Consider the following 112,282-nt stretch of genomic DNA (forward strand, 5'->3'; position numbering starts at 1 on the left):
ACTATTCCATTTATTTTGTTGTACCCAAGGAGGAAGGCTCTTTTCAGCCCATCCTAGATCTCAAGAGGGGTCAACTGTCATTTGCAAGTGACTCATTTTGGCATGGAAACCTTGCACCCAGTGATAAAGGCAGTACAGTTTGATGTCTCTGGACTTGTCAGAGGCATACCTTCATATTCCCATCCAGCTAGAGCATCAATAATTTATGAGTTTCATAGTTTTGGGGTGGAAGTATCAGTTTGAGAGCTGCCTTTTGGTTTGGCCACTGTACCCAGAACTTTTTCCAAGGTTGTGGTGGTGGCAGAACTGAGAAAGGATGGGCTTCTTGGACACCCGTACTTAGATGACTGGCCGAGTCGGGCCAAGAGTCTGGAAGAGAGCCTTCAGGTCTTGCACAAATTGATCTTTTTGCAGAAGCTAGGTTGGATGGTGAACTTGGCCAAGAGCAATCTTCAGCCATCACAGTCACTAGAATCTCTCAGTGTTCAGTTCGACATGAAGCAGGGCAGGGTGTTCCTGGAGGGTCATATTCAGACATTGATGGCACAGGTGCATCTATTGACAAACACAAGCAGCCCAACAGTGGGGTCTTATCTACAGGTACTCTGATTGATGGCAGTGACCCTAGACGTGGTGCCATGGGCGAGGGCGCATTTGCACCCCCTTCAGTGCACTCTCTCTGTGGAGCCCACAGTCTCAAGACTATTCAATTTGGCTGTTAATAGGTAGAAATAGGGGACTAGGGAGTCTGTGAAAGGGGTGGAAAATAGGAGGATGAGGAAGTAGTGAGAGAGTCAGGGGAGGAATGGGAGCCAAAAGAAGGAAGGAAAATGGGCTAGGAAGGGTGTGAGAGTAGATGGTAAGCTGATACAGGTAGTTGAGAGATGAAAAGAGGTAGATTGAAAAGCATGGAAGAGAAGGTTAGTGGTTAGAGCAGCAGGCAGAGATTAAGAGAAAGCAGGGATCAGATCCACTGCTGCTCATTGTGAGCTTGGGCACATCACTAGACCCTCCCTTTCCTCAGATTCAAACTTAGGGCCTGATGTACTCTGTCTATGGTAAAATGTTTAATAAATGAGGCCCTTAGATTATAATCCCCTGGAGCCAGAGAAATACATAATGTACCTGAATGTAATGCACCTTGAGTGCAAGTTGTTGGACACAGGCTGACCGTCTTCCTTAAGCTGTTTTCAGTGACTAAAGGAGTTCTAAACAACTCATGTATTTGGTGGGGTTTGTGGCTCCAAATGAGGTTTGAATGAATTGTCGGAGGTCCTCGATTTTGTTCTCAAAGAAGGTGGCAATTTTGTATGCTGTTCATTTGGAGGTAAGGATATGATTTTGTTGCGCGAGTGGTTGTAGTAGGCCATTAACTATTTTGAAATGTTCTAGTTTGGGCTTGCTCAATACAGGGAGAGAAATATTTCTGTTCTATGTTCTTGATTGTTTATATCTTAAAGTTCATAGCATACAAAAGGTGATATTTGGTGGTGGCGGCACACAATAGAACTTATGGGGAAAATTTTGTTTAAGGCTTTAACTAGGTTTTCATTTCATTCCTTTACTTGCTCTGAGACAGTCGATAGCACGTTATTTTCAGAAGGAGATCAAAGGCATTTAACAAGTATTCTGGTATCTAGGATTTCTTGTTCAAGATCATTTTAAGGATCTGGTTTTATCCGTTTACAGTTACTATATAATGAAAACATAATTGAGCGATTTGACAGCAGCATTATCTTAATACCGTCCATCTGATCTAGGTTTTCCTTGCCCACGTGGAAAATTAGGGCTAGTATATTTCCTCTGTGTAGAGTATTTAATAGCCTGAATGAGACAGTGTCAAAGTGGCAAGGAAATCTGCAGTGTGGTGGGTCTGCTTGCCCAGGTATAGATTTAAAAATCACCCATGACTACTAGTTTGGTGAATTTGAGTCAAAATCTGTGATCAGTTTTTGCATGAATAAAAAGACGATAGACTATTAGGTACCCTATTGAGTTTTACCATCCTAGCTGGGTGAGTAGGTATTCTTGATTCCATTACTTGTGAGCGCTATCTGGTATATTGTGATAGTGTTTTGGGTCAGGATGATGCCACCTCTATTTTCTTGACCTGGGTTTGTGAATGACAGCTTTCTGAACAAAAGTTTAATGAGATTTCTCTAGCCTTGTTTAGTCAGGTTTCAGTTATCTTTAGAATGTCCAAGTTTAATTCACTTCTAATATCTTGGATCTCAAGGCATTGCTTGTTGACTGAGCTGGCATGAACTAGGCTTGTGTGTTCACGTATCTAGTGCCAGGATGTTTGTTTGTTTGGTGGGCAGTTTGTAGCCATGCCTGTGTCGACAGGCGATTCGTGTTTCTCTCTCTCTTCACCATGGTCTGTGTGCATTTAAACTGGGATCTCAGATGTCTTGAGTTTTTATGGGCATGACATTTTGAATCGGTGGGTGGTCTTATGATAAACGTCTTCACTGTTTGTAGTACAGCTTCACAGATAAGTTTGCTAATCCTCTGAATTCAGACCTATGCGAAGTGAATCAAGTTTACTGGTTTTCATTTGCTGAAAGAGCCCATTGCTGAGGTAGGCCATAAGTCAAAATCCCTGAAGCGATTATTCCTTTAGTGTGACAGATACAAAAATAAAATAGGTCTTTGGTTGAGGGAAAGTGTTAGCATGGGTAGAAATACTTGAGAATTCTTACTGTCTGAACCAGGGAAAGATCTTTCATGAGATGAGTAGAATAGTCTGAGCAGTGAAAGGACACTTGTTGGGTGACTGGCAATGACTGAAAAGTGGTAAGAGTGCATTTGATAGAAAAGATGGTCTTTCAGAAAGGATTTACAAGACAAAACTCTCTTTTTGGCTAGAGTGATTCAATAGAGTAAAAATACGTTTACCTGGGAAAGAAGAGCTGCATGTAGGTCTTTGATTTTGTGCACAAAAGGGCAGGTCCTTTAGCATGACCCCCCCCACCTACTGCACACGCTGTTAAAGGGCCACAGGATCGAGGTACCATGGGTGGGGGAGGGGCCTCATGCCACTGGTTTCTCCTAATGTGTTGGCTGCAGAGGAGAAGGGAGGCACTGGGGAACATGGATTGGGATCTCCCTTCCTCCACTAATAAACAAATTGAAAGAAAAGCCAGCATACACCATATGTACTTATTTATCTTTAAGTTGCAAATATTTTCTGTCTATCACTATACAATCTACATGAAAGATCATTTAAAGTGAGGTTTAAATTAAAAAAAAAAAAAAGTTATAGCCAAATCAGAACACCAGTGCTCCATCCCAGCCTTGTGAGCATAGGCAGTCAGGAGTAAAAGTGTCCAATGAAGCACAAGCCGGCCTTGCCTAGACCAGGGATGGCAAACTCCAGGTTTTCATGATATCTACAATGAATATGCATGAGATAGATTTACATGCATTGCCTCCATTGGATGCAACTCTCTCATATGCATATTCATTGTGGATATCCTGAAAACCCAGCCTGTTTGTGGCACTGGAGTTCACCACCCCTGGCCTAGACTATATATATAGGCATTTGGGAGCTTTTTGATCACTTCTTGGTCCCTCACTAGTAGAAGCATGTTCTCCTTCTCATAGTGAAGCAGGAGAGGCTAAAACCACCATCTGATCTATATCTCTAGATATATCTATATCTCTAGATATATCTATATATATAAATAAAAATATATTTATTTTTATTTATTTATACTTATTTATATTTTTATTTATTTATAAATATAAATAAATAAAAATATAAATATAAAAATAAATATATATTTATTTTTATTTATGTTTTTATTTATAAATATAAATAAAAATATAAAAATATAAATAACAAAAAAAAAAAAAAATATATATATATATATATATTTGATATGTGTGTGTGTGGGGGGGAGCAGCACTTAACTTACTACCTTAGCCAAGCTGATTAGCTATCCAGTCACCTTATTTCCAACCCCCCCTCAAATGAAAATCAAAGAAAATGTCAACATACACTCTTTAAAAACTTTTTATTTATATATATAAAAAAAAATCATTGAACAGTTAAAGCGTAATTTTAGGAACAGTCTGAGGAGCCTCATGGAGTTCCTGGCTCCAAGCCAAAAGGAAGAATTATTATTAGCATGGTTTCTTAATGACTGGAATAGTGTGTGGAAATCTGGAAGTAAATGCATCTGTTTTACATACAAGGAGAAAATTAAACAAAACCAAACAGACCCTTAAGATTCCCAGATGTTAAAACTAAAAAAACAAAAAAACAAAAACAAGCAATTAAACAGAATTATCACATGAAATTTACTACCAGTTTTGTTAATTTACAATGTGCAGTCATAAGTTTGAAAAAGGAATTTTCTGGGACAGAAGAGACAGGTTTGTGGGGCGGGGGTGAGGGAGAATGCTGGAAATGTAAGACTACGGGAGGAAAATTATTCCTTTTCCGTTCTTCTCCTGGCTCCCAACCTCCTTTGGTTTTTCACTGCCAACTGTTCTATAGCCTAGTTCTTCCTTCTCGGCCATCCGCCATCGCTCACGCCCGCTGGGACTCTGTGCGCTTTGTCGTGCCGGCTCGGCGCCGGAGCTGAACCCCTTCCCGTGCTCTGCCAAGGTAACTGCGGTGGGTTCAGCGTTGCCCAACCGGGCTCCCAGGCACCACTCCCCCCCCTCCCCAACCCTTTCGTTCAGCCAGTCAAAGCAATTCACAGTGCAACACACGGTCATTTTTGGTTTCGGTGATTTAGGTGTCAAAAAAAAAAAAAAGAAAGGGTACTCACTGGTCCAGCTCCTGCAGAGTGTCCAACGTCTCATTTCTTATTACAGGCCATGCCTCTTCCCGAAACAAGCTGCTCCTCTTCTAGTCAGCTTACCTACCCCCCACCCCCACCCTCTCTCCCCCTCCTACTACAGACACTTTCCATTAGCAAACAAACTCGCGGGCAGAATCCAGGGGAAGCGGCACTAACGCCACCTCCACAGCAGCCCCAATGCCCGCTCCTTTTCCATCCTGAAAACAAGCTCTCCTCCCCCCCCCCCCCCCCCAAAAAAAAACAGCATTCACTGGGTGCTCCTACTACCACTGATCATATACAGTAAAAGAAATGAAGTTCACAGCTATGGGAAAGACTCCTTGGTGATGCTTTATCATTTCCAAATGTTAAAGATTTCATATACGCATTGAGGCGGAGAGAAAGGGGGCTAACTAGTCAGAATTAGGGAAAAAAAAAAAAAAAAAAGGCACGAGTAAGCTTCAATGTGAACAAGGTTTGTCGTGGTTTTCCCAGAAGCCTTCCGCCCGTGATGGAAGAACACTCGCCCCCCCTGGAATGTGTACACGGATCCCCCCCCCCTTCCACATCCAGTTTACACCAATAAAAAAATAGACTATAGCATAGTAAGAGGATTTCCCCGCAAAACCCCATCCACAACCCCCTAAGCCCGCCCCCACCCGTCCCCTTCTACAAAAACCAAACCAAAAAAAAAGGAGTCCCCGGCCCCTCTCCCATGTTACATTGCCCACAAAAACCGGAAGGCTTGCTCTCAAGCCACATTCCCAGTCCCTTAGGGTCCTTCCTGGAGAGCAAAGCGTCCTCGGGCCGTCCCCCTTGGTCCCACAGCGCAGGAGGGGGGAGGGGGGTGGGGGGCCAGTGAAAGCAGGCGGAGGAAAATGCCAATCCTGGCAAGTTGGCACTTCGTTTGTGTGTTTTTCTTCTCTTTTTTCCTTTGTGTTGTCCAGGGAGATCGGTCCCAGAATATAGATGAGGATTAGTGTAGACGTCAAAGCCTGGAATTTAATTCCTTTGCTGGAAAAGGGAAAAAAAAAATAGTGTCAGCAATAAACTATGGTTTCTTCCTGACTGAGGGGGAGAGGGAATATTACAGGTCAGGCGAGATACCCTAGGGAGGGACAGGAGATTTTTACCTACAGTCAAGGTTAGGGGAGTCCTTTTCAAAAAAACCGATAAAGCTAAGAAACTAAAAACAGAAGTAGATTACTACTTTTAAACCTCCTCTGCTGCTTGCACTATTTTGGCCTGCACCGCCCCTACTCACCGCAACAGCAAGGACCCTGTAGAGGAGCTTGGGCCCTTCTGCATACACAGATGTCGCTGCAACATCTGGTCTGCCCTTCAGCTGCATCATCCATAACCTTCTCATGAGACACTACAGTGAGACCCCCCACAAAAAACCCACCCGAGAATACCAGGATGACCTCTGAGATCCACCCCCCTCCTCCCTGGGATGCGTTCCCCTACTTCAGTCACAGGGTGAGTGATGTTATAATCCCATGAATCTTCATTGCAGTGGCCTAACTCTAAACCTTGTTCCAGAGCTTGGTAAAAGCTCTACCTTACCGTGCATAGAAGACACATGACCCGTTAGTAAGAGACTCGGACATGCTCATGCTAGATGAGAATGCAGATGGACTTTTAGAAGCTCCCGTCTGGAATGAATAAAGATATTGACTCCATACCTTTAAAGGTTCCAGTTCAGAAAGATCCCCAGATCGATTTAGGCTTCTGCTGGTGTCCCGATCATTCATCGTGGAATAATGATCTGTCACCATGGGTGAAAGGTGTGGAGGAGGAGGAAAAAAAAGCACCGTACAAATTAATTATGAATTGGTTTAGATCTATCCATTGAAGCTAGCAGCTCCAAGAAGCTTTGACTCAACACCTCCTGGCAGCTCAAATGTTGTAGTCATTCAGCTGTCAAAGAATGTGTTCAGTGGCTTCCTAAGAATTCACTCCTACATCTACTGGAAAGTTCCACTGGATACAGAACACAAAATTCCAGAAAATTTATAATTTTGTCAGATCTTGAGATTTTAACTTACATACCTGGTCCCATATTAGTCATTGGAATCATGTCTCGATCCGATTTATCTTAAAAAGAAAAAAAAAAACAGTCTATGAACATGAGCCATGACACACCACAGTGCAACATGAAGAATTCAGTGCAGCCATTGGACTATTCTTCTCTGCCCCGTTACCACTTATGTTGAGATGCAGCTGCTAGCTTGTCAGGAAAGCCAAATATCAACTTGGACAATTCACAACCTTTAAAGACGAAGAAAAAGCCTAATGTGCAGCTGCATACTGTTGTGCAAGATGTGAAACTACTACATACAGAAACCGGTTACAACTGGGGACAAGACTATAGCAACAAGGAGGAGCCTTAGTCTGACCTGTTAAAATTTCCTTTTCTTGAATCCCACTAGACCAGTCCAGAAGCCAATGTTCTGTGTCTATCTGCAAGCAAGCTGGCATAATAGAAAATGGGAATTTTCTTTACCATCAACTTTACCATCAACTTCCATTTCATGAATTCCTACAATGGTCCGGACCTGTGGAACTACTTCTTGAGGAGGACAGACCAGCAATTCAAACCTGACATTCTACCATAGCACTTCCTATACCATCACCACCTTCTCCTGCCTTGTCTCATCACTTTCACCAGTAATTCATGCTCTGAAATACACATCAGTGCTCTTTAATACCATGCCTCAGGCTGCATACATACCACAAACCAGCAGGCACTGCTGTGTAAGCAAAGGGCATACCCCAAATAAATGGGTCAATCTTGGAGGTAAGACAAGTTCTCTATTACACAATCCAGTAGTCAACACAGCAATACCTTATAGCGGTGCTTCTCAACCTTTTTTTTTGTCATGACACCTGACATGATACTCACATGCATGACACTACAAAAAAAAATCCTAGATTTCATTGTTAAATGATGCAGGAGAAAGAAAACGTTCTTTAATATTTTATAAGCAGTTATTGAAATTAAATTTTTTTTCACAAAAATTATAATCTTTGCTTACTGCAGTGAGAAATCTGAGACTGATATGCATATACAGCATATAGTTTTTCGAGACAAACTCTCATGCATTTCTCACTGTCAAGTTCTGACCTATTCTGGAGTTTATACAGAGCAGAGTTAGGAAATTTCCCCTTTCAACTCACCATACAAAAAAATATATATTCAAATTCTGATATTCCCTCAGTAATAGTACTTCAAAATCCCTTCCCTGCCAGCCACTTTGTGAAACATGAAAACCTGCTAAAAAGACATGTAGAAATTATACAGCACACCAGCCATATCATAAGAGTATTAACACCCAAGGCTTGAACAGGAACAACCTTACCTATGAAAAAGCAAGACTGCAAATATAGAACCCAGGACTCTTACTACTGGAAAAACAAAGCCAGACTGCTCTAGATTCCTACACAGAATCTACATCCCAGTTAGCAGAATCCCTCACCTCTGACAAACATGCAGAATGCAGACGGACTTATCTCATACAGAATAAGAGACCATAAGTTATAAGCAAGCATACAGAGAAAAACAAACTCAAGAGCCAGGGGGAGGGGGGGCAGGATACAGTAAACCTGCAACATTTCTGGCTTTGATTGGTGGTGGCAGTGATTGCCAGGGTTGAGGGAATAACAGCAATAGGGAGCATGAGGAGGAATTTAAGTACCAGCTCCTTATTCTGCACTCTCCTCAAGCATTAAGCACGTGTGGCTGTTCTAGAAAGCACAGGCTTGCTGTGTCAAATTTTTGGTGACACGCCGGTGTGACCCTGATTGAGAACCACTGCCTTATAGGACCAGTCATTCAAATTTGAGAACTCCCAAATATTGCATCAGCTCATTTTCCCACTGAAGTGGTATGGTGAAGGCAAGAACAAAAACACTGCTGCTTTATTCATCTTTCATTCAGATAAGAGAATAGGAAAATTGGATATCATCTGCTCATTTTCGTTCCTGTAGTATGACGGATCAGTCCAGACTGTTGGGTTTTGCCTCCCTTCCAGCAGATGGAGACAGAGAAAAACTATGAAAGCACCTTCTCTTAAGCCAGAGTCTCTTCAGTATAAAAACTATCAAAGCAGAAGAAAACGTAAAGCAGCACCCCTTGTGGCCACGGGAGTACTAGGGCATCAACCCCTTGCACTCCGTGCTCTCGTCTGCGACTGAAGAAACAGGGTGCCTTGGCATTCAGCCGAGTTGCCATCAAATCGAGAAGAGGAACACCCCATCTGCAGGAGATGAGACATCGCCTCCAATGACAGTTCCCACTCCCCAGGGTCCAGTTTCTGACAGCTGAGAAAATCCGCTTGTATGTTGTTGATCCCTGCTATATGGGACGCCGCCAGTAAGGTTAAATGTTAATCCGCCTAGGTCATCAGCCGTTCAAGCTTCGAGAGCTACTGGACAACTCTTTGTTCCCCCCCTGGCAGTTGATGTAGGCCACAGCAGTCACATTGTCAGAGAACTCGCACAGTCTGGTTGTGAAGGAGTGGGAGAAAACTCTAATGCCAGCCGTACGGCCCTGGTCTCTAGGCGATTAATGGACCACTGGGCTTCCTCCGTTTATCATTGTCCCTGGGCCAACTATGATTGACAGACTGCTCCCCAGCCGGAGAGGCTGGCATCTGTGGTAACACACACCCACTGAGGTCCACCCTGTGCCTCAGATGCTCCAGGACCAGCCACCAGCCAAGACTGAATCTGGCGGACTCTGTGAACAGTAAGGGAATTTGAAATTCCTTTGACTAGAGATCCCAGTGGGACAATGATGTGGTCTGTAAGGGTCTCATATGAGCAAAGGCCCATGGAACCAATTCCAGCATGGATGCCATGGAGCCAAGGACCTGTAAATAATCCCAGACTCTGGGCACCGGGAGGTCCAAGAGACGATGTACTTGTGTCTGCAGTTTGTCGATGCACTCGTCCCTAAGACAGACCTTACCCATGTGAGTATCAAATCATGCCCCTAGGAAGTCCAGGGTCTGGTGAAGGGAGATGACTCTTGGCCTGATTGACTACTCAACCGAGTGACCTCAACCGGTTCAGGACCTTTTCCACCGCCTGCTTGCAAAGATCCTCCGACTTCGCTTGGATAAGCCAATCATCCAGATAAAAGGTGAACCAACACACTCTCCCTCCTGAGGGCTGCTGCCACAACCACCATCACCTTGGTGAAGGTACAAGGCGCCATAGCAAGACTGAACAGGAGGGCACAAAACTGGAAGTGCCTTCCAAGGACCATGAAGTGAAGAAATCTGATGATCCTTGCGGATCCCGATATGCAGATACGCCTCCGTCAGATCCAAGGAGGCTAGGAACTCCCTGCCACGCACCGCCACAATGACCAAGCACAGGGTCTCCATCTGAAAACATGGCACCTTGAGAGCCCTGTTCACCCACTTGAAGTCCAGAATAGGGCGGTAGGAGCCTTCTTTCTTTGGCACCACAAAATAGATGGAATAACGCCCCGCTCCCTGTTCTTTCTGGGGAACAGGGACGATAGCCCCAAGGGACTCTAGTCTGTCAAGGGCTGCCAAACAATCTTCTCCGTCATCAGTGAACTGCAGGGCGATATCATAAAGAGGTCTTAAAGAGCAAGCAAAATCTAAAGCGTAGCCTTGTTCTATGATGCTTAGAACCCACTGGTCTGAGGTGATCTTGACCCATTTTTGGAAGAGGGACAGCTGTCCCCCGATGACTGGGATGGAGGAATGGGTTGGCCAAATCTCATTGGGAGGATTTGGTTCTAATGGAACCTTGCCCAGTCCCATCTCTGCTCGCTGAACACCCTCAAAAGGACTGAGACCAGGACTGCGATCTCCCCGATGCTTGCCGGTGGACCGGGCCAGGTGGCCTACTCTGGCAGAAGCGTCTTTGCCCCCTAAAGCGAGAGCGCATCAGAAGAAAACCTCTGGAGCCCTTAGGTTTATCTTTAGGCAGCTTATGAACCTTATCTGCTCCAAATCTTCACCAAACAAAAGCTTGCCCTTGAAGGGGAAGGCTCCAAGCTGAGCCTTAGAAACATCAACCGACCAATTACGCAACCACAGGAGTCTCCTTGCGGACACTGCAGATACCATTGTTCTTGAGGAAGTACAAAGCAGGTCGTACAAGGCATCCACCCCATAAGCCACCACCACCTCTAGGAGCTCCACTCGCGCCGATTCCTGAGGTGGGAGATCTCTTGCACTCAGCAACTGTTGTATCCACCCGAGGCTCGCCCGAAGCATATAACTGGTGCAGACAGTAGCTCAAAAATCCGTTTAAGAACCTCAAGCTTTCTGTCCTGGAGATCTTTAAGGGCCGCCGCCCCTGCCACCGGTATAGTGGTCCTCTTCGTGACCGCTAAAACTGAGGCATCCACTTTAGGAACCTTCAGAAGGTCTAAGAACTCCTCCGGCAAGGGGTACAGTTTGTCCATAGCCTGGCCCACTCTCAGAACGGTTTCCGGAGTATCCCACTCCCGGGCCATCAGTTGTTGAAGCATCTGATGCAAGGGAAAAGTTCTTCCTGGGCCCCATAAGCCTGCCAGAACAGGGTCGACCATGTCTTGGGCTGAATCAGCCTGGGGAAGGGCAAGCCCCAGGTCTTCCAGGACATATGGAATAAGGGGCTCCAATTCCTCCCTGTGAAATAAGTGGATGATGTTCAGATCATTCCCATTCAGGGGCAAAGACTTCTCCAGGTCCTCATCCTGATCAGTGGCACCACTGAGGGGAGGAGCTGGGACTGCATCTGGGGGTAATGGACTCACGAGGTCCGCAAGCCCCGAGGGAGATTGAGCTGTGCCGCTCCGGAATGCAGGGCCCAGGATCTTTCGGACCAAGCCAGAGGGTTCTGGGCACCTGGGGACCCTTCTTGGGTGGAGGAATGCCCCCCTGCTGAGACAGGCTAGCCAAAAAAGCTTTGTGTAACAGAAGCACAAAGTTGGGAGTAAAAGAAGGCTGGCCTGTCAATTCCCCCTCCAGAGAATTTCAATTCAAAGCCTTCATTTTTTGAGAAAAGTCCTGAAGGGGGGAACTCACCGGATTTATCCCAGCAAAGTGTATTTTACAAACCTGTGTACAGTGAAAAAGGACTAAATCAAAATTAACCAAATTACCGAGTGAGGCCCAGGAGACAGGAGCAACGCCAGGCTCCCAGCTGAACAATTTCATTTTAGATAAGTAGCAGTCCTGTATAATCCAGCTTTGGAATGCAGTCACGTTATGAGGGGGAAATGATCATGAGAGGGCAGGAGAGCTGAGAATATTCAGCACGAAGGGGAGAACAAAGAGGCAGCATTCACCCTTCATAAGTGTTCACAAGGGCGAACCGCAACTCGGCTGGAAACTGCAAGGAGAGGACGTTCCTGGAACTCACCGGATTTCTGGTTCTTGTCAATCAGGGGAAGCGTGCTATCATCGTACAGTGTCCGTCCCGAATTCCGAGAAGTGTTATTGAGATTCACCTGGCAGGGCGAAGGGCAAACACAGTCCTAAATACAGGTGCAAGCCTAACCTCAAATCCAGAGCCTCTTCCCTCTCACCTCACTGCGCACATCCCATACCTGGAAGTCTGACTTCTTCCAGCCCTCCTTCTCCAGTGGTTTCCGCAGCTCCTTATACCCCCAAATAGTCTGAAGCACAAGAGCAGCAGCACGCACTTCCCTCTCCGAACGATTCCTAAAGAGAGAGAGAGAAAGGATTCAAGAGAGCAGAAAACAGAGGCACCTGACACACCCGGCGTGGCCGGAGCAAGTGCTGGTCCAGAAGCAGAGGCGCCAGTGGGAACTAGGGCCAGACAAAAAGCGGGAGCAGGAGAATCAGAAAGGGAACGTGCTGCTGGAGAGCGAGAATGCCATGCAGTACCCGGATTTGTTGATGAGCACCAGCTTCTCGACACATTGCGTCTCTCGCAGTTTTTTCGCTGCTTCCAAGTTGTCGATGAGGGCTTCGTTGATGGTGCTGAGGAGGGACACCACGGTGTCCTCCGAGAACTCCTTTGCTGGATTCTGCTGTCCACCCGGGAGGTTCCGCACCAGGTTCGGGATAGCGTGTTTCCCTGGGATAGGCCAGGAAGACAAAGAAAAACCAAACATGGCAAAGCTAACTAAGAAAGTACAGATTCTTCCTTTTAAAGTCTCTCATGCACTCCCCTTCACCAGTTAGTCTGGGAGAAAATGGCTTCACTTCCCCTTGTCATACGTAGGGGATCATGTAGCTGATGTGTCTGATGCCTCACCTCTAGAGAGCTTACAAATGGACCCCAAGATTATTTTAAATATTTCTATGCTGTACCATCCTTTGGTTCTCGGCAGCTTACACAATTTAACAATCTAATTAACAAATTGACAGAACAGAAACGATGGTTATATCATCTTTAAATTAAGACATTAGATGATGCTTGCCATTAATATCATGAGCTAGCAGGTTCTAAAGCTTATAAACCTGGTACTTAAATTTTCTGCAGATAAGGCTAATGTAAATAAATGTGTCTTCAGATCTTTTTTGGAAAATTTTGAAACATGCTTGCTTTCTGAGAGAGAGACAGTCATTGATTCCAGAGCGATGCTCCTCCTATTGAAAGCCTGTGCTCTCTGGACTCAGCGAGATGAGTCGTCTTCTAGCTAGGGATGTTTAACAAGCACTGTCCTTCTGATCTTAGACTCCTCATAGGCCTGTGAAGTTTAAGCAACAAGAATGACAAATGGGAGATCTGGTGAGCTGCTAGATCCGAGGCAGCATGGATTCACTATGGGAAGTCCTGTCCGACAAATCTGATTCTGATTGGGTGACTAAAGAATTGGATCGAGGAAGAGCGCTCAATGTGCTCTATTTGGATTTCAGCAAAGCTATTGATATGGTCCCGCATAGGAGACTTGTGAACAAAATGAGAAAATTGGGGAGTGGGCACCAAGGTAGTAGCATGGATTACAAACTGGTTGACTGACAGGAGACAGCGTGTAATGGTAAATGGAACCTGCTCTGAAGAGAAAACTGTTAAGTGGAGTGGGACAGGGATCGGATTTGGGACTGGTTCTGTTCAATATCTTTGTGAGTCACATTGCGGAAGGGATAGAAGGTAAAGTTTGTCTATTTGCGGATGATACCAAGATCTGCACGCGCCTGAAGGAGTAGAGAAAATTAAATGTGATTTAAGAAAGCTTGAAGACTGGTCGAGGATTTGGCAGCTGGTTTTCAATGCAGTAAGTGCAGAGTCATGCATCTAGGATGCAATAATCCAAAAGAACTGTATGTGATGTGGGATGAAAGACTAATGTACAGGCACTGCAAGAAAGACCTTGGGGTGATAGCGTCTGTTGATCTGAAGGTGGCGAAGCAATGTGACAAAGAGGAATAAAAAGTAAGAAAAAGGAGGTGGCAATGCCCTTGGTGAGGCCTGGATCCCACATCTCGAAGAGGACAGACACGGTCCAAAGAGCAGCAACTAAAATGGTCTGGGGGTCTGTATCGGAAGACTTATGAGGAGAGGCTGAAGGATCTGAATTTATAAATACCCTGAAAGAGAGGAGGAGCAGGGGAGATAGGATACAGACCTTCAGATACCTGAAAGGTTTTAGTGATGCACGTTCTGCAAACCTTTTCTGTTGGAAAGAAACCAGTAGAACTGGGAGTTATGAAATGAAACTTCAGGGAGGATGACGCAGAACCAATGTCAGGAAATATTTCTTCACGGAGAGGGTGGAGAAAGCCCTCCCAGAGGTGGTGGTGAAAACAAAAAAGCCAGTCAAAGAACTCAAAGGGGCACGGTGGATCTCTAAAGGCTGAAGGACGGAAATGAAGAAAAGGGAGCATTGGGGTAACTTGCTGGTGCGGCGGTTACTACCCTTAATCTGCATGGGGATTACTACCCTTAACCAACAAGTCTTGAGGCTTTTGACGCAACTGCTCTCCACTTTGACAGTGTGGGAGGGAAAAGGGGAATTGGTCTCCCAGCCATCTGGACTGATCCGGGTACGTACAGGGAACAAGCAGCACTGTCTGAATTTTCAAAACAGCTCCTCGCCCAGTAAAAAATGTTGCTTTGTTGCTATATAAGGCTTTGGAGTAAACTGCACAGGGCAGCAGTTACTACCCTTGGAAACTTGCTGGACCATTTGAACTTTTTCTGCTGTCAATACTATGTTACTATATGAGGGCATTATGAATGCTGGTCCATGTTTTGTAACGAATGTGAAACTGCACAGGAAGCCAGCGAAGGGCTTTGAGTACTGGGGTAATATGTTCAAAAGAAGAGGTCCCTGAAATAATTCTGACAGTAGAGCTCTGAATAGCCCAAACAGATGGAATAGTATTAAAGGGGTAGCCAAGATACAATGAATTACAATTACTTGGAAGAAATCCACGACCAAGTGACTGCCCAAACGTCTGCTGGATTTAAATAGGGCTTCAATTGCAGCAGCATTCTGAGCTTCCAATATGATTTCTGAGCTAGAGCTTTAGTGCCCTGAGATTCGTGTCAAAAACCACCCCTAAATTATGGGCTTGTGAGCTAACACCTGCTGGCTCTGTTGAATCTCTGCTGCGATGGCCATCAGGTTGATGGCCCTCTCTCAAGGAAGGAAGACGTTGGCCTGAACCATATCTAGCAGGGTTCCAATAAAGTCCAATTGAGGAGACGGGCTGAGATAGGACTCGGGATAATTGATGACAAATCCTAGTGTATCCAACACCCCAGCAGCCCCCACTCAAGAGGTGCTCTTGACTGGCCAATCTTCCAGATAGGTGAAAAACTCCCAGTCTGCAAAAGTGCGCCGCTACCACGGCCAGGCATTTTGCAAAGACACGTAGGGCTGATGCAAGCCCAAGCAGCAGCACTAGATACTGGAAGTGCTGTTTTCCCACTACGAATCAGAGATACTTCCGGTGACTTGGGAAGTTCTCTATGCGAGTATGCACATCCTTCAGATCGAAGGAGCAGAGTCAGTTCCCTTTTCACAAGAAGAGGATCAAGGTGCCCAGGGAAACCATCTTGAACTTTTTTTTTTTGATTAATTTGTTCAAGGCCCTTCAGTCCTTGTTTTCTTTGAATTCAGGAAGTACCACCCTCTTTGCCTTGGTGGAAATGGTTCGACCGCTCTGGCCATTAAGAGGGAGGAGAGTTCCATTAGTACCACCTCCTGTTGTGCCACCAGGCCCCAAAACAGGCTCGGTGGGAAATCTGGCAAAGCATCCAAAAGATTCAATCGGTACCTTTGGCAGATGACAGGACAGAACCCACCAGTCTGAGGTTTCACTGGGCCACTGGTTTGCAAAGAGCAGCAGCCTATCCACAACCGGCAGCTCCATTGCCCCGCTATGAGCTATGTTCCCTATGATCCAGTCAAAACCCCATCCCTAGAGCTGATAGGTGCCAGCTGGGGTATTGGAGCTCTTTGCTGCCTGGGAGGCCACGAGGGCTCTGGTGTGGATAAGAGCGAGGGGGCAGAGAGTAGTACCTCCTCGGGTGGAAAGACGACTTCCTCGGCTCTGATCTCACCAATCTCCTAGATGAGGACGACTGGTTCGGAGTGCTGGCAGAGAGGTGCTGAACGGTAGTGATCCAGGATTTGGGCCACCATGTCCTTGATCTTATCTCCAAAGAGATTCTCTCTGGTGCACAGTACGTCATTGAGTCGCTCCTGCACCTCTGGACTGAGATTAGAGGGCCACAGCCATGCAAGCCATGCTCACTATCACATCATGAACAGACTGGTTTTAGGCCAGGCAGGCTTGCAGCACATACATTTAATATGGAGGGCTCAGGAAACCCAAATCCCATTGACTTTGCTTAAAGTCGACGGTTCAATGGGATTATCTGTTTTCAGTCCTAGAAAAACCGGGATTGGGTGGCAATTTTTCTATTTGGGTGCGGAAGTTGTACAGTAATCCCAGCGCCTGTATAAAAGGTTAAAGGCAGGTATTCAGAGGATTTTCCCCATTGGTCAAGGCACAAAGCAGGGTTGCCCACTATTACTTTTTGTAATATATCTCGAGACACTGGCGGCTAAAAATCGGGATGCCGGGAGCATACAGGGGATTACAGTGTGTGACCAGGAGTACAAACTTTCGATGTTTGCTGATGATGATCTATTTAACAATAGTGTACCTGGAAACGTCGCTGCCCTTCCTTGTGGAGGAAATGGCAACATTTTGTAGAGTTTCTGGCTATTAATTGAAAGCAGAAAAATCTGAGTTTTTGAACATTTCAATGCCTGAAGAAAGGGTAGCTGAGATTAAGAGACTTTCTTTTTAAAATTCAATCCTAAGAAGAGAAATATTTGGGGGTAAAAGTGCAGCTTACATCAATAGACTCTTTGCCATTATTTATGACAGGCTCTGGCAGAAGATTATCGCAGACCTACATAAGTGGGACGGGTTTGATTTGTCTTAGTTGGGTAGAGTCTCTGCCATAAAGATGAATATCCTTCCCAGGCTGAATTACTTATTCCAAGCTTTACCCATATGTGTACCTGATGTATGTATCAACCTTTGGCAACGTAAACATTTCCGTTTTATATGGAAGAGAAGGCTGGGGGGGGGGGGGGGGGGCAGGAGTTCCCTGCTTATTATGGTATCATGTGGCAGCGTAGATTAGAGTCATTTGATTGGCATAAGGGGGAGCGGTGAAAAGATGGGTGAGGTCGGAACAATCTCTTCTATAACTCCAGATACTTTAGTATGGTTACCAGAAAAGGCCCGATTGAAGTCCAGTTCTCTATCCCTCACCATTGCCCTTACCTTAAAAGTTTGGGATAAGTGGAAAACAGGTGATCTATAAAAATAAGTTCTCTCTTTTTCAATAAAGAACTTACCCCAGGACGTTCTGCAGGGATAGTGAAAAGCTGGGAAGAGAGGAGATGCTGTAGAATGGAATGACTTTGGAGTGGGAAAAAAGACTAAAAGATTTTCAGGAAGTCAATACATTTAATTTGGAATTTTCTGACTGTTTCTATCTGCAGGTTAGCTCCTCTCTTATGCAGAGGGAGGTTAAGGAAGGTCTGGGACAGGGGAAATCTCTTTCTGAAAGTTTCGGCGACAAGCCCATTTGGTTACAAAGGGGATTTCTAGAAACTATGGGCTGGGAAGAAAGACTTGCAATGTACACGGTGGGGGGGGGGGGGGGAGAAGAGGTGCGATTTGCGTTTTGCTTTTACAAAAAAAAGTTCCATTTCGGCATTAATAGTTGAAAATAGTTATACCGTTGGTATCTCACACCAGCCCGACTACATATGTTGTACCTGAAACTGGAAGAGTCTTGTTGGCAGAAACGCAGTAGGTTAGGCACCTTTCTACATGTGGGGGAATCTCCTAAGATTGCTCTTTTTGGGATCCCATTGTACAGCTGATGAGTGATATAGTGGGGGACAATATCCCTAAGGACCCAATGTTCTCTCTTTTAAACATCCCTTTTTCTGACCAAGATGGGGTCGTCTTTTTACCCCATCAAATAATATTGGCAGCTTGAGGGGAAATTGCATGTTTTTGGAGGAAACCTTCCACTCCACCTACTCAAAGGTTGGCTAAGATTATTTTAACAGGTTAGCTGCAATTAAGCAGAAACAGCTTATTAAATTTAAGAAATTATGGCACAGATCTCCTATGGCAGTCGCAGAGACAATTTGATGGTGAGCGGGTAAGTCTGGCTGCTCTTCTAGTATGTGCCAGAGTATTATGGGGGGAGGGGTTGAGAGATGTAACCTGTTTATAGTCCTCCGACACTGGGAGGAAAACGTAGAGGAGGGTTACCATGTCTGGATCCAAAGGAGTGGATTCCTGCAATGTATTGCTTGAAGTTGCATGTCGCGGTTTTTCTAATAAACTTTCAAATATGAAAAAAAAAAAGGGATGCGAGATTGAAATAGATGGAGGTGGCTGTTGATGGCTGGCAGGAACCAAATGCACTACAGTCCCGGGGCTACCAATGTGAAAAATGTACTGATAACCGTCGAAAATCCTCTCTAGGATGCTAAAGGGAGAACCCTACGTCGACCACAAGGGGCAGCAAAGAAAAATTATCGCAAAAATAAAGTTTTCCCAAAAAATGGGCCAGAAGGCCCAAGAGTTGAGAAAAGTGAGGCCCTCACCTGACGATGAAATGACAGGGTCTGCGGAAAGGAAGAGACTGAAGGGGACCTTGCATGGACGCCTGGTATAATGTATGCTGAGAACGCCCTATGAGGCTCAGTCAAAGTTCTACAAACTTTTGACAGAAGTTTTCTGTGCCGGGCTCCATCCAATGATGTCAGCCATGTGCGAGGACTACCATCCTGCTTGCCCTCAGAGAAATAGTTGTGATCAAGTTGCCCAGGGAGGCAATAAAACAAAGCATACACCCCAGACTTTGTTAATGATAAACAGTACTTCATGAGAGGATTCAATGTCAAGAGGGCCAATGTTAAGGCCAAGATGGTTTTCAGAAAGTGTGAGATTACCCCTTCGTTTGCCAGTTCTGGGCTTGGAAAAGATATGGATAACCAGATGGGCAAAATTGCTTTAAAAAGGACATTATTGGAGTCTAACAGCCAAGATTCAGTAATGCATAAGTCAGGCTGAGAGTCAGAGTCGCCAAATTTATATTTTAACAGAACAAGCATTAAACAAATAGAGAAGCAACCAACGCATGAGAGCTGGAGCACTTAATTAGGGTTAGTCTTTTATGCATAATATTAGATAGTTGTCCATATCGACTGTCCAGTAAGTACTGAGATATGTCCCTGGACAATCAACCAAAATGACTTTTGAAAATATTTTGGTTTATGTTTGATTTCCCAAACCTGCCCTGGAGACCCCATAGCCAGTCAGGTTATCCACAATGAATATGCATGAGATTTTCTCATTCGACAGTTTCTCTAATAGTAAAATTTAGTTCTACCCTGTTCTCCCAGTTCATTGTAATGCTTTTTGCAATGTTTTTTGTTTCACTGTAAACCGATATCATATGTAATTTCCCTAATTGAATGTGGGTATATAAAAGTTCTAAATAAATAAATGAGATAAGTTTGCATATACTGAGTCTCCATCATATGCAAGTTTCTCTCATGCATGTTCACTGTGGATTTGCTGAAAATCCGACTGGCTGTGGGGTCTCCAGGACAGGCTTGGGAAGCCCTGCAGTAGGAGCAGCAATATCCAGGTTACCAGTTATTACATTTGTAGAGGATGTCGTCCAGCTGGGAGGAAGACTTCCGGGTGGCACAGAGGTAGGGCTGGGATTTGATGTGGAGAAAGGCTGCAAGTTCTACAGTTATTTCAGAAAATGCCTACAAAATCTTAATGAGATTTCACCGCCAGGAAGCTGCCTGGTGCAAGTGTTCGTGCCAATGCCTTCTGGAAAGGACAGAATTTACATGCATGGTGGCACTGCCCTGGCATTGAGGATAGGAATATTCCTATTTTGCCTATAGATTGGTCTGAAGGAATCTCTCCCCTCAGGGGCATAATTCATTATTCAGTTCTCAATTGCAACTAGATTGTCAATCGTGGCTAAATGGAAGTGAACCTGGGGTCCCAGCCATCGACTGATTAACCAGTTAAGGAGCAAGAATAGCAAGATGAACTGCCTTAAAAAAAGGAGACTGATGAAATGTTCTGAAAACCTGGAAAACTCAGTCTATGCAACAAACCGGCCTCAATTCTTCTGAGATTTTCCCACGACAGATACACATAACTATCTCCTGTTTATTTTGCATTTGATGTGTTCATCTGGTGTTCCGCCTCTTGCTCTATTTATAGATTTTTTTTTTTTTCTCCTGCATGTTTTTTGTCCATTATGGATTTTTATAATCAATGGTCGAACACACATTTAAGTTTGAAACTCCCCCATTCTCCCTCCCTCAGCTCCTCCCCTCAAAAAAAAACAAAAAAAAAAAAACCCAACACATAAAGAACCTTACGTCCAAATCATCCTCACCCCCAACCCTTGGCCCATTACTTACCTATCAGCTCCTTGTTGCGGGAGTCTATGGCGAGGTTGCGCAGCGCTCCGGAGACCGCCTTCACCACGCGCTCGTTCTCGCAGGTCAGATGATCAGCGATGGCAGACAACCCCTTCTCCTGCCGCACTGCCGAGCGGATGCAGCGACCGTACTGCCGGGTCACAGACGGAGGCAAGTCAGCACACCCCGCTACTACCTGATCGTGCGGGAGCTGCTAGTAATAGTTACTGGGCAATGTGAAACTCTCTCTCCAGTCCATTCACGTGCAGACACACATCATGCTAAGCTTTGCCCCTTTATGGGAGGGAATTCATTTAAATCCCTTACAGACAAGCTGTACAAATAGATAGAGAGGCACTGCCATAAAGATGGCCCTTTACAAAGCTTCTGTTTAATAAGCTCACCTTTCTGGGATAAAATCTGGATGGAAATCTTGGTATGGTGGGGAGGGGAGGGGGGAACAGGGGGAAGGGGGGGGAAAGAGAGGACCCCCCCCACACACACACACTAAATTCTCCCCCACTCCCCTGGGGTCAGAGGACCACTCACCGTCCAGTGCCCCGCGCACAGGTTCTGTAGAGCACCAGCTGAGGCCTCCAAGATGGCAGGCGTCCGACTCTCCTTCATTAACGAGACGTAGACCCTCACCACCTCTGGCTGGAAGAGCAACTCATAGCCTGGGGATGGAAAGGAGGAGCATCTTCAGTGTAAAACAGGATCCGGTCACCGGCAGGACCACCCCACCCCTCACCTGAGACTCAGGAACAAGTCAAGGACTTAAATGCACAGATCAAATGGGGCGGGGTGGGAAGGAGAGGCGGAGGGCCAGGATGGCAGAAGAGCACAAGGCAGCAGCAGCAGGACGGACGGACGATACCTTTTGCAGGCGTTGTTCTTTTAGGGAAGTCCACGGTATCTGCTGCGGGATCCTCTGCTGGTTTCTTGCCTTTAAATAAAAAAACAAAGCTTTCAATATGTTTCTAGTGCTATTGAGACACCGCTCCCATGACCTATTTTCCTCGAGTATTTCTAGCTTCAACCCCTATCCAAATTAAAGTGGTTCCTATTGGACAGGCCTTCGAGAATAAACTCAGATATTCTGTAACCACCTCACACTTCCTGCAGTCCCAGCCTCTCCCAGCAGGAGGCGTTATAGGGAATCTCACAGGTCATACAGCCCCCAGCAGGAGCACTGCAGACAGCTTCATAGTCCTGGGTGTGGGGACTCCCATCCCAGTTCAGAACTACAAGAACCAGGTACACTGACTGGTTCATATGCAAAGCTCTGGTTCTTCCCCAGAGCCAGCAGACCCGGCTTTCATCACTCCAAGGCAGGGGCTGCCTCTGGCTTCAGTCTATGCCGAGTTGTGCTGCAAGGTAGGGAGTGCCCTTCATGACTTGCACCAAGGGTGGCTCAATTCACCATGTTCCCACGCCATGCTCTTAGGAGGAGAAAGAATGCCCAGAGCTGGTGCAGCTGGGGGTGGGCCATGAAGAGAGCTATTCCAGCAAACCACCCAGGTGGCAAAATCCTTCCATCATGCGCGCCACCCTACATATGGCTGTGGGCACGTCTGAAGTGCTGTTCCAGGATATGAGTGGCTCTGTCTGAAAATCTCCACATACAGAACCGACCACCACCACCACGCCGACAGGGAGAGGGCAGCTTCCTACCGGGGTCCTGCACACAAGCACCCAGGAAGAGGCTGGCGACAGATGAAACTCAGAACACCCGTGCAAGCATAAAGAGAAGAGGAGAGAAGTCCCACTCACCTTTGGCGAACCATTCGTCTGACAAAGCAGCCCAAGCGAGGGGGGGAACACCAGGGGCAGGGGGGATGGATAAGGGGAGACGGGAAAAAGATGAGAAGTGCCAGCAGGTCACAGCAGGTCAGAAGTCATTGGCAGGAAGCAAGGAAGCAAAAATTGAGAAGGACAGAAGAAGGAGAAGGAAGAATTAGTTTGATTCGATTAGCAAAATGCACACAGGAATCACCCAAAAAAATGTACATTTATTTTTACACATTAAGTCTTCCTGAAAAGATTTGAGTAATAACTTAAAATCAAAATAGCAAGGGAAACAAATCAGGAAGCAGCAGGAAAAGTAGTAACATTTGAGAGAGAGAGAGAGACCATTAAACAAGACTCTTGCTATCTAGAATATAGAAACATGACGGCAGAAGAGATCATATGGCCTTGTCCATCCAGACAGCTCTACAATCCCTACCACTTGCTCAGAGATTCCTCTCTCTTTATCCCATGCTTTGAATTCAGAAACTGTCCTCGTCTCCACCATCTCTATGGAGGCTTTTCCATGCATTCACTACCCTCTCTGTAAAGAAATATTTCCTTAGATGACTCCCAAATCCATCCCCTTTCGCCCTCATCCCATGACCCCATCCCCCATTGAAAGAGAGCGCCACCTTCTGGAGGTATTTAAGTGTCATATCTCCCTTATCTTGCCTTTCCCCTAGGATATACATACCGTATTTAGATCTTTAAAATCTATCCCCATACCTTTTATAACAAAGACCACTAACCATTTTAGCAGGCACCCTGGTCTGACTCCATCCTGTTTATATCTTTATCAAGGTGCAGTCTCCAGAACTGTAGTGTTCCCAATGAGGAATCACCAGGAACTTAATTATAAGGGCATCATCACCTTTTTCTGCTGATCATTCCTTTCCTTAAGTGCCCAAGCCTCTTTCTGGCTTTTGCCTTATCCACCAGTTTGGCCATCTTGAGCTCTGACAATTACCCCCAGATCCAGCTCATTTCATGCACAAAAGAAATACAAGGCTGCAATTTTTAGCATTACATTTTAGCTATCAGACTCTGGTGATAAACTCAATAGAAAGATTCCTAACACGTCTTACAGCCTTTTTTATGAAGCACAGGAAATCTAGAGAGCTGCCAGCACATAGCGTCACAGGAGTGGCTGAGAGCCTGCTTATAAAATAAAATTAAATGCACTTCTCAGCACTAAAACAAAACCAATAACCGTGCGCTGAGAGCAAGAGTCACACTGACTCAATGGCTTAAAAGATGTGAATAAGCTACAGCTTCCATGTCCTTTTCTGCCCTCCCACCCCATCATGAGTCATGTAATGTTCACAAAACTGCGAGTGGCTTCCCGAATACCTCACAACTCTCAAACTGAATGATTGGAGAACCTTACTCCTGTGTTAGCTTAGCTGTCTGGCCAATTACTCAGCAAAACTAAAAGGGAAGAACCAAAGGGCCAGAGCTAAAACACTTTCAGTGCGATTTTTATTTCCATTCACAATGGGAGACAAAGATTTGGAAGTGTCCAACACATCAGCAGCCCCAAGCTCTGACGCCTTTGGCACATTGCCAACAAATAATCAACTCACTTATCTGTAAAGGTTTTCTCCTAGGACTGCAGGCTGTTAGTTCTCTACATGGGTGACATCATCCAATGGAGCCAGGCACAGAAAAACTTATGTCAAAGTTTCTGGAACTTTGACTAGGCACACTGAGCATGCCCAGCATGCCCTAATCCATGCAAGATCCCTCTTCAGTCTCGAAACATAGAATTACGATAAAAACAAACAATAGGAGAAACCCAACTCTGCAGGATGGTGGGCAGGTTTCATGAGGACCAACATCCTGCTATCCTAAGAACACCTGTTTACAGGTAAGCAACTCTGCTTTCCCTTAGGACAAGCAAGATGGTAGTCCTCACATATAGGCGAATCCCTAGCTACAAGCTGCTCCCCAACACAGAAAGGGGACCAACGAGCACAACAGCCACAGTGCTGTTGGTAACAGAGGTGGGAGACAGCCTGAACCCAAACAATGGGCCCTAGGCAGGGAAGAGTTGGGTTCTACACCTCAAAGAGATTCCGAAGGACAGACTGTCCGTCACGTCAGCCATCCCTATCAGGACAGTAGTGAGATGCGAATGTGTGGAGAGAACTCCACGTCGCAGCCCTGCAGAGCTTCTCCATGGGGACTGCTTGCAAGTGGGCCAATGACGTTGCCATGGCTCCGACAGAATGAGCCTTTACATGACCTCCAAGATACAGTCCCACCTGGGCATAACAGAAGGAGATGCAGTCTGCTAGCCAATTGGATAGTGTCTGTTTGGCAATGGCAACCCCCACCCTACTGCTATCAACATAAGAACATGCCATACTGGGTCAGACCAAGGGTCCATCAAGCCCAGCATCCTGCTTCCAACAGTGGCCAATCCAGGCCATAAGAACCTGGCAAGTACCCAAAAACTAAGTCAAAAGACATGAAAAGTTGTGTGGACTGTTTATGGGCTTCTGCCCGCTCCAGAGATAAGCCTAAGGCTCACTTGCAGTCCATTCCTGTGCAGTGATCATTTGCCTTGGTGCAAATGGGGCCTGGGAAAGAATGTTGGCAGGACAATTGACTGGTTAAGATGGAAATCAGTCACCACCTTAGGCAGGAACTTAAGGGTGCATACGTAAGACTACCCTGTCATGATAAAGTTTAGCATAAGGTAGATAAGTCACTAAGGCCTGGAGCTTGCTGACCCTGTGCACTGAAGAAGTGACCACCACCAAAAATGTGACCTTCCAGGTCAGGTACTTCGGGTCACAGGAGTGCAGCAGCTCAAAAGGAGCTATCATCACATTGAGGTCCCAAGACACAGCAGGCAGCCTTAGGGGAGGCTACAATTGAAGAAGGGCGTTGAATAAACAGTACAACCATAGGCTGTACAGAGAGGGGGCATACCATCTACACCTTGGTGGTATGCGCCAACTGCACTGAGATGAACCCTAACTGAGTTGGTTTTCAAGCTAGTTTCTGATGGGTGCAGAAAGTAGTCAAGCAGTTTTTGTGTGGGGCAGGAGAACAGATTTAGGGCCTTCTGCTCACACCACACAAGTGATCAAGCAACTGTAAGATCAACCTCTCAACATCCAGGCTGTGAGCGACAGGGCCTGGAGGTTGGGATGCCGCAGCCTGCCCTGATCTTGTGTGAGAAGTTCTAGGGAAGTCCCCAGATTGATTGGTTTCCGAATGGACAATCCTGAAGGAGTGGAAATCAAATCTACCTTGGCCAATGAGGTGCTATGAGGATAATAGTCCCCCGATCCTTGCTAAGCTTCAAAAGTCTTCATAACTTGAGGAATCTGAGGATATGCATACAGAAGACCCCTGTCCCAATGTCGGGCAAAGGCATCTAAGGCTGGTTTGCTGTCCGATCTATACAGGGAGCAGAACCAAGGCACCTTCCTGTTGCAGGGGGATGTGAACAAGTCCACGTCTGGGCTTCCCCAGATATGGATAATCCAATTCGTTATCCCCCGGGTCCAGAGACCACTCAAGGGGTCTGAAGGCATGACTCCGTCTAATCACATTCTCCATTCTGGAGGCAGAAGGGGTGGCCAGATCTTCCTCGGAGCCCCGAGGTGGATAGACGACTGGCACCAGGACCAATAGAGACAGTCGCAGACCCCCAGCATCGATGCATGATGGGTACTCCTCACCGCTGGATCGTTTCAGGGGCATCATAGCAGGAGCCGGCACCATGCATCAAAGGTAGCTGGTGCTGATGCTTCTTGGTGCTTAGCCCTATCTTTCCCTGGTGCAGAGGTCAATGACAATGAACCCAATGTCCTCAACTTGGAAAAGACTGACAGGGGCCGGTCCCTGGTGCCCTTATCTGCCAACATCAATGACTTGGTGTCCATCTGTGCCGATGCCTCCAACATCCTCGACCCAAAGATGATCTCCATATTATCGAGCCAAGCCAGACGTCCCTTAGGGGTCATCTGGGTGCACATGCGACAACCCTGGACATCATGCAATGTCCCCAGAGGGCACACACCTTGTGGGCTTCAGTGATGGAAATGGTCCTTGGACATTGGGGGCACTGACGGAAACTGGACGAGGCCATGATGAACGAAAGAAAAAGGGAAAAACGAAGACTGACGGCGGGCAGTTGACACCAGCGGGCAACGAAGGGGGAACAGAAGCAAAAAGACTTACCAAACCACCACAAAAAACTTAACTGGGTAAACTAGAGGGAACCCGAGAGGGACCCGCAATTAGTGAAGTTATGTGAAAAACCCGGACGATAAAAAGTTCTCTTGGGCAATTTCCAACAAGAAAAGCCATGAGCTCACTCTCTCGCAAAGGGGAAAGTTCTGCGGAGGAAAAAAAAAAAAAAAGATACTGAAGAGGGACCCCACGTGAACCCCGAATTAGGGCATTGCTCAATCAAAAGTTCCAGAAACTTTGCCATACGTTTTCTGTGCTGGGCTCCATCCGATGTCACCCATGTGTGAGGACTACCAACCTGCTCGTCCTAGGAGAAATGTGTTTAACACAAAATCAGATTATTCAAGTTTCGATTACAGCGAGTTCATTTTTCAAAATTCATTGTCTTCAAACTTAAGTTGGGAGAGGGGCTACCATCCAGGACAGCTGATAACGCAGACACCCCCCCATGAACAAGGTGCTGCGATACCTGAAGGGGGCACTGTCTTGCACTCGGCTCCTACCTTTGGCCTTCTTCGTGCCAAAGCAGCTGGCTTTCTGGTGACTGCTGGTTGCATTGAGCGGCGCATCGTGATACTTCTCAGCATGAGGGATCTCGCGGTGCACCTGGTAGGAAAGGTTGCGCAGAAGGCAGATGCTGTTCTCCACCAGCTGGGGGCCCAGATTGAAGCAGGAGAAAGAAGAAAACAGGCCTCGTGAGGAAGACTCTGCATGCAGGTAGGCACACGTCTAATGAGCATGTGTACAAACGGTTTTTATTTCAATACACTTAGAAGGCATGAACAATGCCAGCCCAGATTTCTATTGCACTCCCAGTCCATCTCCACAAAGGGAAATACGAAGGTGTGAAATCAAGAGGCCTTACCTTGCTGTCCACATCCTTTTGGCCAATTTCTGACTGGACTATGTAGACCAGGGAGTCCACCAATCCATCGCACTCCCTGAGTTTTCTGCGTGCTTCGCTTCGCTCAGAGCTGACATTCCTATTAAAAGGATATCACATGCTAAGACCTCACACACTCCCCTCCACATACAGAGAAATTAGGACCTTGCATTCTCCTATTATGATGTGCAGAAGAATGAGCAAAAATCAGCATTTCGTACACTAGCCACTGGGTAAGCCAGATCCCAAGCCAATGGGAACCCCAATTAGGTGCCAAGACTCCTAAGCCCTAGCTCTGAATTTCACAGGATCCCTCCTGACCATGCTTGCGCTCTGTTCTCGCGAGCTGCATACCTGAGGCAGCCTGTAGTGTTGGTCAGCACCGGCTCCCACTCAATGTGCCGCGGTTTGCAGTCATCCCTTGGCTCCTTTTCCCAGCCCGAATGAGGGATCAGCACCTCGTCCGTCAGAGCATGCAGTGCGTGATCGACAATCGCCATTTTAATGGAATCGTGCGAGGAGAGGTTCCACAGCGTGCCTGAGGTGGAAGGGGAGCAGAGGCCACGTGAAATCATCACCAAGCAGAAGCTCTGCGGTCACATGAATGCAAGGGCAGAGAGTGGTGCGACTGTGCTTGTCCAGGTCAGCTCATTTACAAGCAAGACTGGTGTTTGCCGCAGCCATTAAAGGCTGCCAAATATAGTGGTCTTGGACAGCAGCGTTACGTAATTGTTTCAAAATGTGTATTAGATTTTTGGAATGTTTTGTTTATACTTCATTCTGTTTATTTCTCCATTTCAGGTTGTTTCTGGGTTTGTTTGTTTTTTAAACTATAAATAAAAAATTACCATTTCATGGGCATTTCATAGTCAGAGCATTTTTATTTTATACTGCTAAAAGAAATATTTGAAAAAAAAAACAAAACCATGCCATTCCAGTGTTGCAAAACAAAATGTTTTAATTTTATGTTTGTTTTAATTTTATGTTGTATGCTTTTATTGATTTTATGAATGTAATCTTGGAAGCCGCTGAGAAATTCTGATTGGCGGTATATAAATATTAATTCAATACCACCCAAGGAGGCAGGCTATACAGTAATCCTTTGGGGGTCTCATGACCTCCCACGTTCTAACACGGTCATTAGAACCCCAAGACACAGGCCCAGCCTTGCAGACACCGGGGCGTCTTACTCAAATGCAGAATCACAAAGACTTAGAGGGAACCGGTTGCCCGCATTTTCCTCTTGAGTTGTACACTCCAGGACCTGCAGTGTTCCGGCCCACTAATTCTTCTCGCCCGACAGACCTTTCGTGTGGTACTGCCCATCTGCTGCAGCTCTCTGCCACAGCGACAGTGGCCGCAGGTAAAGCCCTGCAGTCAAGCATGAGGCAATGGCCAGAAGCAAGAGCATGTCCAGCGCTGCAACGCCCTATGATCTCTGACCCAGTCACAGTTATTAAAAGAGGAGCACCAGAGTCAGAAAGATGGGGTTAGAGGTAAAATTTTATGAGAGAGAAAATAATTATCGTGGAAGGGGCCTAGAATAATAAGCCTTGGTATTCTGCCTGGCTGATATCCAGAATTTATTTATTTTTTTTAGTGGTCTAGAGACACTGGTTCACCTCAAAACACAATAAATTTTAGCTGTGCGTGTCTCTGTTTTACTTAATATGCCCCCTATGGGCAAATTCAGTAGTTTGAAGGCCTGACTGTGATGGAGAGGCGGTCATTCCTAGTGCTGTGTGACAGACCTCAGCTCCTTGCTAGCAAAGCTTTTGCTAATGCACCTCACTCTATCTAGAAGAGCGTGTTCACCACAGCCTATCAATACTCCCCCATCTGCTTCAGGAGGGCTACCTACAAACCTCAGGAGAAAGCTCCCAGGTTACCTGTGATGACTTCAGTAAGGTCCATGTCTGTAGCTTTGCGGAGCAGTCTGACAAGCGCAGGCACACCATCGCAGTTCTTAATGGCAACTTTGTTGTCCTGATCGCGGCCGAACGAGATGTTCTTCAGAGCCCCACAGGCCCCATGGTGCACGTCCTTGTTGGGGTTGTCCAGCAGCCCTACCAGCACAGGGATCCCCTTCAGCTTCCGTACGTCCGTTTTCACCTTGTCGTTTTGGTAACAGAGGTGCTGCAGGTACGCGGCAGCGTTAGACTTCACTGCGTCCAGACGGAAGTTCAACATGGCAATCACCTCTGGCAGCTCTGGCTGGCGCCAGGCGGTGGGCGGGGCCTTCCGCAGGCTGTCTAAGCTCGCCATACTGCCCATGCGCTCATGCTGTGCCAGCGGGGCCTGCCAGTAATACTGCTCCTGGGGCATCTCATCCCCAAGCGTGTCCTCGTAACTCCTGAGGAAAGACAATAGTTAGCTTCAGACACCAACCCTTACGTACTCATGCCCCATATACCCAATGCCAAGAAGCGCTAGCTCCATGCATGCATAATCCCATACCCCCCCAACCAAGCCTGTCCAGCTTCTCCAGATGACCCAACTGTAAGGCTAGGCTGGAGCTAAAGAATCTGATCTTCATTCCTGTAACATTTATACAGCCCTGTCTTTGCCATTTGATTTCAAGCAGTCTAGATGATCTGCGCGTGCCTCTCCTAATGCTGAAATCAATCCCACTGCTGGTCTGGCAGGTACCTTCCCTCTTTGTAGGACATTGTGGCCCAGAATGCAAGGCACATTTTCCATATGGCACAGGTCAGGGGATCCTTTCAGAGTTTTTCGAGCGGGGCAGCTTCAAGGAGATAAAGATAAGGGTTGGAGGGAGTGTACGTTTTAAGGAGGTTAATACTGAAACCGTTCTTGACTCTCACCCACTCAGCAGGTGGCAGCTTTCCAATTTACAGGTGTTTTAGTGCTACCTGAGCCACAGCGGTATAAAACAATTTAAAAAAAAAAATATTCCTGTTGGCATTGCAAAATTGCTCCAATGTGCCTTAAACCTGTAAGCAGGAACGAGGCTGGGCAAGGGGAGGAGGGGATGGTAGAGTTGTGCTCATTTTGTCCTGATGGCTAATGACAACTAAACATATGCCCATCGGTCACAGGAATCCTATGACAAACACTGGCACACACAGGGCACGTCAAAACGTAGTATGTGTTGCGGTGGGATAATATGCTCATGACTGACAGAACTCTCCCTCTGCCCAGACACACACAGCAAGAGATGTCATGGAACAACAGAGTAGTGAGGAGCTTCTCAGACATCAGGAGAACAATGTGCTAAGGCGACCTTCACAGGCTGCCATGTTAGTCCATGAGAACATACGAAAAATGATTAACAAACAAAAAACGTAAGGCAATATTTTTTATTGGACTAAAACTTCTTCACTGGACTTTCGGGAACCATTAATCCCTCCGTCAGGTACAAACAGAATAAATTACAAGAGATGGCACAGCTAGAAAGTAAGGAATCAAAATGCATTCCAGCGAAAGGGGAATCTAAGAAACGCAGGTCTCTGCAATCCTAACTCAACTAGGGCCATAAAATTCCACTGTCACCTTCTGATCACCCACCAATGCTTCCTTCACACTATCACCTGAATGCATTTTAGGATTCACTTGTATTTTCTAGCAATGTCCTGTTCACGCTGTCCGGACCTGAGGGAGGGAATGTCAACTCCCCAAAGCTAGTCAAAAAAAAAAAAAAAAGTCTTTTCTGTGCAAACTGGAGCCAAAGGGACCTCAACCAACTGGCTATAAAAACAAAAAAAGACTCCAAGGCAAGTCTATGCCGAGCCTTTCCATCCTAAGAGCTGAAGGAGGCGTGGGGCCTTCTAGGAACAGATTCCATACAGAGCTACTGACCTAGGCCCTCAAGCATACCCACAGCACAGCCACGGTTTCCAACCTTCAAAAATGCAGGAGCATCTTGAAGATGAGAAAGGAGTGAAAATCCCACGAGCACACGTGGGAAAAGCTGCAACAATTTGCAAAACAAGAGCGATAAAAGCAATACACACAAAATACTAAGGAGCTGCACTAGCAAACAAAGGAAAAAAAGCAGCAAAAGCTCAACTACAGCACAAAAACCTCACAAAAGTTACTTCAAGCACTACACAGACCAAAAGCCAAACAGTAATAAGCCATGGAGAGGCGACTGGGAGCTTGAGAAGTGCAGCGCAGGACAGTGGACTGCTGACAAGATGGTCTACATCAGGCACGGACATAAGAGACAAGAAACACACACTCCAGACAAATACAATTTTGTAGCACAGAACTGGAAGTGGTTTCACATCTTGTGGCTGGACGTGTGCGCCAGAAAGGCATAAAGACAGCACGGCTTGTCCACTGGAAGCTGAGCAAGCACTAACAGCACTGGGGAGAATGTAGAAGTGATCACATGAGACCATTCTTACACCAACCAGGAAGAGACACTCGATGCTAGGAACTAGACAGAATGGATAAAGGAGAAAAACAACCCATAACACACCATGGCTGACAGAAGTATCAAGCGACTATTCTGCACACACACACACATGCACTACATCATGTGCCAAGAGATGCAATCGGAAGCCACCAGAACATGGCTAATAGCCCCAATCATCTTGGGTACCACTGCCCTGATGGAAAAACATAAAAACAAAAGCTTCCACTCTCAGCTCGAAACGTTGCTTCGAGATATTACATCTTACGAGCTCCAGAAGGAAGCTCTTTGGCACCATGCAAATACAAAAGATGAGCACAGTAAGCTTGAGAGTGAGATTATACCCAGCATATCCTGACCTACACAACGTTCATTCCTGCCCTGGTATGTGCAGAACACGCTCGTTACGCACGTTAACTCACAAGGAGCACAGGGCCCTAGACGTGCTCCCATTTTTTAGGCTTCTCTAAAATTACTACTGGAAAGAGATTGTCTGAACAAAATACCAAAAACCTGGAAGAATTAATGCACAAAGAATACCATGATCTCAAGGATCCGTCCCCTCCCTACCCAAACCGGGTACTACTACTACCAAAAAAAAAAAAAGTTATTAACATGACAGCAAAGGAGCCCTGCAAACAATACAAGCCAGCAGCCAATCTGACATCTTCCATTGCAATACCGGGAACTTATACAGGAGACTCTCTGCCAGATCCTGGACAAGGAGATGGAAACCCACTTGGCTAATATATCATGACTTCACCAAAAGGGGAATTAACAGGGCCCCTAAAGCAGTTTAGCGCAGCTGCTCAATAATCACTGAAGCAATGCAGTCCTACCTGAGGCGCCTTCTTGGGTCAGAGGGCGTGCCTGCTCGCCGGGCAGTGCCATAGTCTGAGCCCAGGCCGTAATCCAGATCTTCATAGCCAAGGCTCCGCTGGTCATCCTCCAGCCCATACGGCTCCGGGTGGAAGCGGTCGAGGTTGGCGTTACTGCCGCCCACACGGACCTGGGGCTGAGGGCCATACATGTCCTGTCGGCTGTGGGCACGGTAGCCGTCCACAGGGGATGGACGGTAGCGCTCATCGATACGGGTGACTCGGGACAGGCTGCCGTAGTTATTCTCACTCCCGGCATAGCTGCTGTCCTCAAAGGGGCGTCCATAACCATCATGGTAATGGTAATTGCGGGGCACGGTGGATGTGCCCGGCGGGCCCACGTAGCCTACGCCAACAGCCTCGCCGCCATTTGTGCGGTAGTTACGACCAAGGGTCTGGACGTAATTGCCAGATCCAGCAGAGTTGTCCAGTGGGAGACCATCTGGACCAACTGGGACCTGGATGGTGCGTGTTGTGACCGTCTTCACCACTTTCTTGACCTGGTTGCAGAAGAGAGAGAGAGGAGAGGGAAAAAAAAAAGTCAGTGGTCATTGCCCACCCCTCCCCGATGACTGCTTATGACACTAGATACAGTTATAGTATGTGCCACCCAGCTAGCTGTAAGCATTCTGACCTAATGGTGCAGTGCCACGAAGGCTAAACTACACTGTGGTTACTTTACATCACTGGCACCAATACACTTCTCTTTTAAAGGGTCTGCCCAACAGTGATTCAGCAATTGCACATTAACAGCAACTAGAAGACCAGCCAGCTAATTAAACAAAGTGCCAGGCACCCAGAGCGCCACTACACACCTCCCTAAGAGGGGCTGCAAGCCCGCCTCTGGCCGCACTCACTGTGGTTTCTGTGCGTCGAGTTGTGCCATCATCTGAAGTCTCTACGGAGACGACCGACATGGCGCCTTCGGGGTCCTCCTCCATGGTGTACGTCTCCTCGACAATGTGGCCCGGATCCTGCATCCTGGGAAGCGTGCTGTACACTATGTGATTCCTCTCCTGAGGACAGAGCATGGGCAACGGGTTACAACAGGCCAAGATTTTGGGACAGCCCCAGCCCTGAGCAATGTCGCATGCTGGATTTAATTTAATAAAGGCTTCTTAGGCATTCTCTGCATTAAAAGAAAGCATCCAAGATGACTGCACACATCTAAGAGCCAAAATAACTCCTCACCTCGGTGCGAGGGTTGGAGGCAGGGCTCACAAAACTCTGCAGGCCCTGGAGTAAAGAGTACGATCCTTAACCAGGCTGAAATACCAAACCAGGATAGGGGTGACCGTTTTGTAATTTTCCTTGCTGAATCATATCTCAAAATGTTCCAGTAGCAAAAAGAAAATTATTCCTTACCTGCTAATTTTCGTTCCTGTAGTACCACGGATCAGTCCAGATGGTGGGTTTTGTGCCCCGTCCAGCAGATGGAGTCAGACAAAGCTTCGGAGGGTGCTACCTTATAAGCCAGTGCACCCTCTGTCAATCCTCAGTATTAAGAATATCAAAGCAGGAGAGAACAGAATGGATGGATAAAGGAAACAAAGCTCCTGCAACTTAGAACAGCTACACAAACAGCAAAACGAGCCATTAAACAGCCATAGAGAAGAGAAGCTGAAAACAGAACTATGTGAGTAGAGGGGCAATCCAAAGCGATTTGAGCAGAAAAAGGCAATCCCATATACGCTGAGGGAAGGCATCTGGACCGATCCGTGGTACTACAGGAACGAAAGTTAGCAAGTAAGGAATCATTTTCTTTTCCCTATACGTACCTGGATCAGTCCAGACGGTGGGGTGTACTAAAGCTTCCCTACGTAGGGTGGGCCCCGGATAGCCCTGCTCGAATGACTCGGTTGCCAAAGGAACCGAAAGTCAGCGACTCTAGATTCAAACGATAGTGCCGAGCAAAGGTATGTAACGATTTCCAGGTCACTGCTCGGCAGATGTCCTGGGGACGAGACCAACTGACTCTCCGCCCAGGAAGCCGCTTGAGCTCGAAGAGAATGGGCTCTGATGCCCACCGGAGGCTGTTGACCTGCCCCTATGTATGCAGCTACGATAGCTTTTTTGCTAGCGAGCAATTGTGGTTTTCATAGCCTTGGACCCCTTCTTTGGACCATTCCAGAGGACAAACAGATGATCCATCAAGCGAACTTCATTAGTGACCTGCAGATAGCGAATCAGGATGCGCTTGACATCAAGCTTACGTAGATCTCGTGGATCGGTAGCTGAGAAGGACGGGAGCTCAACCGTCTGAGTCACATGGAATGCAGAAACCACTTTGGGCAGAAAGGAGGCACCGTGCGCAAGGAAACCCCCCCCGAGTCCGTGAAACGTAGGTAGGGCTCCCTGCAGGATAGCACCTGGAGCTCCGAAATCCAGTGGGCAGAACAAATGGCCACGAGAAACACCGTCTTGAGGGTGAGGTCCTTGATGGTAGTGGAGCACATCGGCTCGGAGGGCCACTCAAAATCCGAAGGACTAAGTTGAGGCTCCAGGAGCAAATTCTAATGGGCAGCCGTGCTTTAGAATATCCAGGACCCATTGATCCGACGTAATCTTGACCCACTCCTCGTAAGAGAGGGAGAGCCCTCCCCCTATCCTGGGAATTGGGGAGTGGGCCATTATGGCTTCATTGGGAAGACTTGGAAGGTGCCCCTTGGGCCAGACCGTCTCATGCCTGTCTCCAGCCTCAAAAGGAACGGGACCAGGACTGGGAACATGAAGAGGGCTGACGAGGAGTCGTCTGTCTTGTGGGGCGGAACAGTCGTTGACCGCGGAAACGGCTTCTGGAGGAGCTGAACGTCCTAGTAGTCCGCGGCCAATCTTCTGGCAGCTTATGCACCGTATTCTCTCCGAGGGACTTGATAATCTGGTCCAGGTCGTCTCCAAAAAGAAATTTCCCTTTGAAGGGCAGCGATCCTGTGTCTTGGATGAGGAATCCGCCGACCAGTTTGGAGCCAGAGGAGGCGTCTGGCCGAGACTGCAGAGACCATAGACCTGGCCAGAACTCTGAGAAGATCGTACAGAACATCCGCTCCATATGCCATGATGGCATCCAGACGGTCAGCCTGTTGCGCTTCTTCTGAAGGTAGCTCCTGCGTGATTAGTAGCTGTTGGACCCAGCGAAGGCCTGCTCGTTGCGCTAAGGAGCTACAGATAGCCGCTTTGACACCCAGAGCGGACACCTCAAACACTCTCTTGAGATACACTTCGAGCTTCCTATCTTGCAGATCACGCAGAGCTGTATACCTCCCATCATCAAAATGGCTGTCCTTTTCGTTACGGCCGAAACCACTGCATCTTTCGGGACCTTAAGCAGCTCTAGAAAGTCATCCGGGAGGGGATATAGCTTTCCATAGCTCTGCCGACCTTAAGGGAGGCTTCAGGGGAATCCCATTCTCTGGATAATAGTTGGAGTAGAGTAGGATGAGTAGGGAAAGATCTTGGAGGACAGGGTCTCCCTTCTTCCCCTGTGGAGTGGGCCCAGGAAGATCCTTTAGGGCCTCAATGACCAGCTCCTGCAGGATATATACGGGATGAGGGGGTCCAACTTGTCTCTCTGGAAGATACGCAGAACTCTAGGATCATCCCCTTCCATCTGAGTCGTAAGCAAAGGCTCATCCAGGTCTGGGTCCAGAGTAGAATTAACACCGCCTGCAGGGGGATGAACCAAGCGGACCCTGGCAGTACCTTGAGGGGCCACTGGAGCTCCTGCCCCTGGGGCCCCTACTCCCTGGGTGTCCCCCGCGGGAGGAGGGTCAGCTATCCTGATTACTTTGGGAGGAGAAGGCCCTGCCGCTGAATCTTGGGGCTTGTTCATCCTGGCCAGGTAAGCGTTGAGTAACAAGAGCACAAAGTCCGTTGAGAACGGAGGTGGCCCCAAGTGAGGCAAAACGGGGGGATCCCCTGCAGGTGGAAAGGGTCCCAGAGGAGGCACTGGTGTTAAAACCAGCGGCAACATAGAAAAAAATCGCGTCCTGATCCTCTCCTGGCTGCGCAGGGGCATCTGGCTCTGCACCCAAGATGGCCACCGTTCCCGCGCTGAGCAGGAACGGGGCCGGCCTCTGTCCATCAAGGCGCGCTTGAAAGCGCGAAAGAGCGCCCCGCCGGCTGCGAGGGGCCCTCCCCACCAGGGGGGCACCTTGTACATATCCCCTCGCGGGAGAGCCGCGAACCGGGCTCCCCGCATGCACTGCACCTGGAGGATCTCAGCACGGCAAACCGAGGGGGGAAGCTGCGAGAAAAGGGACCTCCGCTTCAGGAATGCTCTCTGCCACTCTCACCGCCCCGATAGAGAATTACTACAAACGGCACAGAGGGATGACGCTTCTCTGTGCAGACTTCTCAGGGCAGCGGATCAGATCGCGACAAGGGGAGAGAGGTCAGACCACCAACGTGCACCCCAGAGAGAGTGGAGCCAGTAACTATACCTGTGAAGTAATAAAAAAAACACTTACCAAGCATACTGGAAAGCACAGAACAGAGAATAAAACTGGGAAAACCGTTCTGCCTGCAAGTTACAAGCTGTCGGAGCCAAAGAATAAGAAAGTTCAACTACTTGATCCATCCAAAATAAGAAATAAGATCAGAAATAGAGAAGCAATCTAGCTTTCAAGAAATGTACTGGGGACCCAGGAGGTTCAACACTCATCTGCTGGAGTCAGAAAGATACTGAGGATTGACAGAGGGTGCACTGGTTTATAAGGGAGCACCCTTCGAAGTGCTGGACGGGGGGACGGACCTAACCCAGCGTCTGGACTGATCCGGGTACGTACAGGGAAGGTGAAGATAACCCGAGCTGAAAGGGAAGCTGCATCAAGCTGGCAAGGCTACCTCGAAGGAGCCCTGCTGTGCGCACACAGCCGGAGATGTACAGTTCATGACAGATTTCTCCCCCGACCCATACAGTTAAGGGCATAACACCAGCATTTCACACTAAGTTTCACAAACCTTTAAACCCTGGCTTTGGCCAGCTCTTTAAATAAGATACCCGTTCATATTAGGGCTGCCACTGACATTGGCGAGGGGAGCCAAAGCACTCGCCTTATCTGCTCCCAGCACAAGAACAAAATCCACCCGTGGCTTCCTTCTCTCTCACCTGGGGCCCGTTCAGTTTCAGCTCTTGATATTTCTGCCTCTCTAACTCTGCATCTCCCACCAGGCGTCCGTTCTGGAAAAAAAAAGAAAACGTGGCAAAGGTTTCACATTTTTCCCTCTGAATGTACTTACACAATGAGAACAGAAGGGAGCATCCGGTTCATTCATGAGCCCAAAAGTTCCTCCTCTATGGCCCTGAGGGAGCACAGCTCTTAAACTCACCACAAAGGCATTAAGCCGGGCCAAATATAAAAAAAACCCAAGGTCCCCTCTACCATTTCTTCGTTGACCTCTCTTTCTGCGCGCAGGAGCCAAAGATCAGCAGCGCAAGTTCACACGGGGATTCACACTGTAAACATGAGAGTCCTACTCCTCCTAGGAAGGGACGGCCATGGGACCGGCGTAGGCAGGAAGCCAGCCTGGTCCAGCTCACCTAAAGTTTGGTCTGTGCTAGGTAGAAGCGCCACAGGTGCAGACAGACTACGGACAAGGAGACCCAGCACAGGTGCAGACAGAAGGGCTTGCAGGGGAAGCAGCGGATGGGGGAAGGGAAGAGCAAAGGGTGTAATGCAGGAAGAGAGCAAAATTAAAAAATAAATAAATTTCCCTATCTAATAAAAAAGTGTAAAATATTTTTCGAGTACAGGATGCAGAACCTTTCACCCTTGGTGGGCATAGAGAACGTCTTACCTCTAGCACAGGTCAGGGCTTGGGGGGATGCTGCTGTACGATGGCGTGTCCATGCTGTACCCGCTAGTGATCAAGAACATGCATAGGGGGAGGGAGGCCAAGTTGCTCGTATCTTATGAAAACAGAGGACCGCAGTATCCACAGTGACTTGTGGTGATTTTCCGTCCCATCACTCAATTGGCTTCCTTATCCCCAGTGGGGGAAAAACTAGGAAGAGGCGGTCACCACAGGCTCCTACATGGTACTTTTTTTTTTTTTTTTTTAAGAAAAGTTACCACAACTACTGCTTATTTGGCACTTCTATTATCCTTTCTAGATAAAAAAACATGCATTTTCTGGCCCACCTCATGGTCTGTAGGTAACATTGTGCAGGATCGTGCAGGAGACCCGGGCTCGTCTGAAACAGGCTGCAGCGTTTGTGCATGTGAGTGAGACCAGGGCTGGATTCAAGATTACCGCACCCACAGGCGGAGGACAGACAGATCAGAGAGGTCCCAAGTTCCAGATTTTGGGTGGCATTACAATTTGGTGCCCATGTCCAGATCTGGCCCCTGGGCAAGACGTGTCGTGTGGCCTGCAGGTTTCAGCCTCCACCAGCCCCCAGGCAAGGGCTGGCAGCAGGTTCACCTTATCAGTGTCTACCAAAGGAAAAAACGAGGGGAAAAAAAAGCCAGAGCAAGTGAAGTTTCTTCCGATAGCTCCTGCTCTGTGCCCCCTGAAGAAACTGCTCACTTGGACTCCTCCACTACTGCCTTACAAAAGGGGGGGGGGGGGGGGGGAGAGAAAGCACGAGCAGGTACGTGAAACTGGCAAACATTGTGCCATTCGTAGCCAAGGATCAGCAAAACTTACAATTTCCAGATAATTCATGGATTTCATGTCTTCTTTAAAACCACGAGAAGCTGTGACCTCACTTTAGGCAGAGCTGCCGATAACTCACAGAAAAACCCGCAGATGTGGAGGTGACTCACACCAAGGAAGTGCTATCTGTGGCATTTAACACAGTGTAAGGAGACTGCTGAGCGTCTGAGTCTGCTAAGGTGAGCTGGTGAAGCTGGAATCTGAGTGGAGAAACTGGACTACTAGAAAAAGGTGTGCTTCAGTCTCACTGTTGTACCAGCAGATCAAGAAGTAGCGACAACAAACGTGCAATCCATATCAATCAGGAATTGGACACCAGCTGAGGTCAGTATATAAAAAAATAAATATTCCAACCAACAGCCAAACCTGGGGTGTACAGGCACCAGGCCTCACTGTGCCATGGCCTGTAGCCCCAGGCTAATGGATAGCTACCTGAATGAGGGGACAAACAGAAAAGAAGCTAAAATACCCAAGAAAACTCCACGGACAATTAGTGAATGAAGCCAGGAAGAGAAACCTGCCAGCCAAAGAGAGCACAAGAAATAAATTCCACATTTATAGGACACGTGATACACACCAGCTAATCATGGACAGCCAATATGGCTACCAGCGTGGCCAGTGACTATCTCCAAGTTCACTGCGTGCTGGTTGATGGCAGACGTTTCACTGCTGTCTACATCTGAGGCACATTTACAACTCAAAAGGAAGCAAACTGAGTAGTGGTGAGAAGTCCATCCCTGCGATGTCAGTGGGCCAACATGAAAAAGAGTGGATGTCGAGGACATCGCCAACAAAAAGGTCTCCTTGCGAAGGAAAATTAGTTTTGGTCCGATTGAGGCTTACCTCTCACAGCCCAACAGGACAGACGTCGTCCCTCGCTTGCCTGGGAGCAGTGACCATCACCTCACACACACACACACACACCGGGTGCTAATGGTCTGCTATGAAGCTCAGCAGAGCCACTGTCTAGGGGGAACAGGTGAGAACGCGCTGAAGGTCACTGAATGCAGGGCAGATTAAGGGGGATGACCAATTGGGCAAACTAGATAAGCCTGGTTGTCCTTATTTCATTTCCAATTTCTGGCTTTCCCCTCACTTCCTTACCAGAACACCTGGGGTAAGCACAGAGGCTCTTAAATTCTGTTAATACTTTTGTCTCCATCACTTCTATTGTGAGGCTGTTCCCTGGAGAAATATTTCCTGACCTTGCTCTCCCGAGTCTATGCCCTTGGAGCCTCCTTCTGTGATCTCTTGTTCTAGAGCCCTTTCCTCTTAGAGAAGCGCATTTCTAACTTGCAGGTGTTTGAATGTCGCTATCCTCTCCCCTAGGGTAGACATATTTAGGTCCTGAAGTCTCATCTGGTATGGCTTTTCGTGCAGAACCTGCATCTGTTTTGGCAGCCTCTCTCTGGACCGGCTCCAGATTAGAACAAAAGGAAAAAAAGTTTGATACAAAGGCAGGCGTAGCTGCTTTGCTATGAAGAATTTCTTTGCACAGGTTACAGGCTGAGCCGTGCCGGCTTTTAAATGTGTTAGAACAAGGTAAAAGTGATTTCACTCACTCCCAAGGCGATATTTGTGTTTGAAAACTCCCTCACATCGATCCTTCCCAGGAGCCCCTGTGCCGCTCTTCCCCAGGCGAGTCCCTGATATTTTAAATGAGCCCGACTTCCCGGCTCTGGTCCCCTCGCTGGTGCTCCTGCGTACATAAGCTCCAGAGGCTGCGTGTACCACTGCATCAGTCTGGATTAAGAGAGATGTCCTCTGCACATTACAGCCTCCTCTCTTTAAATAACTAAACTCTGCTGCTGTACGATGACTTCCAGTGTAGGGTGCTATTGCCGGGCCATGTCCCTGATCATGAGGTGCTTCTAATCTAGTGGCAGCCTCCAGAGACCTGATGTTTACTTCGCTTTGGAATGCAAGGCATTAGAAATGTCAAAAGAAAAAAAGTGAACCTTACGTCTTCAGAAACAGCAGTGGCCTCTTTTCCCCCATGGGATTTTTCCAGTCCTGACAGTTCTTATATCATAAGATACCGCTCAGCAGAGAGATTTAGCAGTAGAGGCCTCTTCCCTGTCCACACACACAGGATGCCGCAGCTTCCCACCCCACACACCCTGGCGGTGTGCCATCTGTGCCCTCGCAGGGAGAACGTATGGCACACTCGCACAGCGCAATCAGTACTAGGAAGAGAGGCCATGGACAGAAGTAGGGGGGGGTGAGAGATGGAAAAGGGATCTCAAGTGGAGAAGAAGAGAGGGTGTATCCACTCCTATCCCATCCCCTCCCCCAGCAATCCCCTCCTCCTTCTGATGCAGACTTGAACAGAGGACAATGGTCTCAGAGTGCCTCGGGCCTCTCTCTTCTGCTGCTGCCCAGTGCCTGAATGTTGAACTGCAGACAGGAAAACAGTCCAACCCTGGACTGAAAGTGGGGGGGATGTGAGGGGCACAGATATATGGGCCGCCACCCCATATCCTACCACTATTCCACGGCCCTTCCTGCAGCGTGACAGGACACCGGGCACGCTGCTTACAGCTGACCACCAAGAGCCAAAAAGATTAAAAAACAGTTTTACAACAGAAGCTTGAAGCTCAGACAGCCTGCGTGCAGACGCAATAGCCACCAAAAACACTACTTTCAAAGTAAGGTCCTTCACGGTCGCCCGCACAAAGCCTTCAGCACCAAATTCAGATTCCATGAGGGGCAGGGCTGCCGGACCAGCAGGCGCAGATGCTTCGCCCCACAAAGGAAACGAGAGACGTCAGGATGAGTCGCTAAAGATGTGCCATGAATGTGACCACGTAACAAACCTAACGCTGCTACCTGGACAAGCAAGGAGCTACACGACAATCCCTTCGCCAGACCCTCCTGAAGAAAATTCAAAATATCTGGGACTTCCGCCCAAGTGGGAACAATATCTCTAGTGAGACACCAGGCCTCAAAGACCTTCCAAACCAGCATATAAGATAGGGAAGTAGAAAACTTACGGGAGCGCAAAAGCGTAGTCACCACAGCATTGGAGTATCCTCTGGATTTCAAATGCCTCCTCTCAAAAGCCAGGCCGCTAGACAAAAGCATTCTACCTGGTCGAAACAAACGGGTCCCTGATGCAGTAGATTCGGCATGTCCGGGAACCGCAATAGAGGCACGACTGCTAGATTCACCAGATCCGCAAACGAGGGTCGCTGTGGCCACTCGGGGGCTATCAGAACCACCTCCGTGGGATGTAACTATTCGAAGGATCCTACCTATGAGCGGCCAAGGATGGAACACAAAGTAGAATCCCTGCCGGCCAGGGAAGTACGAGAGCGTCCACGCCTTCATGTCCCCTCTCCCTGCGACGAGCAAAGAAACAAGGAGCCTTGGCATTCTTGAACATGGCCATGAGGTCCACTGCCGGAGTGCCCCACTGGGCACAAATGATTTGAAAGGCGTTGTCCGCTAGCTCCCATTCTCCTGGGTCCAAAATGATTGCGACTGAGAAAGTCCGCTTGGACATTCTCCACTCCGGCAATGTGAGAAGCCGCTATGCAGGATAAAAATTCTGTTCCGCCCATGACATCAATAGACAAAGCTTCCAATGCCACTGGTTGGCTCCTGGTTCCTCCTTGCTGATTGATATAAGCCACCATGGTCGCATTGTCAGAAAGGACTCTGACCGCCTTTCCCCAGGAGAAGCAGAAGGAATGCCTGCAGGGCCAATCTCACCGCTCTGGTCTCCAGATGATTGATGGACCAGCAAGCTTCCTCCTGGGACCACTGCCCCTGCACAGACTTCCGCAGACAAACCGCTCCCCAACCGGACAAGCTGGCATCTGGAGTGATCACCGTTCAGGACGGAACTACCAACAGAACTCCCCTTCGTAAGGGGTCCGCGCCGAATCCGTCAGAGGCAAAGGGAGATGAAATTGTTCTGAAACTGGGTTCCATTGGGAGAGCAATGCTGACTGTAAAAGCCACATATGAGCGAAGGCCCAAGGAACCAATTCCAACGTCGAGGTCATGGATCCGAGTACTTGTAGGTATTCCCAGACCGTTGGAACTTGCTTGGATAACCAGGTACACACCTGTACCTGCAGCTTGCACACCCGTTCCTCCGTAAGGGATACTGTCCCTAGCCGAGTGTAATAAAGCTCCCAAAAATTCCAGCGATTGGGAAGGTACAAGCCGGTTCTTGGACTTGACTACCCAGCCGAGAGACCGCAACAACTGAAGAACCTGGTGAATCGCCTTCTGGCAGAGTAATTCCGATTTCACATGAATCAGCCAATTGTCCAGGTACGGATGGACGAAGAGGCCTTCCCTGCGCAATTGTGCTGCTACCACTACCATAATCTTGGTGAACGTCCTGGGAGCAGTGGCCAGACCGAAAGGTAGTGCCAGAAATTGATAATGCTGGCCCAATACTCAGAACCGCAGAAACCTTCTGACATTGACCCCAGTGCACCTAATAGCACCCGTTCCCACGCTTCGCGGGAACGGTCTGGAGGCCAGGGGCTGTAGCTCCCCAAAAGCGCCTGTCACTGTCTGATCCTGCAGAAAGACCCTACCCTTGGGCATAGAGGCTCCCTCTCTCCCCGGAAGACAGCTCGCGCGCACCCCATCGCGCGGCACCGCAGGCCCTATTACCCAGCCCGGCGCGGCATGCTGCCACTAAAACTCCCATGACTCCTTCAGGAAGCAGCGAAACGGCTCACAAAAGTGTCCCCAACATGACCGGAGAGAAGGGAGAGTTGAGCCGCACTGTTTAAATAAAAAAAAATAAAAAAATTTTATACCTGACCAAAATCCTCTAGGGTCTTGGATCAAGCTTGTGGGGGGGGGGGGGGGGGGGAAGTGACCTGGGCTCCCCGGTATCACCCCCAGCGACCTCCACAAGCTGGCAATTGTGGCTAACCACCCAGTACCTCAGCTGCCTCTGAAACCAGGGCGGGAAATGGTCCCCTCAGGACCTTACCACTCCCGGGAGGCTGCGACTGTGACCTGCAGGCAACTCTCTGCGGTCCCAAGCAAACCTGTGCTCCTGATGCTGTCAAATTTCTTTTTGTTTTTTGGGAATACCTAACTACCCTGTCTCAAACACAAACTAGGCCTTAAAACACAGACTGTAGGGTTTTGCACCTCCTCCACCTGCTGGAGACAGAAGAAGACTGCCAGAAGGTGGCACCATCCTATGTAAGGTGGAGTTTTGTTTGGTAAACTTCTGTCTCCATCTGCTAGAGGGGAGGCCAAACCCAGGAGTCTGGACTGATCCAGGTACGTACAGGGAATGGATTTATTTCTCCAGGAACTTATCCAAACTTTTTTTTTTTTTTTTTTTTTTAAACGCAGCTACACTAACATCTTTCACCACATCCTCTGGCAACAAATTCCAGGGTTTGGGTGTAGAGTAGAAAATAATTTTCTTTTATTAGTTCTAAATGTATCACCTAAACTTCATTGTGTCTCCTAGTCTTTTTTTTTTTTTCCAAAAAGTACAAAGAGTAAACCGATTAACGTTTACTTGTTCCACTCTACTCACTATTTTATAGACCTCTATCAAGCCTCCCCCTCAGCCATCTCTTTTTCAAGCTGAAGAGCCCTAACATTTCCTCACAGGGGAATTGTTCCATCCCCTTTATTATTCTGGTCATCTTTCTCTGTACCTTTTCTAATTCTGCTATATCTTTCTTGAGATGTGGTGACCAGAACTGCACACAGTACTCTAGATGAGGTCGCACCATGGTGCGATACAGAGGCATTAGGATATTCTGTTTTATTCTCCATTCCTTTCCTAATAATTAGCATTCTATTGCTTCTTGAATGCTGCTGCACACTGAGCAGAAGATGTCAACACATCAGCGATGACACCTAGATCCTAATGTGGAACCCCTGCATTATGTAGATATAATTTGGGTTACTCTTCCGCAAGTGCATCATTTTACACTTGTCCACATTGAGTTTAATTTGCCATTTGAATATCCAGTCTTCATTTTGCAAGACCCTCTTGTGACTCAACAGCTTTGAATAATTTTGTGTCATTGGCAAATTTGATCACCTCACTCGTCATTCATTTTCAGGTTGTTTATAAATATATTAAAAAGCAGTGGTCTCAAAACAGATCCCTGAAGCCCTCCACTATTCACCCTTCTCCAATGAGAACATTTACTATTTAGCTCTACTCTGTTTTCTATCTTTTCACCAGTTCCAATTCACAACAGAAGACTGTCCTCATCCCATGACTAATTTCCTTTAAGAAGTCTCATGAAAGACTTTGTCAAATGCTTTCTAGAAATCTAGATACACTATATCAACTGGCTCACCTTTATCCACATGTTTACTTGTGTCTTCAAAATAAGTGTACAAAAGAGATTTATCAATTTGGGTGCAGTATTGGGAATTAAATGACAGTGCTTCGATGTGGATTTAAATGATCCAACAGCAAGGTCAAGTCTTGGGTCGCTTTGCTTCCACTAGTGATTAGAAGATTAATTTATGTGCATTAAAAAATTAACACAAAAATCAAACATCTTGGGACTCCTGACCACATTTATCCTGGACCTATAGATTATAAATGTAACTCAGGCACTAGCTCAGTTCACAAGACTTAAGACAACACACTCAATGGTGCAGACTTAGTGCTTTCAAAATGAAGTCCATCAATGTAAAGTGCTTCAATATTTAACACACTATTGTACTGCATTGCTAATTTGAGTGAAATTTTTTTTGTTTTTCTATTTTGTATTGTTACCTCAAAAAAATGTATCAGATTGGTAAATCCATGTTGGCTTTGTCCCACTGAATCTAGATGTATCTATATGTTCAATCATTTATTTATTTATTTTTAGTTTTTACCATTTTACCTTGCATAGACAGACTCACTGGTCTAATTTCTGAATCACCCCAGATCCCTTCTTAAAAATTGGCCTATTGGCAACCAATCCTCCAGTCTTCAGGTACCATAGATGATTTTAAATGATAGCTTACTAAATTACCAATAGCAGGTCAGCAATTTCATTCTTCAGTTTTCAGCACACCGGGATGTACACCACCTGGTTCAGGTGATTTGCCACTAAGTTTGTCAGTTTGCCCCATTACATTTTAGGTACAATGAGGTTTGTTTCAATGCATCTTAATCATCGCTTCCGGCATCGCCTTATCTTCCTCAGTGAAGACCAAAGCAACAAATTAAATTTAGTCTGTGACCTAGTCATCTCCAAGTAACTTTTTTACCCCTTGATCAAATGATCTAACTCACAGGTTTGTTTGGGTTTTTTTTTACTTCGAATGTACCTAAAAAAGTTTCAGTTTTAACTTCCACAGCAAGCTTCTTTTCAAATTTTTTGCCTTCCTTACCAATTATTTGCATCTAACTTGCCAGTGCTTACACCGTTTCCATTTTCTTCATTCAAATCCCTTTTCATTTCTTGAAAGATGTTTTTAGCTATTATAGCCTCTCACTTCACCTTTTAACCATGCCGGTAGTCATTCAACCTTCCTTCTGCCTTTTCTCATGCATGGAATACATCTGGTCTGGGCTTCCAATATGGCATTTTTAAACAAGGTCAATGCCCGACGTAAATAACTTTTGCAGTTGCTTTCAGTTTTTTCCTATTTTCCTCATTTTATCATAGTCATTCTTTTGAAAGCTATAATGCTGCCACAGTAGATTTCTTTAGTATCCTTCTTCCAGTTAAGTCAAATTTGATCATGTTATGATCACTATTGCCAAGTGACTCCAACACTGTTACCTCTCGCACCAAATCCTGTGTTCCACTAAGGACCAGGTCTAAAGCAGAATTGCTTACCTGTAAGATATCCTCAGAGGGCAGCAGGTTGTTAGTCCTCAAACATGGATGACATCATTGGATCGAGTCGGAATTTTAACCTCAGATTCTAACACTTTCAAACATGCCCTACTGAGCATGTGCAGATGTAATTATCACCCTGCCCCCTAAGCAGAGTCCCTCAGTCCATGATATAGCTCATACAAGGAGAACCAACTCCCAGGGGAGGCAGGTGGGTTTCATGTGGACTAACATCCTGCTGTCCTCAGAGAACACCTGTTACAGGTAAGCAACTGCTTTCTCCGAGGACCAGCAAGAGGATAGTTCTCATATGGGTGATTCCCAACATATAGGCTGTCTGAAAGCACCACCTCTCTTCCTTTTGCCTGGGAGGCAGCCGACCCAAAAATAGAGGTCTAGGTGGAAAAAGAGTTGGGTTCTACAAAAAGAAAACCATAGGACAGACAGACAGACAAAACCCCGATCCATAGCAAAGGTGCCTAAGGCAGGGGAATGATGCAAATGCCAGCAAGAAACATACTCCACATCATGGAAGACATTACAAGCAGGGGTTCAGATCAATAAACCCCGACAACAGTAGGTCTAGAACCTCCTGGATGTAGGAAAAAAAGTTTAGAGACGTAAACAAGAGACGGACTCTTGGATGAAGACTACAGTTTCCTTCAGTGTTACAAGACAACCAAAAAATCCAACTGGGGCCAAGAGCTCCCCAGAAAGAAACCGCAGTCCACTGGCAACTGAAGGACAGAATGCATCTGCAGAAGTGCGCCTATGTTTGGCTGATAGGCACAATGGGCAACACTTGGAAGAATAATCAGCAGGATCTGACAGACCCTACACATGCCAAAGTACCAGACATAGCTGACCATGCATGACAGCATCAAGAGTTTCAGGGGATGAAAGGCAATCCCTGAATGGGAACCCCCCCCCCCCCTCCGAGCAGGGAGCTAAGTTAGGTCTGAAGCTCACCCACCCTGCACCCTGTCAAGGGCAGGGCTATCCATCCGGTCTACAGGATAGTTCAGGTGATCAGGAAGGAACTTTGGACAACCTAGTGAAGTGAGGAAAGCCAAAGGCAGTACTGGCCAGAACTTGGCGAAAATATAGGGAAAACGAGGTGTAACTTTCCTTGCAGGTATACACCAAGATATACCACGAATGCCCGAGCTTCTCTTCCCCTCCCTGATATTCCAGCTGAAAGTCAGGAGTGAAAAAACACAAGAGGCATTCTGCTGGGGTAAGAACAAGTCGCTAGATCGTATCTCTCAACCCCAAGCAAATAATTCACTGCCAATTCCAGAAGGGAGTTACCAACAGAGATAAAGCCCTCAGCCTGTTTAGAACAGCTGAATGAGGGCAAACCTCCCCCAGGGAAGAAATCCAGAAACACTCCACCAAGAGACAGGAGGCCAAGGTTCCGCTAGTGCAAACCCTTGTCGAACACTATTTCTTCACCAGCTTGGAAACCCTAACGGTCCCAGGGCAGGGTCAGTTTGATCTCGGAACAAACTGCCCACAAACCTAGCTTAGGTATTAATATCTCCGCCATGATTACATATACTTCCCCCAAGGAAGTATGCAATCCAGTAAACGGAACAACCGGTGCATGAACCAGGACTCCCTTTGTCTGCAGACAAGTTATCATTAAAATGGGGACGTATAGCATGCAAGCCACTGCAACCAAAGAGTAGCACCTCTGTTGCAGGGTCCCTCATCCCCTAACTTCCTCAGCTATGGATACGGCAATAGAATGAAAGGAATTCTCACCAATTAGATAGATTAGAACCCTCCTCACTGAGGCAGAGTCCCGCAGGCGATAATGACTGGCAATAGTGGTCCTCCACGAAAAACACCCATTGAGCTCAGCAGGATATCAAAGGTGACTCCTGGACAGGAAAAACTCCTAATCTTCACCAGGGAGCTACCCTGAAGAGGAGACGGCTCCCTCGCAAACCAGATATGCTGTGCCTTAGGACGACCTAAGGACAGCGCTATTGCCCTATCGACTCTCAGATCCGAGGAAAAGAGAGACTGCCATTCAGAAGCAGTGACATCCCTTCTCTGGGAGACAGAACGAGGGATACCCCTTTTGTAGGGGTGGACAACTAGGCATCCAGAGGGGGACCCATAAGGGTCGCCCTGGAAACCCAGTCGTATCTCCCCTTCCTGAAGGGACAGGAAAAAAAAACGGGAATTGGGGCCTCATGATCCTGACAAACCTGTTAATTCTCCATGTGAAAGCAAAGTTAGTCACTGATCGCTGAGGTTCAGAAGCAACCAATCTGCCACTTGCAGACAGTAATCAGAGGGACCCAAGCAAAAACAGTCCAATGACCGCCGCTATCCCCCGGTCCTGGCCTACAGGGAGATGAGCTGATTCAAAAGAATAGAGCACATTCCAGTGGGAACACTGAGAGGAGAGGATCACCTTGCTGGTGGCTGAAAGGAATCAGTAAGTTTTTGCTTGGGACATTGTCTTTTTTAAAAGTATTGGGGCAAAGTTAACTATTTGGGAATATTTAGTGTGTTTGTGCTTTTAATAGTCAGTAAGGCAGGGAATAAACTGAAGCTAGACTGTTTGTATTTTTAAATAGTCAATAAGGCAGCTAGTAAGCAGTAGTTAGTGTGTTTATTTTTAAAAGTCTGTAAGGCAGTTAGTAAGCAGAACTGAATGTTTTTTGTTTTTTTTAATACAAAGTAGCCAGAAGCTAGAAATAAGCTAGGAGCAGTGTATACCTAAGTAAAAAGGTTGAAAAGTTCAGTTCAGTTACTCACCTTGGAAAGGTGTTGAGGTAGTGTGATTTGGTACCAACATTTGTTAATCAAGAGAGCAGTGAGTCACTCTGGCTGACTAATTGAAGTTAGATACAGCCCTTGAAATTGCGTCAGGAATGGCTCATCACCATTTCCCTCATGGAACGGCAGCAGCAAACCTCATGGGGACTGACTATGTCCTAATGCTCTGCGGACGTGTCCTGCAGCATCTGATAGTGTCCACTGGGGCCCACTGTGATGAGTGTGCCTGTAGGGCCCACAGTGTTCTTGCCCTCGATGATGGATCACAACAATGGCAAACGATGCTGCACCCAGGGCTTCGACAGCTTTTGACGGTGTTTTGATTGGTTTGACAGCATATAGAGCCATCACCAACACCACAGGGGCCGGCGGCCATCAACAGCCCGACGGCTCCGATAGAGATTCCGATGCCCAACAGCATTTATGGACCGATGGTACCAAGGATCCCAGGGCACCAGCAGGCAGAGGTTCTGCAGCGCCAACACACCTCATTGGTGCCAAAAGGAACCGATGACTGCCAGCGCCACTGACTGTTCCCTTCGGCTCACCTATAGATCCAAGGGAGTCGATGCTGTGAGCTCGATGGCATCCCTCACCAGTGGCTATGGCTGACGATAGCCTCCCTAACGCTCATTAGCACCGATGGCGTATGTAGTCAGGCAGGACCTCCGATGCCCCCCGATCCCAGCGCCTCAGGATCCCCAAGATCCGCATCCATGGTGCCCGATAGCTGTAGTCCAGTGATGGGACAGCTCAATGCCCTGTCTGGACACCGCTAAGGAGTCTCAAGGGCACCGGAACACTGTGCCTGGATGCCTCAGTGCTCTAGGGTGCCTTGAGTAGATGGAGACTTCAGCACCTGACAGCACAAAGTCCATCCAAGGTCGAAATCCTTGTCACCCAAGGGCTTCAGCAGCACTCGAGGGCTCTCAGACCCCAGAGACAGATGGCAACCAGGGCGCTCAATGCCAATCCCAGTGCCTCACTGATGTTGTTAGATATCGTCAAGAGCAGCAAGGAATGGCATCACTGGCTAACACACCAGATAGCCTCCAAGGCAGCCCCCCGCACCTTGATGGCAGAGGGCGTCTACTGTATCAAGGCAGCACCATAATGCAATGGGATCAAGGCCACGCACCTCAATGGCATCAAGGGCTGCCACTACAGAGGCTATGCACCTTGATGGAATTGAGGGCATCGATGGCCCAGAGGGCAGCTCCAATAGAGTCAAGGGGGGCCATGAGACTTGATGGCAGTCTTGGTCCTCAACATTAGAGGTTGGTGCTGCAACTCTGCCACAGAGAATCTGGTGTATCGAGTTAATAGATACCTATGGCACAGAAGGCGCCCTGGGACCTTGACAGCATCAAGGGTGACCATGGCGCTCAATGGCAGTCCTAGTCCCAGACGCAGTCCTGAAATCAACATGTCAGATTGGTGCACTGGTCACAAATGTGTCCAGGCAACTGTTACTGGGCATGGCACCAAAGGTGCGGCAGCAAGCTGCTTGCCCAGGCTCCTGCGTACCCTCTCTCACAAGGAGACTGAATTGCTATCACAGGCAAGCAGAAGGGGAGGCAATGTTATCCAGGGCTCCTGCCCATGGAGATTAGTTCCTTTCAATGTGTGGAGGATGAGCTCTCCCCCCCCTCGATCTCTTCAGTGTCTGAACCTCCATCGATGCCGATCAGTGAAATGACATGGAACCCCTGCCCGGGCAGAACTCGGGCGAGTCCCCAGGCTCAGCGGCCTACATGGATCACCCACAGACTGCAGTCAGTCCTGCCAGACCCTGACAAAGGTACAAAGACAGAGCAAGGAGAGGGGACAAACTGCAGGTGCAGTATTTATTTAATAAGGGATAGTATTAGACTCTGCCAGGCTGCAGAGTGACCAAGGCCCGCCATGCAGATGGCAGGCAGTGGAAAGAGGGGAAAAAAGGAAACGAAAAAACTATCGTAAGGTAAGGGAAAGAAAAACTGCTGCAGCTCTAGGGAGAAAAAAAAAAAAATCACAAAAAATTGAGCGCGTGCAAAGCTGAATACAGTGACGCACGTGGCTCTGCGTGAAAAACCCCCCAAAACAAAGCAGACTGAGGGACTCTGCCAAGGGGGCAGGGTGATGACTGCACCTGCACGTGCTCAGTAGGGCATGTCTGAAAGTTCTAGAATCTCCGAGGTCAACGTTCCGGACTGGGGCTCCATCCGATGGCACCCACGGGTGAGGACCCACATCCTGCTATACTGGGGAAAAGCAAAAACAGCCTCCCTCAGACTTTTATATCATCCAGGAACGTTACCTCTCTCACGTGGCCCGATAGGACATTCACCCACTCAATGCTGGCGTCACTGAAAATCACTTTATTATTGTGCTGCTGATTTGCTTAGCATTTCACGGTCCGTCTGTTCAATCTGGCCAGGTGGATGTTAAAATACCACCCCCAACTGCTATTTCACCTCCCTTTGCACCTGGAATGTCTATCTACAAAGATTCAACGCTGCATTTTGTTTCCTGCAGAACTTCTGAGCCCATTTGACTCAATGCCCTCTTGAACATATAATGCGGAGTGAAAAGGGAACTCAGAGCTCAGGACGTGTTCAGCAGCTCCTACTACACGAACGGTCCCCTTCTCAGGTATCACCTACCGGTCCGCCGACATCCGCTAAAGGCAGAACACGTCCAGACCTCTGCATTTGGTTTTTTCCCAAACCATGACCATGCATAAGAGGATGACCTGCCTCAGAGATCTGAGCTTAAAGTCACACACAGTGGGGTAAGGGTTGTTTTAATTATATACACAACTTAAAAAAAGTCTGTCTGCATCCTGCCATCCCCCTTCCATGTCCCAGCCCTCCCTCCCTCAGGCTCCCATGCCGCCCCCTGTAGTCCCCGAGCTGAGGACTGGCGGGGCAGTTACCTGGTGGCGTCGGGTAAGGGTGCCATTAGCCATAGCGGGGTTCTCTTGGGGGGCGACGCGGACGCGCTCTAACTGCGCCGACACGTGGCGTCGCTCCTCTTCCAGCGCCCGGGTCAGCTTCTCAAACTGAGCCTCCTGCTCCTTCACGGACGCCAGGATGCTGGCCGTGGATTCCACCTCCAGATCGTCCATCACGCAAGCCGCAACAGACAGGGGGGAGGAGGAGGGGAGGGGGCAGAATGAGGGGGGAAATCCCCTCCGCTAGGCAAAGGGGAGGAGAACAGCGAGTCAAACCCATGAGGAAGAGGGAGGACATTAAAAACAAAAAAAAGGGACAAAAGCAGGGAAACAATTAACCAAGGGGAGGCAGATGTGGAGAGATTACTGTTAAATATTTAAGATCCTTGCTCTCTCCTGGTTGGCTTAACCCTTCAAATCTGAAAAAAGGTCGCTTTTTCCCCACTTTCCTCCCAATACACAAACTGTGGTCTCTTTAGGGTGGTCCCAGGCAAGATGTAGAGATGAAAAACTTGGCTCTGTCCCTACCCCCAGACTGATTCCTCTGCCAACCAGGAGAGGCACGGACTCTTCAGAGGACACCCTCCACCAACGATGGCGCCAATGCACAACTTCCCCCCACTCATCCCTAGTCCAGGAATAAACTGAGAAGTTTCCGGGAAGCTCCAAAGTCTATGGATGCGTCTCAGGATCAGCAGAAAGGCCCTCCACATAGGAGGGCCGGACCCAGCAGGGAGAGCAGCCATGCATGGTGCACGCCAACGGAGATGCCGAGCAGCCAGGGCTGGAAGCCTGGAGTCACGGACAGCATCCCGACTAGGCCCTGCACCTCTGCTGAACAATACAGGGGGGGGGGGGGTAAAAGAAAAGGAGCATCCCCATATGAAGCACACACAGCCTTGCTGCTTATCTATGCATTCATCTTATAGAATTCCTAGAAACCTGGACCCCCAGGGAAGGCTGGGAGCAGCACCAGAATGAAAGCAGGCGATTCTAGACTGGACCCCAGGGAAGGCTGGCGGTTCTAGACCGGACCCCCAGGGAAGGCTGGGAGCCGCACCAGAATGAAAGCAGGCGATTCTAGACTGGACCCCAGGGAAGGCTGGCGATTCTAGACCGGACCCCCAGGGAAGGCTGGGAGCCGCACCAGAATGAAAGCAGGCGATTCTAGACCGGACCCCCAGGGAAGGCTGGCGATTCTAGACCGGACCCCCAGGGAAGGCCGGGAGCAGCACCAGAATGAAAGCAGGCGATTCTAGACCGGACCCCCAGGGAAGACTGGCGATTCTACACTGGACCCCCAGGGAAGACTGGCGATTCTACACTGGACCCCCAGGGAAGGCCGGGAGCCGCACCAGAATGAAAGCCGGCGATTCTAGACCGGACCCCCAGGGAAGGCCGGGAGCCGCACCAGAATGAAAGCAGGCGATTCTAGACTGGACCCCCAGGGAAGGCTGGCGATTCTAGACCGGACCCCCAGGGAAGGCCGGACCCCCAGGGAAGGCTGGCGGTTCTAGTCTGGACCCCAGGGAAGGCCGGGAGCCGCACCAGAATGAAAGCAAGCGATTCTAGACTGGACCCCCCAGGGAAGGCTGGCGGTTCTAGTCTGGACCCCAGGGAAGGCCGGGAGCCGCACCAGAATGAAAGCAGGCCATTTACCAACCCAACACACTGAAGATGGGGAAAACTGTGTGGACAGGCTGGATGGCTTTTTTCTGCTGCCATCCCCACTAGGTTACAGAAATGTTAAAGCGATCGATCACGGGGTGAGGCCACAGCATTCAGGAACCACCCAAAATCAATTTCTGGCCCTTAGACTGGGGACAGCAGCCTGCTATCTACACCCTGTGCTTTTCTGAGTATGTGTCTCTCCTACTTACTGACGCCGTTAAATTTGGGAGTTTTAGAAAGCGGAGACCCCCATAACTCAGCACATGTAATGCCCGAGACCCCATCCCCAATCCCAACATCCCATCGTTGGCAGGGAGCCCGCGTCCTCTGAAGAGCTAAGGAAAAATTAAACAAAAAGACAGAAACCCCCAATCTACCCCAAAGAAAATGGAAACATTGAAGATTAAGAAGGAGAAGAAGTGATACACACCTGCTGAAAACCGTGGAGCCGGAGGGTTCTGATTGGCTAAGAGGAGAGCGAGCGGCCTCTAGATGCAAAGAATCATGGGAAGGAGCGTTCCAGCCACCAACCAAGAAGCAGAGGTTAGGAGAGGGAGAGCGCTGCAGAGACAGGAAGGAGAGAGTCCCAGTTACATCACACGAAGGAGGAGAAGGAAGAGGAGGGGGCCCCCAAGGCAAGGGGAGTGGCCAACATCGCCTCTTTCAAAATCATTCTGCATTTCAAGACTGCTTTTCCAGTTTTTAATTCTGGGATTTGCAACTTTTTCTGATAGGACAAGTCCCTACCCCAAAGGGCTTACAATCTATCAGGCCGATACAGTTAACCCACATTTGGACGCATTTTTGACGCGCTAGCTTTACCCTTTATTCAGTGAGGGGTAATAGCGCGAAAACGCGCGTCCAACCCCCCCCCCCCCGAGACTAACAGCGCCCGCAACATGCAAATGCACGTTGATGGCCCTATTAGTCATTCTCGCACGATACAGAAAGTAAAATGCGCAGCCAAGCCCCACATTTTGCTTTCAGAAATTAGCGCCTATCCAAAGGTAGGCACCCCCGGGGAAGTGCACAGAAAAGCAGTAAAAACTGCTCTTCTGTGCACCCTCCGACTTAAATATCTTGGCGATATTAAGTCTGCGGTCCCGAAAGTTAAAAAAAAAATTTAAAAATCAGCCCGCGGCTTGAAAACCGGACGCTCAATTTTGCCAGCATCCGAACCCCTGGCTGTCAGCGGGCTCGAGAACCGACGCCGGCAAAATTGAGAGTCGGCTGTCAAACCCGCCGACAGCCGCCGCTCCTGTCAAAAAGGAGGCGCTAGGGACGCGCTAGTGTCCCTGGCGCCTCTTTTTACTGCGGGCCCTAATTTAAATATTTTGTTTTACTGTTTTGCGTGCGCACAGGACACTGGCCTGTGCGCTCGCCCGCGAACTTTACTGTATCGGCCTGTAAGTAGGTACCATAGGCAACAGGAGATACAGTGACTTGCCCTAGGACACAAGGAGCATGGGGGGGGGGGGGGGGGGGGTGTGTTTAAACATCTTTAAAAACGCTTTACTGCACAAGCAATGAAGGACGAGACACAAAATACTCAGATGAGGGTCAGGGCATCCTTAGTGGCTCCATGTCCCTGACGCGCTCACTGGTAGCCTGCCATGCAGCACGGTGACCACTAGCCACCAACGTGCCAGCAGTCCTGGAGAGCCAGGAGATCGACCGGGCAGGAAGGGCAGACCTGCTCCCAGCCGTGGTGCTGCAGCGGTGAGAGAGAGAGAGAGAGCGTGCCGCAGGCCATCGGGAACCGGCTCGGCAGGCTGGAGCAATCCCGCGCCTTCACTCTGCACATCCTCACTGCTGCACCGCAGACAAAAGAGAAACCCAGCCCAGCCCTCACTGGATCAAGCACAAAAAAAGTTTTATTCTCTACTGCACTGGAAAAAAAAAAGAACTTAATGGGGGAATTCAAAAGCACTTTTGTATGCGATTTCATTCATCTTTCCTGCACAGCACATACAGCGGCAATTCTATGCAAACCGACGCCACCAGAGGAGCGTCAGCAGCTGCCCGACCGGCGGCCACCGTGGAACAGCACAGCTAGAATACTTCAACCAAAAATGAGCATAAAAAAGATGCAGGACGTTTATAAAACCATGTGAAAAAGTTCCACGGGACACCAATAGCCTCCTCTGTAAAATTTCATCCTCAAACTAGATTGTGTGGTTCTAAACAAAAATAAATAAAAGCCACATACAAAACACAAAACAACCCAAGCCAACAATGAATATTAAAGCAGCCTGGGTTCAACAGCTTCTTACAGACACTCCCAGTTCTCTCTCCTCCAAACCCTGCCCCCAATATCGTCATCCTGCCCCCGGCCATGGAAGGAGGGACAGCTACAGTCACAGCCACTGGCTCCTGCATATGAAGATACAGTGCAAGAGCTGGAAACCCTTCACACAAATGGGACAACGTTTAGCGCCTCTGAATCTCCAGGGGCTGTAAGGAGAGAACCCAGAGTCTCTCTCCCCCCCTGGGAAGACTCCAGCAGCTGTGGTTTAGGTGGGGCTGGAGGCGGAGATCACCTCCTGGCTTGGAGCATCCAGACAAGATCTCCAGAAGTCCAAAGCTTCCCCAGCCGCTGTGATTCAAGTCCCTGCACGCCCCGGCAGAGGCGCAACCAAACCGGCTGCGCCAGCGGGAAGGGGCGAGTGTCAGCATGCTGTCAGGCATCTCAGCCAAGCAGGCAAGGCAAGGGATTTCTAGCCAACCCCTGGGCCCACACAGATCTGCCAGTGCACCTCAGTCCTGCCCTGCAGCATCCCCTGCTATTCCAATAGGGGACCCCCCCCCCCACACAGCTCTGCCAATGCACCTCACTCCTGCCCCCGCATTACCCGCTGCTAGTACTGTACTCAGCCTGGCACAGCCCTGTCCGTGCACCTCGAGCCCACCCTGCGGCACCACCTGCTATTCCACTAGGGAAACCCCCCCCACACACACACACACACACAGCTCTGCCAATGCACCTCACTCCTGCCCCTGCATTACCCGCTGCTAGTCCTGTACTGAGCCTGGCACAGCCCTGTCCGTGCACCTCGAGCCCACCCTGCGGCATCCCCTGCTATTCCAATAGGGGACCCCCCCACACACATACACAGCTCTGCCAATGCACCTCACTCCTGCCCCCTGCATTACCCGCTGCTAGTCCTGTACTGAGCCTGGTACAGCCCTGTCCATGCACCTCGAGCCCACCCTGCGGCATCCCCTGCTATTCCAATAGGGGAACCCCCCCCACACACAGATACACAGCTCTGCCAACGCACCTCACTCCTGCCCCCGCATTACCCGCTGCTAGTCCTGTATTGAGCCTGGCACAGCCCTGTCCATGCACCTCGAGCCCACCCTGCGGCATCCCCTGCTATTCCAATAGGGGAACCCCCCCCACACACACACACAGCTCTGCCGATGCACCTCACTCCTGCCCCTGCATTACCCGCTGCTAGTCCTGTACTGAGCCTGGCACAGCCCTGTCCATGCACCTCGAGCCCACCCTGCGGCATCCCCTGCTATTCCAATAGGGGAACCCCCCCCACACACAGATACACAGCTCTGCCAATGCACCTCACTCCTGCCCCCTGCATTACCCGCTGCTAGTCCTGTACTGAGCCTGGCACAGCCCTGTCCGTGCACCTCGAGCCCACCCTGCGGCATCCCCTGCTATTCCAATAGGGGAACCCCCCCCCACACACACACACAGCTCTGCCAATGCACCTCACTCCTGCCCCCTGCATTACCCACTGCTAGTCCTGTACTGAGCCTGGCACAGCCCTGTCCATGCACCTCGAACCCACCCTGCGGCATCCCCTGCTATTCCAATAGGGGAACCCCCCCCACACACACACAGCTCTGCCAATGCACCTCACTCCTGCCCCCTGCATTACCCGCTGCTAGTCCTGTACTCAGCCTGGCACAGCCCTGTCCGTGCACCTCGAGCCCACCCTGCGGCAGCACCTGCTGTCCCAGCGATGGAACCTGTGAGGACTCTTACTTCCATCCTTTGATCCGCTCCCGGCGGGGATGGGAGCTGGCAAGGCCAGGCAGGCTCCTCAGACACCTTTGCGACAAACAGAAGCCCTGAAACACATTTACCTCGGGGCCAGAATGCAGAGTAGCAAGACGTGATCAAAAGATGGGGAAACCGGAGGGCAAAAGCACACGTGACATGCAAAGCAAAAAGGAACGCGCCGCACCCTGCCTAGTGAACGCCAAGCCTCCCCTGTCATTACTTCAGCCGTTTAGGAAACACAGGCACCGCTGCAGCCTCCGAGAAGATCGCATCCCCTCATTCTGCACTTTTGCATCACGTCATTGGAATGACATCATCCGGCCCACGGTCCAATCGCATCAAGGGGATTCCAGAAACCCCAGCTGGGCTCAGATCCCCTTCCTCTCGCTGCTTCAGAAAGGGAGAGAGAAAAGGCCCTTCAGATACACAACCTGGGGACCTCTGACGAGAGTTACTCAGCAAGGAACAGAAACTGAACCCCCTCCCCCCCCCCCCTGGCTTGAGGGTGGTGAGAGAGCAGCTCATCCTGGGGTGAAGGCAGCAACTTCCTCCAGTCAGGCCATTCCCTGGCGCTCTCTCCCCCATCCATAGACACCTGAAGTGTAAGGAGGAGGGCAGGACTGAGCTGCCTGTCACTGCTCTGCCCTCCTCTCTCACGCTCCTGCCTGGGCCTGGTGTGTGGGTATCAGGAGGAATGAGGATAAATATCCCAAGGTGAGATAAGGAATGAATGGGAGCCAGTGTAAGCCTTACAAATCCTTCCTGCCGCACACAAAGGCGAGATTCTCTGGTGGCTTTCAAAATGTTAATACCCTAGAGCAGGCCGGGCGGCTCCGTGGCAATGCTGCCGTTTGCCAGTCAGGGCTTCCACTCCCTGGGGGATTGGGTAAGGGCTGGGGGGGATGCTGCAGAGGCAGCGTTCACAGCCCTGAACAAGGGGGAGGGGAGGGGGGAATCGAGTCTCACTGCCCAACGGTGACACCTAGTGGCTGAACTTGAGAGCCCACAGCTGCAGGACTCCTGAAGGGCCATTCCTGCAATGACTGGGCCGAGTGATACCAGCCCGGCCCCAATTCTGACGGAGCTGGGAGCCCACAGGAAATAGGAGTAAACCCCTAGGCCACTGAAAAAAAAAAAAAAAAAAAAAAAAAAAAGTTATTGCCTAGAGCAGTGGTCCCCCGACCCTATCCCGGGGGCCCCACCGGCCAGGCGGGTTTCAGGATATCCACAATGAATATGCATGAGAGAACATTTGCATGCACTGCCTCCACAACATGCAAATTTTCTCTCATGCATATTCATTGTGGATATCCTGAAAATCCGACTGGCCGGTGGGGCCCCCGGGATAGGGTCGGGGGACCAGTGGCCTCGAGGAAATAGAAACTGAAGCTAAGTCTGCATCTCCCCAGCCAATATAAATGGTGCAGAGCTGTAAATGACGACTACCATGGCAGGGAAGAGTGGTGGCCATGAACCTGGGAAGCCCAGGGCAAAAAAAAAGAGTTTAGATATTGCCTTTTGGGACCCTCCCATGCTGTTTCCCAATCAAATCAATCATTCGTGTGCCCCGCTGCCAGCAGCAAACAAACAGGACACCAACAGCTGCTACATACAGAATACAAACTGGTTTTACCACCAAGCACGCCGACATCATCTCTCACTCAAACACGGCCAGATCTAAAGTCAAGAAGAAAACAGCAAGATACCCCCCTCCCCCACTGCTAAGAGCTGAAAAACCAGAGTGTTCACCACCAATCCAGGTTGGGGGGGGGGGGGGGGGGATAAACTATCTCTACCTTTTGTACGCTGAACGCAAAAAGCGCACCTGTGCAGGATGAATGTAGCGTGTAGCCTGGTTACAGCTACATCGGCTTAACATCTTTGGTCCATTAACAGCAAAGTCTCCACAATGCCTCCTTCCTGAGGTCTCTCGGCTTAGTGCAGGCTCCCGATGACAAAACCCAAATGAGGAAAGTGACTTGGTAGAAGAGTTTACACAACAGCCGCCTCTCCCCCATGGTGAATGGAAATAAAGCAGAATGAAGAAAGGAGGGACAATGATTTTCTAATACATGAGAGGCTTCTAGGAAAAGTAAAAAGTCATGGGATAGGTGGCGATGTCCTTCCGTGAATTGCAAACTGGCTAAAAGACAGGAAACAGAGAGTAGGATTAAATGGGCAATTTTCTCAGTGGAGGGAGTGGTCAGTGGAGTGCCTCAGGGATCTGTGCTTTTCAATATATTTATAAATGATCTGGAAAGGAATATGACGAGTGAGGTAATCAAATTTGCGGATGATACAAAATTGTTCAGAGTAGTTAAATCACAAGCAGATTGTGATAAATTGCAGGAAGACCTTGTGAGTCTGGAAAACTGGGCATCCAAATGGCAGATGAAATTTAATGGACAAGTGCAAGGTGATGCATATAGGGAAAAATAACCCATGCTATAGTTACACGATGTTAGGTTCCATATTAGATGCAACAACCCAAGAAAGATCTAGGCGTCATAGTGGATAACACATTGAAATCGTTGGCTCAGTGTGCTGCGGCAGTCAAAAAAGCAAACAGAATGCTGGGAATTATTAGAAAGTGAATGGTGAATAAAACGGAAAATGTCATAATGCCTCTGTATTGCTCCATGGTGAGACCTCACCTTGAATACTGTGTACAATTCTTGTCGCCGCATCTCAAAAAAAGATATAATTGCGATGGAGAAGGTACAGAGAAGGGCGACCAAAATGATAAAGGGGATGGAACAGCTCCCCTATGAGGAAAGACTAAAGAGGTTAGGACTTTTCAGCTTGGAGAAGAGACGACTGAGGGGGGATATGATAGAGGTGTTTAAAATCATGAGAGGTCTAGAACGGGTAGATGTGAATCTGTTATTTACTCTTTCCGATAGTAGAAAGACTAGGGGGCACTCCATGAAGTTAGCATGGGGCACATTTAAAACTAATCGGAGAAAGTTCTTTTTTACTCAACGCACAATTAAACTCTGGAATTTGTTACCAGAGGATGTGGTTAGTGCAGTTAGTGTAGCTGTGTTTAAAAAAGGATTGGATAAGTTCTTGGAGGAGAAGTCCATTACCTGCTATTAAGTTCACTTAGAGAATAGCCACTGCCATTAGCAATGGTTACATGGAATAGACTTAGTTTTTGGGTACTTGCCAGGTTCTTATGGCCTGGATTGGCCTCTGTTGGAAACAGGATGCTGGGCTTGATGGACCCTTGGTCTGACCCAGTATGGCATGTTCTTATGTTCCTTCCTTATGTTATTACTTGCAGTATTTCTGCAACTCAGAAGGTAGCAAGGTTGGAGCAATAGCTTCAGGCCTAGAAAGCTTCCGGCTGCGTAGCGCTATCACAGCACGCCAAACCTTTCTGACCCGCGACTATCCTGCGTTCCAGGGGATGAACAGCAGGCCGAGCTCCGCCATTCACTTAAACAAGGCCTGGATCTGGAGGCCCACCTGCCCCTCCCTTTCTCTGGGCAGGGGGTCTCCAGTTCGTCTTCTCTCTCTGCCTTTGGTCTGAAGCCATTTACCTTTCCCTGGGTGTTTCTGGGGACTGCTGCAGGCACTCATAGGATAAGTCATCCCGAAATGTTTCCTTCTCAGAGACTAGCCGGACCTGTCTGTCCGACTCATTAAGCAGCCCTGCCCTGCCAGGCACAGGCACATCCATTACACACAAAGTGCCCCCTGGGTAGAAAGAGAACAAGCAGCTCAGCGAACGCCAGATCTGCATCCACTGTCGCTGCTACAGCATCTCCTGAGAGAGACACAGGGGCAAAGAGGCACACAAGAGGACGGAAGGCATGAACCAAGGACATTTTTAGAGACAGAATTTACAATACAGCATTTCAGTCGTGGCAAAATGTCGTCAAGTTGAACCCTGATCTTCCTGGAAGCATTACCTAAGCTAATGCCATGTTATTATGCACCTAGCTTTGTAGGAGATGCTGTTCACCTGCTCACTCGTCCAGGGTGGACTGGATGCTTACTATGGAGCAGAAATCGCCACATTCAGACTGACCTTGTATAACTGGGGCCTTGCAGCGAACTGGAAGCAGCAAACACAGGCATCAGAAGAAAAAAAAAAAAAGCACCTTCTGGTTTGCACTGGTGTTTGACGATTAGTTGTTTGTAAAACTGCTATAAATCTGAGACTGAGGTTGCAGTCTTCAAAATACTGTGACTAAAGGTGAATCTGATACCAATTAAAAAAAAAAAAGATACAATATAAAAATATAGGTATAGGCAAGCCAAGATGACAGCAATTACTATTGCACAGTACGTCAGCAGAGATTCGTTAACATCTCTAGAAATGTGACAATCTGCCAATTATCCACCACTGTGGACCCAAGCTACAACGAGAACAGCAATTCCGGCAGTTTCTTATTGAAAACTTTGCTATCTGCGCCAGCCCCCAGTGGCTGTGCCAGGACTGGAGATGCTGGAAGGCAGCGTTTACAGGGAATCCTGGCCACCACACGAGAGCAACACTGCAGCTCGCACCAGCTCTGCAGTGTCCCCGCCACATCTCTTCAAATAAAATCCCGAGGTGCTGCTGTACAGGTTCTGCCTGGGGTCTTTGAGAGGAGACAGGATGTACCCAGCTCGTATGACTGGGGTCACGTCGAGCAGTGAAAGGCCCGTGTGTGCTGGGAGAGATCAGAGGGGATAAAGTCAGGCCAAATGGGAGAAGCAGCTTTCAGTCCAGGCCAAGAAAGGAGGAAGTGAAATCACATTATATACAAGAAACACAGCCCTAGACTGCTTCCTGTGCCCCTCCATTTAAAATCTCAACAGCACTACTTCAAAATAATGCTTTGATCCAGCATTAACATGCATGGTACCCGAAATACATACAGCAAGAGCACGCAGCACAAAATCCTGCACCTCTCAGCCCCTCCACCCTTCTGGGCATGCATCGATGCATGGGTGCCACACTGCCACCGCAGACTCCCAGCTCCTTAATGGAAGAGTTTCACTTCTCCTCATTCTCCCCCCCCCCCCCCCCCCCCCCCACCACAGTAGCAGCAGACCACGAACTAAAAATAAACCCAATGCATTCTGGGAAACGGGCCAGCAAATTCCTAGCGTCCACACTCCTTCCAAGTCCAGGAATCCGCAGTCCTTCCCGGAGAGGCCACCCTCTCTCTCCCTCCTCCGCCACCAGAAGAGAAACTCCTCGCTGCGGCCCATCTCAGCCCCCACCACTCCACTCCACTCCCTCGCCTGCTCATTGTTCGGCTCCAGACAAAAGGCCCAGGTGCTGCCAGTGAAAGGCTGGGAGCCCGAGCTTCCTGGAACTCGTTCTGGCTCTGCCACCGCCGTGGAGAGGACACAGCCAGATCACTTTACCCAACGCAAAGCCATGGGAAAAGCAGCCACCCCCTTCCACCCCTGCTGGTGTGGACGGCCGCAGGTTTCCAAGCAGCCTCCTTTATAAGGCGTTGGCCGCCAGACAGAGGGGAAAGTTACTGTTCCCTTCCGGCTCCAGTGCCGTTGGATGACCCGTATGTGCCGGCTCCTCGTGGTCAGGGAAGCCCAAGACACTCCAGAAGTTCCAAAACTAGACAAAAATACATTTAGAGGATGTGAAACACCCAGGTAAAGCTGGGCTTTTTAGATTTTAAACTGGAATGTCAGAAGCAAGCCTGGGGTCAGGTGGGTTTGATCCCAAGAAGGGAGAGGGGGCAGCGGCTACTGCTACAGCGACACTGAAACTTTCTCCTCTGAGGATGTCCCTCCAGTCCTGAGGGCCAGTAAGGGTTCCTGGTGCTCCCAGGCACGACATCCGGGGAGCAGGCAGCTTTCAAAGGGGCCGATGCAATAAATCTGCGTAGAAAGCGGGCGCTGAATAGTCAGGGGGGGCGCCGTGCAATATTTAAATTAGGGGGTCGCGTTAGCAAGGAAGCGCTAAGGTCGCCTCCTTGCTAACGCGAGGATAGCCAAAAGGAGAAAAAATAAAAGAAAACCCTTCTCTCCCCTTGTCTTAGCTCCCAAACATTTTTGCCTAGCATTTGAGTTCCCTAAATATTTTTCCTGATGCCTCACCACAGTTCAGAGGGTTCAGAGTTTTGCTTTGCTTGGATCCACCTCAAAATGTGTGCATCTCCCCCAATGCATCCTTCCCCCGCGGCTCCATTTACCACACCGGGGTAATCCCATCCGGCCCCGCACTCTACAACTGCCCCTTCCCTATCTGGATCGGCAATGGGGGGCAGGGCTTCAGGTCAGAGCCACCCCCATACTGGGGTCCCAGCTGGCCCAGTCTAGTGCATCAGCTGGTGAAGCGGGGAGGGGGTGAGAAAGGGGAAAAGCCTGTGCCTTGAAATGAAGACCCCCCTATACCATTATTTCTACCTCCCTCCACCCAAGCCCTTCATAAAGCAGCAGGATCGAACCCCAGCTGGAGCCTCAGCAGCACGGAGGAGGTCACACACACACACTCACATTATATACATTATATACATTATATATAAGCTGGATGTTATCGCATTAGAAGGCGCCAAGGTAAATGTATCAGCCCCGGACCTGTAAAAGCGCAGCAGCTCTCAGCTGCCAAACTGGTTTTTTTTTTGCTAATACCGCAAGGACGAGCACCACCAGATTTTCACTGCTATCCACCCCCTCATTCTCCAAACAGGAGATTCCATTTATCTGCAGGTCAAAGCCAGCCCCACCCCCCAACCTCAGGGCCCAGCGACCATGATTTCATTAGCACACATGCAGAGAGCCCTGGCGGAGAGATAAGGCCAGGACCTTATCAGCTGCTAAGTGGCAAAGTCCATCTCTGGCAGGACTCGCCAGTGCACGCAGAGCTGTAAATACCATGCACACCTCCATCTCAGCAGAGCCGGGCCTGGGGAGGGCCAAGGTTTCCAGCACCGGCCCCCGCCGGTCTCACCCCGCAATGCAGCTTTCAAAAAGCCGGACCTTCGACCATCTGGGTCTGCGAATTCCACGCTAAGCCTTGTGCAAACCGCAGCAGGGGCCCCTCACCACACGCCCAGCCCTGAAACGGCCCCCTCTCTCCAGGCCAAAGGAAAGGACGCAGGACGCAGACCCGGCTGCTGAAGTCAAACTCCACCCAGGCCCGACTTTATACAAAACTTGTCCTCTTCTGCAGAGGCGACTTTCTATTATTGATCGGAAAATTTTTTTCCCAGTCTCCAAATGCTTTTTAACTAGGGAAGAGGGAGGGTGGATTAAGACCCCCCCCCCTCCCCTCTCAGAGTTTTAAGGTGCACGCAACGCTTCACAGACCCCACATGGGATTCTTCAGCCTCAGCTGGACGCCACCCTCCGGGATAAGTCTAAGGTCCTGTGCCCCTGCAGCCCACTCACACCACAAGGTTTTTGGTAAATTAAATTACTACAAGATAAAGATTTTGTGGCCCATCCTCACTCACCTCCCTGCTCAGCTTTACAGTCCCTGCCCCTCTCTCCGTGATCCCCTATGCTTAGAACATAAGAACCTAAGAGCAGGCCATACTGGGTCAGTCTCCTGTTTCCAACAGTGGCCAAGCCAGGTCACAGGTACCTGGCAGGATCCCAAGGGGTAGAAAGACTCCAAGCTGCTTATCCCAGGGATAAGCAATGGATTTCTGCAACTCTCACTTCATAATTTTTAATGGACTTTTCCTCCAGGAACTTGTACAAACCTTTTTTTTTTAAGAAATGCAACTACACTACTAGCTTTCACCACATCTGCTGGCGATGAATTCCAGAGCTTAAGAGAAAATATTTTTTACTCTGCATAATTATTAGTTTTAAAAGTATAACCTAGTAACTTCATTGTGTCCCGTAGTCGCTGAACTCTTTGAAAGAGTAAACAACCGATTAATGTTCACTTGTTCCACACCACTCATGATTTTATAGACCTCTACCCTATCTCCCCCTCAGCTGTCTCCTCTCCAAGCTGAACAGCCCTAACCTCTTTAGCCTTTCTTCAGAGGGATTGTTCCATCCCGTTTTATCATTTGGTCGGCCCTTCTCTGTACCTTTTCTAACTCTGCTATGTCTCTTGAGATGTGGTGACCAGAACTGCACACAATATTCAAGACGAGGTTGCACCATGGAGCGATGACAGAATATCATGCCTCGGTTTTATTCTCCATTCCCTTATTTCTTGAATTCTGATCAGTCCTCGTCTCCAGCAGCCTTTCTGTAGAGAAAGATTCTCTTACATTACTCCTCCTTTTTACCCTCTTATCCTATCAGCCCTCAATTCAGCGCCTCCTTTCCGTTAAGAAGCCCACCTCAGATATCAATGCACATCTCCCCTTTCCTCCAGCCTGTATAGCTTTACATCTTTATGTCTTTCCCCCATATCCTTTATAATGAGACCACAGCACTAGCCATCTTAGTAGCTGCCCTAGCACCCAAGTTTAGAGAATTCCATGGAGAACTCCAAATGAGGCCTTAGTAGAGAGACAAAGGCAATAATAAGTGTTCTTTTTCGTGTTGGTTATTCCTCTGCCATAAGAACATAAGAAATTGCCATACTGGGTCAGACCAAGGGTCCATCAAGCCCAGCCTCCTGTTTCCAACAGAGGCCAAACCAGGCCACAAGAACCTGGCAATTACCCAAACGCTAAGAAGATCCCATGCTACTGATGTAATTAATAGCAGTGGCTATTCCCTAAATAAACTTGATTAATAGCTGTTAATGGACTTCTCCTCCAAGAACTTATCCAAACCTTTTTTGAACCCAGCTACACTAACTGCACTAACCACATCCTCTGGCAACAAATTCCAGAGCTTTACTGTGCGTTGAGTGAAAAAGAATTTTCTCCGATTAGTCTTAAATGTGCCCCATGCTAACTTCATGGAGTGCCCCCTAGTCTTTCTATTATTCGAAAGTGTAAATAACTGAGTCACATCTACCCGTTCTAGACCTCTCATGATTTTAAACACCTCTATCATATCCCCCCCTCAGCCGTCTCTTCTCCAAGCTGAAAAGTCCTAACCTCTTCAGCCTTTCCTCGAAGGGGAGCTGTTCCATCCCCTTTATCATTCTTGTCGCGCTTCTCTGTACCTTCTCCATCGCAATTATATCTTTTTTGAGATGCAGCGACCAGAATTGTACACAGTATTCAAGGTGCGGTCTCACCATGGAGCGATATAGAAGCATTATGACATTTTCCGTTCTATTAACCATTCCCTTCCTAATAATTCCTAACATTCTGTTTGCTTTTTTGACTGCTGCAGCACACTGAGCCGACGATTTTAAAGGATTATCCACTATGATGCCTAGATCTTTTTCCTGGGTGGTAGCTCCTAATATGGAACCTAACATCGTGTAACTACAGCGTGGGTTATTTTTCCCTATATACAACACCTTGCACTTGTCCACATTAAATTTCATCTGCCATTTGGATGCCCAATCTTCCAGTCTTTCAAGGTCCTCCTGTAATGTATCACAGTCCGCTTGTGATTTAACTGCCAGCACACTTCCATCCTCTGGCTTTAATGACTATTGCTATTACATAGAAATGTCAGCAGAAGATGACCAAACAGCCCATCCAGTCTGCCCAGCAAGCTTTCGTACTTATTTTTCTCATATTTATCTGTTACTCTGACCGCTGAGGTCAGGGCCCTTATTGGTAAGTTTTTGGTTCTAATTTCCTTCCACCCCCACCTTTGTTATAGAGAGCAGTGCTGGAGCTACATTAAAGAAGTATGAAGCCTAATTGGTTAGGGGTAGTAACGGCCGCAATAAGCAAGCTACTCCCACGCTTATTTGTTTACCCAGCCTGTGCAATTCAGTCCTTGTTGGTTGTTGTCTGAATATAAATCCTCATTTCTTCACCCCCCTTGCCATTGAAGCAGATGCACTGAAAGTGAAGTAGCAGGCTAATTTGGTTTGGGGTAGTAACCGCCGAAACAAGCAAGCTACTCCCACGCTTATTTGTGAATGCAAATCCTTTTTCCCACATTTCCTCTTGCCGTTGAAGCATAGAGCAATGTTGGAGTCGCATTAACCATTTTATGTTTATTGAATAAGGGTATTAATCATCAGATAGTAGCAGTCATTCCCGCAAGCCACCCCCATGCCTCTACTCTTCATTCACATCCTCAAGACTTTATGGATTTTTATTACATCTGGCAGACCCCCCTGAAGCGCTCCCCCAGAACCCTGTTTGAAAGCTCAGCTTGGAAGCGGACAGGAGCCCTCCCACTAGTCTGTGGCTGCTACCATTTATTTTATTTAGGAACCGGTAAACTAACTTTCACTATTCATACTCAGGAAACAGGGCAGAAGTCTAGCTAGCCTTGACCATGGGTTTTTTCTGTACAAGAAAAAGAGCCAAAAAAATTAGAAACAACCATTTCCTCCAAAGCCCAATCATCATCAGTGTGATTTTTTGCCTTAAATGAAAAATGTGGTCAAAATTTGGACTATGGCATCCCCCAGCTCCTGTGTGGTTCTTGCTCAGTCTGGGAGGAAAAGATGCATGGACCTTCAGCAGCTTAGAATTTCCAATTTTTTTCTGTAATATCTGCCGTTTATACAGCACTTTCTTTCACTGGCAGGATCACAATGTACTGGGATCCCTGCTGGTTGCCAGAGGAACCAGTTACAACCTATACACTTATAACCCACAAACGCCAAGGCCCTAGGCAGAAAACAAACAAATAAACCCCACATAATCAATAAAAATATAAATACCAAACACTAACAAAAAATATAAAACCCAGCTCAACATCTTGATCCGCTCAATAAAGGGTACTTGAAAACATTTAGGCAAGCATTTCTGTAATTCTTTCACAGCCTTGAACTGTGGTACAGGTTGTGAGGAGGAATTCCTGAGGAAGCGACTAGGCTGCCACAGAAAATGTGCTCCCTGCTTTCCACGAGACATGCCTGGCGTGACAAGGGAACAACCAATAGGCCACACTGCGATCACAAAGATCTGGACGGATCATATATCCAAAGCATAGAATTCACCCATGCAAAAAAAAAAAAAAAAAAAAAATTTGAGCGAGAGCAATTTATACATCATCATTACCACCTTATAAAGTTACCCGCCATTGAATGGGCAACCAAACTCATACAGTACCAGAGAAATAGGATCCCTAGATGTGTGTTGGGAGGGTGGGGAAATAGCAGGGGGAAAAAATGGGCTCGCAAGCCTCCCATCATAGCAGCAGAAACTAAAATTACTGCCTCTTGATACCAGGTTTGCAGTTGTCATTTGGGGAGAAACGATGATCACCAGCTTCACTAAAAAGGACAGAAAAAAAAAATCCCATAATTGCTGTTGTTGCTGCTGAATTACAGCTGGAGGTGGGAGGAGACCAAGGTTCACTGAAGGCACAAAGTATGTGGCAGAGCCTGATCAGGATTCAGGAGTTGCTGTGTCCCTTCTCTGTAATAGGACATTGACAGGAACGCTCCCCCTTGTCATCCCACCACACGAGTCCCCTATAGAAGGCCCACCAAATGACATGCAAACTTTGGCAGTGTTAAAAAGGGAAAGGAAGCAGACAATCTGACCCCGTGGAGAGCAGGGAAGGCCAGAGTGTGAGGTACTGTATATAATGGGGAAACGCCTTGGGTTAAAGGAGACACTGAATGCAGAGACCTCACACCTCTTCCAGCTCGTGACACTCACTGCAGTGCTACAGTTACTGCCGCGGCTAGCAGTCAACCCCAACAGAACCAACACCATGGCAAAACAGGGTTTAAAGGCTGGTACTAGCAAAGTCAAAGTCGTGTGTGTGTGTGTGTGTGGGCTCAGTACTGGAACAGAAGTCCTGCAGGGCAGGATGAGACAATGAGATATAAAATGCATTTAGATCCAGTCTGTTCAGAAGCTCCCCATGCACCACCGCTAATGCATCCTGAAAGTCTGAATGCACTGTCCTGTCACTCGGGCAAGAACCGATAGATAGTGTTGCTTCATTTTCAGTGCGTGCGCTACACAGAACATTTGGAGATCATTCCCAGCAATCAGGATGCGTAAGCTTCCCCCGGGACATTCCACGGCGCATGCACGTTACAGAGGAAGCGCGGTGGGCAGGGTGGCCGGGACCCAGATCCACCAGGAGCCAGGTTGACTGCATCTTCCAAGCTCAGCCAGCAGAAGTCACCTCCACAACTGCTGGCAGTAGGAAGCTAGAGCTTCCTGTTTAGACAGGAAGTGACCTCATTCCTTCCTGGCAGATCCCGGGACATAGCATCCTGCCGACTTCCTCCTGCTTGCTTATAACAATAACTAAAAATTAACTTTGTGCAGCCCTAAAACTAAGGCAGGAAAAGCCTCATGTAAACACGTCTCCCTCTCCCAAGGAGGCAGAAAAGCAGATTCTAACCTGCTCATGTCCAGCTTTTACTTTTTATAAAAGTGCTTGGATTCTCCGTAGGCCGAGATACCTTTTACTGAATGGAAATAAGAACTAAAGATGTACACGCTTTTGAAACCATGTATATATCCCCTGCTTCAGATGCAACACCACACGATCCCATCAGGAGCAGCTCAAAAGCGCATGTACATCTTTGAATAACGTGCGTTAGCCAAATAAATTAATTGCAACCTACGATGAATTAAGTGTTCTGCAGGATTATTAGAGCTCCCAGAATTCTGCACTACTGAATATTAAAAAAAAACAAAAACTTTTAAGGCCTAAGATGATTTGAAATGAAATAAAAAAAAATAAAATAGGGCAAACACAAAAAATAAATTTCGTTTCTCTCCAATTGAAAAAAAAATCAGAAGTGACAAAAAAAACCTGATGCACTGCCAAAAAGGTAAAATGAATCAAGACTGCAAGCAGGTGGGGCAGAGCCAGCCTTCCCCCCCACCCAGAGTAGGCAGGAATGTCCCCAGACTAAGGCAGTCAAGCAGGGGTGTGGCCCAGAGCTGCTAATGTGCTCCTTATCCAACACATTAACCTGCAATGGAATGCAAACCCCTGGATGAGCCTTTGAGGAGCTGTGGCAGCAGACAATAAGGCAGCAAAGTTCAGTGGTGCCACCTCCCGAAAGAAGAGTCTGCAAACCTAATGCAGCTTTAACTGTCCAACCTTGTTGCAGCAACCCTTCTTCTATTCTAAAGTGCTTTCTTAGTCTGGCACTTCAGATAAGGACAAACACCTTTGGGGGTGAGAGACAAGAGACCAGGCCAGAGATGAGAATCAGGCCCACACTATTGCAGGAGTGATAAAGGCACCTGAGATGAGTTTGGAGATCTTTATCTGTCAGGGGTTCTCAACTCTGCGCAAGGGCCTCAGATATACCCGATTTTCAGGGTGTGCAAACATCTGTAGGTAAGTGGTCAAAGAACCACATAGGTTTGTCTATTTTGGTAACTGAAAACCTGGCCCATTTGTGATCCTTGAGGAGCCAAGCTGAGCACCAGGGAATGCAATTCCATGTTAGGATCTGTCAGCTACTTCCAACTCATCACTGCCAGACAGGATGCTGTGGGAGGCCACTGCTCTGACATATCCTCTGCTCTCTGCAACTCCAGCACCGGCAAAAATATCATCACGGCCCTTTCCACAGCAAAAACAGGTTACAGGTTCTGGTCCTGTGCACTGAACACACACCTCAGCCCCTTCACAATTTACTCCTGTGCAGGATAACCACCATTTACATTCCACTAAATCTACCGACAATATTCACCCAAGGAAGGCGGCTAGAGATATTTACACATTTCTAGTCCACACTAAAAAAAATAAAATAAAATAAAGAGGAGCGGGAGATGAGGCAAGCAGACAGACTACAACAAAGGAAGCAGTTGAACAGAAAGATAAGATCCTCCCTCCCTGGCTCGCCCATTGCCTCTTATCTCTCACAGCCCAGATTAGTAAGTCATAAACATTCTGTGAAAGAAATATAAACCAGGTAATTAAAAAGGTAGGAATCCGAGCTCCCTCTAAGTGAAAGGACACGGCAGGGAATGACCAGGCTTCATACCCACGCCTGCTTCCTGCCCAGTGCAAAACCGAAACTTCTCCCCACATTCCACCTACATTAGAAAGTGCTAAACTCCTACCCCCCGTACCCTGACTCACTCACCCAGATCTGAGACACCATCTACACGCAAGTGACTTGTTCAAACAGGCAGGTCCTGCCCCTGCAACCTGGGAGGAGGCTAACATCCCTGAGCAGGGAGAACAAACCATTCCACCTGCCGCTGACCCGCACGCTCAGCTAGGAACATTAAACCTCCAGAAAAATACGTCTGCGACAGCCAACCCAAAGTCCAAGGCCCCTCCCCGAGGGGGGGGGGGGGGGGGGAAAGACCGCCAGCTTCTGCAGAACCGAAACCCCCATCACTCCTGCCCAGCTGCACCACACGGGGAGGAATTGAGAACGGAGAAGCTGTCACCCCCCATCCACAGCTATTAGGGGCCACAGGGAAAGCAGGCAGATATCGGCTGCAGACCCTGAGCCACTGGTCCTCCCCACCACATGGGTTTAAATCCATTAGAGCAGTTATTCCTCTACCTGGACAGGTCAGGGTAGCAGGGGGCTCCACAGCTGCCTGTGGGATTTGAAGCCAGCTCCGGATTTTCTGCTAAGCCTAAACAGGAACCAAGGGAAGCAGAACAGGGGTACGGCAAGGTCTGAGGAGGAGGAGGAAGAGGAAAGGAACCTGGTGTTCCCAGCAGGTCAGGGGCCTGGGCACATTCCCCATTTCTGAGCACAGGACAGCAGCAGGCAGCTCAGCACACACACTGTCTACTGCAGCCCCCTACCCACCGCGTCTCAGGTGCCTATGCTCCTTGCCATAAACCACCACCACCACCCTCAGTCTCCGCTATAGCTCTTCTTGCGGTTACACATATAACACTCATATTGCGCGGCAGTATAACCACCTTGGTTTCCACATCCTCTCAGAGCAGGAAGTTGAGGTCAGGGGTTCCTTTATCAAGTCAAGAGCGCGCCGATTCCCCTTCAGAGCCGCGGCAGCGTGTCATCGAGGGAAGGCATGCCAGCGACCGACAACCTCTGGGGCACATACAGATTATCACCCCCACAAAAAGGCAAGCAAGGGCCATGCCGGTCTCACCTCACAGAACCCTCCCGGTACAGCCATCTCCCTGTGCCAAAATCCTGAGCAGCCTCGTTCTTCTGTCAGAAAGGCAGGTCGGCCTAGCCATTTCATACGTATAACAAATGTATAAGCTGTCTAGCCATTCATGAGCATTTCAGATCTTGGTCTTCGTGATTTGCCAGACACTGAATCTTCTGATCTAGGCTTAATCAAGTCCTTTCAGAAGGGAATAAAGCAGAAGCCTGCTCGGAGTGATATGGGGCCGGAGAGAAATGCGTAGAACAAGCTCAGCCCCTCACCATTTCACGTGGCTTGAGGAACGCAGGGACCGGACTGGCTGATGTGGAGATAAGAGGCAAACAATCAATGCTTGGCATGAGGGACAAGCATGAAACCAGGCGGCTGCTGAAGAAAAAGGAACAAAAAAACCCAAATCCCAACTCAGAAGAAGGTGTCCAGCCATCCCAAACAGGCCCCGACGAGCAGTAGTACTGACCGAGTGCACTACCCCAGCACAAGCCTAACCTCAATCACCACCGAAGCTGGCAGAGGGACAGCCCAGTGCTGTGAGGCAAACGTGCGTGGGGGGGGGGGGGGGGGGGGTGGAGAGATCTCAGCAGCTCTGACATAACCTGAACCATATTCCAAGAATGTGCCAGACCCTTACCTCCTCCGCAGGAGCAGCCCCCTGACCCAAGAAGCCCAGGGGAGGAGGGGGTGTGTGTGCGGCCAAGTCACTTCACATCCACAAACTTCGCTGCTCCGTACCTCATTCACCAGCATAAAATTCTCCCAGCAAACATCGCTGGCTCATTTCCTTCAGGACTGACAAACACGGATCAATCTGCCCCGTGACCTCATCTCCCAGGGCAGATTCTGTCTGCTTTCCATCTGGACTGTAGTTTTTAGATTTAAAAAGTGACTCGCCTTTCTAAATCTGAGCCCAAGGAAGTTACAAACTCAAGTACAATAGGTGGATCCTGTATCCACGGTCCTAAGGACCTGAGCCCTGCCTGGATCTCAGTCCACCCCTCCCCATATTAAACTACGTCTCACTGGGCACAGGACAGCAAGCTCACACCCCCTCAGCCTGCCTCACTCGTCACTCTTCAGCAAAAACTATAACAAACAGCATTTAACTTCTTACACTCTAAAAACAGCTCGTTTCAGGAACCAGATACCAACATCTCACGTGTTTGATGATCAAAACACAGGGCTCCTCAAAAAGCCGTACTGAATAGCTGAAGTGCAAACACCTTGCAGATTTCACCCAAGTCATTCTAGATTCCTTATTTCTTCTTTACCTAAAAGAGTCACAACACACGTTTAAGCTCCGTTATTTAAAATGATTGGCAATGGACTGAATAAAATGCTGCATGGGGGCAGGGAGGGGCACACAACTTACTGAACAGAGCAAAGGGAGGCAACCTCGGACTCTGGTAACCTGCCCCACCGCAGAATAAGCAGCAGAAGTGCAAGCTTCCCTCACACACACACACTGCCCCGCCCCCAGAACAGGCAGCAGCCGTGCAAGCTTCCTCTCACACACACACACTGCCCCGCCCCCAGAACAGGCACAGCACAGGCAGCAGCAGTGCAAGCCTCCCTCACACACACACAGCCCCACCCCCAGAACAGGCACAGCCCAGGCAGCAGCAGTGCAAGCTTCCTCTCACACACACACACTTCCCCGCCCCCAGAACAGGCAGCAGCAGTGCAAGCTTCCTCTCACACACACACACTTCCCCGCCCCCAGAACAGGCAGCAGCAGTGCAAGCTTCCTCTCACACACACACACACTGCCCCGCCCCAGAACAGGCACAGCACAGGCAGCAGCAGTGCAAGCTTCCCTCACACACACACTGCCCCGCCCCCAGAACAGGCAGCAGCAGTGCAAGCTTCCTCTCACACACACACACACACACTGCCCCGCCCCAGAACAGGCACAGCACAGGCAGCAGCAGTGCAAGCTTCCCTCACACACACACTGCCCCGCCCCCAGAACAGGCAGCAGCAGTGCAAGCTTCCTCTCACACACACACACACTGCCCCGCCCCAGAACAGGCACAGCCCAGGCAGCAGCAGTGCAAGCCTCCCTCACACACACACACTGCCCCGCCCCAGAACAGGTACAGCACAGGCAGCAGCAGTGCAAGCTTCCCTCACACACACACACACTGCCCCGCCCCCAGAACAGGCACAGCACAGGCAGCAGCAGTGCAAGCTTCCTCACACACACACACTGCCCCGCCCCAGAACAGGCACAGCACAGGCAGCAGCAGTGCAAGCTTCCCTCACACACACTGCCCCGCCCCCAGAACAGGCAGCAGCAGTGCAAGCTTCCTCACACACACACTGCCCCGCCCCCAGAACAGGCAGCAGTAGTGCAAGCTTCCTCTCACACACACACACTGCCCCGCCCCAGAACAGGCACAGCACAGGCAGCAGCAGTGCAAGCTTCCCTCACACACACACTGCCCCGCCCCCAGAACAGGCACAGCACAGGCAGCAGCAGTGCAAGCTTCCCTCACACACACACACTGCCCCGCCCCCAGAACAGGCACAGCACAGGCAGCAGCAGTGCAAGCTTCCCTCACACACACACACACTGCCCTGCCCCAGAACAGGCACAGCACAGGCAGCAGCAGTGCAAGCTTCCCTCACTCACACACACTGCCGCACCCCCAGAACAGGCAGCAGCAGTGCAAGCTTCCCTCACAGGGACATTGCCCCACCCCAGAACAGGTACAGCTTGAGCACCAGCGCAGACTTTCCTCACACTGTCCCACTAACAAGCATTAACATAGCAACAGCAAAAGAGAAACCAGTTATTCCTATCCACATGGTGAAGATCCATCTCAGCTGCCAGGCAGAGAGAATGTGCCTTATCCAGGGCAGTTTTTGGCATCTTCTTCATTTGTAACTCTACCATCTCGGGCAAATGGGCATACAAAATCCCCCACTTGGTTCACACTCGGCACACCCTTCCCTTATATTAAATCACCAAGCTGTGCAATAACTTACGCAGCTAACAATACCAGCATGGCAACTGCTTGGACATCCAGTCTCCTAGGTTGCCTGCCACACAGTCCTGGTCATGTGCGTGCCTGCATTTCTGCTGGGGCCCTCAGTACATGCAGTCTGCCAGACAGAGCAGCTGCTAGCTTCATTCTATCTTGGCAACCTAATCTAAATAGCTAGCCATATTAATACTACTGTTCAAACATCTGACCTGCCAGGCAGACCCAGTTAAGTAAACAGCTGCATTTCCTCTAAGACTTCGAGTTATTATAGTTCTTGCAACCTACTACTAAACATTTCTATAGCGCTACATGACATACGCAGCAACCTGCCAGACTGACTGCAGCCTGCCAATCACAAAGGAGCACTAATAAAATGGACCCCAACCCTGTCCTGGGGGCCCACCGGCCAATCGGGTTTTCAGGATATCCACAAGGAATATGCATGAGAGAAAATTTGCATGTTATGGAGGCAGTGCATGCAGATTTTCTCTCATGCATATTCCTTGTGGATATCCTGAAAACCCGATTGGCCGGTGGGCCCCCAGGACAGGGTTGGGAAACCACTGCTCTAGAGCAAACTAGTCCTTGAGCGTCACACACAGGTCTGGTTTTCAGGATCTCCATAAAGAATATGCACGAGATATTTGCATGCACTGCCGCCACTGTATTCAAAATGTTTCTAGTGCATATTAGTTATGGAGATCCTGAAAACCAGTATTCGTTTGTGGTACCCCAACACCACAGTTGCCCATTCTTGCTACAGAGACTGCCAGCCAGAATGTTAGGTTTAGCGCTAACTTCTGATCATTTTTCCCTGAGCCCTCCACGAATTCCACAAAAGCCATCTCAGATAGTAGCAAAGTTCATTCAAAACTATCCTGTGCGAGACCCCGAAAAAATGATCTTAAAAGTTCTGCACGCCTGTGCCATCACCCTCACCAGCCATATTTAGAAGAACAAAATCAACTCTCCCTATCACAAGAAAAACAAACTCACATTCTGAACCATGGGCTGGACCATGGTAAGCAACAAACACCACCAAGGGAGAAGCTTTGTTTTACTCTGTCTCATAACAGCAGAAGGTGTCTCATAATCTCAAATGCAATAGCTATTGTATGGCTGCATGATTTCAGCTCCTCTCACTGAGAGAAGAAGGGCAAAGAATGGTTTAGGAATGAATGTCTGAGGCAAAAGTTATTGCCAATCAGGGCCCACTCTCTGCCAGCTATGGTTGGGTTTGTCTGCATTTATTTTGCCCCCTCTGACTAATAGAAGCTCCAGAAAGTTTGAATGAGGGAGGTTTGGAGAGACAAGACATTGGATTTCAGGGTAGGTCAACAGCCTCTCTCCCCATCAAATTAGAATGGTCCAGCCAGACTGGGAGAGGCAGCAGCCTTGCGCCTACACTCACTCCAACCCCCTTCTGGAGCAGCCCCCTGCATTCGGGTGAGAAAGGCATGGAAGAAACTGCCCAGAAAACGGTTGTGGGTAGCTATGGATTGGGTGTTGGACACAGACATGGATTATAAAAACTCTCTAGGACAGGAGCTTTGCAACCAGATGTTCATCTTTCTACTTCCTGCTGCAAGTTTCAGACAGTTATACTGCCAGCAGTTCAAGTGAAACCTTAAAAGCCAAGCCAAGCCTCAGCTATTGGGCGCCTTGCTGCAAAAAAAGACAACTTCTGTTTAGTTTTCTCCTCCAGTCCCCTCCCCATCCTGTCTATACTCACAAGTGGCATCAGAGGGTTCCCCTACATTACATTCACACACTGATCGAGGAGAGGCGGTATCAAGAGAAATGACAACATAGCTCGGATCTAAAGAACCACAACCGATTCAGCTTTGCACAACTTTTCCTTACGCTGCTGGAATAGAAACCACCAACAACCAGATCTGGTACAAAATCCACCCTCACTGATCCCACCCCTACCCCCCCCCTCCCACTGCAGTTTCCCCATGGGAAGCCCGGATGGTTCTGAAAAAAAAAAAGAGAAGTGCCCGAGAAAATGGGTACCAATTCCTGGTTTGTTATGTATTAGGGCCATATTCACCGGTCTCTGCATTTGCTGCACCCTCTGTAATACAGACACAGTAAAGTGAAGGGGGCTGATCTCTCTGATCTAACGTGACCCACCCATTACATTTCACCATCACAACTGCCTGCAGATTTTATTGTAAGCTCCCCAGAGCAGGGAATGCTTCATCTGGGTCTGTGCAGCGCTGCAGAAGGGTTTAACAGTAGCAGACACACCAGTAAAAAAAATAAAAAGTCACCGCCGATCGTCTCCCCTTTTTCACCATAGGCAGGCTTTTAAGGAAGCGGTTGTGTAGAAGATGAAGTCCAAACATTCCCACACAATTTGTCCATTACCGAGAGCCAGGCCTCACTAAGAGGAGACCTTTCCATGAGGATAAAACACACACCAGGCCTTCCACCCCACCCCCATGGCCCACAATAGAAGCCTTGTACTGTAATTACAGCCAAGTCACCAATTAGGCATGAATGGCGAATTTGGGGAAAAAAAATTACATTTTCTGCTTGGAGGCACAGTGTTGAACTAACAGCAGTCTAGTCGGGGGGGGGGGGGGGGACAACAGGGTAATTTGAAGAATTCACCAGATTACACACGGGACCCATTACAGACCTGTCCAAGGCAGGGTTGAGTGGAGTCAGCACTTTCAACTATTTATTTTTAAAAAAAAAAAAGAGGTAAAAGCAACAGTGCAATCTAATTTCTTCCACGCTTGCCCGTTTTCCTCACTGCTAGGTCTCCTTTCTTTGCCCCAATATGTTTTCTCTCTACACTATCAGGTATGCACTTCATAAAACCACACCCCATGATTTTCAAAAAAAGTCTCCTTTCCCAGAGTGCAGCCTTCAGCTGCCAGCACCAGCCATGGCTTGAGGTCTGATAACAGAACACAGCAGTCCCCGATTTACTCCGATTCATAACAGTGGGAGTGGCTTTCAAAAACTTATAAAAAAAAAATAATAATTCTACAGGAAAATAGAGAAAAAGCTGAACATAGGAGAATCTGAACGTTGCTGCTATAACTTAACTAAATTATCTTCAGGAGCATTGCCAGTACTGCTGCTCTAAGAAGTCAAATATTCTCGATCCAAAATAGGAGGAGTATAATAAAATGAAAGCTCAGACATATTACTGAACAGGAGACAACAATAAACCCATGAATTAGATTAGACCATGCAAGTAGACAAGGGTAAGGCACTAAACCACAGCTGCGCTTTCCATTTCAACAGTTTCTCAATCAGGCCATTTCAAGGTTTCAATTCCCTACCACCTTGCAAAAAGCAAAAAAAAAAATATAAAATAAAATAAAAAGATAGAAAGAATATTTTCTCTGGTGGTGGGAGAGGTATAAACAGAACTCGTTTCCACGTAAAAATTCTCCAACGTTCTTCAAACGCGGCGGGTATTAAAGGAATATTGTATAAGCCCTTCCCAGATTTCTAGTTCTACTTTCCAAAATGACAATTTCTTCGGATAATGCACTTTAATGGGAGGAAGAGATCCGAGTGAGAGAAAGCGAACAGAGTAACCATCTCGCCCAATACACACCTAAGCCTTACCTGGCAAAAGGGACCCACCCAGAAGAAAAAGCCTGCAACAGACCGACCCTTGACTCTTCCAGTCCCACACCTCACCCATAAAACCCCAGCACCGCAATCGAAAATGCACACACACGAGAGGAACAAAAACCACAGCTTGCATTTCGCAGCTTCCCCCTTTCTCTTTTTCAACAATAAACTTTCACACAGAACAAAACCATGGAGTAATAAATAAAGGGCTTAACAGCAACACATTTTTTTTTGGTAATCAGACTGAGACGCGAAAACACCAGATTTGCAACGAATGTGCAGGCTCACCTCCCCCGGCGGCTCCAAGAACCGTCTCTGCTTCTGCGGGGCTGTGCTTTTCCAACAAAGTAACAAACAAAAAAAAGCCTCCAAAATAGAAGGGAGGGGGGGAAGAAAAAAAAACCCACCCAATTCCTAAGCACAGACAAAGAAGAATGCCCACAAACTCTCAGCCAGCTGCGATCCCGTGCTCTTCTTCCTGCTTTTTATCCTCCAGACCTGCAGCGCACAACCATCCAGAAGGAAAAAAAAAAAACAAAAAAAAACTAGATTTATCCCGGGATTTCTTTCGTAAAACAGACTTCCAGATCTTAAGGAAAAGTCTTCCAGACAAATAGTAATAACTCGCTCTCTTGCAATAATAAAAAAGGACAAATCAGCAAAAGTTTGTGGAGGGGGGAGCTCAGCCCTTCCTTTTTTTTTCGCTGGATTTCAGCTCCAACACCTAAAATGGAAGTTGGACGCAGGCATTGCAAAAAAAAAAAAAAACACGCCAAGGCAGCCTCGGCTGGCTGTAACACTAAGCCCAGCCTCGCCTCCCTCGGTGACGTCATCGCCCCTCCCAGCCAATCGGGGGAGGCCATCAATCAGGGGCCGGCCGCCAGCCAATGGGCAGCTTCCTTGTACAACAACAAAAAAAAAAATGCTAGGAAGAAAAAAAAAACAGTGGGACAGACAAAAAAAAAACTTTTTTTTTTTTTTTTTAATTAGAGATAAGGAGAAAAGGTTTCAGAGTAAAGTTTTGTCTTTTTTTAATTTCCTTGTAAAATGCTGAGGATTGATGTCGGGATTTTATTTTGCTGGGTTTTTTTTTCTTTTTGGCCAAAGGGAGGCTTGGGTTGGTGTTGCCCCTGCTCGAGATCGATAGGTGCCGGAGCCGCGGAAGGAGGTGGGAGGCGGCGGCGCACCTTAAAGGGAAAACAATGGCGAAGGTGTTTAGGGGAGGTAGCGCGGCCCTTTGTCGGCTTTGGTCGTGAGTGGCCTGTAAAGTCCCAATAACGCAAGTTTTGTGGTTTCAGGGGTTCAAAGTCACTTTGTAAAAACTTCGTGTTCGTGGATTGATTTGGAGATTTAACTGATTCTTGCTTGGTTTAAATCAGTGAATCAAGGGGCTTACAGGGCCAGCCAGGCTCTTTACTAAATCAAACTGTGGCCCCCATGAATAGCTGATGCCATCCATAAACAAACAAGAAAACAGCGCCCTGCTGACCGCTTAATAATATTTAAGCGCGTAATAGAGCACAATACAGTACCAAGCCAGTTTTTCAAAATGATTGGGCGTGCTCAACTATTTATTTATTTATTTTTGTATACCGACATTTGATCTCAATCGAGATATCACATTGGTTTACATTCAGGCACTGTAGGTATTTCCCTATCCCCGGAGGGCTTACAATCTAAGTTTGTACCTGAGGCAATGGAGGGTAAAGTGACTTGCCCAAGGTCACAAGGAGCGACAGCAGGACTAGGCAAAAATTACCCCTCCTTGAACACGCTGAAGGACCAGATTTGAAGCTCCAGGGAGGAAGATTCAGAACCAATGTCAGGAAGTATTTCTTCACGGAGAGGGTGGTGGATGCCTGGAATGCCCTTCCGGAGGAAGTGGTGAAGACCAGAACTGTGAAGGACTTCAAAGGGGCGTGGGATAAACACTGTGGATCCATAAAGTCAAGAGGCCGCCAATGAAGAGTGGGTGACTCGCCAGAATGATGGCTACTGCCTGGAGACATACCCTTAGTCAATAAACATACACATGGTTACTGTGACTCCAACATCACTCTAAGATTCAACAGCAAGAGGAAATGTGGAAAAAAGGATTTGCACTCACAAAGACGGGAGTAGCTGGCTTGTTACGGCGGTTACTACCCCAAACCAAATATCCAAATTACTACCTCCACCTTCCTCTATTCCTGATGCCTTTCAACTAGCTTGATCACTCCATTCTTATACTTCACTTTCAATGCATATCCAGCATAGTTCTCTGCTTCAACAGCAGGGGAAAAAAAGACTGATACATCACGAATTTCCAGCATAGCTCTCTGCTTCAACAGCAGGGGAAAAGAAAAACTGATACTTCACGCATATCCAGCATAACTTCAACGGCAGGGGAGAAGAAAAAAGGATTCACACTCACAAAGCGGGGAGTAGCTGGCTTGTCACGGCGGTTACTACCCCAAACCAAATGTGCCTGATACTTCACTTTCGATGCATATCCAGCATAGCTCTCTGCTTCAACGGCAGGGGAGAAGAAAAAAAACTGATACCTCACGCATATCCAGCATAGCTCCCTGCTTCAACGGCAGGGGAGAAGATAAACAACCAATAAGGGCTGTATAACATAATCTGGGTAAAAACAAATAAGCATGGGTGTAGCTTGCTTATTGCGGCGGTTACTACTCCTACTACCTCTAACTAATCAAGCTAGATATTTCACTTGGATGCAGCTCCTCCACCGCTCTCTACATTAATGGCGGGGGTGGAAGGGAATTAGAACCAAGAGCTAAGAGAAACAGATAAGTATGGGAGAAGAAATGAGGGAAGCTTGCTGGGCAGACTGGATGGGCCATTTGGTCTTCTTCTGCCGTCACTTCTATGTTTCTATGTTTCTATGAATTCACTTAATATTAGGGATGCTCAAGGTCTGGCACCTATAACACCAAGTCCATGTGGCCAGATCAGAGCCAGCATTCACCCCAGCGTTTTGTGACGGCGCTTCTCCTGAAAACATGCCTTAAAGGCCCAGGTTTCAGTCCCTTTATAGTAACATTCTTTTACCACTGGTACACAATACATTGTACAACACTAAGACCCCTTCCTCTTCCAGATCTCGAACCACCAATGAAAAGGTGAGACATAATTCTTAAATAAACAAACATCTTTTCACATTTAATTACAGAAGAGGATGCATGAGCAAATATTCTAAATACTCCTGGGTGAATTCTGCACAAAACCTTTTTCACTGGTCTGATGAAGAGAGGATTAACTCCAAAGCTCAACAGAGATGTATTAAATTGGTCCAATACAAAGGTCTCATGCAACTTGTTGACCTTTATTTCCACGTATCTAAGAGGACTAACATGGCAATCATAATTCTTTGTATAAAAAATTGCACAGAAATTGCAAAGTATTTTAAAATTCTGTAAACTGCTTAGGTAACAAAATAGTCTTTGAAAAATAATATATTTATAATGCGATATAGAAAAAAATATTCAAAACATTGAATGACTGAAGCAGCTAGTAATGGCGTTATGATTGCGATGAAGGCGCAGTTTCAGAAAGCAGGAATGGAGTTGGTTGTAATATGGACTTGGAAATGAGTACAATCAGAATTTGAGAACATGATGCCAAAATGTTTAAAATCCCCCTGATGAAGCCAGTTGGCTGGTGAAACATCGAGGCCTCTGTTTGGGGTGTATCAGCTTGTGAAGATCTGCTATACAGCTGCGAGAACACAGACATTTATGAGAACAAGTGGGAGTGTCTATTTTTTTGAAGATTTAATATACAGCTGGGAAAACACGGACACTTGGGAGAACATTGGGGTGTGATTTAGGCATTCTTGCTGTCTGAATATTTTTGAGAAACAGTATATTTGTGAATTGTGAAGTCAATGTTTAATATAATAGAAATATTTTTAAAGTGGTGAATTTATTAAAGTGCCAGTGTGTTTAATTTTAGAAAGATTTGTGTAGAAAAAATTCTTCTGGTGTGGTTTTAGAAATATGTATGTGAAAAAAATGGAATAATAAAAGAGAGAAAAAATTGATAATAGAAGAATTATGTATCCTCATATGATTTATATATATATATATATATATATATATATATGTTAGGGAGGTGCATTCGTCCTGGTTCAGCCAATCTGAAAAACAAAGCGGATTTTCCCAAAATTTTGGGAAAATTCGTTTTTTGGGGTTAGTGCACACTAACCCCGAAATTTGTGGTGGCCGAAAAAAATCGTCCCGCAGCAGGCCGATAAAGGCCGAACCAAAAGGTTCGGCTGAATCACATCTCTAATATATATATGTGGGTGGGTGTGTGTGTAATTTGCAGTTCTCCTTGTATAAATATCTAAGACCCACCAGTGGCTCAGGTGGCAATTGCTGTCCTTAGTTAAGTCTCTGATCTCTGATTTGGGTCTTCTGCTCCTTGTGTGGGCTGGTGCTGGAGGTGCTACAGAGGTAGGTGTTCACACCCTCTTGCAGTGAGGGAATCATGGACATTGTTTGACACCTAGTGGCCTGTTTCAGGACCCCATGATTACAGGGTTCCCGAATGAACCCTGTTGCATGACTCCTGGCCAAGAACCATCACTACAGTGAAGAGACTGGGGAGTTGCAAAAGAAAACTCATAGCTTCAGATCCCAGGCCTAGTTCCAACTGAGCTGGAAGGACAAAGGATCAGGGGGAAACTTCTGAATCAAAATAAATAGATTGCTGTAGGTAGCCTACTATTCCTATTTATCATTTCCGAAGCACTACTAGACATATTTTATTTTTTATTTATTTTTAATTTTTATATACCGAGGTTCTTATAGAGACTACAAATCACTCCGGTTTACATATAACGATAAACTGCCCAACAGAGATAAGGGGCTTTACATAGAACAGTGGTACATATGGAACAATATAACTGGATGACAATTTAACATAATGATAATAAATAATATAGTATAGTTTAACATTGTAATTAATAAAATTATGTAATATAATCTGTATAATTTAACTATTTAACTTGGATATAGTGACATATTAACCATGCCAGATATAAATAATAAGACATATGCAGTGCATGTACTGATACTCTGATGCACAGAAGAGATAGTATTGATGAGTTTCTGCTAGGTTACAAACCTGGAATCTTTTAGAATTTGCTTCTTTTTCCTCTTTGGGAAAAACCTGACAGCGGAGGCTGCCACTAGATTTGACCAGTACATTTTCTATTTAGAAAATTATCACTGACAATCTCTGCTCCATGGAGTTTATAATGTAAGCAGAACAAACAAGCGTCTGTGGGAAGTGCATTTATTATAGATAAGAGGTTAGGATTTAAAAGCAACATCAAAAAGGTTACGTTTTTAAACTGGATTTGCATATGACCAGAGAGAGAATATGATGCACCAACTCAGGAAATCTATTCTAGGCGATTGGCACAACAGTAACACTGAAGCATAGTGAAAAACAACCCTTTCTGACCCCAAGTATGAAAATCAGCTTCAATCTAGAATCAAATTTTTTCCTCCAAAAATGTGTTGTTTTCTTTGGAAGTTATTTAAAGGTTATTTCAGTTTTGGTCAAAATGTCTGTAAATCAGTTTGCTTGCACAATTTTGAAATATTGAATCTTTTGCCCAAGATTTTAAAATCCACAGAAAAAAATATTGCACAAACAAATTATTATACAAAAAGTACTACAGATCTTTTGCCAAATTCTTTAATTTAGCACTTTTTAGCAAAAGTTTGTGATTTTTGCAGATTAATTTTTTTTTTTTGCCTTTCTCTCCATTTATTTTTATTTATTTAAGGTTTTTATATACCGGCATTCATGATAAAATCACATCATGCTGGTTTATATTAAAACAGTGGTGCATAGAAAGAAAAAACAAACTGGAACTGTAGTGCGGAAGAAAGCAGTTACAAATGACATCTTCCACAGCCCTCCCCACGTACCTCTCAGAACTCTCGCTGATCTAAGGACTAGAGGAGTTGCCTCCTCCATGATGCAACCATTGTGCTGCTTTCTGGCCAGCAGGGGCTGCACGTAGACAACCACCTCCTCTCTGCTCCATGACCCACTCAGACCTCACTAATCCTGAGGAATGGAGGATGTGAACCTGGGCTGCAATCCGCAGTGCTGTGACCTGAAGCATGGAGGCTGACACTTTTACTTGCATAGTGTTGTCTCCACAGATTTTTCGCTTCCAGAGATTATAAAGGCTGATATCCAGGTCTGACCATGGGTGGTATGTGCAGGGCAAGGGTGATTCAATCATAGCATGCACATCCTCCTTTCCCCCAAAACACTGAAGAGTAGGGGATGACAGAGTATCTCCTGGTCCATTTCTGAAGTTTCCACTGTGCAGGCTGTGCCAGCTCCTGGCCTGCCAGTACTCACAAGTGATATCAAACATTGAAGATAGAACTACCAGATTGGAGAGGTGCCAGGCCCACGCCCCACCTTCCCTCTATACCGGTGTTTGTATCTGATTGATGAGTTTTCATAAAAGTTATTGTGCACAGAGGAAGACAAATTGAATCACTGCTTTAGCACATTCTGCCCTGGTTGAAAAACACTGGAAAGGCAGAACTGACTAAAAGTGGTCGTCTTGAAGTTAGTTGGAAGCTCTGGTAGCAATTATTTTTGACTGGGGATCAGTAACCAAGGGTGTGTAATAAAATTTGCAGTTCGGGAGTTTTCTTCATCTGCAAGCTTACTGGCTGCTTCACTGGGTTTGATGGCAAACAGTGGATTTTCTTTCTTCTGGGTGAAGAGAACATTGCATTAGCTCTGTCCTCATGCATTCACCTCTTATAGGCTGCTGCAGCACTCACTGCTGGAGGCTTCCTTGCAGTAACATCCACTTCCTGCAATACATTTTGAACTAATTACGAGGACCGATTACTTAGAAATCGGTTTCATCCACTCTCCAGGAACTACATTGGCTGCTTCTGCTTAAAGGCTTTGGAGCTTGCCAAATTAGTTTTACATAATTACATTGGCTTAAAACAAACCAAATCACTGAGTCCCCATTTTGGTTTTGTGTTTACTTCATTCCTGAGAAGATATTAGTGTTTAAATGTATTTGAAAACCCCTCCATCACACTCAGTATTGTGAACCTGCTACGCTGATCCTTATCAGAGCTCCAGGTAGACCTCATACTGATACAGCACACACAGGGGATTGTGGTAAGTTTGATTTAAACAAAAGAAGTATATTCATAGCAAAGGATACAAGCAAGCTTTCTGTTGCACAAAAGTGTAAGTATTTTTGTTATTCTTGAAAGAAAGTTTGAGCAATATCAGATAAAAACTGAAAGCATGAAAGAAAAAAACCGAAACCTGGAAATCAGACTAAAAGAAGCAACAGAGCCAAGATTCAAGCAATGTAATTTAATGTATTTCTTAATCACGTTTCAAAAACTAATCAAGGCGACTTGTAGCTCTACCCTAAACACATTAAAAGGATTAGCCTGGAACAACATCACAAATGAACAAACTCCCAATAGACACATTGGAAATATACCACACAAATGGTATGTGGTAACCCGACTGCCCACCCAACCAACAGATCCTATCCACCCATCAGGATGCAAAGCCCTACCATTCAGCGCTTCTCTCTAGATCACAAACGAAAAGGAGGGTTACATCCTTTCTGGAGACCACAAAATTGTTCTCCAACCTCAAGGACAGTGACAGTTCATTGCGTACCTGAGGCATGGTTCTCAAAAATATTCGTGCTCAGATCCTTGTATGGCGAATAACTCTCAGAGAAGCCCGATGAGCTGATCTCAGCTGGACTGCACCATTCTAAGAACCCCCCTCACGGACCCAAGGCACCACTTTTCCGCATTCTAATGTTTCAAGAGAGAAACTCTATAACTCTGGCCTCTCCAAAAGTAGACTTCCTGCAGAACCTGAAGCACTTGCAGCTTTTTAGGACTTTCCGCTGGAGAACTTCACAGAGTTACAGTCGTCAGGTGAGATATAATCAATGCCTGCACTGCTGTTTTCAGGCAGCTCAGATTTAAATAAGGATCAGGACTCACACGATACTCAAGGTGCACTTGCAGCATTGATCAATACAAAGGTATTATGATATTGCCATTTTACCAACGCCCTACTCATCTGCCTCAAACCACGGGGGATTACCCCACCAGGACCCTGGGAGGATCCAGAAATTTTGTCTTTTAATCTTTTTTTTTCTTTCTGTGCAGACTGCAGGTTTTACACATCTACCATCTGCTGAAGACATGATAAATACTGAGGGACTGCAGGTGGCACACTAGGTTATGTACAGGGTCAGTGAAACTTTCTCTGTCTTAATCTGCTGGCAGGGAGGCAAAGCCCAGGAGTCTGGACTGATCTGGGTACGTGGGGTACGTGGAGGGACCAACTGGTATCACCGCAGGAGAGCGGGCCTTTTAATTATTATTATTATTTTTTTTTTTTAAATCTCCTTCTCAAATCTGAAGCAATCCCCATAGGGAGATGCATGACCACCAGCTGCAGGAGACTGAAAATACTGGCAGGCTGATGTCGCTGCAGGAGTATATATACTGTGATGTCAGCTTGCTCTGTCTCCATCTGCTGGCAGAGGTGCATAACCCACTGGTCCTGAATCCATCTGTCTATATGCTAGGAAAATGCAGAATAAATTAACCATAAAGTATTAATGCAAACATACAGACAAAAACTGAACTGTTAACCGCATCAGGCCAGACTATTATGCAGTGCAACAATGGAAAAAGAGATATTGCAATTCCTCAGAAAATATCAAACCATAAAATCAGGAAATATAAATCATTAATAGAAGTAAAACAGTACTAATAGAAAGAATACTTCAAAACAGCTGACAAATAGAATAACATCTAATTTAAAACTCATATAATTTCCAAAGACCAATAAAATATTTCAAACACCATCCAATACTTAAAAAGGATTAAAAAATCCCCAGCTGTTCATACCTGGGATCTTTTGGTTTCCAGATGCCCTGAGATTGTCGTGGATTAGCAGGGGAGAGGTGAGGGTTCAAAAAAGGTTTGGATAAGTTCTTGGAAGAGAAGTCCATTAACTGCTATTAATCAAGTTTACTTAGGGAATAGTCACTGCTATTAATTGCATCAGTAGCATGGGATCTTCTAGGTGTTTGGGTAATTGCCAGGTTCTTGTGGCCTGGTTTGGCCTCTGTTGGAAACAGGATGCTGGGCTTGATGGACCCTTGGTCTGACCCAGCATGGCAATTTCTTATGTTCTTATGTTCTTATGTTCCTCACAATCTCTCTTTCATATATATATGCACACATGCTCAATCATAGAGCATGCTCAGTCACACAGACATGCTCTCTCAGACACAGCAACACACACACACACACACACACACACTCACACACATGCACAAACGCTCTCACACATGCACAAATGCTCACACACACACTCTCACTCAAGCTCTCACCGACACACTCTCACTGACAGACATGCTCTCACTCACACAGATACACACACACATGCTCTCACAGTCACAGACACACATGCTCTCACTCATTCACTTCCTCCTCCCTCCCCAGTAGAAGTACAAGTCCAGTGACAGCCTCCTCTTTGAGTCCATCAAGCCAGCATCCTGTTTCCAACAGTGGCCAATCCAGGCTACAAGTACTTGGCCAGTACCCAAACATTAAGTAGATCTCATGCTACTGACGCTAGTAATAGCAGTGGCTATTTTCTAAGTCAACTTGATTAATAGCAGGTAATGGACTTCACCTCCAAGAACTTATCCAAACCTTTTTAAACACAGCTACACTAACCTCATCCCCTGGCAACAAATTCCAGAGTTTAATTGTGCGTTGAGTGAAAAAGAACTTTCTCCGATTAGTTTTAAATGTGCTACTTGCTAATTTCATGGAGTGCCCCCTAGTCCTTCTACTATCTGAAAGAGTAAATAACCGATTCACATCTACCCATTCTAGGCCTCTCATGATTTTAAACACCTCTATCATATCCCCCCTCAGTCGTCTCTTCTCCAAGCTGAAAAGTCCTAACCTCTTCAGCCTTTCCTCATAGGGGAGCTGTTCCATTCCCCTTATCATTTTGGTAGCCCTTCTCTGTACCTTCTCCATCGCAATTATATCTTTTTTGAGATGCGGTGACAAGAATTGTACACAGTATTCAAGGTGCGGTCTCACCATGGAGCGATACAGAGGCATTATGACATTTTCCGTTTTATTCACCATTCCCTTTCTAATAATTCCCAACATTCTGTTTGCTTTTTTGACTGCCGCAGCACACTGAGCCGACGATTTCAATGTGTTATCCACTATGACACCTAGATCTCTTTCTTGGGTAGTAGCGCCTAAGATGAAACCCAACATTGTGTAATTATAGCATGGGTTATTTTTCCCTATATGCATCACCTTGCACTATCCATTAAATTTCATCTGCCACTTGGATGCCCAATCTTCCAGTCTCACAAGGTCTTCCTGCAATTTATCACAATCTGCTTGTGCTTTAACTACTCTGCATAATTTTGTGTCATCTGCAAATTTGATTATCTCACTCGTCGTGTTCCTTTCCAGATCATTTATAAATATATTGAAAAGTACAGGTCCCAGTACAGATCCCTGAGGCACTCCACTGCCCACCTCCCTGCACTAGGGGTTCACAGGGGCTGATGCTGCTCTGTTTCCTGCTGGGGTGGGGGGGGGGGTGATGGGGCGCTGTTGCTGTTGCTCCTGTGCTTGAACCTGGGCCGATGATGCCTCTTCTGGTGACAGCCTGGGGAATGCACCTGCATGGAGGCAGGGGTGCTGTCACTTCTCCTCCCATGCTCCAACACCACACGAACCTGGGGACCAATGCTTCCTCTTCCTGCACTGGCTCTGGGATTGCACTGTTCTTTCTCCTGCATTGCCTTTTTCTTCCCGCCAATGCAGATCCACCACTTCCTCTTCCGGGCCAGGTGGGTGGGAAGGAGAAATGATGCCATTGCTGCCCCCAGACTGGTGACACCCCCAGACTGGTGCTATTGGCCCTGGGGGACACACAATGAAGTTACTAGGTGGTACATTTAAAACTAATATGAGAAATTTTTTTTTTACTCAATCCATAATTAAGCATAACAGTTCTCAGTCTGTTTAATGTAATTTGTCAAATTTCAATGTAACTGGTTGTTATAATGTAAACCGGAGTGAAGGCAACTCTGCTATACCTCGGTATATAAAAAACGCTAAATAAATAAATAAAATAAATAATTAAGCGCCGGAATTCATTGCCAGAGGATGTGGTGAAAGCTATTAGTGTAGCTGCATTTAAAAAATATTTGGTCAACTTTCTGGAGGAAAAGTCCATAAGCATTTATTAAGGTGGACTTGGGGAAATCCACTGCTGGGATAAGCAGCATGGAATCAGGTATTTATGACCTGGATTGGCCATTGCTGGAAACAGGAGACTGGGCTTGATAGACCCAGTAAGGCAAGTCTTATGCTCGTGAAGGACTTTAAATTGCCTCTATCTTCTGTTTAAAGCAGGCTGCACGGTGAAGGGTTGACAAGGAGCCTTCTTGGGTCTCTGTTAAGATAGGGAAGGGCACACAAGACTGGAAAGTTGTAAGGGCAAAGGAAGGCGAGGATGCAATAATAGCACGCAAGTCACTGATCCCACCATGCTACAGCCCAGCCTGCCATGCATTCTCCTACTGAGCTGTTGGTGAAGGGCTGCAGGTCTGGTGGCTCAGAGTCATGACGGCGCGGACGTTGATCCGAGGATAAAAACAGAACGCAAAACACGGGCTATGCAGCCAGTTAATGTTTCTTCCAGCATCGAAGGAAGCGCAACCCGTACGCTGTAGTCTATTTTCCTTTTCGGCCGGCCCGAAACGAAACTAAAGAGGCAGCGCCCGTCCTCTCCGAGCTCTTCGACCATGCACCGCTGCGTGCGGAGCCGACGTACATGCGCGCGCGCGCACAGGCCCCGCCGGGTCCCCCGGCCCCGCCTCCTACACGTGCTTCCCGTAACCAAGGAAACCCGGGCGAGAGGCGGAGCCGTGGCGGGTTCCGACGTCATTTGCTCTTTGCCGTCGGTGCATGGACCCGCTGGTGGCGGCTCTGGCGGCCTGGACCGGCCAAAAAAGGTGAGGGGTAGGCAGGAGGGAGAGGGGGGCGGTGAAAGAGCACGAGGCCTGGCTCTCTTTTACTATTATAAAGGCCTCTGTGTGCTAATTCAGTTACTTGTGGTTGCCTCTTTTTCGCTTTAAGGATGCAAATTCATTGCTTTTGTTGTTTTAAAACTTTGCATTGTTAAAGTGTAATTTTATTATATCGGTTTAATTCTTAACTTTGTATTTTGCTATTTGTTATTATTCATTACCTTTCAGCTTTTGGAAGGGTGATTAATAAGTTAAATAGAAAGGAGGGAGAGAGACCAGGGAGGGGGTGACTTCACTGGGACAGTTATTGGGGGGGGGGTGCTCTCTTTAGCTCTTCTTCAGAAGGGAACGTAGGGATGGGTGTGCATTGGTTCAGAAACTTAATTTTATGCCAGACCAAAAGGCAGTACCCATAACTGATAATGGTGTCCCAGAACTGCAAATTGCAGAAACGTTGATGCTCTAGCCGGATGGGAATGTGAAGATAAGCCTCGGCTAGATCCAGAGAGGTCAGAAATTTCCCCAACTGCACGGCCCATTGGCAGTGAACACAAAGCTCCCATGCAAAAATGCCTCACTCGCAGATGACGGCTGAGCCCTTTGAGATCCAGGATGGGTCGATAGGAGCCCTCCCTTCTTGGGCACACGAAGCAGGGCAAGGTGGACTGAGATACCAGGTTATCTCCTGGAAGGGCTTCTTAGAGGGCCTTTGACATCTCACATCCATCTCAAGTGAGGTAGGTGGGTGACAAGAAGCCACACACTGCTGCTACTCCAGACTCGTACACAGAAGGGAAGCCTATAATCGAGCTGCTGGGAACGTCACAAGTCTTCTAAACACAGTAGAATTTTCCAAAACTTGGCTGCAATAGGAGGGTTCTCTTTCTTGAAGAACACTTATACTGCTGTTGAGGGAGCCTTACATGCAGATTTATAAAGGGATGCGGTGTTTATCTCATCCACCACGGATGGGCTGAGTGTAAAACCACTCGAGAGAATTCTGCTCGAAGAAGGTTGCAGGGATACAGAAGTGGGGGTTTCTGTGCTTTAACCCATGCTCATTCTCCTGCAGGAACTGGAATTTGGTCACAGAGTGCCTGAACCATGTCTGCTGCTCCTTTCCCCAAGCTCTTCTATCACAGCTCTCGCCTCATGCGCACAACTTTCCTGCAGCTGCATCGCCAGCAGAAGGACAATGCTTTCTGTGACGTCATCCTACAGGCAGAAGGTGCGCGCTGATGGGAGGCAGGGCCGGTGCAAGGGCAGTAGGCACCCTAGGCTAATCTTCAGCTTTCCAAAACCTTACAGCTTGATAATTAAACCACAATTATATAAATATAATTTCCAGAAATGCATGGATTTATAAATTAAAAGAAATCCATACTGCATTGGCTGAAGGTAATCTGTGAAATGGCTGGCTGGGCTGAACTTGGGTTTCTCCTTTACTATTCACAATTCAAAAAAAGTTCAAGTTCTGTTGTCACCTTAGTAACAATGATGCACACTCCTTCCATTACCAGGCATATTGTGAAGTAATGCAAAACCTTGCGAGAAAAATCACTCAGAACTTATATAGCAAACCTGCTATCTCAGAACAGCACTAACTCCCAGAACTCAAACAGCAACAATCCTATCTGTGAAGAAGCAACACTGCAGATATTACACCAAGCTATAGAACACCCATACTATTACTACTATTAAACCTTTATACAGTACTACTAAGTGGATTGATTAAAAGTGCTGATGCCTCTTTGTGTTTGGCTGTTGGGACCTATTGTTCTGCTATCACTGCTACTGTTCTTTGCCTGAAGCAGGAGATCTTATCTAGTCTGCCTAATGCTTAAGCTGGCCATGGTGGTGGGAGAACAGGGGTTGGCTGAAATCTTTACAGAATACATATAGGATGCCCGGATCATACAATTTAGGATGCTGTCTCTGCCCCTTAACAATCTTATAGAGAGAAACGTAGAAGAGAAAATGCCAACATATACACACAGGGGCTTGGGCCTATGTGGGACAAGATAACCCATCTTCCTCTAGCTCCTCCCCACACCGTTCTGCCTCCTTTTCCCCCAAACGTGTGATGTGTGGTGATGCTGGGATCTTGATTGTTCATCTCTCCCACAGGTATGCAAATCCCAGCCCATTCCTGCATCCTGTCTGCTTGCAGCCCATTCTTCACGCAACGCCTGTCGCTCATGAGCCCGCCGGCCCCACAGCTTGTGGAGCTATCCGAGCTGAGGGTCAGTGTCTTGGCCCGACTAGTGCACTATGTGTACACAGCAGAGCTGGAAGTAACACGGGATGAGGTGGAGGAAGTGCTGGCAGCAGCTCGCCAGCTTCGCATCCTGGAGTTGGAAGCGTTGCATTTGGAAGGTGGGAAGCTGGTGAAGGCAGAAGTGGGTCGTCGCCTGAACAGAGATTGTTTTCAGAGCCGGGGGTACCCCCTACTCAGTGATGTAGGAACTTCCCCAGTCCTAATAAAGAGATCATATGACTCTGTGGCCAGTACTAGAAGTGGACTTTACAGGGATAAGGCAGTGGCAGCAGCACCACCACAAGCTTCAGTTGGAGAACTAGAAGCATCAGCCACAAAGAGGAAGAGAACGAGCCTGCCTCACAAAGACTTGGATCGTGTGAAGCAGAAAACGGCTGTGGACAGTAGTAGAGCTGGACTCTACAGGGAGGAGGCGACAGCAGCAGCACCACAAGCTGTGATTGGGGACCTAAAAGCATTAGCAGCTAAGAGGAAACAAGCAAGCCTGCCTCACAAAGACTTGGACTGTGTCAAGCAGAAGACGACAACTGGGAGCTGTGTCTACCACCTGCTGTCGGGAGATGCAATGAAGGAGGATGTGGATGGAAAGAGTGAGGGGAATCCTAGTCTTCCCATGCCTGGGTTATGCCACGCAGTGGGTACTGTGCTGGAGAACTCACCTGAGATAGGTGCCACAGCAAATAGTGGTGGGCTGCAGCTTGGCAAGGTAAAGAAAAGACTTTTGAATAGAGCTGAGGAGCTCAACCCTGTAATTGCTGAGACAAACGAGTGTTCCCTACCTGCTGTCATGGAAGGGCCAGGTTCTGTGGCTGGGCAACAGAGAATGCCAGTGAAGGACGTGGCCAAGAAGTTCGGCCCACAGCAGAAAAGTGGAACTGATCTTACCAGTCTGCACCATGTTGAAGTAGCCCCACTTTCTGACAATGCCAGCCTAAGTCTCCCCAAGCCAGATGTCCCCTCTGATCATGACAGCCTAGGTCTCCCCAAGCCAGATGTCCTGTCTGCCAATGCCAGCCTAAGTCTCCCCAAGCCAGATGTCCCCTCTGATCATGACAGCCTAGGTCTCCCCAAGCCAGATGTCCCCTCTGCCAATGCCAGCCTAGGTCTCCCCAAGCCAGATGTCCCCTCTGATCATGACAGCCTAGGTCTCCCCAAGCCAGATGTCCCCTCTGCCAATGCCAGCCTAGGTCTCCCCAAGCCAGATGTCCCCTCTGATCATGACAGCCTAGGTCTCCCCAAGCCAGATGTCCCCTCTGATCATGACAGCCTGGCTCCTCCTGAGGTGGATGACTGTGCCTTTGCCCTTTCTAAGTCAGGACCTTCCTCTGACCTCCCCAGTTTTAGTTCTGCATTGAGCTTTCCCATTCATCTCACTGGTTTTCATCACAAAGCATCTCATTCAGAGCTGGCACCCACTACCCATCAAATCTGTGCCTTAAACCCATGCATAAGTAGGACACAGAGTACCAGCAGTGACACCTCTGGCGACGAGAGCCCCGTGGGACGCATGAAATTGAGGAAGCGCATGAACAGTGCCTGCTGGGAGGTGATCCATGAGAGACAACCGAAGGAAAAGCCGAGCCAGACCGGAGTCTGTCTCCCTGAATTGGTCGGAGAGATTGATACAGCAACAGGCAAGTTCTTGGGAGGACAGCTTACCCGTTCTGATAGCAGGGTGCAGAAGGAAATCATCTTTGCACCAGGAGCCCAAATCATCTCGGAGTCCCTGGACAAAACTGACGTAGAGGCAGCAGTGCCAAAAGAAGAGGGGAGTCCTTTGGAGTTTGCCCTGCATATCCCAGCCCAGGCACAGCAAGGGGAATACAGTATGACCAGCATGCAAGAGGTCAAGGAGCTGGACATTGTTCTTAGCACCTCTGAAACCAGCGAATTCCACTGTCTAACCCCTGATCTGGAAAAGCACAACATGAGCGGACCAGCATCAGTAGTGTTTAGTAATGGGAAAGAAGGAAAGCAAAGTATTCCTACGAACCGAAAAGCGGTGGCAACAACAGTCTTCAGCAATAGGCAGAGAGAAGAGACAAGTGTTCCCTCTGAGGAGAAGAAGAAGCAGGACGGCCGGGAAGGAGAAAATCAGACACAATCTTTCAATGCTGAATCTGCTCCCTCTCTGGCCAGATCCCCTTCACACGGAAGCAAAAGCATCCTTGCTGGGAACCTGCATGCGTTGCCTCGGCAGAAGAAGCCAACAGGTGCCCACGCCTCCAGGAGACACCAGCGAGCGAAGCAAGTCCCAACAGCATCCTCCGGGGAATGCAGTGCCGGTTGCAGTCCCTGCCAAAAGTCAAAGACCGCTCCACGCCACTGCCGCAGCCTGAGGCAGGTAGCAGTGACGAGGGAAAACGAGGCTCAACGATCGGATGGTGCTGCAGTCGAATGTACACAAGCATTGAACAGGATGAGCATTGCCCGTGGTTCTGATCTGTTAATCCAGCCAGAGCGAGGTTGGCATTGCAGAAGTCCAAAGTGTGCTGTGTCCGTGGAATTGTGGAAGGGCTCGTTTGTGTCTCCAGCAAGCTCAGGGAGTGGAAGCTCTGCTGACTGCCCCTCCTCTAGTCTGCCAGTGGCAAAAGGCAGCAACCAGCAGTTGTTGGCCTCTAACTCATTGCCTGAGATCACACAAACTCTGCTGGACTCTGAGGAAGAGATTGATGTATTGGGTATAACTGGAGGTGAGGTGCCTGTCGTATCCTGTAGTATAAGGCCAGAACCATCCTCTGAATCGGACACAGACATGATTGTTGTGGACTGAAGGGGCGGTGTTCTAGCTTCTGCTGCTCCAGTGATCCAGGACTAATCCAGGATTGATGCGGACATGGACAAGAGTTGGTGCATTCATTATTGCTTATTTCCAGTAGGATCAGGGACTCAATTCTGGTTCATAGTAACTCGGGGTCATCAAATTCATGTTTCTAGAAATCCAGCAATGCCTGTATCATCTCTACAAGATGGCTGGGTAGTTGTGCCTTTTGCGATTCTTGTGCTAGTACTTATTTTACATACTTTCTGTTCCATCGAGTACTGCAAAGTTGAATTTTGTGACATCACATGAAGGCATTGCTTTGAAATGCCTGAAAAAGAATATAATTCAAATAAATAAATGCAAGTCTGACCCCCTAGCAGTATCCATAGTGCTATAGAAATGAAGAGTGGCCGAAGCCAGTGCTGGAGCTCCATTAATATTGTGAAACATGGCCAGTGTGACAGCAGTAAATGGTGCTAGAGAATTTCTTCCAGGTTGAAGAGCTGCAGGTGTCAGTCTATATAACCTTTTTCATTTTTGTCCGGCAACATCATCACATAGTACAGGGGTGGGCAATTCCCATCAGGTCATAAACAGGTCTGGTTTTCAAGTTATCCACACCGCCTAGGCCTGAGAGAGCTGCATGCACTGCCTTGCAGCTCTCTCAGGCCTACTGCTTGCAGATGTCTGCAAGCAGTAGGCCTCATGCCTACTGCTTGCAGATGTCTGAAAACCAGACCGATTTGTGGCTCCTGAGGCTCACATTTAGCCATCCCTAGCATAGGCTAGAGAGGCAGAACCATTTGCTCCAACTGATTTGCAATTTCCCTTTCTATTTCTGCTTATATAAGGAAATTCAGCTAAATAAACTTGACTCTCTACACTGCTCTAGTTCTGGCCCTTGTCCTTCTGGGGCTGTACCTCAATGGGAGGTGATAAGGGCTTCTCCCAGTTGTCACTTGTACAAGTTTAACAACCACCTTTATTTAAGTCATTTTTTTAGCTCCCATCTTTGGTTCTCTGGCGTGCTGAGTATATTATGTTTTCATACCTTCTCAGGAAACCCCCTTTTTTTTTTTTTTTTTTATTCAGCCTTTCAGCGCTATCCTGTGCAGGTGGTTGACGTATGTGTAAATTCTATCACAGCTTTGTCCTCCAGGCATCCATCAGCACCTCAGCAAATAAGCATGGCCCTGTATTTCTTGCATAGTTCCCTCCTTCCAGCTTCTTATTATGAACGTCTCTGTCCTTGGAGAGTTGCACTCTGCTGCAGCCTGCTCCATCTTGGAATGTTTCCAACCTCATTGAAATTCACAGTCGTCGTTACCAGTTAGATGTTCTAAGCTATCGCTGCTCCATAGGATGAGAGAGCTGGCCTTACTAGAATACCTCTCATAGCTCCATGCCACCTTGGAGGAAAGAAGCACCCACAAGTGCTCTTAGAATGAGAGCTGGTGCTTGGCTAAAGAGCAACATGAAGAGGCAGTTTTGGATAGGAAGACTGTAGCTTGTTCAGGGGAGGGAGAAGAGGGATTAACAAAACTGCATGGAACCACACACAAGTTCATGAGGAGACAGATGAGCAAAGGAGGACATGCAGGGGAGAAGCATGGTGTGATATGTAGTGTAATTAGACCTGGGTGGGCCATTGGGCACACAGACACAGAGCAAGATGCTGAATGGGCCTAGTTAGGCGTAATTACAGTGAGTTAAGGCCAAGCCTGTCTCAATATGATAATCATCCTTTGACATGCTTTTCCAGCCAGGGAGTGCAAAACTTGGTACATATAGTATTGTATACTGGTTGTAGAATAAGCTGATTCTGTCATTATTTAAGCACAACTACTGCTAAGTGTTGTTACTCAAGCTCGCTGCTTCTTAGCACAATTGCTTTGTAATTCTCAAGCAGAAAGTACAATGAGCTTGTGATACCATTAAGTATTTTTTGTAGGCTGAGAGTGCAGCTCCACTCCATTATGTCACTATTAATTCTGGTTTTTTGTTTTTGAGTGGCTTAAGTCAATCATGAACCTTGTACTAGGGTAACCTGCTAGAGCATACAACATTTTCTAGGTCAGGTGTAGTTTTCATTTTAACTCTACTTGATTGTAAAGCACTAAATTGAGCAGTGGTAAGATAAAAATGCAGAACAGTCACACCTAGCTGCATTTTCTTGTAGGCCCTAGAACCATCATGGAAGGTCAGGCAATTCAAGCCGAACATTGCAAATGGATGAGATCTTCAGGCTACAAGAGTGTAACAGCATTGATCTGGTAATTTGTATGCACCTTTATCATCAAAGTCAAAGCAACTTCCACCTTCTAAGAGCAAGTGTGGAGGAGTGAAGAGAGCTTTACAATTTTTCTGCCATGGCTTTCAGAACTGGGTATCACTCTGTCTATGCTACCTGTGCCTCGAAATAAGAGGGATAGTCTGTCCTAATACATTGCCATCTTGGAAGCCGCCTCGGGATAGCAGCTACTAAAAGCCTTTGAAGGACTGAAGGCTAGGGCTAATGGGATGTTTAGGGGATACTAGAGCTAAAAAAAAAGAGCTTTTATACAAATAAAAAGTTAACTTTTACCCCCTCTCATTCTTGGCTGCATGATTAAGACTGCAACTTAATAGTTTTTCTCAGGGCCCTGCTCTTATCAGCTTTGCCATTATCCTGTACAACAAGCCAGTGGCCATCTATGATGTACCCACTAATGCCGGTATAGAAAAGCTCCTAAATAAATAAATCAATCTCTCAGCTCAGCTCCCATAAAGAGAGGCTGATGTCATAAAAGTCTCCCCCTGACCAATCAGCTTCTGAAGCGGTTGCCAAGCAACCACCCCAACACTGCCAGCCAGCGACCCAAAGGCCCGGGTTGCAGTAGCTCAATTGCCGAAATATGCACCCACTTCACAGGGGAACTGCTGCTGGCAGTGGGGAGCTGGGGAAGACAGAGCAAGGAAGGGTGGGAAAGGATTGAACGCATTCACCAACAACCTATAACGATCGACTGCATGCATCCTGCATTATGAAAGGTTTTCAGCTCTTAGACCCCCCCCATCATTTATTCTGGCTATTCTTCTCATCTTACCATAAAGTGTGTATATCCCGCGAGGTGTACATCCATTTTATTTCCCGCCTGGATCCCACAAAGGGGCTTGGACATCAGTCAGATTGGGTTCTGCCAAGGAGAAGAGCAGCACTTCCTAATTTACTTGACACAGGCAGGCGAGAGCAGCTTTTGCACATATAAAAGGCAATATTGTGCCAGCTGAATTATAAAAACATCAACTAGTTTTGAGCCCTATTTTCAGAAAAGATGATTGTGAAACAGAAGTCTGCTCTACAACCATTGGTTCACTGGTATTGAAAGGATAGTAGCAATCATATTTCACACGTAGGAAGCACAAGCGGGGAACCTCTTCCTGCAAGATCCAACTGAGGGGTAGCGTTGGCCTTAGGTCGCCCTAAGGTACAGCAGGTCTGTTTCAGGAGGGAGCCATTCCCGAGTAGCTCCCCACTGAAGATTAGAGGTTTCTCCCATCTAGGAGTCACCTTTAATACCTGCTGATCTCAATAAGGACCACTATTGCCAGTCACTCTCACCTGCAGGAGAAGATGCCTTTCAACCTATCAGCAGAGCAGCACCTTGCTTGCAGTGGCTTGCAAGCCTTGTTTCCCCATTTTAGGAATAATGCTCTCTGCGGCCAGGAGAGTCCTGGTTCATGCAACGACTACCATTTACTGGACCGCATGCTTCCTTGGCTATCATGGCTGAGGTATTAGTACCTCAGCCAGACTCGGGGCCATCTGGTCCCAGGCCAGTGAAGAAATCCTGTTAGACAGGGGTGGCAAGCCAGCCTCCTTTCTCTTAGTGGAGTGTTTCTGGATTTCTGCTCTGGTTCAGCTGTTCTAAGCAGCCCGACTGCTCTATCCTGGTGGGTAACGTCCTCCTGGAATAAGCAGCAAGTGGAGTTATACAACCTAGCGACTTGTGCTTACGGCAGCAGTGCTGTGCTCTGCCTCCTTGTGTTCTTTGCTCTTCCAACTTCCAGTTTGGGGGGGGGGAGAGGAAAAGCCAAGCCATCCATGGTATATCTGAATGTATAGCTGCAGGGAAAGATAAACCACTTTTTCCTGTTTTCACCAAGCTCTGATCAGTGTTTATTTATTTAGAAACTTTTATATACCAACAACCATTTGCACATCATATCAGTTTACAGATAACTTAAAAACTTTTAGGCATTGCCTTGACATGGAACAGCAACTGTGAACTAAGAAACAGCAAACTTCTAAATAAACAGATTAATAATATTTACAATGTGTCTTCCTGCTCATCTAAACAATCCTGTAGCCAGGCTGGATAACCCTGCTCTTGCCAGGGTGCAGTGTGGGGGAGCTTCAGGCCTAACTTAGCTCCCTGCTCAGGGTTTTGGGATTGCCTTTCAACCCCCAGCTCTTGCTGCTGTCCTGCCGGTCAGCCATGCCTGCTGCTTTGGCTCGTAGGGTCTGTCACAGACCCTGCTTTCTTAATGCTTATTCTTCCAAGCATTGCTTGAGTTTCCTTCCCATTGTGCCTTTCAGCCAAACGTAGGAACACTTCCAGAGACCTTGTCCTTCACACGGCAGTGGACCAGTTTGTTTATGGAGAATTCTCGGGCACCAGTTGATTTACTATCGTCTTGTAACACCACAGGAAACTGTGCGGTCTTCTTCCAAGAGTCTTCCCTCTTGTTTATCTCTCTAGACGTTTTCCCTGTATCCAAGAAGTTCTAGACCTGGCATCAGGGTTTACTAATCTGAAACCCTATTTGAAATGTTTTCTGTGATGCAGAGTATGTTTCTAACTGGCACTCGCATCATGCCTCTGGCACTCATTTATTTAACACTTTTCTATACCGACCTTCATGGTAGAGACCATATCAGGTCGGTTCACATCGAATAGGGGAACTGAACCAAGAACAGTAACCAAAACAAAAGGTTGAACGTGAAAAAGCAAAGTTACATTTAACAGGGAAATTAAACTTGGAGGCATAGACTGCTGGAAGGAAGGAAAGGCTAGAGATAGCGGAGAAATTATTAGTATAAACAGAGCAGTCAGGAGGCTCTTATTCATTTATGGGGTTTTTTCTTTGTAGAACCCAACTCTTTTCCCACCTTGCCCCCTTGTGGGTCAGCTGCCGCACAGGCAAATGGGAGAGAGGTGGTGCTTTCAAGTCCTGTGCGATTTCCCACTACGTTGGGAATCACTCATGTTAGGACTATGATCCTGCTGCTCCTTTGAGAAAGCAGAGGTGCTCTCTGAGGACAAAAGGATGTTAGTCCTCACAAAACCCATCCCCCACCCCTGCGAGTTGTATTTCTCCTTGTATTAGCTATAGCATGCACTGAGGGACTCTGGCTAGGGGGCACATCACCCTGGCCCCTGCCCATGCTCAGTAGGCCATATTTGAAATTTCTAGATGCTTTCAGATCAAAGTTCCATGCTGGGCTTTATCCAGTGTCACTCATGTATGAGGATTAACATCCTACTCTCCTCTGCGAGCACTTGTTACAGATACTCAACTCTGCTCTCTCCTGCACATTTCACACCCCAGAAAGACTTACCTAATTGTAAGTAACATTGCATATTCACATTTGGCAGTCTGTATCCAGCACTATGTGCTTCTCACTCAAACTGACTACAGTATAGGGCTGCCCTCCGCCTCCAGAAAGTATCCCAGGCCCTTTTTGTGGAGTCAATGGGCAAGATCCAACTGGTTAGCCCTGCAACTGCACCTGAAGGATCTTGGTTGTTGTGCTTCTCACTATGAACCCTTTAATCTACGTAGATTTGCTTCCCCTAAGGCCATGCAGTAACAAAACGTAATTTTTGCTTGCATTCGTTTGTGAAGCCCAGCTGCACCTCTTTCCTTGCAGGGGAATTTGTACACACCCTGCACACATCTCTCCTTAAAACCCTTGTCACATGAAGCCCAGCTAGAAAATCTATTTTAAACACATTTTCATAACCATCTTTTATAGTGTACAGGAGTTTACCCCACACTGCTGTTCCATCTCCAGCGGGCATGCTAAAATAAAATCTTCACACCTGTTTCATTTTAAAAGTTCTTCCTTTATTGAGAATTTTTTTTTTTTGCGCTACTCCCAGCAGCTGGTTGCATGCAGGCTTCCCAGCCATCTCTTCTCATTTGTCGGAGCTACAAAAGGCATCAGAGGCACGACTGGGTTTGTTGGCCCATTGGTCGCTTCTCATCACAAACTCTCCAGCAGATGGGATTCAACGGCTCTTCCAACCTGGCTACCAACGTGGAAAATGAAAATAAAGAGTATTCCAATAAGCAAGTGCATGTATATTCTAGAAGGCCACAGAGCATCTCACAGCGTAAACGTCAGATAGAGGCCTGGTCAGACATTTCCTAAAAGACCAATTGCAAACAGTAACTGGCAGAATTATGAAGCAACAGGATGGCTTGCATTTATTTTTTTTACTTTATTACCTGAATGTAATCTGCTTTGAAGTGGCTGAAAGGCAGAATATAAATCTCTACTATTTATTTGATTTCAGGCCCTCCTGCAGAGCTCTAACTATGGTTCTCCTTTTGAGGGAGAGATTAGTCAACTCAAAGCAGAAACTATTTCAACACACAACTCAGATAAAAATGAACTTATCCCTTTGAGTCCCAGCTCCTTGGAAATGTGGTTACTGGTTGGTGCAGCCATCTATTAATGATAGTTATGGTTGCTGTTTGATCTCTGCAACTGGTTTTTAAGTACGTCAGGTAACTTAATTGCTAGTCACAGCCCTTGGACTGTGACTAGCAATTAAGAAATGTCCTCACTTTAGGTAGCTACATTTGTTTCTTGTAAACGTTAACCACTATCACTCTTGGTTCTACCAGAAATCAACTGATAGTTCTAAAATCTCTCTTCAGAGGAAAGGTGATCTAGACTTCATGCACTCTAAAATCCTCAGGATTCTTGATAAAAGAGCAAAGAACCGGTGGCAGGAGAGCAGCCTTCAAACTCCCATCATGCACCGCAGGTGACATTGCCACACAGGAAAATGTAAATGAAATGTCAGGCACAGGGTTAATGGAGCAGTGGCCCGAAGCATACTCCATGTCAGGAGCAGTGTTCGGTTTGCCCTGTAGAATACACTGGGACAGGCATCAGAAAACCAAGATTGATCAGGACTGAACCTACTATTAGCCAGATTGCAAACTGTGCATCATGACCTCAAAGTGAGCCCTTTACTAGCAATCTGAAAGACACAGGAGCTCTCACTTAGTAAGAAGTAGGATTTAGGAGATGACTGGATCAAAGCAAGGCAATATGACACCCAATTGGGGGGGGGGGAATGCACAATATCCTTTTAAACTGGATCGGGGGGGGGGGAGCAAGATTAATATTTTTACAAAGCAAAAAACCATCCCTCTTAAAGGATTTTTGAAATCTAATTAGGTACTTCTACCCTCAGTATTTTTAGTTTCACAGAGTTTCCTTGAGTGGCTGCAGGCTCCCGCTGTCCACCTGAAGGAGGGAGAGGAGGGAGGTGAGGGAACTGACTCCACCAGTTCTCCATCAGCGGTCAAGGATCTGGACAGACCTAGGGGTTTCCAACACCCCCTCCCCCACACACACACCCCTCTACCTGAAAGGATGGCCCCACCTTCAGGGAGGGCTAACCAGTTATCCTATCCTTGCACCTCCTTCCAAAAAAAGGTTTGGATAAGTTCTTGGAGGAGAAGTCCATTAATGGCTATTAACCAAGTTTACTTAGGGAATAGCCACTGCTATTAATTGCATCAGTAACATGGGTTCTTCTTAGTGTTTGGGTACTTGCCAGGTTCTTATGGCCTGGATTGGCCACTGTTGGAAACAGGATGCTGGGCTTGATGGACCCTTGGCCTGACCCAGCATGGCAATTTCTTATGTTGGAGACAGAGAAATACTGACAGACTGCATGTGGCACATCAAGTTAAGTGTCAGTAAAGATTTCTCTGTCTCCATCTGCTGGAAGGGAGGCAAAATCCAGGAGTCTGGGCTGATCTGGGTATGTACAGGAAAAGATGCACGTCATGACTTAACCTTCTAGTCGTTTGACACAGCAACCAAAGTGTCCGGTTTCCCTAGCCACCACCATACAATCCAGGCATTTAAAAAGGGTAGCCTGCCACCTACTCCACCATAAATAGGTGAACAACACTAAAAATAAATACTGTGTGTTTTAAAAGGGTTAACATGCAATCCATAAGACAAGGTAAACTGCTATCAGTGAGGCAAGAGAAAACGAATTAACCACAATGAAAGGAAAAAAAACCTTTAACACAAACCCACTTCAATTATGGAATAAAGGGCTGCATAAAACCCAAAACAGACATTAGTTTCCTCTTGGTTATACCGGTTTCAACGGAATTTGATAAACCTGCTAAACAGTGGACACCCTTGAATAGCATTAACTGTGCAGCACATCGAATCTGAGGCCTTTCAGACTCTGCCGTGTTTATGATAAGACAATGAGTGGACAAAACCCTTCACACTTCATTGCTTGATAAAACAACCCATCACAAGCCTGAATCGTAATTAGAGGTGATACTGATATTTTAACAGCAATTATGCATATTGTAAGCTGCTTAGAATTGTTGAGCAGTTATAAATCGGAAATAAAACCCTACATGACACTTTTCTAAATCCAATCAAGGCATAAAATTAAGTTTCTGAACCAATGCACACCCATCCCTGCCTTCCAAAGCATTCGTCTTCTGAAGAAGAGCTAAAGAGAGCAAACCTCCCCCCAATAACTGTCCCAGTGAAGTCGCCCCCACAGCTACCCATCTCGCTCTATAAGCTGCATCATTCCCTGGGGGACATTCTTTCAGATACAGAAAAGTGGAATGATAACCGTCCCTATCCCCCACCAGAACTGAGCTCCGTCTTTGCCAAGTCTGCAGGGCGTTCCCTTAGCCCACACCCTCATTGCTCGGGTGAAGTGCCCTGCCCAACACCCCTCTATCTCCACCCAAGGCTTCATGGCCCAGAGCCTATGCCAAGTCAGAAGTGCCCTCAACTGGGAGGCCGCATAGTCCCACTTCAGATTGGGAACTCCCAGTCCCCTTCACGCTTTAGTTAAATAAAGCACATTTTTTTTTATACCCTCTGAGGTCTCCGCTTCCATATAAAACTAAATATCTTTTTCTGCCATACTTTCGACAAATGGTCAGAGACCCATATTGGGAAAAAATAGCCAAGTCTCAGCAATCTTAAAATGAATATAATTGATCCTGCCTAAGCCAGGACAACTGCAGGAAATCCCATTTACTTAAATCACTAAGAATAGTCTGGGCCAACAAATTGTAATTAAGACAGAATAACCTATCCCCTTCTGGTCCAATACGAACCCCCAGATATTGGACCCATTCTGCAGCTATCTTAAGAGGAAAGGTTTGCATACCTTCTGCTGAGGCAGAGATGATCAAGAGTTCAGATTTATCCTCATTCACCTTAAATCTGGCCAGTTTCCCAAAGCCCCCCCCCCATTCCCCATCTCTGGCAAAACCCCACTTAAAGGGCCCAACAGGAACTTTTAATATAAACAAAATAGCAGCAGCAAAGAGTGGCATCTTATAGTCTACCCCCCAAACTTATCCCATGAATTTGCCCCTCCACTAGGGGTTCTAACGAGAGGACAAAAAAAAGTAGGAGGCAATAGCGGACATCCCTGACGTGTGCCTCGCCTAATATCAAAAGTCAGAGTGTATCCCCCATTAATTTTGATACAAGCCTGAGGCCGGGAATATAATGCTCGTGTCCACAAAATAAACAATCCCCAGCCAAAGTTTTTCCAACACCCAAAATAAGACCAATTAATAGTCAAAGGCTTTTTCTGCATCAGTCAATAATATTGCAGGCAGCCCTTTTCTTCACCCACCAGATCAAATTAATACTAACAACACTCATGCGGGAGAAATTCCCTAACCCCACATAAAGAATTAAACATCTTAACCATTGGCCCTACCAGAATAGATGGCTAAAATTTGTAAAATTTGGCCTAAAAGCCATCTAGACCAGGGGATTTATCTTCAGGTCAGAAATAACCTGCAAAATTTCCTCTGCCCGGAGATCATCATTCAGTAACCCCTGGCATTCTTCTTACAGCACCGGTAAAAGAAAATCCTAAAGATAAGCATCCAACTCATTTTCATTGGAGTAGAGCTCGTCATAAAAATGTATGAAATGCTAATACTCAGTATCAGAAAAGTCCTGTCCTTTTCTTTAAATGTAACAATATGGTTCTGAATCACCCTCTCTTTCAAGCACCTGGCTAAAAACCTGCTTGGTTTGTTCCCATACTCGAAAAACACCTGCTTAGAGGAGTCTAGCTGATGGGCCAGCCCCTCGCGTAAGTCCTTCCTAGCTTTTTCCAATTTGCTCCAGGTGACAGGATCCAAGGTACATTTATGCACCCATTCAGCAATATGTTGTCATAACTCTAAACGGGTTTTGTCCCTCTCACGCTTAAGATAAGTTGCCCTGGAAATCCAATTACCCCTGACTACAGCTTTCATGCAAGCCCAGAGGTTAAACAGGGGTATAGTCCCTAGATGTATTTTCCACAAAATATTCCCTGATTTCAGACTCCAACTGATTTTTATATTTTACATCTAAAACCGTCAATTCAGTCTCCAAAATTTTCTACCCTCCCATAACTGTGATATATCCAGAGAACCAAACAGAGGCATGATCTGACCATGTTAAAGTGTCTATACCCTCATCCATAGACCCAGCCACCAATTTGTCAATTAAAAAATAATCCAATCTATAATATGATGAATGGGCCTTAGAGAAAAAAAGTATAGTCATGGCACGTCAAGTTCTTAAGGCACCAAATGTCTATTAATCCTCTATCCATCAACAAATGTTTAAGGGCACTCTGTGAAGCATGAGATCCCGTAGCTTCTCAGAGTTATCTACGAATGGGTAATTGGCGAGGTTGAAATCCCCCAACAATTAGAGGACCTTCCACCCTATTGGACAATAGCTGTGATATTTCTTTTGCAAACACACCTCCCTGAGTTGGGACCATATATATTGACCATAGTATAGTAAATAAAGTATTATTAAGAAGTAGCTTCAGTGCAATTAAAGGACGTTGAGAGCAGATTTAAGTGGCCATAATATTTACCACCACATGTTTAGAAAACAGGACTCCCACCTCACAATATTTGTGTCGCAGCGATGCTGAAGCCAAAAATTGATGAGGGAACTGTTGTGACTGAAGCAGACCCTCGTTACGCCAGAGGTGCGTTTCCGGGCAAAATACTACTGAAGCCTTCGGCTGATCCAATTCTTGCCAGGAGAGTTTAATCCTTTAGTGTTAACTGAAATAAGCTTTATTGGATCCATAGAAATATATCTAATGTCCACCATATTGCCTAGCCTTTCTATCCAAGCTCTCGCCACATTGCCATAACAAAAAATAAGTGCCCCAAAACCCCTACTGAGACTCCCCTCCCCCACTCCCTAATAGTGGTCTCTCTCCTCCATAAGGAATGACGTCAACCAAGAGCACCGTCACCTCCTCCTTTCCTGATACAAAAACCAAACAAATAGCTGAAAAGAAACAGGTTGAAATGTACCTTCCCCTCCACACATAACAATAGAAGGCATATTTATGTCAGAAGAAAATAAACCCCGCCAAAGACAAAAAAAAAAACCTAAACTCGTCCAGCCCTTCAAGGAACTCTCCGCACCCACTCTTATCAAACCCTACAAGCTTATCTCAACTTTGAACAGAGCTTTTTCCCTCGCTGGCCCTACACTTTGGAACTCGCTCCCCCCAGATCTGCGCCCCGAGACATCCACTCCTAAGTTAAAAAAAAAAACTAAAAACATGGCTCTTCCTACAGGCCTACCCCTCCTCTACCCCTACCATATAATTGTATTCTGGATTCCCATTTTTGCCATTGATTAGCTTTGTAATTGTGTAAATAAGTTCTTTTTTTTAACTTATGTACTTTTGGTTGTTTTTGTTTTCTCAGTTTTTTACCTACGGTTATCTGTTCCATGTAAAGGCCTAGCCTATAATTTCCAAGTTAATTGTAAACCGATACGATGTGCAAACGGTTATCGGTATATAAAAAAAAAAAGCCAAATAAATAAATAAACACACCCCCCTCAATCAGGCAGGTTTCTGCTTCTGAGCCAGGTCTTTGCATCACTGAGCGACTGGATTGGCGCTGCAGCCGTTGTCCCTCCCATTCACTGCGGTCCAGTGGAACCCAACGGCTGCGAGGACTCTGCCACGTTAATGCCAGCTGCTTTCAAAATTTCCATCGCCTCCGCCACCGTGCACACTTTACAAGTCATACCCTCTATTTTAAAGCTAAGTGCAAACCGAAACCGCCAATCGGTAACAACATATTGAGACTGTAAAATTCAGTTGAGACGGCCTTGAAATCTCTCCTCTTGCGTATAGTGACAGATGACAAGTCCTGAAAGATCTCCACTTTATATCCCTTCCAGCTGACAAGAGCCACACCGCTATCATCGCCTTCTCCTCAATTTGGAATTCATGAAGATAGGCCACAATGTCTCTCGGCAAGCCGCTTCGTGGAGGCCCCAGAGCCCGATGAGCGCACTAGATTTGTTTTTGGAATAACATGCTCCTGATCCTCTGAGCCGAGCCATGGCGTGCATTTACTGTCCACCGCCTGATAACAGTCACCGAACTCTCAGGTCAACTCTCCGCATCCGATTTTCCAGCTCCTCTAATCTTGAGACATTCGTTTTAGCACAGTTTTCTTGAACCTGCGTCATCTCAGCTGCTTGATCTTCTAAATGCGTCTCTACCTCCTCCACCCGAACCCCTCTTTGACCGCCAACATATCCGACTGCAGTTCTTTAAACCATTGCTGAAATTCGTGTCGAGAAGGAGCAGTGCTTTTTTGCAGGACCCTGCGCATTGGCCTCAGTTTCCGATGCCTCCCGCTCAGCCATAGACGCCCCCCTTTACCTTCCTCCTCCTGCGCTAAGGCTCCGGCATAAGAACTGTTTCAGATCTGTTTTCTGTGTCAAAGACACCATCACTGCAGGCCTACAGTGGCTGCTCACATCCCTCAACCGTTCCCGGAGCGGGACAAACATCGGAACGGCACGCCGAGCATGAAAGCAGGGAAAAAGGAGGAAGCCCTACCCCACAAAAACCTCCTTTACACTCACACACACTTACCCTTACCTGGCCGAGTACAGATACGGTCTCCGGCTGTGAGGGGAGAGGGCCATGTGCCATTACTGCCAAGCTCTGCTTCCTGCACCCGCTGCCTTAAGCAGCTAAGTCGAAGCCGGCTGAAAAACCAACTACCGGACCAAAATCCTCATCTGAGGGACTATGGAAATCACGTCAGGCACTCTCAACTGTGAAAGGGACCTTTTGGTATCACCACAGGAGAGCAGGGCAAATAGGATATTTAAGTCTCCTTTTTCAAATGAAGCAATCCCCAGTAGGGAGATGCACGTCCACCATCTGCTGGAGACGGAGAATACTGGCAGGCTGATGTCACTGCAGGAGTATATGTACTGTGACATTAGTTTGCTCCATCTCTATCTGTTGATAGAGGTGCACAACCCACTTCTGGATTCATCTGATTGGACGCTAAGAAACTATCAATGAATATAAATGTTAGTTCGGTTCATTCCATCGCTTCCCTGGGCCTACAGCCTTATTTTACTTACCTTACAAGTCTCTCTTCTGGATTTGGTCTGTTACATAGCCTCTCTTAAAATATGGACAATCTTAACGGGCTCTGGAAACTTCAGCTTGCGTGGTGGCCCCTTCTTAATACCTGTCCACAGTTCCACTGCTGAAATTCAGAGCAAGATAGAGAGCGGGGGTCACAAAGCAGCAGTTTCCAGTTGACAGTACCATGAGGAGGCTCACGCCAGAGTGAGACCAGCCCACCTGTACGCGCTGCTGCACAGAATACACTTACAGCTTCCGTCCTCCTTTACCAGGGTCACCTCAAAACTATTTCTTCTCGGCTTGTCTGGATTTACCTCCACCTGCAGGTCAGGGAAGTCTTCACGCAGTGCCTGACTTAATGCGTCAGCATTGCGCCCATAAACGCGTCAGCTTTTACTGTCAAGAGAAGCAATACATGAATATCCTGACTGAAGAAAGGCCCACAGGACAGGGAATAAGAGGAAAGCATGGTGGTAACAGGAGGGGGATGGGGAGTTGGGGAAAGAGTAGATATGGGGTGGGGGTGGGGCAAGGAAAGGAGGGTGCAGACAAATTATGTTTCAAAAATAGCAACATGCGAGTTATATATCAAAACCTATTACTTTAGCCTCATGATTTAAGAGAGCTTGGGCTGGCAATGCTGCCCTTACCAGTGCTCAATGATGATGCGTGCAGCCGAGCTCTCGCCAAGCACTCGGCCTTTCTTCAGTGCTTTCTCCTCGATACCACCGTTTGGTACATCCGTTTGTCCGGCTCTTGACTCAGAATCAACCGCTTTCCTCTTCCTGCCTTTTGGAGCCATTTTTTCCTGCAAAAAAACCAGCAGCTTCTAATCAGTATCGCCCCCTGTATCTCGCACCCGTTTTACTAATCCCTATTCCCTCATTTCCTAGAGAATCCTCTCCCCTCGTTTCAAGGTGGAGGAGGAGGTTTGGCTCTTGGGGTTCTCTCTTCATACTTCTAGT

General features: G+C 47.4%; 3 protein-coding genes across 14 annotated transcripts in view; 1 reads left to right on the top strand and 2 right to left on the bottom strand.

Annotated features, from left to right (window-relative positions):
* Positions 1–5,725: 5,725 nt before the first annotated feature.
* CTNND1 (catenin delta 1) lies at positions 5,726–81,152 on the bottom strand. 7 transcript variants are annotated; one of them, XM_029575920.1, is made up of 20 exons: positions 80,692–81,152; positions 55,164–55,294; positions 53,045–53,221; positions 37,989–38,060; positions 33,697–33,897; positions 32,843–33,381; positions 29,515–29,978; positions 27,980–28,163; positions 27,608–27,725; positions 27,246–27,393; positions 22,516–22,533; positions 21,620–21,688; positions 21,292–21,419; positions 20,743–20,893; positions 12,674–12,866; positions 12,373–12,487; positions 12,186–12,273; positions 6,846–6,890; positions 6,479–6,561; positions 5,726–5,807 (listed from the first exon to the last, which is right to left on the bottom strand). In XM_029575920.1, exons 3-20 carry the CDS (start codon positions 53,075–53,077, stop codon positions 5,796–5,798), a joined length of 2,661 nt encoding a protein of 886 aa, XP_029431780.1. In that variant the 5' UTR covers positions 53,078–53,221; positions 55,164–55,294; positions 80,692–81,152; the 3' UTR covers positions 5,726–5,795. The 7 variants fall into 7 exon arrangements, with proteins under 7 accessions (XP_029431780.1, XP_029431777.1, XP_029431775.1 ...); XM_029575917.1 differs by having other exon boundaries at positions 33,739–33,897; positions 53,045–53,305; XM_029575915.1 differs by having other exon boundaries at positions 53,045–53,305.
* Positions 81,153–92,437: 11,285 nt separating this feature from the next.
* Positions 92,438–98,614, top strand: BTBD18 (BTB domain containing 18). The gene is made up of 3 exons (XM_029575847.1): positions 92,438–92,524; positions 93,612–93,767; positions 94,667–98,614. The coding sequence occupies exons 2-3, from the start codon at positions 93,644–93,646 to the stop codon at positions 97,588–97,590; spliced, it is 3,048 nt and encodes a 1,015-aa protein (XP_029431707.1). The 5' UTR covers positions 92,438–92,524; positions 93,612–93,643; the 3' UTR covers positions 97,591–98,614.
* A 5,056-nt stretch (positions 98,615–103,670) lies between these two features.
* SELENOH (selenoprotein H) overlaps positions 103,671–112,282 on the bottom strand; it is a 9,204-nt gene continuing 592 nt past the window's right edge. For 4 of the 6 annotated variants that reach the window (XM_029575400.1, XM_029575402.1, XM_029575398.1 and 1 more), the window contains exons 2-5: positions 111,968–112,125; positions 111,568–111,713; positions 111,311–111,438; positions 103,671–103,877 (exon numbers count right to left, since the gene is read on the bottom strand). In XM_029575400.1, the coding sequence (XP_029431260.1) occupies positions 111,341–111,438; positions 111,568–111,713; positions 111,968–112,119 (396 nt within the window). In that variant the 5' untranslated portion in view covers positions 112,120–112,125 and the 3' untranslated portion in view covers positions 103,671–103,877; positions 111,311–111,340. Of the gene's footprint in view, positions 103,878–111,310; positions 111,439–111,536; positions 111,714–111,967; positions 112,126–112,282 lie in introns of those variants that run through there. The other 2 variants (XM_029575403.1, XM_029575404.1) reach the window with 2 other exon arrangements.

This window comes from Rhinatrema bivittatum, chromosome 13 (genome assembly GCF_901001135.1).
Source record: "Rhinatrema bivittatum chromosome 13, aRhiBiv1.1, whole genome shotgun sequence".
NCBI lineage: Eukaryota > Metazoa > Chordata > Amphibia > Gymnophiona > Rhinatrematidae > Rhinatrema > Rhinatrema bivittatum.

What these genes read in the sequence shown, in the direction of transcription:
- BTBD18 (XM_029575847.1), top strand. Translation starts at nt 93,644, where the DNA reads ATGTCTGCTGCTCCTTTCCCCAAGCTCTTCTATCACAGCTCTCGCCTC. An exon ending in CGTCATCCTACAGGCAGAAG is followed by an intron (nt 93,768 to 94,666) that starts GTGCGCGCTGAT and finishes TCTCTCCCACAG; the next exon opens with GTATGCAAATCCCAGCCCAT.
- CTNND1 (XM_029575915.1), bottom strand. Translation starts at nt 53,236, where the DNA reads ATGGACGATCTGGAGGTGGAATCCACGGCCAGCATCCTGGCGTCCGTG. An exon ending in CCCTTACCCGACGCCACCAG is followed by an intron (nt 38,061 to 53,044) that starts GTAACTGCCCCG and finishes TTTTTTTTCCAG; the next exon opens with AACGGACGCCTGGTGGGAGA. An exon ending in GGAAGAAGTCAGACTTCCAG is followed by an intron (nt 12,274 to 12,372) that starts GTATGGGATGTG and finishes TCGCCCTGCCAG; the next exon opens with GTGAATCTCAATAACACTTC.